Raw genomic sequence first — 121005 nt, 5'->3', positions numbered from 1 at the left:
TCGTGATCACTTAGTGACTTTTTATACCTAAAAGTTACCATTATGTGGTGTTAAGGACTGGAAAGTCGAAAATAACATATAATATATATAATATTATACACAATAATATTAACAATAACGCGTAATTCAATCCCCGCCCCGCATCGTAACGTTTTACAAAAAGACCCCCTCCCCCCCAAAGTTCGTTACGTAATACTTGAACGCTCCCATTAAGCACTCATAACCTTCTTTGTTAAAATGGGTTTGAACGCGAAGATTTCACTTCTGTCCTGTCTGTTTACTCATGATGATGATACAATGTTTGGTCCTCGAATATTAGAGAATACTAGGCTTTCTAGGTACAAAATACTCCTGCTCGGCATGGCCAGCATTATTGAAGCCAACGCCGGTTACGCCGTATCAAGGTAGTAGCCTCAAAAATCAATATAGAGCAGTCACGTGTTAAAAATATTTGTACAGTACACTGTTTTTAAAAGCTTGAACAAATCGATTTTTAATCAATGTGTTAGAATTATGAATTTTTACACTTAGCTTTGTTGTAAAAATCTATCATCACAATATGTTAACCTTAGATAAAATATATAAAATACTAGCTGCCCCCGCGAACTTCGTTTATTCTTAAAGTTAGTTTCGTTTATTTTACTTAGCCTACTTATTTAGTACATTCCAACATGGAACATTTTGCGATGCTAAAACCCAGAGACTGTTCCGTTTTCCGGAATGAAAACTTTAGGTTTTTCTGTGAATATTTCTGTATATAATCAGTTGTTGAAGTCAAAAGTTTTTAACTAACAAATAAAAAATGGGGTGAGATCGTAAAGGGGTGAAAATTAAGGGTTTTGTGTATTTTTGTATGCTGTATCAAAAAAAAAAAGGAAAAGCAAAAAATTTGTCTAAAAAATATATATATGGACCACCCATAACATTTAGGGGGATGAAAAATAGATGTTGTCCGATCCACAGACCTAACCAATATGCAGACAAAATGTTTAATAATCAATTTGACATGAGAATTTTATATATTAGATTTTTTTTCCTCATGAACTTTGGTTCATACTGATGCCCATAATTTGTTATGGGCATCAGTATTTAGAATTTATTACACTTACATCACAAATATTTGAGATTCTGATTGTCTCATGTGAAACCACTTGCTGTTGTTCCACTTCTGTTCACAATCACATTGATGCCTACTTAACACTCCACTGTTTTACTACTTTTTTTCAAATCTTTTATAATTATTTCTATATTTTGTATTATTTTATGACAATATGGTAAACTAATTTGGACTTGATTTATGTAAGGTATTAGATTAGAGTTTGATAACCTCACTGTGGCATTATATATTGTTTTAAACAAATATTATTGGCAATAGAAAAAAAACATTGTTTTAAAAAAAATATACTTCTGGAGAAAATTATTAAAACAACAATACTATTTCTAATGTTTAATACATTAGACAAGCCAGTTGATTTTATCTGGGGAAATTGAAATACTCTGATGTTTGTTTTACATAATTAAATAAAAACAAAAGGTAACAGCAAAACTATTATACAATATTTTCTACATCTTATAAGCAGTAACCTTACATGTCAAACACATTTTGTAAAGCTAATTCTGGCTTGTCATAGCCAAGTTCCTCTGGAGTTTCAATTCCCAGCTCTGAAAGTGCTGGCTTAATTTCTTGGATTATGTATGGGTAAATCTCATTTACTTTGGATCCACATTTGTCTTTGCAGGCCTCAATAAACCTTACAGCCAGGGCATAGTCATTAACCCGTCTGCAAGCATGCATAGCAGCAATGATAATCTTGGGATCAGGCACCAAATCCATACCACAGAGGTCATTCATGCCCTTGCGGATTTCCCACCCATCAATGTCTTTTCTGTTGAAGAAAGCTTCATATCTGCAACAATATTACTAGGTTATTTCTAATGTGTAAAGTATTGTTAATGGGAAACATTATCACCCTAACTAGTATAATGTTGTGGTATTAAAATTTATCTTATAAGATAAATTTTGAATTATAATTCAAGGTTAAAAAAGGTATAATTTAAGTTAGTTTGTATGAAATTTGTGCCACAATAGATTATGAGAGACTTGTCTATAGCATGGAATATAGAGATAAGCGATTTATATTTTCCTTGCATCCAAAGTACAAATTCAGAATTAAAAGTAACAACGTGTAGAGCAACATTTTTATAGAATAAAATGAACATCAATATAAACACACAAAATAATAGCAAAAAACTAAGTTACATAACGTCAAAATTTTCAGAAAGGTTACCTTCTGTCGAAGTCTTCATCTGATTCAACTGGGCCTCCGTGAGACCTTCTAGCAGGGAGTACTCCACAAACATTAGTGGCTGGCACCAAAGACCTCCTAAGGACATTCACCAACGTTCCCGAAGCCGATTTTAACATTTTAAAGGAAAATCCACAGGAACTTTAGGAAAGATAACAAAATATGGCTGCCGGACCGACTGGCAAATAGCATAGACTAAATGAAATTGAAGTTAGCTGATTTGCTTCTGTCAATCAATAATTTTGGTGCATGGGCATTTGTTCTATAGTCTTTGATTGTCTTAATATTTTTCATAACAGATGGCGTTAATAAATATGGGTTCATTTAAATTTTAATTAGGTAGACGGTAGTACTTAGTAAGTATTTCTGCAGGTTTGTGTAATAAGTAATTTGTTGAAGCCTATATCTAGTATTGTAGCTCTCAAATGAGTTTACTAATAACTATTGTTTATTTAAAGTTTAAACCTCTACACTAAACTGATCGAGTGCTCCACGAGGCTTCATCTAAATCAGCTCAGCTGTTTACAAGATATTTTAATTGGAAATTGACACTTCACTAAGAAAAATGTCTGTACTCTGTATATATTTTTGCTTGGCCACATTATGGCGCGGTGAGGAAGTTTAGAATTTCGTACAAACTACCTAAATAACTATTTTTGAGTAAATAAAACCTTTTGACAACGTATGAGCCAAGACCGAAGGACCATTCACAACTTAGATTTTTAATAAAAAAATTATCCTTTACCAAACCTCCTCTATGGAATAGCTTTTATATTTTATTCTAAACAATCATTTGAAAATTGCATTTTTCTTGGGTCTATATATAAATAAAACATACAATAAATACTGAACTTACATTTATTTTAAGTGATATTATATTTTTATATAATAGAACACATCAGTTACCACAGAAAAACTTGCATATTAAATAATTACGTCTAGTAATACAAAACATCCTGCTTAATTCTATGATTTCTTTATTATTTAGAATCTGATTTTTGTTGACCTTAAAAAAATATTTTAACTATGGATATTTTTACATTTTCCTTCTTCTCTTCTTTTTTGAAGCGGAGATGCTCTCTTGACCACTATCATCTTCACTGGAACTAGATGACGAGCTGTCACTATCACTACTGGAGGAACTGCTGTTTGAGGAGCTATCTGAAGCTACCCCTGTTCCCTGACTAAGATCAATACCACTAGCTATCTTATATAACTCGGGTTCCTTTGCTTCAAGTACCTTTATCCATTTCTTAGACAATTTAGGACGGCCTCTGACAGTTTTGTGCCATACAATCGGGAAATTAGTGCGACTGCAGAAGTTTTGTGTGACAGCCACTGTATCATCAAGATTGAGCACTACATGCCACCAACCTCCAGGAACAAAGACAGTTTCGCCTGGCTTCTGGAGTATCTCCACCTAGAAAAAGTAAATTTATCAAAAACATAACAAGAAAAGTTTTATTATTGCTAAATAAGGACGTATAAATAAAAAAACATCTTACAGGAGCATATTCCTTTGGCCATGAGTCTTGTTGGGTTTTGGGATAAATTAACTTAAACCATGTAATAGCTTCATCCCTCTGTTTACCTCCCATTGCACCAGTTACCTTAATCAATTCCCTGGGTGTGTTGGTGGGGAACAAGCACCATCTTTTATGACCAAAAACTAGTGCATTCCACGCACTAGTGCCCAAAGGGTCAATGTGAATGCCAGTACCAGATCTTTGAGGGCCCATCACAAACCAACGATATGGAGGTCTTCGCTCTTCTCCACAATATTTAAACAAATCATCTCTAAAATATAAGGGTACTTCATAATCATCCATGAGCTTTTTTCGTCTTGGATGCTCACCAAAACTACTATCAAAAATATACAGTGGACTATCATCAGTCGTTGTCCTTATATACTCTGCATAATACTTCATTTTCATCTTAACACTATAACCCTCATTGTCCTCACCACATTTAAATTTTTGGTTCCTGTACTTTTTGGCAAGTCTCTCAAGTGTCCATTTATGGTTTGCACGCCAATTAGTTTGAACATTTGTAATAACTACTGGCTTATAAATCTTTTCATATTTCTCTATAAATTCTTGAGGTGAAGTTATACTGGCATCAATTCTATCTACATTATCATTACATTTTAGGAATTCTTCAAAGTTTGATGCATATTTTAAGGCAGTCCATTGGTGTTTATCAACTAATTCTGGAAATAATTACAAATCTGAGTTATGTATAATGAAGGTATCTTAAAGTAAATGATTCAATAGCTAGGGTTTCACTATACTGTAAATCCTAAATAAGTTCAGTATAGGTATGTTTTGAAAATAACTTTTAACTCTGTATATTTAACAAATTTGTGTTTAAATGAAATTTTAATGTATAATTTATGATGTGTTATTTTTATAATAAACTAACATTAAAACATTACAATTAACTTCAAAAAGGTAATAATAGTTATAATACCTGGTCGAGCTTTTCGTTTGACTTCTTTTATACGTTTTTTTGCCTTATGTGATAGTTTGTACTCGCTGTCCATTGTGCTTGTTTGGTTTATGAAAATATGAAACCCAAATCTTTTGAGTTGTTCTTTTTTTTACAAACTTAACCTAATTTATGAAATTTTGAGTTTTGACCAATGACTACAGACTAAAGACGTACTTTATAATGACAATTGACTGAAACATCTGAATTTTGACTATTGCAATCACACCAACTCTTAAAAATATAGTGTTAAAAAAAAAGGTTAAAGTCTGGCTAATGAAAGAAGATAACGAAAAAGCGCGGCAATAAAAAAAAAATTGTATGGTATCCCTAAAAGTTTGATATATTTTGTGGATTAAACTTACTTGATACTTTATTTTATTTTATTATTTTTTACATTGATAGTAACTGTATTTCTATGAAATTAATTACTATACGTATTTAGACTTTTACTATTGATACTTAAAATTACTAGCATTGCTTGGGAAACTAAAACTATGTTTATTATAAAACACAACTTTATTCGGAATAATCAAAATCAGAATCCAAAAAATCAATATGCGTAGATTCATCAGAGTCATTGCTGTTATCACTGTCTCTCACATCTCACATTATGAAACTTTCTAAATGTTCCTCTGTAGTCCTGTCCCTTTCTTTATATTTCATTTCCACATGTACTACATGATCAGTCATTTTATTCCACTCTTCTGCCGTTACATTTTCTAATGAAAATGATATTTTTATTTGCTACTCTGCGACTTGCCAGACTCTATACCAGCTCAATGGCATTTAGATCACAATGGTATGGAGGTAGTCTCAATACCTCATGACCATTCGAGGATAGGACACAGCTTTGTGGGATTAACCAGTAATTTCACGGGTCGATGACGACCTTGATGGTGGGCTGTCAAAACTTGCCACCGATTGGCACCGCAGAAACTGGAATAAAGAGTTCCATGCCCTGCAGAACCACTTCGGCGACAGAGTCACTACCATTACAGAGTGTACTACCATTTTGATTGAATATCAGAATCTGTCGGAATACCTTTTTCGCATAATATTGTATGGAGCCTTGAACCAGTACGTTAGGGCGTTTAAAGTTGTTCCAGTATTGCTGTTGGGGATTTTATATATTTATAGGGGATATAGATACAGTTTTGACATGGCTGAGTATTTTCCAAAAAATAAACTTCTTAAGTTAATTATAGACGATGGAGTGATTCTCAAGGTCACACAGGACTAAAAATATTAACGGTACTCATTATTAGGTTTGCCCTAAGGACAAGCGTTATGATTAGAATTAGTATTAGCATAAACATTAGCGTTAGGATTAGGATTATCATAATGACTAGGATAAGCGTTAAGATTAGGATACGGATTAGAATTAGCATTAGAATTAAAATTAGCATTAGGACTAGGATAAGTATCAAGTTTAGCATCATGACTAGGATAAGCATTAAGATAGGATTAGCGCTATAATTACGATGACTAGCTTTTGGATTAGGATCACCATGACTCGGATCAGGATAAGGATAAAAATTAAAATTAGGATGAGTACTAAGATTACGATAAGCATTAGCAAAAGGATTTGGATAAGGAAAAGAATTTGGTATGGTCGTAATATATACGTAAAGGCGTTCGAATATTATATTATAGTAGGTACTCCTATATACTACTTGACCAAGGCTACCTTGGCCAATTTATTTAATATCACAGATAAATAAAATTTCAAAAATTCACAAACACCCTGAGCTATATAACTTTAGTAGGGTATTTATGAAATGAAGAGACAAATTGAACGTTTCAAAGTTTTCTAACGATCAAAACGAAACATTGAATCACATTAATTTCAGATATGGCAGTTGCTTTGTAATCTACAAAAATAAAAGTCTATAAGTTTTTCTTACATTTATTAATAGACACCAATATTATTAAGTATATGTGTAAGTATCATCTGATGCACGTCTCGGAAGACCGTTCGTACGTTGTCAGTGTCCGTTGCTGTTGTGAAGTGGAAATAGCATTCGCGTGTACGGCTTGCTTCACTTACTACGAAGCGTTCAGCTGATGCTGTTATGTTTCTTCTCTCTCGCTTCTTTGTTAAGTCCTTATAAGAAAAATGAAAAAAAAATATAAAAATTGAGATAAGGTTGGAAGAGTGTTTGATTGAATGTTGTACTACCAGTGTCAGCATCTAATGTTATATTTCATTCTATTTAGTATGATTATTGATCACCTACTTTGGTATGCTTCTTTATTTTGATTACTCGTGAATCTCAATTGTTTATTTTTCCAGTCCTTGAGTTTTTGTAATACTAAAATGTTTTTGTGACTGAAACCTTATTATCACAATAGCATACTTAAATGGGCCTATAACAAATGAACTTTTGTTGCACTAAGTATGACTCTCATATCTCTTCCCATAGATTTGGACATAACGGAATCGTAGTTTACGCTAACTTTTTCTGAATCCCATATAATCTTGTCTCTGAATTTTACCCTTAGTTGAAAAGTTGGGTTAACAGCTAGCAATAAATAAAGGGACTGTTTAAATTTTTTGAGTTCAAATATAAACTTATTTTGATTAATTAATAATTTCTTTTTTTATATTGTCAATATAAAACTCACCATGAAAAGGCTCTTAATAAATAGTTTAGTCCTATTATATTCATTTCCAGGGGCTTCAAAGTTGTCATACTGCGGAAAGTAATGAGCGATTGTGTTACCCCGAGATACTTTGTTCTCTAGAAGATCTTGCTTGTTCAGGAACACTATTAATCCTGCTTCCAGGAGGAATCTGTTGAATATTTGCATACTCCATAAATCCAGATCGAAACTATTTGCAATCCAGAAATTATTATATAATACAATAATTTAATGAAGGATTGTATACTATAGTCTCTTGACGGTTCCTGGGACATGTGTAACAAGAGAGGACATACTAAAAATTCAACAGCAGAATAGAAGGTTGCCCTGGTGACGAGTATCATATATTACGTGCAACCAGCGACCGATATAATCACTAATCAGCTTATTCAAGTAATTTAATCCCTTTTCCTAAACTATTGTTATAAATATTCAATTCACTTTAATTATAATATTAGATATACGTTATGCTAACAAACTGAATTAAATTAAATAAGAGGGTTCTAATTAATAAATAAATAACCTTAACATATAATAACTAAAATATATTATTAAAAGGAGTCCCTTTAGGCAAGGTTCCGAAGATACTGGCAGCGTTCCCCCTTTGAATAGCTAATTTAATTAAATTACTCTATCGTCATTTTATGTCTAATTCTGACTATTAGAACAGAGCTTACCATTTCTTAAAAGGCCAGCAACGCAGTCTGGCAGTGTGAGTGTCCATGGGCGGTGGTATCACTTAACATCAGGTCAGCATCATAATAATGGAGTATTGTGATAATGAAACACCTTACCTACTCTGCCAGACATCTTGGAACAAAACAAGCGACTCAGTCAATCGATTCTGTGTATTGTCCTCCCGCAAATTCTGATCAAAATCACTGCAAGCGACCAGGAACCAGATTGCATGTATACCTTCGAATACCTACAAATATAATGTGTTGAAGTTCTCGTGTTCGCATTCGAAATTATATTGTTCTGAACGGAATCAGATCCAGCGTTATACGTCATTTATAAAAAAATGGGCCTATTTTTTGAAGTTATACTTCTTTAGGCGCGTTATGAAAAATTTATGAAAGTGAAATTTTACGATGCGCGCGCACCGTGACACAAAATTAACAGAATGAAGTTGCCCACGGAAGATGCTACGGCATTGGACATAATTTAAAAACAACATTCGAATAATAATAGAATTTATGTTACACTGTAAGAGAATAATAATAAATATTTATTTATTTAATTTTTCAAATGTAAACTGAACTTTATTGGCTATAATGACTCCTTTTCCAGTCTTTGATTATTTAATTGTAATTAATTATTTGCATGCAATCAAAAACGATTTTTAATAATGCCAAAGAAGTATAACTTCTTACGCTCGTACATAAATACACCCACCCTTTTTTTATATAAAGCTGATGTTAAGTGATACTGCCGCCCATAGACACTCAATTTTAGAAAGCTTGCGAGTGCGTTGCAGGACTTTTAACGACACCTAGTGGCAGTATTATATTGCTGTAGTCGTAATTAAAATGAATAGTAAGAAATCTGTAATTTACCTGGATCCATTTCTTTCGTTCACCTCTTTGACCGCCAACATCGAACATCCAGAAATCTTGGACGCCACCATGCATTGATTTTGGTACCTGGAATATTTCGAGTTTTGGTTAGAAAGAGATCTTTGGTTTGAAAGAACATTAACAAGGCTGAACAATAATAACTAAATGCCGTTTCTAGCGTCGTTGCATGTTTGACTGCAGAAATTTTCCTAAATTTTCCAATGAGGTTCGGAATCTTCATCAGGAAGTTGATGTACACCTTCCTGCCTCTCTCTCGCAATACTACGGTCGTATCGTAAATCTCTCCAATCTGAATGTAAGACTTATAAAATACTGGCTGACCCGGCAAACGTTGTTTTGCCATGTATATTATTTCTAGAAAACATTTTTTTAGTTCAATAAAAATAACTATGTATCTACTATAATAAAAAATAGGGGTAGTTCGTAGAGGGGTGAAAATTAAGGGTTGTATGTATTTTTGTATGCTGTATCATAAAAAAATAAAAACAAAAAATTTAGGGGGATGAACAAAATTTCACGGTATCGGTCAAGCCATTTCGAAGGAGTTTACTTACAAACACCGTGACACAATAATTTTATATATTAGATAATGCAATTGTATCTGCGTGTATGCAAATGTTTTAGGTTAGATACTTTATTTTAAAAAAATTATAACATTACTTTTAAACTTTAAATGTATTCGTTCCTGTGTGCAGTGCACATTCACCAAATACCCTAAGTATTTAGACAATATGTTTCAGTTAAGGAGAAAGGAGCTTCTTGAAGACATCGGTGCATGCATACTTAGTTTTGCGTATATGGCTTTAAAAGAAATTAGCTGCCGTGGCTGAATTTTATTTATTCAAACAATGAGTTTTCTGTTCAAAACTATTTATTAATCTACTAATTGATATTATATATTGTAATGTTGATAACGTTCTTACTTTAACTTTAAACTCAATCTTCTGTATACCAGTAGTCTTCTGTCGGCAGCGTAGGATGTCTGCGTCGGATGGAAGATAATCGCTCTTAGCAATCAAATCTATTCTGTCAAGGAAGCTGAAATATAACGCTTTCGTTATATGTTATAAGTTATTGTAAATTCTCCTATCACGAACAATGCGTAAAATCTAATAGTTCTTGTTTTTGGCCATAAATACTTTTCTGTTACATAAAAACTTTCCTTTTTCATTTCAACTTTTTAATTATTTGAATTTGGAACACGTATATTACTTATTTTAAAAACTTTTGTTTTATCGCCATTTTACATATTTATTCGTGCTCATTATCAAATTACAATATGGAATGGGGTGTCAAAGAAAATAGAATTACAGTGATCGCCTTGCACAAAGTGGGTATGAAGCCGTCGGTCATATTCCAGACTCAGAAGCTTGGTATCAGCCGTACTACCAACAGATACAACATCACTTCTGTCAGACCAGAATAGATCGGAGCGGCCGCGTGCTGTTAGAACTAAAGGCCGCTAATTTCCCCTATCACGAACAATGCGGAAAATTTAATAGTTCTTGTCATAACAAATATTTGTATAGAAAGCTAGAGAAGCGCTCCGTGGGTACAGCTACCCGCTACTGTAATGGAAATACGAAATAAGAGTTCTTACTATTCAGCGCTGTCTATGAGTTGATATTCATTGGCTCGTTTGAAGCACTCCCTGACTCCTGCGTCTCGCCATAATGATCTAACGTGGTCGAAATATTCCTGTGGAAAACTTATTTGATTATAATATTTATTATAATTTACTAGCAGACTCGGCCAAGCGTTGCTGTGGCTAAGGTTTATGTTATAGTACATAGTAGTACTATTCGAGGGAAACGGCAGTAGAACATCAGTCCACCATGCTTTTTGGGTGGTTATGCCATTAAATTGTAGCTTATGTGAAAAGTTGGTACTTTCAACACAGCGCCATCTGTTAGAATTGTAACTATCAAATAATAAACACATATTTTGCAATAAAATAAAAATAAAAATTAAGATGTAAGTCTAATCTAATCTTTTAAGTTGGATCAAACTGCACACGGTGTGCATATTTGATTGAAATCGGTTCGGTAGTTTAGGAGTCCATAGCGGGCAAACAAAGTGACACGTAATTTATATATGTATTAAGATTTAGGGCGAGTAGGATTTGGCAGCCGTAAAATATTTCTTAGGTATCTTGGTAAAAAGTTATGATGTAAATAAAACGTACCTGATTGTTAGTTTTAATTTAATTTAAATTTCGAATTTTGATATAAAGCCACAAAATGTTGGTTCTGTAAAATCTGTACCTCTGTGTAATCCGCAGGTCCCGCTAATCCAATCTGCAATATGTACTGTTGGGACTGAATATTCCTCGGATCTCGGAGTGGTATACTTAATGGTGACATATTATGAACTATCTCGTATATTGATTCGTGAATATTGTGGCGTATATGCTGAATTTTTTCCATTCGCTCTCTGAAAGTAAATGCTATACTAATAGTATATTTGTACGAACAAAAACTAAAAACCAACCGATTTGACAATTTTTTACACCATTAGAATGTTACGGTATCTCTAGGTAGTTTCCAAAGTATCGAAAAAATGTGGATAAAACCCGGAAAGGTCGCTAATTATCGTATAAAATATTAAAATTGTCTCAATATTATGAAAATATTTTAAATTCTGCCCCGATTCCCTCTAGAAAATACTTTTACTAATATGTCTAAGAAATGCATGAAAATGGTTTTTTTTTAAGTTTAGTACGTTCTAAAATACCTATAAACATTTTAAATCAAACATACCCAGCATTAAATCCCTGTATATGAAGAATTTTCATTTGTTTGATTATAGTTGTTTTTCCACTCTCACCAGTTCCCAGGAGTAATAATTTGATAGCCTGCAGACATAATGTATTAAGTTGAAATTAAAAGTGACTTAAGGCGATGATAAAACAAATAATGACCAAAAAATATTTTTTTTTACTACAAACTACTCACATCGTTATACGATTTAATCCATTGTTTGATTTCTCTGTCGATTTGTTTTGAATTACTTTCATTTTCATCGTATTTTTTTACGCATGGCAATGGTAATACCATTTTGCAACCTGAAAAGCCAAACCCCTAGGTATTAGAACAAATGTATATTGTAAGATGACGTTCTTTATTTTATTTGAAGGATTAGACAGATCCCATCCGCTGCCTATATTAAACCAAAATTGAACTAGAAGGCGCGAAACGTTTTTTTTTGTTAGGGCAACACCAACATTATCTTTGTGGTAGGGTCTTTTCGCACTATGATATCGCGATGAATTGTGGACATTTTTACATAAACAATTAATGTGTATTGTATGTGTCATGTGACGATATCTACCGGCTTTTAAGTGCAATTTTTAATACAGTTTTGAGTACCTACTCACAGTTTGAAGTGCGATAAGAAATACACAGAAGTACGATAAAATAATTCTTTTTAATAACCGACTTTAGCTTTGATAATCAGAAATAAGTAATGTTATGTATTAATAAAATTCAGAATTTTTAATATTTTGATATTAATAGTCTGCGAGACTGTCGGTAAGATATTATTGACTAAAATAACCTGTGTATATTTATTATAGCGTAAACAACGAGATGAAAGAGTACTGTAACAGACTTCAATAAGACAGGCCTAGTTTTATAGTTACCTACGGGTGTTAGATTTGAGTTGCACGTAATGTATGGAAACTTATATTGTCAAAAGTGAGCCACTATTCCATTAGGGAGAAAGCTCTTAAGGGAATTTATAATAGGCATGGTTCAGCTTTCTTATTCCAGGATTGTTTTATGGGACAGGAGGAAATCGAGCAGGCGGGTCACCTAAAGTTAGCAGGACGGAAATAGTAGTCATAATTATTGTTGTTCAATAATAACGTAGGTAATTCTTAGAGCAGAGTACAATTAAAGTTAGAAGGTTCATATTTTGTTAAATGTACTAACGCGCTTGTAAAACCCGTATAATATACCTATCGATGATTAGAGAATTACAAAATTATATCTGATAATTATTCCTAGGTGACGATATGCATTCTTGCACTCTTAAGTTTATACCTAACTTACACTTGCATAGACAGTACCTAAATAATATTACAAAGGAAAAGGGTAACCTAACAGTACATTAACTAATGTAACAACTTACTTTTTAGAACGATCGTCCGTTGCACTTCATAAATCTGGGCCTAACTAAACTTTATCTTTTTTATCACTTCTATCAGTCAGATTAATAAAGATAATTATTCATTATGTTTTGATTGAACTATAGGTACTATCGCGAACTGTGCCGCGGTTTTACCAGCCTTGATTCGGTGATTACGGTCTGTTATTTATTTAAACTTCGTTACATTACAAATAAAAACAAGTAATAAGTTATTAGGGATGAAACTTGCGGTCTTGTCGCTAACAAGCGATTCCAGACTTTCTCTTCTAGTAAGGAAACTAACTAAAATTGAATTACTAAAGGTAAAGCCCTAGAAGTATAACCAAATCAACAAAAATAAAACTACATGTACTAACACTGAAATATTATACAATTACCAAACATAGTATAGAAGATAAAGGAGATGAGCGTCACGTCTGAGTCGAATACCCGAGATGCCTGCGGAATTTAGATAAATGGTCATATTTACAAACGCTTTCCATCCAAAAAACAAAATTAAAAAGATTGATTCTTTTGATTTCTTCTGAGAATATCAAAGAACAAGTTGTAGCACAAAACAGTATGGATCACAATCTGAAGCGGTTAAATTACCGTATATTAAGTAGTTACTATGGATCAAAACTATCGTATCTACCAGGATAATAACCAGTTATATATATATATACTGGTTATATATAAACATTAAAAAATATTAAAACGTCGTACATCGTTATGGATTATACCACAATTATTACGATAGAAACCCTGGTCCCTGGCACAAACTTTTAATAAGGCGATTGATATTTGTATTCAAAAAGCGCCATCTAGTACGTCATTTCACATTTATTGAAAGGAGGTTAAATTGTTTTGTTGCCAAAAACAACATTGATGTTTTACAGTTTTAATTAGGTCTTTGAAAATATTTCGTTCAATATTTAATGGTTTTTTTATACGGGATTGGGCTTAATTTTATTTAAGTGTATCGCAGAAAATAAATTTAAAAGTCAAGATTATAGGTACAAAATGTGATAAAAACAATATTAAGTTACCATTTAAGTGGATAAAAATTATTATATTATTGATTAATATCTTAATAAAGCATAAAATACGACTGCACTTAACCGTTTTAAAATACCACAGAGCAAACACAACATCAACTTCCGGACGGCAGGCTAACGAAAAGTGAATATAGCAACCCAAATCATACTCTGTGGTAAAACTTTTTAGCGCATTGATCGTAAGTTCGACAATTTTTAATTTTGTGTCTGAACCGATTTTATTTAAAGTGTATTTTCTTTCTTTATTTAGTTTTAGTTTTAAAATACATTTTTATTTTCTATAAGACTAAATTTTAATAATGCAGAAGTAGAAAGTGATTGATTTGACTATTGTGTTGAAACAAATTTGAAACGTTCTAGTGTGAAGTGTAGCTGGCTCGATATAACTGTCAGTCTGGGTGTAGAAATTTATTTGTAATTTTCACCGGTTCTGTTCAATAACCGAATGAATTAGACAATATTAGAACAAACGTTTATTATTAAAATATAATGTTAATTAGTGTTTATGGTGTATAAATCAGTGCTAAAATGGATGACGACACTATTAAAATCCAATCTGGGATTAACATCAACATCAAGAGAACAGATGGTAAGATCTTTAACGATCTTTCAATATAAGATTTTTAATTTGCAAAAATTCTGATATAATTAATTTATTTTAACAGTTGTGTCAGGAAAACAAAAACGTGTCACGACACGTTTTTGCTGTGATCCTAGGTTTCCATAATATGAATAATTATGATTCATTCTGGCGAATCGAAAGACGCTCTATCTGTAAACTACTTAAAATGTTTATCCATAGCGGTTACTTACAAGCCAATGACATTTCTTTCCTTAATTGTAAACAGAAATAAAGTTAACCAAAGTAACTTTGTAAGACATACCACAAATTAAATAGTCATAAAGTTTAAAAAGAATATTGGATTTCATAAACAAATACAAGTTCTTACTAGAGTAGAATTTGGCACATAATAGCTAAAGTTTCTGTCTAATATAATCACAATGATGCTATTGAATGCCACATAGATCTAGTATTAACAATAACTTCCCACTTTTATGTAACATAATGGTTTATTAGGTAAATTAAGTAATTCCTTCAAAGCTGGTATTCACAAAACTCTATAGTGGTCTGTAAAATTGTATCCTAAAAGGACACTTTGCTTAAGACAATCTTAATTATGTTTATGGTGTATAAATCAAGTGTTACAATTAATATTTAAATTTTGGTAATTTATTGTGCAGCTTAAACATGAAAACTTTGCAGACATAAGTGATTTCTAAATATCATATGGAATCCACATACTACTTAAATTTAATTAAAAATCCTTTGATACACATTGAAGTTTATGAAATTTTAAGGGATACTGTTGCTATCCTGTTGCAATTACTTGCTTTTAGTTTTATACAAATGACATTAATCTAATTGGTTGCCTGGAAGACATTGCTAGAAAGGGATAAGGCGTCCAGTTGCCCTCCTTTTCATTTAATTATGTCAATTGTATTATGTTTCTGCAATGAAGTGTTAATAAATAAATAAATAAAATAATCTGTAAAAAATGATATTATTATAATCATCATAGTAAGTGTTTTGGTGAAAATCTTTAGAAATTATAAAATTTGCTCTCATATACATATTATTTCAAAGTGTGAAAATTATAAAGAATATAAACTCCTATATAAACTTTTTTATTAATGAGAGGTAGGGGTAATATTGAAGCTAGACTATAATAAAAAAATCAAATTCCATGAAACATTTTTAAAGTATATTGCATCAAAACTATAGTCTACAGTCCTACTGTATTAAAATATAAATTTTCGAATTTCAACGGTCATAGCGAGGACGTGTCGAGACCTTGCGTCAAGGGTCCATATAAGTCGCGAATTGCGCGCGCGCCGATACTAGTGGCCATCAAATTAATACATATATTAAATTTTGAACAGCTGAAATAATTAAGATTAAAAAAAGTTCTTTATCATCAATAGGTGTTTAGCTCATTTGTATCTATTAATCCAATAATACTTTGTCTAGAAAGTTGTACATCATATGAATAATAAAGTTTGTATGTCTTGCAAATACAAATTATTACATTACCACAATAACTATGTAAGCTGTTCATAGTATTTCTAATGTTAACTTAATGTGTATTTGTGACGTTAAAAAATAAAATAAAAGACAAACAGGATGATGACATTGCAAGCTATAGGTAGTAAATGATGTATTAAAATCAAGGCCAGGCTTAATTAACCAACTGGGGACTGCACTTGTTGTTATTATTTATATAACTAATATCTATATGTACTTAAAAAATGTTTATAATATTTTGAGGATTGTGTGCTGGCGCAATTTCATCATTAGATTCCTTTAATTTTTTACACATATTGCAAACATTAATTTTTGAATGATTATGTTTAAATAATTTGATAATGAATCTATGTTTTATTGTTGTATGTCAAAATATCTATCATATTACTCAGATGAATGTGTAAATATGAAAAATGTTGGTTATATCATATTATATAGATTACTGCCTTGTTTGTGCTTATTTCAGATCTGATTGGAACTGTAGAATACTTTATAAATTCAATTACACCGGAGTAATAGAATTTTATTGTTTTTTTTATGATTGGACAATTCACACCAATTGACCTAGTCCCATGCTAAGCTGGTGAAGCTTGTGTTATGGGTACTAGGTAACGGATATACATACATATTATACATAGATAGACCCAACACATATAAATACATATTTAAACACCCAAGACCTGAGCACAACACCAAATGCTCATCACATCGATGTGTGACTCAGCTAGGGATCAAACCCGGGACCCATGGATTCGCAGTCAGGGGTACTAACCACTAGACCAATGGGCCGTCAATTCAAATCATTGATGTGGATATCATAGTCCAATTTCTTACTTTTCTATAGCAACAATATGGTATCAGAGATTCTTTATAATAAAGTTGGATTGTGTTTTCACTTACAATTTAGGTCCAATGAAGCTGATTCATCTGAGTTCTTTGCTCAAGAATGATTCTGTTTAAAGTTCAGCATAAGCATCTTTGTTATGTACATATATGTATCATGATATAAAAATAATTTTAAGGTTTTTCTCTAATAAAATATTAAAATCACCATGTCCTCACAAAATAAAATTCAAAAAATCATAAATAGACAAACAATTGATAAACATACAATTCTTATTGCCTTTTTTATTAAGAGATTACTGTTAACATTCAGATACAGTTGTGTATAATTTGTTAAGAAAAATAAATAAAATAATTTATACCACTTTGCCAAAATCTACATAAATTTTTTTCAACTCGGTTACAATAGAAATTGTATCTAAGTTTAGTTACTGAAATAAAAAAGATCATGATATTATAGTTTATTTTCACGGAAGCATATTATTTTTACAAAGCCATAACTGGCTAGTTATAAACAAAGAAGGCAATGAGTCATAAGTATGAGCGGCTTTTCTTGTACCTTACGAATTCACCTAAATATTCACACCATGCTGACATTAAGTCGTGACTTTGGTGCAACGTGAAACGTGACCTTAGTTGCTTTTAATCATCACTTAGTAGCATAATTTACATTTGCTTAATAGTTCAATATATCTAAACCTTATACTGAAGTACGATTCTTGTTTGGCATGTAACACCAAGCATGGCGCGTGCGGTAATGCAAACGGTATTTCGTGTTCATACCTACTTTATATGTATAGTGTATTTGTCAATGTTTATTTAATTACTATTAATTTCTACAAACAGTTTACAAGAATTCAGAAGCCAATTTGCATGTTACCTTTTTTTGGTTTATTTAGAGAGAAATGGGTTAGCTTTGAAATCCACATTCGCAAACGTTGCTCAATACAATTCGATTACCTCATAGTTAATTGAGTAGACGGTAAATATTGTTTTCATGTTGTTCTTTGCGTTATTTCCTTATTGGAGAAGCTGAGTCAAATAGATAGGATGGAATTTAAAGAAAGCGAAAATCGTCTTTATCTTGATACCGGAAATTGAAAATTGTCTTTCAGTTATCGCAATATTCGTAGAGCAATGATAATGATTAATTATGATTGAGTTTACTTCGATGATTGTGTCAAAAAAAAAATCTCAACTGGGGGTGGATATTTACTTCAATATTTTAGTAATATGTGGAAATTTGCGATTATTATTGATTTCACCAATTATCTTATCTTTACGTAAAAACCAACTGACCCCCACAATGAAATATTAAACTATAATAGTCGAAGTTTGTGCACGCAGAGGATAATCTGGTTTAAAATCGATTACGGCTTCGTTGGCATTGCCTTGGCTCAGATGACTGCTTATGAGTGAGCAAGTTAGCAACTTATTACGAGCTCTAGCTGTTGGCAGCGGCTTCGCCTCTAGTATGGGGTAAATTATTTACAATAATACTGAAATACAGTCAAACCTGGGTAAGTGAGAACTGGATAAGTGAGAAAACTCTATAAGTGAGAGTAATAGCCAGGACCCGTCATTTTAAGCTCCCAAAACCTCTATTAGCGAGGAACAGAAACCTCTGTAAGAGAGAGTCGTTTTTCCCTCATGCACCTCCGTAAGTGAGACTGCTACTTATCTTTACCTCTATAAGCGACAGTCGGGCTTTATTTATTTATATTATGTGCTTTAAATGCGTTGGAGACGGTCCCCATCAGTACTTTGAAAACGCGGCGCGGCGGTTGTTGATCAAGCAATATTCGACAAAATTTATGAGTTAGAGATAAACATTCAAAATACAAAAACAGAAACCCAAACGAAATTGACGGTTTTTTTAAGTGTAAATTAGTTCTAAGACCTACAACGCACTAGCGGCTGGCCGCAATGCGGTGTGCCGCTGCGGCGGGCCGCACATCGATTATTACATGAAACCGCACGATAACAACGCACTGACTTGCGGTCAACCGTCAACCGCTCCGGTTGATCTGGAGCTGCGGCGAGCCGCACCGGTTGAATGATGCGGCGCGCCGCGTCCCTCCACGCACTCGGCGCGGTTAGCCGCAAATACCACGTCCTACCCGCCTCAGTCATCGCTTGTTCCTTGCGCTAGACACTATGCAGAGATTTTTTGACGATATTTTCTACGATTATATAAATAAATAACTGCCGCAACTTCTTCAACGTCCACCATGCGCAATATTTCAAGAAGCACTGACGAGTGACGATTGCGGCAGACCGCAATAGGACCGCAATACGGACGGTTAGCCGGAATACGGCATGCCGCTACGGCAGACCGTATATACTGCGGCCTACCGCAGCGGCACACCGCATCACGGCCAGCCGCTAGTGCGTTGTAGGCCTTAATAAAAAATATATGTATGTACATAATATGTTGTGCACATAATTTTATCATATTACATATTTACTACATTCGTACTTGCTCTTCCTTTCCTCTATAAGAGAGAAACGCTACCCATGTACCTGCATTAGCGAGAAACTCTGGTTAGTGAGAAACCTCTATAAGCGAGAATGAGATTGTTCTCCCTTGAACTCTCGCTTATCCAGGTTTGAGTTTTGACTGTATATAGTTATTTCTAACTAGAACCTAACAGAAAATGAAGAGATATGAAATTTCATAATCGCTTTTGTCAATGTCAAATTATTGTGGCAATTCAGAGGGAGATCCTTGGTTGTAGGCACAAAGTTTTTGTCCCTTAGTTTATAGTATGCCCGGACTCTTCGTGTAGACCCGAGAGCCTTCAAGAGCGGCTGGTACATAAGTCAATGTTTTTTTATATATTTATCAATTCAATTCCATCGTCTAAGGATATCGCCCACGTGGTCTGTCGAAAGTTTAGTCTGTTTTGTAAACGTAACCACATCGGCCAATTCGTTCACTCATTTCGGACTGTGTCACGTTCTTAGTCACGCAACTTGCTATAAATGTATTTAAATGCCGTAACTTGTTAAAACAGTATGATGAAACATATTGACCTAGTCTGGCGAATTACAGATTTTCAGATTTTCTAATTTACATTATCCATTTTATAACCGACAAGTTTCTTCCATATTTACTCAAATAGTATATGTATTTTAACTGTAGACTAGTGTTAGACAAAAATTTCCAGCCGTTTTCCATCTTCAAGTCAACGTTTATTACTTTTGAACTAACCAACAGATCTTTCTTCTTCCTATCCGGTGCACTCTTGACAGAGCGGTCGTGATCACTATGAAGTAGTAGTAATAGAAGGGGCAGATGTGATGCACTTCACGACGTTAACAACAGATCTTCATAGTCTGTCTGATCTGTCTATTTATGAGGAATATTTATCCGTTGAAAAAATCTTTACACAATAATTTTTTTGTTTAATCGTTTACGAGAGAAAATTTGAATTTCGCGACAAGATAAGCGCGACTCAATATTAAAACAAAAAGCCTTGATATAAGGATGAGTTTTAGAAACGTTACTTATCGCGAACTGTGACTTCCTTATGTCAAAATCCAATAAATTTTTGACGTACAGGAGTCGAACTTAGCTCAAAGTTTCATTTCTGGATCTTATCCTTAGTGTATAAAGCGCTTTTGGAGATGTGTATTATTTCGTTTTGAATTTAATTAGACTAATTACAGAGGCCAACGCTATTATCTAAAGGATGTGTAGCAAGATGTTCTGTTCTGGTCAGTTACTATTTAGGCTCAGAAAGTCTAATTAAATTCATTATAACAGATTTTGCAGACTTGGCCTTTTAGAGTAGATTTTGCAATGCTTAAAGACTTTCGATTTCATTTATGATATCATCCTTGAGTAGGAGTATATGACGCCATAGTATATACAATTTTTTATACATAATATTTTAAAATAATTAATAAAACAAATACAAACAAGGGGACAGTCTCTTGCACATGCTTATTGAAAGAAATTGGTCTTGTAACAAGCGCAGTAAAGATGTGTGTATGTTTTACATATAATTTTAAAACTATACCAAACTAATAAATATTGATTTTGTCAATAAAATTAATTAATTTTTAATTATGGATTGATATATTTTACTTAAAAGGTAATATGTCTTTTAATTGAAATTTATATTTTTGCTTTAAGGGTATCTATAATATTAGATGGTAATTTGTTAATCAATAAAAAGAACATTAAAGTTTTAGCATTCCCACCTCAAGCTTAATTTTCCAGTAGATCATAGACGAAACATTGTTCTGTTTCATTCATCATAGCTTTTCAAGCAAGTTCGTTGCCTTCTAAAGCGGGCCATAGACGGACCGCATGTGACCGCATGACCGCATGACCGACTGCAATATGCGGTTTGCTCAGGAACTGCTCGAGCGGTCCGTGTATTGCGAATATGAATTTAGTATGGAAACTGCAGATCGCCGTGCGGCGACCGCATATTGCAGTCGGTCTTGACTGCAACATGCGGTCCGTCTATGGCCCGCTTAAGTCAAAATAATTCAAGAAAATCGTTTCACTTTATTATATTGAACGGTTAAAACTATAAAGACAGTTACCTACAATTTCCCAAGAGGGTAAAAATTGTCTAACAACAAAGGTGGCCGCCGCAGTAGAAAGTAGCGCCAATGGATACTTTTCACGATATAATCAATAGATAATAGAGCAGAATGAGGTCGAACACGTTTAATGGAGTGTATCTAGATCATGTGCCCTAATGTTGGTTCCGTTTTACTTTCGATATTATTTCACGACGACTGAAAACCTAGTTTAACTTTGCCCTCAAAAAATAATATAATTTCAATACATTTCTTCACTTATCACTGATTAACTCCTATATTAATCGAAAAATTGCGAAATTAAATAAAGGTCAAAGCGAATACTCATGCGTTTTGTTATCATAACATGGTGGTATTCAACGCGTCATTACTCGGCATAAATTGTTTTGCAAAGACGTTTTTCATATAATTTAGTATAAATTGAAAATAACACGTTGTTAGTCGATGATGTAGCTATACAGTCATCACATTTAAAGATCGTTTACTTCAATTGTTCAGCAATTTGTTACGTCAATTATCATGTTAGCTCACCGAGCCAGACTTGTCTTCATAAAGGTACCAATAATGAGTTGAATTTGCCATGTCTGGGTAACTTCAACTCAGGCAGTAGACATTTTGAAAGATTTTGGTGCCATTTCCTATATCTAGAGTATCCTATATAGAGTATAATTTGTCCCTTTGTCACTTGTGTATAAGTTATCCCTTCGTGACCACTTTTACACAAGTGACTGTTGTATATACAGTAATATTTGCTAAGAAGTCTGAATTGCTCATACGTCTATAGTTTCTCTCTTGGAGGGTTTTGCAAGGTTCTATTGTGGGTGGATGTGGGCGAGCAAGTGTATCCGACTTGTGATGTCACTAGCCTCCCTACGGAGGCCTTACTTGAATACTATTAGATACTAGTTTGTGAGGATTGGATATAATAAAATAAATAGTATAGGCAAGACAATTTTAATGCATATAAAACTGTATCAAATTCTTCCTTCGTCTCCATTCATCCCCAAATAATATATGAATAATAATATTTATTAAACATTCTTAAAATTTCTTAACGAGTTAAAATGTTGCATTTGAATTATATACTTTTAGCGTTAAACATAGACTACCTGTAAAACCTAACAGTGTAAAAAAAAAAAAACATGGCGATTAAAAAGAGTGGCGGAGAGTTTATTGCCAGTTCTTCTCTTCCGTTCTACGCCCTTGATTTGAGAACTGGCAGTAAATGTAAAATTAGAAGCATTAATATGTATTTCTTTAATGACGATTCACAAGTGTACATTGTGTTACCTACGTGAATAAATGATTTTTGAATTTGTATTTGAATTTGACTGATTGAGAGATAAGAGTGATAAAGTATATTATCTACATAAATATTTTTTTTTTTAAATAAAATGCATATGTTGCAACATTCATTGTTTCAAATAATCTAGGTACCAAACTCTACATATTGTTATTTAAACTATTCGTAAATTATCACGGAATTAAAAAATATCGCAATTTAGTTAAATCAATACTCAAATTCGAGTTTTTTTTCGTAATCTAAAGAAATGGGTTTAATGTAGGTTTTCTCATGTGTCGACGTCAAGAGGTCAACATTGCTGTCCTTTCTCCATAAGCCTGATGTATATCGTGTCTGTGTCTAGCTGGTTTTAACCGGTACACGAGTGTGTGGTGACTCACCACAACACGTCGCAAGCGCACTATAATCTGATGTATTTATATATATTTTAATGTAATATATCCGTGAGCGCAAAAATATTAGTCTCTATTCAGCAATAACCAATAGCATTTTAGACACATTGTATTTATAATTGGTATGGTTTTTCATCCTATATTTGATATGAGTGAGAAAGAAAACGACGAGGCCCGCCGTATCACGAATTTGATCTAGTGTGACCTAGGAAATTTTATAATACTTCCGTATACAAATACAGCGATTAGTTCAACCAGAGACTGTATTATAATAGTGTAATATTGACACAACGTTTTAACAATATTTATAGATATTCTTGCATTTTGTTTGATATATTTTATAATAATTTAATGGATTACCGTCGAATAATCGAATAAATATTGATTTTTATTAATTTAAAAGACCATTCCAAATACACATATTTAGCCCAGAAAATTAAATTAAACAATTCTTATATATTATATAAATATTTTCTTGACGAGAATGAAGTTTTTTAATGTTATGAAAATTATAGGAGTTGTATACTATATTACTTTACATTACAGTGCTTTTTAAACTATAATTTTATTGTTTTTTAAACTTATATATAGCCAAGTGAATATGTTAATATGATTGTAAAAATAAGTAGATGCGCTGTAGGTTGATAGAACAGGTAGTAAACTTGTTGGGTTTTAATCCTAAAATATAACTATATGAGATATTTCCTGCGTTAAAGTTTCTCTGTAATCATAAAGTCACTTCCTACAGTTTGTATAGTTGATTCTTTATATTCCTCTTGTGAACTTGACCGTGGGAATTGCTTTTTCTACATGACGGACTCGATACATTCAACTAGCTTCCATTTACAATACTACATATAACTATCAGCATAGAACATTCAACGTATTATATTTGAGGTGTTTAGTACAGAGTTGTCAATCGATTACGTTATTTTATAAAGGAAAAATTGGCTGTTTATCTTCAAGATCTAACCTTACTGGTGTTAGAGCCTTTGAAACGGAGTTGTAGAATATTGTGTGTTGAATATTGCAGTAATTATAAACATTTTGTAGGATTTCACCAGCTATTATAATTTACTACTAGACGCACTCCTAATTAAACTGCACATCACGAATCTGTAATGATTTTGGCATTTAAAAATATTATAAGAGAATGATTTTTTCACGATTTGTGTTCTGCGATTTCACCTGCGTTAGTTCGGTCGTAGTGTGATGTTCGTGATAATTAATTGGGGCATAAAGTACTCATTTTTTTTTAAATTTAAACGAGTAACCGTGCGTTAAACTTCTAGGTAAAGATGTTTAAGGTTTATTAATTTGGAATCTGTTAATTAATTACCCTGTTATTCAATGAGATTTAGTTTTATTATTCTAGATTAACAATTATTTTACAAATTGTATATGTTTTTTAACCATTTTTTTTTAAATCTTGTCAGTCGGTGTCTAGGCTTAGGTAAGATGTGGATAATATATTTGTTAGAATTGCGAAAAAATATAATAGAAACCGTGCGTTGGGGATATGCGGAAATTTGTCACCGCATTGCCAAGCACGATATAATTAGCGCGGAGATGCGTTAAGGGGTCAATGACACCGTATGAAATTGTAACAGACGACCAGCGTACTTTGGCCTCCTGTAATACGATACGTGCTTTGGAAAGTGCCGATTGTAACGGATCAGGTTTTATTGGTGTATTTGTTTACTTCGACTGTTTAATTTTGAGTCTATGCGCCTTTTGTTCCCACTTTTGACAAGCTTTCTTTGAGTCTGTGTATAATATTAGTCTTCCAGCTTCATATATTTTAAGTTTAATTCATAATTACGGTATCCTAAGCTAGACAAAGTTGCGATATTTCGGTTTTTAGCGACAGGATTTAATTAGATTCTGTATACTTTAGACAAAATATAAGCACAGCTGCGGACGAAAGTCGCTGGCGCCATTGAATATAGGTGTGCTAACATCATTGCCATAAAAAAAAATTTACGATCCCTTAGACCACACCAGCCATAAAATAGATTTATGTAGTATTTTGAATGTAAAAAATCGGAATTTAAAAAAAGACATTAGATACTACAACCTTTCAGGTCAAACCTCCAGGTTTCTGTATCTGTTTCGTGATCATTTGTTTTTTTCTAATAGATCTAATCAACCTTATGTGCCACACACGCCGTTGTATTTTTGGGTCTAAGGCATGCCGGTTTTCTCACGATGTTTACCATCGCCGTATGAGCCAGTGTAACGCGTGCATAGGATCTCTATCGGTGCACAGCCGGGGATCGAGCCTTCGGCCTCGGAGATGAGAGTCGCACGCTGAAGCCACTAGGCCAACACTGATCTGCGAAAAACAAAAAATGCCCAATTAAAATCTCGCTTGTCTCGCTATAGTATCATTTAGAAGCTGCAATTTATTTATAGTGTAAGCATAAGCTTTTGACGTCTGTAGGAACTAGGTGTGAATAATAGCTGAACTACAGTTTCCAATTAGAATGTTAGTTTGCTGGTGAAAGCAAATGGAACTACAAAAATATTCTTTAATTGAAGTCGTGTCAAGGTTTACGTATTAATAGAGTTGATATAGTCATTATTGACTATAACAACTCTATACGAAACGAAATAAGTAAATATCTAGAACTTTTTTATTTACTTTTTTGTTTAATGGTAGTTTTGGCGATTAAAAAGTGTGGCGGGGGGTTTATTGCCAGTTCTTCTCACCCGTTCTACGCCCTTGATTTGGGAACTGGTAGTAAATGTAAAATTAGAAGATTAAATGTGATTTACATCACAATATCATTAAGAAAAAGAAAAAAAGACAAAGGGTGTAAACGGGCGGTCTTACTGAAATTTGCCATATAAAAGCAGTTTCTTCCAGACAACCCAAACAAGTGATAAAAATTAAAAAAAACACGCTTAGCTACTCAATATAAATTTACGTTAAATAACAAAGGTTTTTTGATACAATTTTGTTGTTTATAAATGTAAATTTATGTCATGTCTGCGGGGAGGGTACAGACAAAATAAATGCATGCAAAATAATAATAATCTTTTAGTTTTTATTCGTGAAAATAGAAAATTATTTTTGAAGAGAGCAGAATCTATTTCTTTATAGATTCTGCTTTCTGATTCATATATATATATATGGTTAAGTCTGTTTGCTAATATTAGGTCAAGAACATTGAATATTTTATGATCCATTGCAACACATAACATTAGATTCATTGCTGTTTTATCTGGTAAATAAAAAGTGCACATTACTATTAGTTTTTGCTAAAAGTTCGTTCCACTATCGTTAGGTCATGGAGCGTAACCATGGTGATATTTATTCGATAATCCAGTGGATTTTCATGTGATGCGTTTTCACCATTCCATAATTTGGGGCAATTTGGGGCAATATTCGCCTAGTGCTTAAACATGTATTCTCTCAATCCTGTTGTCGTTTGTGTGAACTTGTTCTATCAATAGATTTTTATATTGTTGACTAGCTGATCCGGCAAACGTCGTTTTGCCATGTTTATCATTTATAATAAAAAATAGGGGTTGATCGTAGAGGGGTGAAAATTAGGGGTTGTATGTATTTTGTAATGCTGTATCATAAAAAAATAAAAATAAAAAAATATATCTAGAAATTAAAAAAAAATTAGGGGTGGGCTACCCTTAACATTTAGGGGGATGAAAAATAGATGTTGTCCGATTCTCAGTTATACCCAATATGCACACAAAATTTCATGAGAATCGGTCAAGCCGTTTCGGAGGAGTTTAACCACAAAGACGACATGAGAATTTTATATATTATATTTATTCTAATATACTGTTTACAGTGTCTTTGACAGTCATTCTCTATCAAAACTTGTACATTAAATACCGCTGTTTCATATATCTATACATAATATAATTTGCTATGTAAAACAAATATTTCAATCGAATCTTAACATCTCAATAAGCCGAGCTCATGTTTTATTTAGACGTGGGGATTCTGTTTTACAACTGTTTACATCTCGTAATAGATCCCTTTATAGGTGTTTACCTAAGCTATAACGTCTGCAGGTTGTCGGAGGTCGCTGACCTTGTCCCTATAACTTTACATGAGCCACAGATAAAAAAAAATCTAATTAGCATAAACGCTATATAATTTGTTTTAACTATCGTGAGATTTAAGGTATAGACTAGTAGAGTATAGTGAAGCGGGAAATGCTGCCACCGCCATTATCTCTTCCTCTGCATCTCTCTTATTTAGAGAATCTCTATGCGAGTAAAATTTATATATGGCAGTGTAAAATATTTGAACAAATTAAAGAAACTTTTCAGGAAGGTTTTCTGAAACTAGTTGTAAAAATAATCTTTTAATACATTCTAAGAAACTTAAATAAAAATGTAATATGTATTAAAGTAATTAAAACTTTTTACTCATCTTTTTAAAATTCAAATGCGCATTTTGCTGGAAAATAACGTTTCTATAGTCTGCATTATCCCGGGCACGTTTGTTTAATGTGTCTAGCCGTTTTCCCTGTACAGACATATAATTCTACGTATTTGTCGTATTTATTGCTAGTACTAAGTTCAGATAGCGTATGTATAAACTTTATTCATAACAATAAAATATCGTCCTTCATTTGTTTTAATGTTTCTTGTAATATAGGCCAGATTACCATTTATGTACATAGATGACGTATTATAAAACGAATTTAACGCGTTTAATAAATGCTATACTACAGCTATGAATATGAAACGTGAAATGATTAAAATCCAACTGCTACATTTTCATAGAAACTTACAATATAGTAGTAGTATTGACGACTCATTGGTCTAGTGGTTAGTATCCCTGACTGCGAATCCATGGGTCCCGTATTCGATCTCCGGCTGAGACGAACATCGATGTGATGAGCATTTGGTGTTGTGCTTAGGTCTTGGGTGTTTAAATATGTATTTATATGTATATCTATGTGTGTATATCCGTTGCCTAGTATCCATAACACAAGCTTCACCAGCTTAGCATGGGACTCGGTCAATTGGTGTGAATAAAAAAAAAAAAAAGTATATCTATGAAAAACTTATTTCACCTAAAATCTTCAGTCCGTAATCTTAAATCTAATATACGGGTGTTTTGATTCCAGGCCGCATTCACTCCGCGATCGTCTCCGGGCTTAACTTGGAAGCGAGGTCGGTGACAGTGGAATGGTACGAGAAAGGCGAAACCAAGGGCAAAGAAGTGGAGATTGACGCGATCCTTGCCCTCAATCCGGAATTGTCAGTTGGTACCAGAAACACTTCGCATTTGCAGCCAGCACCTAATAAATTGACTCGGGTAAGTTGCTACCTACCTATGGCTCAACCATAGGGTTCGCAACCCTTCCTGGGTTGTATTACACCACTTAATATAGTTGCCATAAATTTAATATAATTATTATTATAGCCTCTTTATTTCCATAATTAATAATATATTGAAGATGTATAATATATATCATATGATTAATTATTACATAATATGTGCAATGCATTAAAAAAATCAAATATTACTATTAAATTTAAATGTATATAAATTTTAAATGATAAAAAAATTAAAAATAATGAAAATCAAAATTCATTTTTATAAATCATTGATCATTATTGACCCTTTTACGGGTAAAGAACTCCTCCAAATGTAATATGATAATTATAAATGATTGCTACAGAGGTCTAGTTGTATGAACAACTATACAAAATAACACGTAATTTTTTCTAAACAAAAGTCAAATATGTAGTTTGTATTGTGCATTTTCACTTAGAAACAAAGTAAATTATTGACAAAACTATCAGATAAATATAACTAGTATTCATAATCATTGGCTGCGTCAGGCTTATTAATATGAATATAGCGTTGCATTACAAACGCTTCGCAATGACCTTGCTTTCTTTAATTGATTAGGAACACCTCCGCAAGTGCATACGAAAAATTATGCCTTCCTAGCTTCAGTCTTTGCACTGTAGAGCAATGACTTGCACTTAGCTGTGTGTGAATGTTCCAATTTTGCGATAATGGAGCATTTATTGATTCACGAGGCCATTATTGTACCAACCTGCGATCACCCGCATTGTTTGGGTATCGAAGCGTGTTGCTATTGGACGCCAAAGCGTCGGCAAGCATGAGTCCCGATTTCGTTGCCGGTTCTTAAGGACCTGTTGTAGTTCAGACTAATAATAATGATAAATCAAGTACATTATTTGAGGACATTGTGATTGTGTGATACATTTTAAGTACAGGAGTATGTAGACATGTTCCCATTCATCATAACCTGGCAGGTATTATCCACGTAGAGTCATAGCTTGTTGAGCATTTAGGCACTGTTACCTAGGCAACCATTAAATCACTTTTCATAAAACTTTGTCACCAGTAGATTTGGAAACTTCTTTGGCAAACAAATTTTAAAGTCTTGTTCATATTAATACAAATCTAAACTTTTAGATTTCCGAGACTTAGAGGGAGGGAAAAGGTAGATATGTTAGGAATTTAATTGTCATTAAAATATTAAAAGTATCAAAAATTAATACAAATTATATATATTTTTTTTTTTCAATTTATTTCATCGATAATAAAAAAACGTAGCATTTTAATTTAAAACTCGTCATTTGAGATTTCTATAAATTATTTTTCATAAAATATAAAATACTAATATTTCATAAATTCTCTTTACGAAATTTTAATTTAAAAAATAGAATTTCTATAATGTAATTCGCCCTTCTCTCTCAATCGGTCTCAATGGCTCTCTCCCTTTTCTTCGACAAAAACGCTGCACATCTTCGTGACGCTAATATTATTATTATCGCGTTTCATCCGTAAAAAAATTACCCTCATGCGCCTAAAGAAATTTCACTTCAAAAACTAATCGTGTGCATATCAAATATAAACGTATAGGCCCGTGCGTTTTAACAAAATCAAATACAGTAGTTCTTCCATTAATTACTTTGTATCGTACTGGTCTAATAGATGGTCAGATGACCTTGGTATATGGAAGCGCGCATCGATTTTCCACCTTCATACTCACTAGTGACTTCAGTTTTCACTATTACTTAGAGCTCGGGCGTGTTCGCTCGTCCGTTATTATGCAGTTGGATGGTAAGGATTGTGTAAGTTGCACTGTTTTTGATACGTGTTTGGTAAGGACCCGTCGGGCTCGTCCTCGGATGATGGAGGGTTCCTGCGTGATGGCGGCGAGGGCGAAGGCACCGGGGACTCCGGCCACACGCTGCCCGTGCGAAACTCACGATCGGTATTGCAAATTGCACTCATTAGCACGTTGGTCGTTGCACGCGCCGGACGTGCAGTCCGACGCACTTTTGTTTATTTTAGGCAATACACCACTTTTACTTTTGTTGCTTTTATGGTTTGCACCAAAGAGGCTTTTTTCTGTGTTTTTGCACTAAATCACATTCGTGATGATGTTATTGTTAAGTAGATATGGTTATTTGAGTAACATGTAGAGAATAAGGTTGCCTAAATAGGATATAAGTCTATATAAATAAATCGAGAGTTAAATATATAAAGGGACTGGGTATGCTAAAGAAACCCTGACAGTTTCGGCATCAATCCGGGTTTCATGGAATTGCCTAACGAAAACATACACTAAAATAGAATCATCAAACGAGAAGAGTGTCAGGGAGAACGATAAATTTAAACTGGCTATGTTAATACTATATAAGTATATCATCCATATTTGGATACAGCAGGTTGTTTTTGTAAGCCGTATCTACATGGCAATAAAGGCTATATTTGCATTTTAAACATGAGTCACATGCCCATTTCGCGATGGCTATTCAAGTATATTGGCATGGACTACCAGTTATAGAAGGTAATGGGCTTGCTTCCTACTCTTTGTGAATATGTTTCAATGGGACAATATATAGTATTGTGTATGAGAAATCTATCGGCAGATTCAAGTACATTATACTATTGAGGTTGTATTTAATTAAATGTTTCATATTAATGATTTATAAATAATAAAATTGTTCCTTAACTTTACATTTCAACTGGGTTTAATTCCCACCAGCGCCGGTATTCTGTAATTTTGTAGCATAGCATAGTATCCCATTATCGGTTAAGCTGGTCGCCACCATGAAATCGCAATTATTATTGAAAGTTGCATAGCTTTTTGGCGTTTTTATATAAGTAATTGTTTATAAAAACAAAAACGACGCGTTGTATTTACCCATTGGTAATTTGGATGTAGGAACAGCCGCATAAGTTTCACTACATTTTGTAAAAGAAAGATGAATATAATGGCTTTTCATTTGTTAAGTATAAAGCGGAACCTCTCTCGAAGTAATTGAGTATTGTTGAAGGAATAATTAGCCTCTGACAGATAAGAGAAATGTTTGAAATATCATTACTAAACTATATTTAAATACACTATGGCTGGCGTTAATCTTTGTTTTAAAAGAACTTTCAGTTCTAAAATATTTAAAGGGAATTTAATTTAAATAAATTGATTATAAATAGCTACAACTGGTCAAGGCCTTTGATCATTTATGGCAATACGCAGAGGTTCGCTTTCCAGCGAGATAATTATTTTGGGTGAAGAAGACACTAATAAAAAAAAACATAGATTTTATTATAATTAATTGATTCGATCTGATAGTATTTACGACGGTTTGACATAAATAAAGATATTTTTAAATTTGTTTAAAAGTGTACACAAAGAAAATGTAGATTATTCTCACTTGAATTTCACAAAGCATTCAAAGCTAAAGTGGTTTTTAAACTGTCATGTATCTGCTTCGGGCTCTTGTATTTCCTAACAAAGAAAAATGCTTTTCATTTTATTCGAAGAAAACGTTAATTAGCACTTTGGTGTTTTAAACACGGAGGATAATGAATAATGCTAACTTAACATCTCTTATTTAGTGTATGAACAATTTAAACTCATTACAATTATTAATTACGTTAACTATTGTGCTTATATTAATTTGACGGAGTTTATTACCAGTTATGTAATTCATATCTATCCTGTTAGGTTATCCTACAAATTTATAGATTTACTAAGAGTTTTATAGCTCTTTCAATTAATCACACCTATTGCGTACCCGTTACCAATAATGTGGTTTTGTTCCACGCCATCTAAAGGTTGCGATGTCAGCACTACGGATATTGAAAGAACCATGTTCATCGAAAATGCATACGGTATTCTTGTGGAAGTTTCAGAGTAAAGACGCTGGTAGTAAAAGTCTTGGTTAAAAGATTTGGTAATGGTTCGGTAAATGCACCAAAACATCCTTCAGCAATGCAAGTCCATAATGTACCATAATGTATGGAAGAAGTCACCATAAGAACACTAGCTGACCCGGCGAATCTCGGCGAAACGATCAATGAATGCGCAGATTTAATATTTTAAAATTAATTCAAAATCATTATGTTCTGTTTCTACAAACATATCGAAACTTCAAATTCACCTTTTTGCAGTATTTTTAAAACCATAGACAGCATTACGTCAGCTGTCAGTTGCGTTTCTTTATACCATGTATGACAAATGAACTGATTGGTGGTTTTTTTATTGAGAAACATAACATTTCAACACTTCCTATTCTGGACATCCAAAAACACAAAATCATACAAATTGGTCCGATCGTTCTTGAGTAAGTGAACACGACTTTATTTATTTAGACTATACAGCGCCCCTTGTTCAAAACATTTGTCATACAAATTTTATATAGACGCTCCCGTTGGATATTTTATCACACCAAAGTTCAAACTTGGTGTAGCCACCGATCTTTTGACACTGAATTAGTAGAAGTAGTCTTGTCTTGTACGTTGCATGTCGCCCTTTGCCTACATTGTTAGATTGTATTGCAAATAATAACGCTTTATAGCCAGGAAGAATTCTATTAATAAAGCTAGTATACGATTTATACTAAACTGCGTCGTGTGAAAAATAGGTCAAGGGTTTTTCAACACTTGTAGTTCTACAATATTTAGGTTACTATAAATACATATTAGTTTACTTTAAAGTTTAAACAAACGTATTTGTTAGTTAGTTTTTTAGAGTTGCAAAACTCTAATGAAAGCTTTTAAATTCAGTGCATTTAAAATCACATTCGTCTAAGAAACAAGTAAAGGTGGTGCAGTGGTTATTGGTTTAGGCCACCATTAACCATCGCGTGAAATTCTGTTGAGGAAAAATTATTGTACTCGATGGCTTTGTCCTGCAGCCCTCTGCACCCCAGAGAATATAGGACAAGTTAAAACTTCTCCGTTGGTAGTTCATGTCTGAGCGGGAAAATCTGGAGCGGATCGGTTTCTGTCCAACGCCTATCCTATTACAGTGTACAGTTTTCAGGACTCTTCGCTCCATAAAGCTGAACGGCTACTTGATCTTCTGCCTTTTGTGTTACCAACCAGGATCAATTTTTCCAAGTTCTCATCGCCTCTGCGCATTGCCTAAATATGAGAAAATTCGGATAGTCTTTTCAAAATTTAAATAAATGTGATTTTTAGGACAGGGAATTTTATGGGTTTTTATACCAAAAAATATACTAGTCATAGTATTTTATTTAGCGATTAAAAAGAGTGGCGGGGGGTTTATTGCTAGTTGTTCTCTTCCATTCCACGCCCTTGTTTGAAAACTGGCAGTAAATGTAAAATTAGAAGCATTTAATATGTATTTCTTTTTTGTTCATATTACCTATATGAAATAATGATTTTGACTTTGATTTAAATAATAACTATAAGTAACAATAACCATTAGTAATATGAAAAATAAATACCACTAATGTTTGTTCAATTTACACCGTTTAGTGAACACAAATACGCGGTGAATATAGTATTTATAACTGTTTCGCTAAGGAAATGTGCAATGTAAGCGCACAAGGAAATTGCTGAGCCACCCCCGCCTGCCCTAGTTGCGTCACTTGATTCATTATCCATAGTGATCATAATGCCAAACCTCGGCGGGCCGAGTGGGGGCTGTCGCCTCTTATACGCAAATGCGATCCGGGCAAAAGCACTGTACGGGTGTCCCATATGGGCCGACAAACTGACCGGGTACAATCGCACAATACTCAGGCAGTCGCAGCGAGTGGTCGCTGCCAGGGTTGCGAGGGCGTACCGCACTGTGTCTTATGACGCAGTGTGTGTTATAGCCGGTACCGCGCCATGGCATCTCGATGCGGCTGCTTTTAGCGAAGTATATTGGAGGAGGGCCGAAGCTCGGGAAAAAGGGGATAACCCCACACTGGAACAATTAAACGCGTGGCGAGCCTTAGAAGACCAGGAATTGTTAGTAGAGTGGGAAAGAGAGCTGGCGGATGCGAGTGCCGGTAAATATACTACCGAAGCCCTCAGACCTTTGCTTCAACTTTGGGTAAAGAGGCGCTGGGGTCACCTCAGCTATAGACTTGTGCAGATGCTGACCGGACACGGATGTTTTGGTAGCTATCTGCACAAAGTAGTAGGGTGTGAGGAGTCACCAACCTGTCACCACTGTGTCGGAGACAGCCGGGACGACGCCCTGCATACACTTAGGGACTGCCCAGCATGGGAAGCGGAAAGGAGACCTTTATTAGATGCCCTCCAGGGCGAGGACGCAATTCTGCCAAACGTAGTGAAAGCCATATTGAGCGCAGGAAATGACGGCTCGTGGAAAATCTTCTACAATTTCTGCGAGTCGGTCATGAAAGTCAAAGAAGAAGCGGGAAGAACCAGGGAGCTTTGTCCCGGAACCCGTCCGCGGCGGCGAAAGAAACCGCAGTCCCGTCAAATCCTCGCCACCTAAAGAGTGCCCAAGCGGGGAAGCAGGGGTCCATGCGTTCAAAAGAAGGGATGGTGATCCATCCCTGCAAGCACTGGACCCGATCTCCCCTAGCTATTCCTAAAAGCGTATGGCCCGATCTGTGAAGGATACTTGCTGTGTCAAGTATCTTCACAAATCAACAATGGGCGGGGAGAGGCGGACACAACCGCCGCATCGCATGTCGGGAAGCGGATAAGGCTCTGCTGTTACCGCATCCCTCCTAAGGCGATTGTTGGTGGCGCCTTGGGGTTTTAGTGGGTATGCACATTCGCGAGTCCCACATAACCCTCCCGCACTAAGCAGTCGCACCGCGGTGGGGTATGCGCAATGCATTTCCCCAAGTAAAAAAAAAAAAAAAAAAAAAAAAAAAAAAATTATCCATAGTGATGCTAAACACAGCCAACGGTTCCATTTCATTTGCAAATGAAAGTTTTTAATTAATATGCTGTGAGCCTTGTCCTAATATGAATATTTATATTACTAGTAGACTCGGCCAAGCGTTGCTGTGGCTAAGATTTTTGTTGTATTACATAGAAGTTAACTATTCAGAGAAACGGCAGGAGAACACCAATCCTCCACGCTTTTTTGGTGGTTATGCCATTAAATTGTAGCTTATGTGAAACGTTGGTACTTTCAACACAGCGCCATCTGTTAAAATTGTGACTATGAAATAATAAACAAATATTTTGCAATAAAATATTATTGCGGGTATAAATTGAGATGTAAGTATCTTTTAAGTTGGATCAAACTACACACGGTGTGCAAATTTGATTGATATCGGTTCGGTAGTTTAGGAGTCCGTAGCGGACAAACAACATGACACGTAATTAATATATATTAAGATGTATTCCGCTGTCGACCCAAAGTGAGTCTTTGCCTCCGTGACAAGAGAACGCCGTCTTCGGTGATCTTTCCAGCGATATCTAGGCCGTCCGACGGGCATTTGCTATTCTCAGATATGATTTCTGGTCACTCCGATCCTCTTCCATTCTCTCAGAGGTCCAGCTGAGTCCTTTGATTTGGGCTTTTCATTTTGATGTGTTTATTTAAAAGCATTTAATAATTTTTCTTCCACTTAATTCAATTTTTAACAAATTTCCTAGTCTTCATTGATTTAACGATGTTCTGATTTAATATAAGGATGTTTTAATTTGTCGGCGTGAGGTGTTGGTCGTCCGATGCTGCATTTCGACTTATCCATCCTTTAGCCATTCGTTTTTGAAATATTAATCTCCTTAAATATATATGTTTCAATATTTTTATGAATTAGTTATGTATGCAATTGTATAAAATACATTTAGATGAAGATAGCTTGCTAGTCATAGTTGTGGTTGATAATATATAGTTTTGTGTATGCGTGCGATATATTAAACTAAAAGCCGTGATTATGCATGGCTAATGAGACAATTATAGCACTTACCCCCTATTCATATAATACTGGAATGTTTATTACAGCGTTTATAAAATGAGCTCAAAGCGACGAACAGCTAACTAAACACGGCGTAATAAGACTGATTTAGTTTTTATGAATAAGGAGAAAGTGTTTACAAACAAACCCGCATTAAAAATCAAACAGAAAGTCGTTTTGATGTAATTATGTTTTTCTATGCGGGATTTTCTATATAATTTACAACTTAGCATAACGTTAGAATCTAAAGGTCTTTACGCTAGTGTAAATAGCTCCCGTGTCCCAAGCTTATTTTGCCTTTTTTTGCTTGTGTAGATTATGTTATGAGTAATATCATCAATATTGTTTCTGTTTCTAGGACATGACGCGTCAATCCATCCCAGTGGCCAAGGGTAAGTACTTTTGTTTATATATACGTGAATGTGCTGGATGCTCAAAATAATTATAGATTATTAGGCGTTTAATCTACTTCAAAAAATCTGATATTTCAGTCAGATACAATACCCTTTTTCTAATTTTGTTGCTTTATATAAATTTACAACGAACGCGCGGCGTAATACTCTGTTATCAATTGCAATCCAACAAGTCCTCAATTCGCTTAGTTAATACGTAACGTAACTGTACAAATAGAGTAGTATCCTCTATGAGTCAGTGTATGTCCGTTAAATGTAGTGATATATGTTGAGACGGGCTTCGCTAAAATCATAACGGTTTTTACCGGATCCGCTGCTTATGAGCCTTCATTGTCGATTTTAGCTTTTATTTTAGCATGACTCGTTCTTTTGATTTCTTTGTCTGCACGTTCTACTTCTGTTTGTATTTAAATTCTTTTGTTAAGTACACGGTTATTGATACGGTTACTACACTTGTTTGATTGATTTATTTCATTTACTTACTTGCAGAGGTAATTATAGCGAATATTATTTCTTTAACTCTGTTTAAAGGTTACAATAAAGTAGGTGGTTGTTATTAAATACTTATCTAAGGTTTTGTTGCTCTTAACTTGTATAGATCTATGCACATTAACAAGTTCTGATATCACAATTATATTGATAAAACTTTCATAATCAGGGCACTAAGGCATCTGGTATTCAATCACGCGATTTGCCGTCTTTATCTAACGCTCAGTTTAAGAAAGTGATGTACTGTTAGACGTTTCTTTGAAGTGTGCATTTCGCAGATCGTAGTGATAGGTGGAGGTCAACGATCCTTTTATTTGAAAAGTAATTTATTATTGCGTGAAAGTGGATATGATGGTTCTACTGAACTTCAAATGTAAAATGAAGTCTCTTGGCGAATTGGAACGATTGGATGGATTATTACAGCATATACCGCACATAAGATGTAACAACTGAAATCGCCTAGTGTAATACAGGTTCTAAATTACCCTTATTTCCAGTACTTTCGTGTGGTACAGAACTAGAAATTAATAGTAAAGTATTCAAAGAGTGCACTGATAGTGTATCTCCATAGCAAATGGGTATCCGATGTGGAATTCTAGCTATTTTTCTAAAAACCATCTCGAGTTCTTTCGAAACTTCCGCAGTTTCGTATTCATTCGTTAATGTACATAAGTACATATTTACCTAGGTGAATGACACTGTGTAAATTTTTCTGAACTTTGCTATTAGAATATGGAAATGCTTTAAAATTTTCTAAAGCAGATTTATTAAATTGATCACTGAATCTAAGTGCAATGCTCTATTGCGTGTCGTGACCTGACATGATGTCAATAATCACAACGTTGAAATCGCTTAATGTAATGATTTTCGTGTGTTAGAAACAATTATAGAGGGTGGGTGATGGGTTAGGAATACTTTGTTTTTCCAATGTGTATTTTTCAACTATTTATGTATTAACTGTGTTTTAGACTTTGGACAGTGTAAGCTATTTGGTCGGGGATATTCGTCTCATATACAATGAATACATAAAGTATTGTTTTAGGCGTGAATAGTTTGTTAAGTCTCACATTATCTTTGCATGTTGTGCTCGTTTTTATTCTATTGTTCAATATTCGCATAGTTACTTCCTACTGTATTACGCATTCTAATTGATTGCGTTGCGCAACTGTTAATTTGGCAACGGCCTCTGAGATCGCTCTCATTGTTTGTCCCACTTGCACATTCTATTCTCTCTGAGAAAGATTTGGAACAAAATATATTCAGGAATATATTTATCTTATTCCTCTTACTTACGGGAATACTTGTAGACATTGCATCTTTCCTTGCAATGAATCTGTGCATACAAGGGCATATAAGTACGAAACAATGATTCATAGATCAAGAGGCGTTTAAAACACTTTAATATACATTCAAAACAAAAGAATGTTAAACAGATACTTGTTTATCATTCTTTTGTTTTAATTGTAACCTAATATCGTGTATCAAAAAAAGAGACTTCCTATCTTGGCCGTTGGCTCACATCCTGCTAAGGTCAAGGCCAGCTTAACAGCTAATATAATCTTGACATTGGTTTTGTGAAGGTCGCTCATATTTGCTTTTTACTATTAGCGTAGAAAGTTGAGCTTTCACGGAAGTGTTTCTAGTACATTGTAATGCATCTATTTCCTTCTATCGCTAATGTATTGAGAACCGAATTCGATGTGACCTGAAACCTTCTCTCTGTTGCTAGGCAACGATCATAAAAATCATACTTTCGACTTATTATTTGATCTTTCAGTCTGGATAATTTTAAAATATGTTGTTTTAGACACGCGAATTTCTAATAAATTGTTGCTTGTTTTCCATAAAATTCGTTTATAATTTGAAGGACGGCTGTGTTATTTGTTAAGAAATATTTGCTATAATATAAAATTCTCGTGTCACAATGTTCGTTCCCATACTCCTCCGAAACGGCTCGACCGATTCATATCAAATTTTTTATGCATATTCAGTAAGTCTGATAATCGGACATCTATTTTTCATCCCTCTAAATGTTAAGTAAGGGTCCCACCCATAAATTTTTATTTTTTAGACAAAACTTTTTTACACGTTTGTTTTACAAAAGATTTTTTTATGATACAGCATATAAACTTAATTATCACCCCTCTACGATCAACCCCTATTTTTTATAGTAGATAGATTTATTGAACTAAAAAAATGTTTCCTAGAAATAATATACACATGGCAAAACGACGTTTGCTGGATCAGCTAGTTTGCTATAAAATAGGCCTGTGGCCGCGTCGCGTAGCATTAAGGCCGATTTACATTATCTTAGTGTTTAGGAGAGTGCTTTAGGATAGTACTTTAGTTGAAACATGTAAACGCTACTTGCTTTAGTAAACGCTACGCTAAAGAACTTGCCTTTCAAGTTGTACTAAAGCACTCTCCTAAACACTAAGATAATGTAAATCGGCCTTTAGACACTCATCCTCCATCTCAACTTCGTCATTATCTATTCATTTCGTCATATCCGAATACCTTAGTTTTTAAAGATGCGGAATGAAATGCCCACAGTGATAGTGTAATTTTCTTGGAAATTAGAAGTCTTATCTTTTAAAATCAGGTACATTGTCCTTCCAGCTAAGTCTTTATTGCCACTTAATAGTTTTGCTTTATCCTAATTAGTGTTATGGTTGTATGAATATGCAACTATGACTATTTCGGTTTAATTGTTCTTTGTCTCACTCCTTACATGATATATGCCACTTCTTACTAAATTAAAACTAGGATTTTCGCTACGTCATTATGTTCCCACTTGATTTTGGTCTATACATTTAATCCATGTTTACTCGCAGTGCAGTTATTTTTTAATTAAATTTCTGTTCTGAAGTAAGATTTAATTATGCCCTTCGGTAAATATTTTTTGAGTAATTATTTATTCATAAGTTTTAATCGTAAACTTAGTATTAAAAAAATATACTAAACATTTTCTCGTGTTTCATAGTGGCACTAGAAGGCTAAAGTCAAGAAACAACAACATTTAATACCTTTTTAACCCTTTTTTTACATTTAAGAATAAGAAGAACTTATAATCATTCCTATGTTAATAAGTAAATTAAATATACATAAGCTCACGTTTTTCATACGGCATAAATATATAATAATATATGCTTAAAGTTTTTAATATTAATATTTAAAACCTTCAATACTTATTTTCAATAAATACAACTATAGGTTTTATTTTATTGAAACCGCAAGATTATAATATACATATAAAGCATCATGATATTGATTGTTCAAACATTCAAAAAATGCATGTTACTATTAGTTAAAAATATGAGCTTGTTAATGTGAGCTTAAAAGCACAACAATAGATAATGTCACTTTCCCACTATCATATTAGATAAAAGCACAACATTAATTATTATTATCAGTAGAATAGAATATTCTATGCTGAAAGTATGTAGTTGCTATCTTCGATGACCTTTCTCAACCTATTCCCGTCACACTCACAGATGCCAGGTCTTCCTGTGGTGGCGACAAATACGCATTACATCCACATTATAATATCATAATGGCGTTATGGGGTGAATACCATGGGGCGGTCAGTCGAGCCTTACTGTTCGCTATAAGTGTAGGCTGTAAGGGGCGAGCAGGGACAGTACGCGGTCGGCCGCGTGCCACTACACCGTCTGGCACCGTATTCTATGCCGGAGTAAATGGATCGGTGCGGATCGGATCGCTATACCTGACCTTCCTCAAATAATTCCTTATAAATTGTAAAGGAAAATGCCAGCGTTGTACCAAAAGTGTCCTTTGAAGCAACGCCGGGCAACAACAGGCTGTAAGTTATGTGAGATACTCGTTGTGACTAATGTTGTGATGTCAGCATTGAAGTTTGTCATCGAATTTTGCTCCTAAGCATCGATCAAACATAAATATTTCCCCCAATGTACACTCTATTGCCTTGTGATAGAGTTCCTTATTGTGGTTAATTTCAGAAAGGGACATATGAAATAATTGATTATATTGGAAAAATGTATCAGTAGGCGAAGAGAACTTCAATCCATAGTTGAGAAAGTAACATATGTGATTAGTTCATTCAGAAATACGTTTGTGGTACGACGTTGACTGGCAATTTCTCGGTTGATTAAGCTGTAATCACCCGGTAATGACAAAGGTTTTTCTTATGCATGATTTATGATAGTTTCCTGGTTCTTGGTAATGTGTTTATAAAATTTAGTACATATTCAGTAGTAGTAGCATATTGAAAAACTTTTTGACATTTTTAGTCGCACTCTTGTGTATCTTTAAAAGTAAGTTAAGTCATTGAAAAACTTTTTGACATTTTTAGTCAGACTTCAAGCAAAACTTATCTTATCTCGTAAAGAAGTTGAGTTCGCACCTCTGTGATTCAGGTCGTCAAGCTGCGTGGGCGCATGCTAACGACCTGCGAATTCCCACGATTATCTCTAAATTGCTTTGTGCTACCGTAACTGCATGGTTATAGTCTGCTTTTCACAATTTGGTACTGTCTAAACCTAATGATCTTCTGCATTGCATATATATTTCTTGAAATTTTTAGAATTTACCAGTTTTATGTGGCATCTCTCTGGGTTGTTTCATGTTTTGTCTGCGTGAAATAGATCTAACAATTTATTTTTTTAGAGAAAAAAAGGGAATTTTCTGTCTGTTTATTCTTATACCAATTTAAGCGGGATGATAAACGTTTCTTTTTTCTTGTCGAATTATATATTTTGTCTTCTTTATAGTAATAAAAAAGCTTATTTACTCTTTATAAATCGTTGTGAAGCTACGTGCTAGTTCACGATATCGAGTTTAAGATTATCCATTGATGTAACAAATCGGTTACAGTTAATCTTGTTAGTCAAAGTCACGTAGAAGAAACGACTGAAAATCTATTAAATTGACACGTTGGTATTGATTAAATGGAAATTAGATATGCTATCGAAATTATGCAATGCTCATGGGAAAATATATAAATATCGACACTTTTATTTTTAACAAAATAAGCTACAATTATTACAGATTACTCCAATGCGGCAACTATTTATAAATTATATTACATACAAATCAATTCATACACAAAAAAAACACAACGCAACATTAAACAGTAATGAATTAAAATATTTAGTATAGGAACTGACATGAAGCCGGCCTTTTGTCTTCTGTTTTTCGACCTTCTGTTTAGTCAACGGATACTTAAAAACGTCTGTTAATCTATGCAGTCAATTCAAGCTCAAGACCACCGCGCTAACACAGTGCCGCATATAATTTTAATTTTAATATTTATTTAAATTGTAGTTTATTTATTTTTATTTATTTACACCTTGTATTTATGTACAACGTATGTAACGTTACATTTATAGAAAAACAAATAACATAATACACAAAAATAATAAGGGATGCAACGGACGATCTCTTCCAGGCAACTATAGTAAGGAAAAAACTAAAAAAAGAAATATGAAGGGTAAAGTGCAAGAATCGCATAACCAAATCTTGTAAAAACAAACCTTAATCCAAAATAATACAAAAAATACATATACATAGTTTTAGATGAAATCTAAATTATTGTATGTGATTTGAAGGATGATTCAGAGAATGGTTATCGAAGAAACGGAGTAGATATCGGAGGTCTACGAGACCTATTAATGAATAGATCCGTAGTTTATATTACGAAAACAAAAAATAGCTTTTCGAGTCGGGTAAAAAAATCTAGCTATGAATTAAATCAGTAACGAAGTGCCAAAGTGCATTATCAAAGTTCACACCCGTAATAAATCAGATCGCTGTCGGGGAAATAGGCCAATGCTCTACGTGGAATAGGGCTGATCCTTTATAAATATTAGTTTTGCAATTAGCTGCACGCGTATTTAAAAAAAAAAATACTGAAACAAGGTTTTAACTAAGTAACACTATATTTTTTTAAATATTTTTGTACTTAATAACGTTTGTACTTATAAAAATATTCTGCTTCATACTTAGCGGTAATGAATACGTATTGGTTTTTGATATAGGAGTTCACAATAAGTCCCGAATTTGGATGTTAATCTTAGATCTGAGATTTGACAGCGTGTGTCAGGCACAGAAGGTTGATCGCCTATTTGCCTATAAAAAAGACAAATGTGTCTGCTGCTGGGTGGATATTGGGCTGCCCACTAAGATCGACTTGGGATCCTTCAAGAAAAGAGCGTACCAATTCTTAAAAGGCCGGCAACGCACTCGCGAGCCCTGTGGCATTGAGTGTCCATGGGCGGTATCACTTAACATCAGGTGAGCCTCCTGCCCGTTAGCCCCCTGTTCTGTAAAAAAAAAGACATTATATTGAGACCAAGATATATGTAAATTTCTGCATTCATACTATATTATGGTCTAAGCGCAATTTTACGATTCTCACGAATTAGCATTTTATTGACACGTGTGATGAACTTGTAACACTTTTGTTATCTTCACCTAAAATTTGCATTTTGATATCGTTGCAAGAGTATGTTTGCTTAATTCGTGCATTCAAGGTTTCCGAGAAGGTTATTATATCCAGATAATTCAATCTTGTTAAAGTTTAACTTACAATCAACTATTCAAAAAAACATTCCGTATAAGATCGAGAAGTTTTTATATTTATATCTATTGCACTAATGAATACCGCATTAAAATCAGTCCTGTTTATGTAATACTAGCTGACCCGGCAAACGTCGTTTTGCCATGTATATTATTTCTAGGATACATTTTTTTTAGTTCAATAAAAATAACTACATATCTACTATAATACATAATAGGGGTTGATCGTAGAGGGGTGAAAATTAGGGGATGTATGTATTTTTGTATGCTGTATCATAAAAAAAATAAAAACATAAAAAAAAATTTCGGGGACACCCCTTATCACTTAGGGGTGTGAAAAATAAGTAGTAGCCGATTCTCAGACCTACTGAATATGCATATAAAATTTGATAAAAAATCGGTCAAGCCTTTTCGGAGGAGTATGGTAACTAACATTGTGACACGAGATTTTTATATATAAGATTATTGACAGTTCGAACTTATTATACCTACTGTATAAACATTATTATTCATTAATTCTATTTCTAGATGAAAAATGTATTACTACTAAAGTTAATGAACTTGTGAATGAATTAGTCTTTCAAACTGGTATTAAAGTCCAACCAGTTCCGGGGAACCCGTTATGTGTCCTGACATATGTAATAGACAAGACCAAGGCATCAGTCACACTATTGATCCATGTTATGACGTCATCGCTACATTTTTCATCGCCCCACAAAAGGCTAGTGGTGGTAGGCAATTAATATCCAATTTTAAACGGACATTAAACAATCGTATCAAATTGATTCCTATTCAGTCCTTTGTTGACTAGTTCGTGTTTTGACGTCTTATTCTGTTCATTATATCGGAAATAGTTTAGTTATAGTCCGGGATCCATCGCCCATTTTTGCACTTGATTACTATCAAGCTAATTTTCCGTGAGTAGCTTTATTTTGATGAGACGCCCAATAATTTCCTGTACGAAACTCTCGATTGTGGTAGGTAACAGAAGTAGCAAGGATAAAATATGTTGATTTGATGATTCTCAAATATTTATTACTAACTGAATTTTTTTTTGTTAAATCTCAAGAAAATTTTCTAAATTATTCGAAAAAATATTTGTCCTACAAAATCTATGGTTTGATGAAAGTGTCCCCTCTTTCCGACATGTATCGATAACGAGGTCAACATAAATGATTACTAACCAGCTGATTTTTTTTTTACTTAGTTAATATTTATGTAATTTAACAGACATATTGTCCTACAAATTGCGCGGTACGTTATCCCGGTCCTCCACAATCGAGAGTTTCGTACAGGAAATTATTGGGCGTCTCATCAAAATAAAGCTACTCACGGAAAATTAGCTTGATAGTAATCAAGTGCAAAAATGGGCGATGGATCCCGGACTATTATGACTGTTTTAGAATAAATCCTTGGATCACGCAAGGGTTTATAGTTAAATAATCTCGTGTCTTAGTTAATTTTAGTAGAGACTGGCGTACTTGTGTACTCAAAATGGTATAATTGGTCGAGTTCTTTATCGTTATCGGTTGTAATACAAGGTCTTTTTGATGCGTGTTTTGGGCAATTTGGTCGAAATGCAGTTTTGCCTTCGTCGGGCCGTGCCTGTGTCACGGTTTATTGCCTTGATATATAGAGTTCCTAATATGGCGTCACTACAGGATTGCCTTGCGCCAACGCACTTGCTATTTTGGCTCAGTCAGTTAGCAGAACAGGTGTAAAATTGATCTATGTGTTTTTAATAAAAATTATATCTATGGGAATGTAAACATAGATAGAGAGAATTTTCGAAATGTGTTGTTCGTGGCTTTTCTGCCGTCGCCGGGTCGCGGACTCGGCTGAGGCCAATGCTCCCCTTGAAGCCTATGAGAAGGCGAAACCTTCAGAAGAAGCAGCGGAGGAAAAGACGAAGTCACGTAAGACTCGGATGCATTGAATTTAATAGCTTTATTCACTGTTATGTTGCGTTAAGTAACCGATTTCTAGTTGTCTTTAAAATTTGTTTATGCAATATTTTCAGTTCCACTTTAGATAATTAGCGTAGCTAATCGTATAAAGCATTACAGCACTTTCACGGTAATAAAAATTAAGCTTAAGTAGGTTCTTAGGACTGGCTTTCACTATTAAATTTAAAAACGGAATTTCAAGAAATTGTCAAATCACGGAATTATTCGGCTATATATATTTGAAAACCGCACAGTCACTTTCAGATGGTAATGCCAAGGAGAAGTAATTTCCTAAGCCGTTATTAATGAATATATACTGACGGTTCGTTATTAGGTATCAGTTTAATTACCCCATGATTTAATAAAGTAATTTGAATATCATGGCATAGATATATTCTTGAAAGGCCGGCAACGCACTTGCGAGCCTTCTGGCATTGTGAGTATCCATGGGCGGCGGTATCACTTAACATCAGGTGAGCCTCCTGCCCGTTTGCCTCATTTTACATTAAAAAAAAATATAGATTTTAAAGAATAAAATATAGCAACTCTGGTCTGTTGCACGCTACAAAGGACATATTTTTAATAATATATAGAAATTCTTATTCAGTTTTAAAAAATTTCAGCGCCAGTACGGGTGACTCGTAACAATCAGGCACGTGTGTCCAACGTAAGTGCATACACCAATGGGCACGGAGGTGACACGACCGGACGCAGAGGGGCAGAAAATGTCCCGCCGCCGGTTCAGGCCACGGTGCAGCCGCCGAATTCTAGAATCACTCAGCAGGTGAGACAAATCTTGATAAATTCAAAAATGATTCATTCATGTAGGTAACAAAATATACATTGATAAACGTCAAATATATGTATATGAAATGCTTCTTATTTTACAATGACTGCCAGTTCTCAAATCAAGGGCGTAGAACGGAAGAGAAGAACTGACAATAAACTCTCCGTCGCTCTTATTATATACTAACAATTTGTAAGATTAGCTATTTACTTATATATAATTAAAGGTAAGGTATTATCGTATACTCATCGTGCTTATTAATATTTAAGCAACAACCAGCTTGAGGTGTGGATGATTACAAATTTTCTCGCTCTCGTGAAAGTATTACTATTTAATCACGAAACTTGATTGATACTTGAATGTTAAGAGCACTAGATAATGCCATCTATCAGGCAAACTTAGTTGCAGATCATTATCATTCAAGGACGCGTAGTTTGAACCAGTTTTCTTAATAAATAATAATTCAATTTATTCTGTGGTGTATGTCATGTTGATGCTAATTCCGTAGACAACAAGGATTTTAATGTGCTTTGATACGTGTTCACAGATCATTTACACATAGGGGCCGTTCATAAAATACATCACACTAAAATCAGATTTTTTTGGCCTCTTTTTTTTTTGTCACGCTGTGTCACACTTTCTGTGACTCCCCCTAGAAATATTTCGTCACAAAAACTAAGGAAATGCTGAGTATGATAAATTCTAAATGATAGTACACAAATTCAAAAAAATCAAAATATTTATTTAGTTATAATAGAATTTAATTAAATTAATAAATATCTTTCATAACGAACATATAAATAATAAATAGTATTTCTATTATTCAGAAGTCCAAGGATTTTCTAATAATGATAAACGGCGAACGTCACGTTGCCGTATACCCCCCGTCCCCCCTTGTCACATCTTGTCGCACTCAGCCAGACCCCTCCCATCTCCTTGTATTCGAACGTATTTTATGAACGGCCCTATATCTTTTGTTCACCTTAACTCTCATATATGGTGTCAAGTCTATTAGATATAAGAAAGATACCTTGCCAGGGGAAGATACAACTATCCACATTTTAACTTTCGTGTTTTGCAGACTTTTCAGTGTGGTGCTTAAAGGCCGATTTACATTATCTTAGTGTTTAGGAGAGTGCTTTAGTACAACTTGAAAGGCAAGTTCTTTAGTGCTTTAGTGCGTTGCGAGTGAACGTTTACATTTCTTCCAGTAGAGTATCATTACAGCGCCACAATGAACGCGCAACGACGTCGGCAAATACGCTCTATTCTTCGCAAAATACTAACTGTAGTTATGGAACAAATAGATGACGAGATTTTATTCGAAATAAATAAACTAAATATAAATAATAAACAAAATAGCTTCTTTTAAGGCAGTGTATGCCGAATGCTTAGCCGGTTTGTTTTTGTATAAATTGTTTTTAACGTTCCACAAACATTCGTGAACAACATAATCAGACACAAATTTGATAGTTGTATCTTCCGACAATTTAGCCATCTTTAAAAATCAAAAAACACGCTCGCGTTTCACGGCACTTATGCACTCTCCTAAAGATTTGACTAAATTACGTGTTTACACACAACGAGGGAAGATCTCGGGGGGTGCGCGGCCGCGGAAGGGGTATCACTTGAAACAAACATAAAAAGCGATTCTATTTTGATTCAACTTGAAAGTCAAGTAGAACCGTACTAAAGCAAGTAGCGTTTACATGTTTCAACTAAAGTACTATCCTAAAGCACTCTCCTAAACACTAAGATAATGTAAATCGGCCTTGTGATACCAATACCAGTTCATATTGAATAGCAAAAAAGGTAGAGATAATGACGATCAGAGTTAAATATAGAAGAGTTTAGATAGATATAAGTTTATTTCAATTTATTTTACTATTCAGTGAAAATTCAACCTTGTCCCTTTATTCCTTGCTTATCTCCTTTTTCCCTATTATTTCCTTTTTCAGATGCCAAACTCAGGCGGTCGTACCCGCTCAGGTAGCACGCCGAGTGCTGCTTCAGTTATCCAAAACCCTTACTCCAACAAACGGATGCATAACAAAGAGGTTCTTCCATTGATTGAAAATATGGTAGACAATAATATGTTAAGTCTATGAACAAACATCTTTAGACTTAGTAGAAGTGTTCAGAGGAGTTGGCAGCTGCAGCTGAGTTTCATCATCGGACGTCAAGGCAAAATACAAAAAATCCGTATCACCTCAACGTCCGTATTTCCACAACTGAGCGTTTTCTAAGGCAGTTTTTGCCGCGCACCACCACTATGTGGAAACAGCTGCCCACTGAATTATTTCCGAACCAATTCGACTTAGGGTCCTACAAGAAAAGAGAGTACCAATTCTTGAAAGGCCGGCAACGCACTTGCGAGCCTTCTGGCAGTGTCACTTAACATTAGGTGAGCCTCCTGCCCGTTTGCCTCCTATTACATAAAAAAAAGGAATGAATATTGTAATTATATGTTATGTTATTGACGTGTGTGTGATAGTAAGTCTAGTTAAGTTAATAATATAGTAAATTAAATAGTTTTCTAGAATTTTTGTTTTACGATGTTTGAAATGTGCAGCAAGCGACAAATATCGTTGTATAATTAAATAATAATATGAAAATAAATATAATATTTATATGATAACTATATTAAAAGTTAAAGTAATCTTCTCTGATTTTCAGTTCAATCCCCCGCCAGTATCATCAGCACGGCCTGCAGCAGTCTCCAGTAATGTCTACATACCACACCAGGTGGCGTCTGGGGCCGTGAGACGCTCCAACGTGGTAAAGGAAGTGGAGAAGCTTAAGGAGAATCGCGAGAAACGACGGCAGAGACAGGCTGAGCTCAAGGAGGAGAAGGTTTCTTCCCTTTTAACTCTTCTATAACCCACTCACACAATTAATTCTGTAATTAATAAAAAAACATAAAAATTTATCCAAAAACAAAACAAATTGGGGTGTGACAAAATTGATTGATAGTTCCCACACTAGGGCCTCTGAGTTGTGACTAGAGTCTAGTACCATGCACCATAAAGGAGCTATATAGTCTAGTCACTAGAGTCTAGTGGTCCCACCAGTGGGTTGCGACCCATAGTATGGGAAACCCTGGTCTAGTGACTAGACTATAGCTCCTTTATGGTGCATGGTAAATGTAACCAGGAATATAAGTGATATGATTATTGTTGAAGTAATCAAGTATGCGTAAGTGTATTAGTATGTAAATGATTTATTTTCTTTCACAACATGCTAACAATTATTATAAATTTATCTGATGCCAACACTGAATTTATATATTCCTGATAATTATAAATACATTTTTCTAAAAGGTATGTCTAGTTTAAAGAAATCTTGTACTTTGTACTATATTTTCTTAATTATGTATGCAGAGAAAAATAATAATATGTCAGTGTCCTTGCCCAAGGAGAAACAAAATGTTATTGGAAATTTTCTTAATATTATTTAGTATTTAATTATGATTTATTATAAATATTTGTGTGTAAAGTTACTCATAAATATTGAATTATAGATCTCAAAGAACTATGGAATGTTTTGTCCTTAGGAAGCGTTAAAATTTTTGGAGATTATTGACCCCCCTCCCCCATGTAACGCGCCGTAACGCTTTTCTGTGCTCAAGTATAGTAAAACGTTTCGTGACCTAGTGACCTAGTGACCTCTTTATACCTAAAAGTTACCATTATGTGTTGGAAAGTCGAAAATAATATTACAATAACGCGTAATTTAATCCCCGCCCCGCATCGTAACGTTTTACAAAAGGACACCCCCCCCCCCCCAAATTCGTTACGTAATACTTGAACGCTCCCTTACCCTTCACGCGTCCCTCGGCAAATAACTGAACGAGACAAAATATTGTTGACCAAATTGTGTGAAAGACCGTGTTTTGTTTTAAGAGTCCGAAAATAAGATATTCACGGTTTTATTTTAATTTTTCAGGAAGCCCTAATGAATATGGATCCCGGTAATCCAAACTGGGAGTTCCTAGCAATGATCCGCGAATACCAGAGTAGCATTGAGTTCCGGCCTTTGTTAGGCAACGAGCCGGTTGAAGACCATCAAATCACAGTATGCGTTAGGAAGAGGCCGCTTAACAAAAAGGAAGTTGGTAAGAAAGAGGTATGTATTCAACATTTTCTAATCTGTTCATTCTATTCTCTTTTTATCTGACTGGACTGGACATATATAGTTCTTCTTTTATAAAACGATTAACGATGCGTGCTCGCACGTAAAAACATAACTTGACATTGTCAGGTTCCGCCTGAGCCGAGCGTGCAAGCTAGAGCGCGGAACGTCACATACGCAGTTATCTTTAGTGGTTATAGCATATTGTTACTTGTAATTAATCTGTATATTTCAAGTAAAAAATTAATTAACGAGTGCAAATATATGTTCATTTAACGAAAAAATTTTAATTTTCAATTAACTCTTTCTTTGTATGATACAAAATAATAATTCAATTTAATTCATAAAGTATGCAATTTTTCATTAATTTTGTCACATAAAATTATCGTCCGTAAACCGACATTACAGACAACCAATTTTTTATATTTTTTTTGTTGGGCCAATGTTAAAGCAAGTTAATTTGTAATTTTAATAATGTTTACTGTAGTTCAATTGTATAAAAATTGTTAATAACGAGGTCTAATTTGGTATATAATATATTATTTTATTAAACAAATAACTTGTTACTACCGGTCACCAATGAAAGAAATATTTAAAATTTTATGTACAATACAAAAAAATTATGTCGCTATGTTGCTATAATGAGTACTGTATACCTTAAAATACGATTTTCAGGTGGACGTAATAAGTGTACCGACGAAGGATCAAATGATAGTACACGAGCCCAAGAACAAAGTGGATCTCACGAAATACCTCGAGAACCAGAAATTCCGCTTCGATTATGCGTTCGATGATTCTTGTACTAACGAAATTGTTTATAAGTAAGCATTTTATTTATTACTAGTGGACCCCACAGACGTTGTCCTGCATGATATTTCAAGCTATTAGGATATTAAAGTATGAAAGTACCGACTGCAGCGCCACCTGCCGGGCTGATTTGTGAATCTAAACCATTCCCCTTGAACACACACAAAAAATTTCATCAAAATCGGTCCAGTCGTTTGAGAGAAGTTCAGTGACATACACACTCACAGAAGAATTATATATATAAAGATTGCACACTATTGCGTTTGTATCACTTAGCATCAGAAGAGACTTCTGTCAGTTTGCCCCCCGTTCTATGAAAAAAAAAGTGCTTACAAAGTACACGTGTCAGAAGTGAAACTTCTTTGTAAATTAATTATTACTAAGGTAAAAGCCCCAATAGATGATGTACCAGTATATGATCACTCCATGTATATGTATATCTATATTCACACTGTATACGTGCTAATCTTAATATATATATTTCTTGTGTGCGTGTGTATGTGACTGAACTCCTCCTAAACGACTGGACCGATTTTGATGAAATTTTTTGTGTGTGTTCAAGGGGATCTGGGAATGGTTTAGATTCACAAATCAGCCCGCCAGATGTTAAGGGTAGTCCACCCCTAATTTTTATTTTTTTATTTATAGATAAAATTTTATTTTTTATTTTTTTTATGTTACAGAATTAAAAAATACATACAACCCCTAATTTTCAACCCTCTACGATCAACCCCTATTTTTTTATTATAAATGATATACATGGCAAAACGACGTTTGCCGGATCGGCTAGTGATAATATAAATAAATAACAATTTAATGACTTTGATTGTCATTAAAATATTAAGTGTCGAAAATTAATACAAATAATAATATTTTTTTAAATTTATTTGTTCAATAATAAATACACGTGGCATTTTAATTTACAATTCGTCATTTGAGATTTTAATAAATTATTAAAATCTCATAAATTCTTAGGTATTAGGTAAAGCGATTGAGAGAGAGTGAGAAGGGTATTCTCACTCTCTCTCAATCGCTCTCTCCCTTTTCTTCGACAAAAACGCTGCACATCATCGTGACGTTCCGTAAAAATTTTACCCTGAAGAAATTTAAATAAATAATTCTTTTATTATGTCGTATGTATTACGTATTGTCACGTTATATTAGGAAAGTCAATGTGTTTTTGAAAAACCTTTATATATATGTATATATTTAATATTTTCAGATATACAGCAAAACCTCTAGTTCAGACAATATTTGAAGGCGGTATGGCCACGTGCTTCGCGTACGGACAGACCGGGTCAGGGAAAACTCACACAATGGGGGGAGATTTTCAAGTACGTATTCAACTATTTGATACCTTTAATACATTTATAGTCGGTATTAGGTTCGGTTCCTGGCAAAATAATTGATTCTAGTCGCTAGCCAGAGAATGTGGCTTAGTTATCGAACGCCGTTAAACGGCCGGCAACGCACTCGCGAGCCCTCTGGCATTGAGTGTCCATGGGCGGCGGTATCACTTAACATCAGGTGAGCCTCCTGTCCGTTTGCCCTCTGTTCTAAAAAAACGTTTAAGGGAGGTACTAGGTTCATTTCCTGGCAGAAAAAAAATGATTTTAGTTAGTAGCCAAGCTGTTTGAAATTTGCTTGTTTATTGCTTGATACTGTACTATAGCTCGGTACATACAGGGATTTAGCGAATAAGAAAAAATATTAATTTATTTATTTCTTCCATTGCGTTTTCGTGGATGTATAGAAAGATGTGAATTAAAATAAATTTTGTATATTATTTCAGGGCAAGCAGCAAGACTGCAAGAAGGGCATATACGCAATGGCGGCGCGTGATGTGTTCACATACCTCAAGTCTCCCAAGTACAAGCCGCTTAACCTTATAGTCTCCGCTTCTTTCTTCGAGATATATTCCGGAAAAGTTAGTCAAATATTATTTCATATTTATTTAAATTTAAAAATAATATTGTATAATTGGTGAAAGTAATTAATTTTTTAATTAGCTGAACTAAAATTCTAGAAAGAATTCGTCATGATTGTAAAGGTCGATTTACATCAAACGAACATAGAGCTAGAGCTAGAACAAGAGCATTCTTTCGTAATCTTTTAGTGTAAACGAAAACTAGAGGTATCGATTTACATCAAACGAACATAGAGCTAGAGCTAGAACAAGAGCATTCTTTCGTAATCTTTTAGTGTAAACGAAAACTAGAGGTATCGATTTACATCAAACGAACATAGAGCTAGAGCTAGAACAAGAGCATTCTTTCGTAATCTTTTAGTGTAAACGAAAACTAGAGGTATCGATTTACATCAAACGAACATAGAGCTAGAGCTAGAACAAGAGCATTCTTTCGTAATCTTTTAGTGTAAACGAAAACTAGAGGTATCGATTTACATCAAACGAACATAGAGCTAGAGCTAGAACAAGAGCATTCTTTCGTAATCTTTTAGTGTAAACGAAAACTAGAGGTATCGATTTACATCAAACGAACATAGAGCTAGAGCTAGAACAAGAGCATTCTTTCGTAATCTTTTAGTGTAAACGAAAACTAGAGGTATCGATTTACATCAAACGAACATAGAGCTAGAGCTAGAACACAAGAACGCTTTGAAAAGACCGCTCAGTGGCGCGAGCACGTCCGAACACGCTAGAACGCTCTAAGCAACTGTTCGCGCGCTCTTGCGCCGTTTACATCAAGCGAACGAGCATTCTTAGAATATTCTATAGAATCTTTGCGAACGCACTAAGAACAACGAAAGAATGCTCTACGCCTGTTTACACTAGAAGAATTTGATGTAGTGGGGATAGAATGAGCATTCGCTCGTTTGATGTAAATCGACCTTAAAACAATGTCGGATTTGAAAAAAATCCATATGTTTTAAATTTCAAATTAATCAGTCGGTAATGTGACGGATTTGATAGAAACGTGATTTTTTCTAGAAAACTGTGCAATTAAATGTTATTATTTTTATTTGGTTTCAAAACAAACCCTTTTGATTGCTTGTATGCCAATTTTCATTTTTATGATTCATATTCTTTTGAATATGAATTAAAATAGCTATGACAAAAACTTATATGATCATATTATTTTGAAATGGCTGCCCTGTAAAGTTTACTATTTGACAGATCCGTCACTATTCTACCTACGACTATGACGAATTTCTTTTTTTTTAATAATTTAAATGTGAATGTCAGATACAAAGATTTTCTTATTTTTATAAATTACTAGCTGACCTGCCAAACGTTGTTTTGCTATGTATATTATTTCTAGGAAACATTTTATTAGTTCAATAAAAATAACTATCTACTATACTAAAAAGTAGGGGTTGATCGTAGAGGGGTAAAAATTAGGGGTTGTATGTATTTTTTAATGCTATATCATAAAAATTTATCTAAAAATTAAAAAAAAAAAGAAAATTGGGGTGGACTACCCTTAACATTTAGGGGGGTGAAAAATAGATGTTGTCCGATTCTCAGACATACCCAATATGCACACAAAATTTCATGAGAATCGGTCAAGCCGTTTCGGAGGAGTTTAACTACAAACACCGCGACACGAGAATTTTATATATTAGATTAACTTAGACTCTTAAAATATACTAAGGCATATTCTTTTCTTATGTGTTTGTCATTTGCAAGGGACATAACATAGTGCAACTTATTAGTTTGATTCGAAGATTGTATATAAATTTTTATCAAACTTTTTACTAGAGCCAACTGACGTTTATATTAAAGATAAGATTTTAAAAAAAATCTCTGTATAGGTATTCGACCTACTAGCGGACAAGGCGAAGTTACGAGTGCTCGAGGACGGCAAGCAGCAAGTGCAGATAGTGGGTTTGACTGAGAAAGTTGTAGATAATGTTGATGAAGTTCTCAAGCTTATACAACACGGGAACTCTGCTAGGACTTCGGGACAGGTATGGGAAAAATTAAAAAAATTTTTTTTTAATAAGTCTGTTTAAAGTTATGAATATGTCGACTTGCTTAATGTAGTTGTATTGAGTATTTTCTCTATCTATATAGAATAAATAGAATCTAGAATAGAATCTCTCTACCTTCTCGCTGTTTCTGTGTCTATGGGCTTTATCACTTACATCCAGTGACCCTGCCCAGTTCTAAGTAAATAAAAAAAATAAAAAAAGAGGTGGCATGCAGTCAAAGAGATATTTTAAACATATATCTGTAATTGTATAGAGAAAATCACTATGAAATGTGTTTGTAAGTGCAGTACTATAACATAGATTATTATTAGCATTTAATTATTTATTTTTTACACTATACATAGGCTTATTCTCAGTAATATATGTTATATCTTTGTTAGAGAAGAATTTGTCGGCACAATATTTGCTTAAATCCCAGGCGAGATACTTATTGTATTATTAATTATTATATATAACATTTAACTTGTAGTCCACACCCAAACGAATTAAACAATTATATTATTATAATTGAAACCAATCAAACAAAAACAAAAATCTAGCGATGAATTGATTTTTTTCTTAATTTTAGCCAATACTTAAGACAATATTAACAACAAATTAATTAAAATTCTAAATTTCAGACATCAGCCAATTCAAACTCTTCCCGATCTCACGCCGTGTTCCAAATAATAGTCCGGTCTCCGGGAATGCATCGCGTGCACGGAAAATTCTCTCTCATCGATCTCGCGGGTAACGAAAGGGGCGCCGACACATCCTCCGCCAATAGGCAGACACGTGAGTATACGTCTTGAAAACCATGAGGTGGTAAGGTGCACTAATTGCACTTTTAAAATGTATAGTAGTCTGTAGAGATCATCAATAAATAAATACGAACTCTAGGGAAAGAATTATGTTCAATCAAGTTCTGTCTTTGATTTTTAAAATAAGTAGAGGCATGTCATGTCCTGGATTTGATTTCCGGAGAAATAATTGTTACAACTCTCTTTTAAAAAACTTATCAAATATATGCAGGAATGTCCGGCTGGTAATATATACAGGTACTTAAAATATATTAAAACATTTATATTAGTCTTAATTCGTATATTTCAGGTATGGAAAGTGCCGAGATCAATAAATCTCTTCTAGCATTAAAGGAGTGTATTCGCGCTCTCGGAATGAAAGGCAATAACCATTTACCGTTCAGAGTCTCCAAACTAACACAGGTAATTAAGTCATTAATTATATTATAATAATAATAAAAACATTATTCATAATAGAAATATGGTTGTGACAAAATTCACCTATCGCTAGTACCCGCACTTGGGATTGCTGTTGTGGGTAACTAGATAACAATTACTTCGTGGTATGTAGTGCATGTTTGAAACTTTAAAAAAAAGTAGTTTTCGTGTTACAATTAATCATACTCGGTAAAAATATGTAAGAGGTAATAAGTTATGTCTATATGTTGGTAATATTGTTGGAATTTGATTATATTTGAGTATCGGGATCTATTTAAGCTTCCGACATTTGTGATAAATTCCGCGTGCGGAGTTGTTTGACTTAAAGTTAACGTGCAGCCTGAAGTTTCATCAAAATCGGTCTAAAATATAAAAAAAATATCAGTTTATATCATTTTTTGAACTATGTCGTGAATTATTTTGTATAAGAGTAAAATATCTATTACAGTCAAAACCGTTTATAACGACATCGTTTACAACGACCTATCGGTTATTACAACCAGATTGTACGGTCCCGTCCGAATCCCTAGTAAACTATTCAGTAAACAAACCGCTTATAACAACATCGGATACAGCGACATATCGCTTACAACGACGAAATTTTATCGATATTCATCGGCTATAACGACCAACCGCTTCTTGTCTCAGCAAAACAAAGCAATACAAACGATTTTAAATCTTATTTAGAGACGTTGAATGAATATTTAGGCATATTATTATCTACGCACTTTCTCCCAACGAACAGTTTCAGCCAACAACGATTTCGGAGGCTCTTAACGCTGTAACAATTTTGCAAAAATTTGTTGCCTTTAACAAACAGTTTGATACTGGTGATACTCATACCTTGAGGAGTATGAAACGTAAAATGCAAAAAATATTTGAGACTGGGCTAAAAAAAAAAACAGACCAAAATGACTGATTACTTTTGTACCTAATTATTTCTTTCTTTTTGTTTTGTTTCTTTTTTGACTCGTTTACATATTATAATATTAACATACCATATTATAACCCATACCTACCTATTCTAGATAGATAACTATGATAATATAACTTGTATGTATTGTACATACATATGAACTATACTTGTGTATATATAATATATGACATTGCTTATAACGACTATCGGATATAACGTCGGCAACTATACGGTCCCTTCAATGTCGTTATAACCGGTTTTGACTGTATATCTAAAATATATATTTATGGTCACGCAATTTTCGGAAATTATTGAACCTCCCCCCCCATGTAACGCGCCGTAAGGTTTTTCTGTACCCAAGTACAATACTGTACCCAGGTATAGTAAAACGTTTCGTGACCACCTAAGTGACTCTTTATACCTAAAAGTTACCATTATGTGTAAAGGCGAAAATAATACTAACAATAACGCGTAATTCAATCCCCTCCTCGGCATCGTAACGTTTTACAAATGGACCCCCCCCCAAAATTCGTTACGTAATACTTGAACGCTCCCTTATACGGTCACAACTGGTTTGGCGAAGTTCAATGAAGTTTGAGTTTCGATGGTTTAGATTTACAAATGACATTTTACTATGATATTTTTTCGACTGGTTCCAGGTGCTCCGCGACAGTTTCATTGGCGACAAATCTCGCACTTGTATGATTGCTATGATCTCACCCGCCATGTCGTCTTGTGAACACTCGCTCAATACGCTGCGATATGCTGACAGGTCAGTATTATTCAGCTGCGGCACTAATTTTTTTATTTATATTTTTGAATTATAATGCAAATCAGGAGTTCCAGTGATAATAAAATTTTTGGTTTTTGAGTTCTATATTACAAAAAAATTCAAAAATTAGAAATACGGGTTTTAAATTCATTCAGAAAAAATACTACATTGATTAATTTCGTGTACGACGGAAAAATTACTCACACCATAACCTTTTTAAATTAAATACATAATCAAATTTAGACTTTTGCGTTTTCAACATTGTATTGAATTACTAATTACATGAAAATACAATACTCATTAAATAGATAATTGAAAATATAATATAAAAAGAAGAGAAAAGGAAGTGTAGTATTAATTGGTATTATTTTATATTAACAAGAAATGTGTTTCCTAGCAAAACCAAAGAGTAAAAATATGAAAATGAGAGAAAATTGTGCTCCTATTAAAATTATTTAATGCTAAAGACATACAATGTAATTAGGAGTCTTCAGTAGAAATGTCGCGTGCAAAGTATTATTTTAAAATAGTATTAGTTAAAAAAAAATATATTTCAGAGTGAAAGAGCTAGGAACATCTGAAGGCCCGAGACGCGGCGAGTCTCCTCTTGCGGATGTTGAGATGGAGCCCGAACACGACGATCTCGCGCATCTGCGGTCTCTTAATGTGAGTATATTGAGGAGTAAATATGCCCATGTTCTATATTAAAATGCTGGAATCGCTATTTTGTACAAAAATAGATGTTCATAGCAGATATTTTTATTGAGGAAACTAAATAGATTTACTAAAGTGTACACTGTACATGCATAGAATTTATGTTAAAAGTATTACTACACGCAGAAGTTAACTAGGCACCTCGCTGTAATGACGTCATAGTGATGTACTAACTGCATAAAAAATTCAAGTAATCTTTAAGGCCCCCCGACACTCGCGATAGTAGGTAACGTTTATTAATAAGGGGGTTAAATGTAGGTATATTTTTTGGTAACAGTTCTATATATAGGCTAATAAAACAAAAATAATTTTAGTTTATTTTATAACGGTAGTATTTAATTTACTGATCGAACTCTCGCCTCGTATTAATATTATCCATTAAATAAAAAAAATATAGAAGAGAATTATATATTTGTTTATGTTTCTAGGAATATGTATTTCGTATCTTGTAGCATTGTTAAAATTCCTTGACACCACATATATGATTAAGTGTTACAAAAACCTAACGATTTTTGGTGCTGGGATTATATTTTATTCAACTGATTTTGTATATTTCGATAAATCAAAATCAAAATCATAATTCATAAGTTTTTTTTCTTTGCAGAATAATTGTTATCTAGTGTACCCTGAGGTATCTGAGTTTTTTATTTGTTTTCCTGTCATTTAATTTGCTGTCCATGGTAACTAATGCATTTTTAAATTGTTGTGTATGTCTGTCCGTAACTTCTAAATGATGAGACATAATATGCACCAATTCAAATTTAACAAAGATTTTTTAAATATTTATCTATCAGTCAGGTTTAATAAATGCTTTCTATGATCATCGTGGACAGTAAAGTGGTCATTTTTCACCAGAACCTAATTTCATTATTTTTGATACTAATAATAATTAACTGGGTGATGTTTTATTAACAAAAAAAAATCGTGGAGTATCTTTTTTGTTCTCGTTAATATCTGCTAATATAGATTATGCGATAAAATATTGTGTGAAATTACGCTGTGCTTTTGGTTTTTATTTTTATTATTATGTTATAATACTAATTGAAATTCTTTGTCATAAAAAGATTAAAAAAAAAGATTTTTAGGAAAATCTATTTATTTGGATCCAAATTTATATTTTTAAATTTATTTTTGTTTTTTTTTTTAAGTTTATACTTTGTTTTTTCTTAAGTTTATACTTTGTTCATATATTTTGTCGTTAACAATATATTTTATACGCTATACAATTACTAGGCGATAATCGAAGAGTCCTTATAAAATTCGTAAATTCTTATTATTGTATTTATGTAGTTATTATGGAATTTGTGGTCCATAAAGGCACCAGTATGTCACAGGTTTCTTAGTATTGCTTCCTTACATAGTATGATGTATAATATACATTTTCAGGAAGGCGACATGTCAGCTGAGATGTACAACTTCCACGAAGCCATAGACGAGCTTCAGCGTGCTGAGGAAGAAGTTTTGGACAATCACAAGGCAATCTCTGACTATATGCAGCATACTCTGCAAAGATGCAATCAACTGCTCGGTATCACTAGAGACGTGGACTACGATCAGGATGGTATGTTTACACACATGTTTTTTGTCCTCACTACTCTCACAAAACATCTCTTTTTTCACACTTAATTACAATTTAAAAAATATGAAAACTTATTTATTTATTATCATTAAATAATCATAAGAACCTTTCGTTTAAAGCACATCCAAAACATCCAAATATGTTTTCTTTGGTTCAATAAATCAGGTCACATTTAACTGGTGCACATGTAGCATAGACATTATTCTAATTTAAAAGGCGAAGTAAAATATATATCCAAGGCCAATTAAGCCCCGTAAATTATGAAATTAATTCAAGCTTGACAAGTTTTAATTGTGTACTATGATTTTTTTTTGTCTCTGGCCTTATAAGTTTAACTTCATACTATGTAAATTTCCAAATAAATAGATAGAGCGAGGTTTTGACTGTCACGTCACTTTTGACCGGCTTAAGTGATTTAAGCCGTTGACCTGCCTTTAGTACGTGGTAAATAGACGGTCGGGTATAAATTATTTCTTGATCAGTTTTAAGATGGTTGGCCTATGTCATTTGCGCAATGGTTGAGTATGTGAGTACGTGTTTCAGGAACGTACATGTACGCTCGGAAGCGTATACGTGCCGTCAGCTATGGCCTTGGCACTGCACGATCGCGACATTTGCTAGGTTTGAAATGAGAAACATCAGTTACTAAATCATATTAATTTACCATCGCTAGATAATCTGCCAATGCTATCGCTCACTGCCATAGATAATATATAATGGGTGAATGGTGAACCATACGTTTTTCTTTTTGTATCACAATAATTATAATCATGAAAACATAAGATTAAAAATTATATACTTAAGCCATGAGTTTATTTGGGTTGGAAGATCCTGCCGCCCGTTGCTCAAAGAAATATTTAATTCCTTTTATATTTTGTATCAAGTCTAAATAAATAATTTATAGGGTACGACATATTATACGACACTTAAAGTATAACAAAAATAGTGTCTGTCAAAAATTCTTTGTCAAAATCATTTTAACAACGCGATCAATTAACACACACAGAATTCCCAATTTAATTTTAAATCGTACCTAATCGCTTACACACGCTTTTCCCGGCGTACGTTCCATTCTTAGTCTATAGTATCATTTCTCCTCCATTACAGCATATGCGACGCAGTGGGAGGAGCTTTTGAATGAGCAATTGGCCGTGTTGGCTCAATCTCGTGACTTGGTCGCCGAATTTCGCACCAAAATGCAACAGGAGGAACATATATCGCGACACATTCAGCCCCCGCGCCATCAGTAGATATGGAATTTAATTTGCAGTTTTCGAGTCTTCGCTGGCAACATTGTTAACTGTCAAACGTCAAACGTCGTAGCCGTCATTCAGTTTTTGTAATTTGTGTTATAAGCTCTCTGTCAAAATAGTTCTTTAGTATTTTTTTAGAAATATTGTTTTCGGAGGTTAATTCAACAGTTCGATTTGTCACAGTTCTCATTTTATTAGTGTATTACTCATTTGTGTGTTTCTTTCAAAGCTTTTTAATAAACACTTTTTTCTTTTATTTTACAACATATGTAGTAAAGTTCCTATGTATATAAGCACTATGTATGCATTTGTCCAGATATTTCCTTTTAAGAGAAGTAGAAACCAGAGTCGGGTTTGACATTTGACTGTGTTGCCATGCATGACGGCCTCACGCATCGTATTTGACTGTGACATAAACGACGGCTTTGACACAGTAAATCTTTTCGCCGAGACAATGATGTGTAGCTGGCCTACTTATGTTCGCATTTCTAATACAACAATTTAACTCATCTAACCATTACGTCAATCGAGATACCGTCGTATTATTAATATATTATTAGAGACTGTTTATTTTAAGATGTGTTTTAAGCACGAGCGAAGCCCGCCTCACAACTTTGGGCGTTAAACTTTTGATGAATTTTGTAACTAATAGACAACTATAGTCTTAACGATTTTTATTGAAATAAAAATGTTTTAAAATGATTTGAATAGTTTTATTAATGTCGCATTTGAAGTTTCTATAAAATCGTTAAAATATTTCTATTTCAATACTCGTTCATTAGATACGTGTTTAGAACCCGCTGTGTATTGCCATTAAAATTTCCCTAAAATTGTGTAAATTTGCCGGTGTGTTCTTAACAAGTTGCATTTAACTTCTCTAATGGCCTAATTATGTTTATGGAACGGTTGTAAGCTTGAGACCTCGTTATTCCTTTTTGAAATCGTCCATTAAATATGTTTTAAACCTGGAAATCCTATTCGAATACACCTTTTGTTTGAAATGTTATCTCCAACGTATGCATGTTTATTGGACGTTCTCGTTTACTCATAATGTTGTGAATTGCATGTTATTTAACAATTGTGCTATTTATGTGACCCAAATAAAAAATTACCTTCCTTGGAACATATACGTTTAAATGTTTCGAACCTTTTGAAATTGTTTTTCCTTAGTTATTTCTCCTGTTTCCAGTACTTATAAAGTATTTGTGAGCATTATTTAGTCCAAGAGAAGATCATATTAACAAAGGTTTAGAGGGTTTATGCTATTTAATTACTCATAGCAGTGTCTAAGAACTGTGACATGGCTTTTCGTAGTAATGTTTTATTAATTAGACATTTTTTTTTTATTAATTTTTTTTAATCATATAAAATCTAAACACTGTAAAAACCTACAAAGCCGGTGAAATAAATTTCTATACACTAATTATATAGAAAAATAAAAATTGTAAAACATTTGAAAAGACTAAGGTCCGAATTCTAGAACATCTATGTAAAACTAGTGGGAGACGTCAAACCATTTCGATATGTCATATTTGACATTGAGACATGTGGCTATCGGTACAAATTGAATTACGCGCCTAATTTATAATTTTGAGTTAATAGTTTCATACCCGGTGCTTAAGGAATGTTTTGATGTTATAAATTGCTTAAAACTTAATGCTAATGTTAAAGTCATATATTTATATCGTTTATTTGACGTATAAGTATGTGATTTAAACGGATTATTTAGTTAGCGATGTCCTATGTATACTATGGCTTATAAAGTTAGATAGCGCTTGGTACTCTGTATCAGAGTCCGGTTATGAAAATCTCTTTTTGTTTGTAAGAGCCATTATAAAAGCAGAAAATGATTAAATAGAAGTGCTTAGTGATAAAATTTTAATATTATAAATGTTTGGTTTCGTTGTGAGTTTTGTCTCAGACATTTCTGCATCTGTTTACTGACTATTTAGTATATATAAAGTGTCAATGTGTCTTCTGAAAGATTAACCAAGGGAAAACGAAGCCAGGATTTCTGGCATTCACATATAGCCGCGAAGTTGTAAAATCTTTTGAAATTTATGTATTCTATTACCAGAAAGGTTTTGTTTTTTATGTATTACATTTTTAATTAATCACTTATTTTTAATTTTATCTCTTATAAATTCTTTTTACTTAACTTGATAATGCTGGACAAAAATATTTCTAGTCTTTTTTTCTTTAAAAAAAAACAATGTATGCTGTTCCGATGTAATACATGAAAGCTTATTATGTCATAAATAATAACTCATGATACCAGAATACACAATTTAATGTCAAATAACAATGAAAATTATATTATTTTCCGGTATTTCTGTACTATTATGTCTGCGATGTAGTTCCAATATCAAAAGCCTTCCTTATTATTAGACCTTCTATTCTCTGCAAGTATAATGGCTCGATAGTAACTAAGTTTTGCCTTAATCAATTTTGTTTGTATAGAAATGAAAATCAATGTGTGGAATGCGAGGTGCGGCGCGACATGCTTTATTATTATAATACATATTTTAACATCGCACATTATAATAAATTAATCGAAATTGAATTTTTCTACTTATTTCAATCGAACCTTTTTTATAAGTTTTCACTTTTTAATCATGATTACTATATATTATTACAATCACTTCTAAAATTAGCGATTTCGTACCAGTGTTGCCAACTCGAAGAAAAAATTACCAAAAGCTACCGAAAAAGACGTAGCTTAGTAGTCATTTTAGTCAATAACTCAATCTACGAATACTTTTGATGGCACCAAAAATCCTAAATAATTTTGACGCTTAAAAGTGCGAAATTCACCTTATTAATTGTCGACGATAGCGCTAAGTTGGCAACACGGACACTAAATTCAAAGTTGCATCTGAATTCTGAAATAGAAAAGGAACTGGGAAGTGGTAATACATTACCTCTAGTAGTAACTAGCAGAACTCAAGTAAGCTTTCCACATGCAAATCCTCTTGCCTTTTGCTACTCGCCTCTATGCGTAAATTTTTAATTATAAGAAAAAAGAACAAAATCGGCTTGAATAATTTATTAAGACACAGAGTTTGTACTGAATAGTGTTCAACCATACAATACTATTAAGGAACTTAATGTCGTGGAAGACACGCATGAACTGATTACAAAAAAATTCAAATGTGAGTTTAAAATTTCCAAGTTGAATAATATTCGATTGACTAAACAAAGTATATCACAGGAATTAAAAATAAATAATGTTTAACAATCATATTTACATATTTACAATAATATTTTTAGGTTCGTATGTAGCATACATGAAAAGACTGGAAGGCATTTTAACACAAATTGGAAAAAAAAAATAGGTATTTTTATGTGATACTCGTATGAGCTATTTTAATACTGTGCGTTGATACCTATCAATCTAATTTAATAACATAAAATTTTCCTAATATAAATATATTACTTAAAATATAAATACATGACATGAAATATACATTAAGTCAGTAATTTGAGTGACAATTCTTCCATTTAACAATAGAACTAAAATTTCTTGGCTTAAAACACATCTTGCTGAGCAAAATAATCTTTGCTCCATTGGTCTACTCTAAAACATAGACCAAATTTTTCAAAGCTAAAACCATTTTTCTCTATGTACACTGCACAAAACTAAATTGTGTTTTAAGAAATATACAATAGTAGAAATAATGGTGAGGAATAGATAATACAATGTAAACTCTTTATAATGAATTTCAAGGGACCGAGTATTTTTATTCGTTATAGGGAGAGAAGAATTAATGTATGGGTATTGGGTTAAACCAAATAAATATTAATCATTTTACGTTATCGAGAGTTTTTCGTTATTACGAATGAAATTATAAAGAGTTTATACTGGATAAGAAGTGTCTTTTTGGTACATTCTTTAATACTAATTCTAAAGTACATAACGCCTAAAATTTGTTGAATCCTCTCAAAAACAGGATTCTTTGGATTGGACTAAACTAAGGTCTCTATAACTTTATTTACTTGTAGTTTGACATTTGACAGGGCTCAAGTGGAAGCCGTGACTTGAGATACCTATTGGAATAAGGGTCTAACAATTATTTATTAATAAAATATTCATTTATATTTAGTTGCTTCAAATATGTAAGTAGTTAATGAAAATATGTGTATCAACTGCTACATTTGACGTTTTAATTTATTTTAGAGTTGTACATCAGAATAGCACCATTGTCTAATTAATTATAATTTCAAAACCCATCTCATTTGTTACTACTGACTACTTCCTTACATGTCTGTATAGGACCGAGGATTAACTATTGTTATAAAAGATCTTCAAAACCTTCACCGGTCAGAATATGCGGTTCTCCAATAGCAGGTACCATGTGGCTATATTCACTTGTCGCCCACAAATACAAATTCAGTGTACGCTCTGTGCATTGTGCTATAAATCTGGAATAAAAATTGAGTATTTAAAGAAATATCTACAACGACAGATAACGCAGTTTGAGTTTCAAATAAAACATGTTTTAGTATTTGAAAGAGCAACGGTTTAAAGTTTAAACAATGGTCTGTTAGTCACTTTTTAAAATATGTTCTTGCTTTTGGCTTTCCATAATACAGTGGATTTTGCGTTACAACGATAGAGGGACCACTTTAATTAACAGGCAAAGCTAGAGATAAAGTCATGTACATGTGTATAGTTTATATTTATTTATTATTGAAAACATTCACTGGTACATTTAAAAAATTTTGTACTACGTTTTTTAAATTTATTTTTTTGTGTCTGTTCTTGGTTTTTAAGGATTTGGATTCAAAGCATTCTAAATATTGTCACGGTTGTTCCATATTGTATATATTGTTGCATGGGTAACTTTGTATTCATGCACAAATCAGCATTGTTTTCACTGTTTTCCAATTATGATATGATTTCCGTCTTTTCTTTAACAGTGAACACTGAACAGTCTAGCACACATACTTATTCAAAACTTTATTTAGCCCTGTTGCTACTCAGAATATCACATTGAAAGTGACCCATAAATTTAACTCCGTAAAGTAAATGCTTTTCTACCTATTTAACGTAGTTACAGCTAAATAGTCACTACAACCAAATAGATTTAATTTATTATGAACCAAGGTCATAATAAATTAAATCCACCATATAAGGAGTTTCAGAGGAGAATATAACATTTCAATATAATATCTCTCATTACCTAACAAATGGTCTAACATCTCCTTCATTAGCTGTCTGCAAATGCTGGTAATACATATGACGGTGTTGTTTAGCAATGATCACGGGTGGGTAACCAGCTTGCATTAGTAGTAGATTCATAAGAAGTCGGGATGTCCGTCCATTGCCATCTATAAATGGATGAATGTGTACAAGTTTGTAGTGAGCTAATGCTGCATATCTGAAATTAAAATGATGTTGGTAAGAAATATAATTGGTATAATAAATACTTTAAGTTGCAGAATTTTCAGTGCTATAATAATCCAGTAGTGCACAACTCTTTGAGTCTTGGCTTTTTAAGTGTTTAAGATTCATTTTGGGTTTCCTGAGAATGTTATATTCTAAATAAATTGCGCACACACAAAATACATTGGGTAGGGATACATTACATGTTTGCAGAGCTCATCATTTGCCTTACCAATCAGCTAGCAATGCTCTGTTTTAATAAATATAGAAATGAAAATTGAAGTCATTTATAGTACTTGAATAGTATCATATTGATTGAACATAAAAAATAAACAGTACCTCACTGGATGCAGTTCCATAGCATCTTCTGAATTAAGCCATTCTAAGAACTGAGTCATTAGTTTTTGAATCTCAGATGGTCCTGGAGGAATGTGTCCTCCAACATATACCTGTGTTCTTCTGAAATGACCACCTTCAATGGGATCCACATGCCCTAATACTCTTTTATGTATCTCTAGTATATCTCCCATAGTTATATCTCGCACACGATACAGCAAAGTTGAATTTATATATTTCATTGCTGCATCCAATCCTAAGATCTCATTATGTTCATCAATACTTTTTCCAGCCACTGCTATTCTTGTTTCCAAAATACTTCTTGTTTGAGACAAAGTCATTGTATTCCCTTCTATACCTACGGTATGGTAAATATGTTGGAAGTAAGCTTCTTTCTTTGCTCGGCGCAAAGCAGCATCATTTTCTGGTATTGATAGTAATGCATCTCTTTTTTCATCAATCTTTCGTAACATTTCTCGATCCAGATTTTCAACTATACTTGCTGTTCGTTGTCGGTTTGATAATGCTCCTCTATGATCAGGAAAATTGCTTAATGCCAGAGTATACAATTGATCAGCTTTAACCACATCTTGCTTTGTGTCTTCTAAAAACTCACCATAGTGATTGAGAATGTCTGGGTGTTTGGGTGAAAGTGCAAATGCATGTTGAAATAATTTTAACGCCTTATCTGATTTGCCATTTTTTTTCATTTCTAGTGCCGCGTTCAACGATCCGACAGCTTCGGAATCCCTTGCTTTATCATAGCTTTTAGGGGTGGAAGGTGGGGGCTCCCCAACGAAAGGTTCTAAGTAGTTACCATACAAGCCAGCTGGCAATGGAGAAAAAGGCTTAATAAATTTAACATCGTGGCTTAAAATTTTATGTAGCGATATAACAGCTGCAAAAGTGCACACCACACTAGAAAATATAATTACAGTTCTACAACGATCCAATAGAAGTTTCATTTCTCCTTGTGTTTTCCAATCGCACTTCATAGTTTCACTTTGCGTAGGCCTACCTATAAATAACATGACTAATGTGGTTAAGGCAACGTATAGTCATCGATAAAACATTAGAAACAACGTATGTTGATAGCTTTGATTTCATTGTTTATTATAGTAATAATTCATTTTATAAGCAAATCGTAAAAACACACGTAATTCCATTGCAAAATTGAAAATTCGCACAATTTGAATTAAGCTAATCTGACAGTGAAAACTGACACCATCTGACACTTTACACAAGCGTACTCGCTAGCAGCTGGGTGACAATGACACCTTTATTATTTTAACAATTTTTACTGGAAATACCAACAAAACAAGTTTTGTTTACCTAAACCAAAAACTTGTAATAAAAAATGTCTGTCTGTCACTACCATGCAAAGGTATGGAAAGGTTATAAAACATGTTGATACTTTTACATTTATATCGAATAATCTGGATCTTCTCTTTGGATGCTGCTATGCTTACATTCACTTTCACAAAAGTCGTTAGATAAAATGGACGATTTCGTACGTACATAGAAACAGCTTGTTGTTGGTTCCAGGGACTCTTTATTACTCATACTTTGTCAGTATGGATGGTAGTCGGTACAGCTACACGCTTTTTAATTGATCAACTGTGTTTTGAGAAAGACCTATCGTAGTAAGGGAAAATCATGGTACTACCAATGATGCCGTGATCATAAATTATTTATTATTACTGCATCTAAGGTCTAAACTCGACTTGGAAACAGCCAAGCCAAGACAAGATTATAAAAAAAATAAAACGTTGTATCTAGCGTTTAAATTCTTGTTCATATTATTAAGGTGGTGGTGGTGGTGGTTTTAGAGTTGGATAGTTCTACCGGAATCTCATGACAAATAGGGAAAAAACAATTTGTTGTGGGCAATACTGGGGAAATTGGATTAAATGATCTTGATACTGTTTCATTTTAATTTATGTCTAGTACTAATGAACATGAAGTATATTAGTTATTTGGATGAAGAATGTTGTTATACATCGGGTTCTTAAGATAGGAAAATATGTCATGAAAAATAAATCAATCGTAAATTACTTTATGTACTAATTTATTATAAAAAAATGTATTTATTAATTTTGAGTACATATGCATTACAATGTGTAAGATTTGGGTAACCTTTCAATCAATAAATACCTGTGTCAGGGTTCCCAGCACTTCCATAACAAACTGATCTATAAATTCTTTAAAATATATTTAAATACAATTTAATTACATCTTTTATTTTATTTACTTCTGTCTTTGATTTTTCAACTGTTATCAACACGCCTGAGTGCATGAGTGAGTGTGTGGGTGCAAATGTGTAAGTGAGTGAGTGAGTCAGTGAGCGAATGTATAAAGTGTGTAATACATTCTCAAAAGCATCTCTAACACTGCGTAAGGTATGCTCATAAGCCAGTCCTTTAGTCGTATCTTTAGATTGTAGACGGTGAGCGGGCAGATATTAAGCAGCCTATTTAATTTATTATATATAAAGTCTGCTGCATATAGCGTCTGGCGAAGTCAGTCCTTACGGTCTCACCGACGACAACATGCCTATTTCTTTTTAGGTACAGCCTAATATCAAACGACAGCGGTCTGTGTGTTTTTAAAATTAGGACATACAGCTCCTAACGAAAAGTAATTGGCTGAGATGATAAAGCTCTTCCGATGGGAATCTGTATGGCCGGAATAGCATCACCTTTAAAAGAGCCCTATGTCCCCGCTCTAGTTCCAAAAATTTTGTTTTATTGGCCGCTCCCCATGTGATTATGCAATATGTCAAATGTCAATATGGACTGAACGAGTGCTATGTAAAATCTTGTAAGAATTATGTAGTGTTTAAAAATGAATGTGAATTTCCTTAATGTCCCAGTCATGGAATCAATTATATATATATCATTTGAATCATAACTAATAACTTAACACCTCATTCAGAACTAGACAACGATTCCAAGAACTCCTGATTAAGATAAAGATAAAGAGGTGATTTTTAAAAATCGCTCTTCCAGCATTTCAATTATTATATCTTGCTTGATGAAATCGTTTTCCATTTTCTTTAGATGTTCACATCATTTTCACTAAACCTCTGAGAAAGCTTCTTCTGTTAATAATTGAATGTCCCTTGCAAGCTTTTTGCTTCATTACACCCCATAAAATAGTAAACCATGAAAAAAATTACGTTTACGAAAAACTATTTCTTAGGTATCATGCGGACTGCGGTCTACTCTTTATATATGAAGCAATGGACTGATAGTAGTGCTTCATTTTTATTTTTATTATTTCTGTTTTTATGGTTAATTAATTATAGGAGACAATCGTATCTTATGGGTTGAAATATCTGTAAACGTTGTATCAGTCAACACATCCTCGAATCGTAAATGTTTTTTTTTTATTTCCACCGCATCGATTTTGTTAATAGTAAGCTTATTAATAGTAAAAAGGAACAATTAAAAATGCATTGTCATTATAATTATTTATTCCACGTCTCTTCCATCATTCTCTCGAATAAATAACATAAACTTAGTTTAACATTCAGATCATCGATATTACAATTAAATAATTCTAAGTTACATTTTACACACATTGCATGTATTTTATTATAATGTGGAAAAATACAAAAAACTGCCACAGCTTAATCATTGTAAGCTGCTTGACCTTCATTAGTGAGATAAAAGCTTGAAAATGGAAATCAAAATGTGTACGTAACAGATTAAATATTTCTTTGACAGTATGTATACTACAACATTGAACTATATTAAATTAAAAGCAATAACAATAATACTGTAATTTCTCAATCACATAATAATATAAATATTGCTGACTAGATTTTTTTTCTATTAATTCTGAATCCATAACTTCATAAATTAGGTGTCTATTTAACATAGTACTTTATATTATTTCATTCTCTGGCAGTGTATTTATATTTTATCAAGCAGCTTCGGCTGTCGCAACGATGTTTAAATAACATAACTTATTGGCAAGAATACAGGTGCCGAGAACTTATTTTAAATAAAACTAATTTTACCGTGTAATGAGCATACATTACAAGTTGTATCATATTTTTCTAAATTAATTTAAGCATACTAATTTGCGACCAGCGCTTTAGTAATATTCGAATAGGCTTTGAATTTCTACCCTCACTGTTGATATGCAAGTTCTGAACTATAGAAATGTGGCTTAATTTACATATCTTTTGCATTATCAAATAAATATAAACAGTATCAATCATATTCAAGAAAACGCTTTTATTTATTAATACATAACAATACTCTCAATTTCCTAAAAGCCTTTATTTAAATATTTACTAAGAATTACAGACTTCACAGCCTGGATTTAGTAGGTTGCATAAATGCATTTTAGACGTTCTTAAAGATATCCCTTGCTTCGTGTTAATAATTTTAAGATTGGATTTAAGGAAAGAAAAAAAAGACAATCGTTTAAAATCAAATAATTATACGAATTTGAGTAGAGCTGCATAGACAATTATATATTAGTAGAGATATGAAAGGAACCTGAAACGTCAAAATGGCACTGTCACGTTTGACATTCCTTTTTATAATTTATGTTGAAACAAGGTTTACATTTTATAAACTGTCTCAGTTATTTTGCCAATCAGCTATATAAACATTTTATTACATTATTGCCAGTTTAGGTACTTATTTTCCTATTTGCCAATGTAACTATAAAATTTTACCCCCATATTCATAAAAAAATAATTCAGTTGACCACAGCGACAATAATTTGTCAGCAAAGGGAAACAGAGTACTTAAAACAGTATAATTAGACTATTTTATGAAAAAAGGAGGTAAATATTTGACCTAAATCCGTCTTATATCGAAGTTCCCTTAACCGACGGTTTTAAGTCCGTGGGTTACTCTAATATCGATGAACAGTCACTCAATAGCTTTGAAATAACTTAATGACACATGGAGTCAACGATGATCATTGTTGAGTAGAAGGAGCAACCCAAAGTAATCATGGTACCCATAGCGATGGTGGAGTGATAGGCTCTGAAAGTCTTCAGAATTCGGACGTAGCGTGGACAGTGGGCCAGCTCGCCAAGGAGAAGACGGCCAATCTGAAATTAAAAAACCATTTATGTTATACGCTTATGTTAATGAAGAGAAAACTAGTAACATTTTTTTTTTATTTAGATATTTTTTTTAATTATATTTTTATCCGAAACGCCAGTATAGGTTTAGCAAAACCTGATGATCAGTTGATTAATATAAAGGATTACTATTATAATATAATAAATAAAAATGTTTTCTAATGCCAATATCAACCAAAGGTGTAACTAATACATAAATATAATAATTTCTATATTTGTATTGTTTTTAAGATACAGTTTATAACCATATTCGCGTCCAAGTAGTTAAAAAAATCTATCCTATTCCTTTGATTAGTTATCATAAGCCGAAATTTTGGATGAATATGATTACTAAAAGATGCTACTGTTGCTATATTTACACGTATCTTATATACAAATTACCAATCATAATTGCTACGAGTTTGCCCTTATTATGTATAAACGTTTTTACCGTAATATTTACGTACTACTACGTACTTTTGAAGATTCTATATAGTAATTTCTCTAACTATAGTCGTATTTTTAATTAGACGAAGCCAACTGACAGTAGCTAATGTCACTTTGTAAAGTAATGTTGCCACATTTAAAGTAATAGTGATGCATTCAGTTCTTGTTCAATCAGATGAATGAACAATGAGTGTGAATAGTCAATCATTTCAAACAATAAAAGAATGTTATTTATATTTCAAAATTGTATAAAAGTGCTCTGATATAAGTTAGGTACTAGTACTATGTAACTACAATCAGTTTTTTGACGTCTTATTGCAAAGCGCGGCGCGGCGACTAGTGCCATCACCGATCATTAATTCAGGGGTTTTTACTTTGTCACAACACTATTTTTATTTCATTAAAAACTGACAACACCGTAAACGTCAGTTGATATCGTCTAATTAAAAATTCGACTTTTTATAGTATGAATTCGTAACTAAAAATATATCTACCTCCTGTCCACCGCCAGCAGCTTCTTCCATCTGTGTCTTGACGTGTTTAGCACGTAGCATTGGTGCGACGAGACGGATTCGCACGTAGGCTTCTATACTGAATACAACTAACAGTAACGCTAGCTGAAACAAGTGAAAGAAATTTGAAAAAAAAAATTTTAAACCATAGTTAATAGACTCAGAGTCAAAGCAATGTTACAATGGTGTTTGTGGGATATTATTAATTCGGTCCTTATCTTATAAATAATAATCTAATAACGATACGTAAATAATTTTCATTTCATTTCATGTTACCTTCCAATAATTACATTTTATATGTATTAAGTAAAGTCAATTGTTCCATGGTGCAAATTATAGACCCTGACAGATTCATCAATATTAAATAGTATTTAAATAAAAAGCTGCAAAAAACTTTTGAAAGTTAATCATTAATCATGTGCGATTGAGATGTAGTGTGAAATAAATTAAAGGTCACAATTATTATTTGAAAATTAGCATAAATAACCTTCAAGTGACCTTATATAGAGATTAGTTTTATTTGTAATTGTTACACAAGTAACTAATTTCTTAAAGGAAGGTCTAGTAATGATTTTAGAATATTCTAAGTTTAAACCTAGTTTTAAGAATAAAAAAATTATTTCGTATGAAGTTTTTCAGTTTTAAATTTGAAGACGAGATATTTTACATTTGAAACAAATTGGAAAATAATCTAGGTATTAACTACTCATTATTAGTTGCAACACTTAAATATAATATCTATTATATCTGTTGTACCTAATAAAGGCAATATTACCGTAGTCAGGGAGAGGTAAGTCCTGCAGATAATTCAAGACTATTTATAGACATATATCTGAGTCCGGAGGTGTCAGTTCTTCCGTTTCTGAATAATTCCGTCAGTTAGCATATCCGGAATGTACCAATACACTATAATTTAGTTAATCCAATCAAAATTACATTAATCCGTTGGTAATCACAATAAGGTCAAGTAAAGTACAAGGTAAGCGGCGCCGAGGTTTTTGCAACTTGCAAAAAATAAGTGTGAAATATTTAAAAGCTTTCAAAAAGCATGTAATGTTTTATTAAACTTAATATTGTTGTTAACAAATCAAGAATGTTGTAAGTTTATTGTATATATTTCATATTCGCCAATATGTAATACATATACCCATATACCTACGAGGAATTATGATTTGAGCGTTTTTCTGATAAAAATTATCATACGGACTAAAAAAACTAATAATTTAATCATAATTCACAAAACCGATATTTTGTCTGTGTACCATGACACTTATTCATTTGTCAAAGGAAAGTTTTCACACACGCATCCTAGGCTAGGCCCGATTTGTATGCGCGCAAGATGACAAAAGTGTTCGATATAGCATACGTCGCATCACCGTGTTCCTCAACAATAAATAGATGCACTGCTTGCATTACAACATTTTGCGGTTAATTTAAAGATTCTTACCTGTAACCAGGATGTGTTGACGAACTGTGTGAGACATTGCGTTCGGAAGTACGCAAGTATCGCCAAAAGACTGACCGCTGCGTTGAACGCGTAGTAGATAGGGAAGAGAATTGTCTGAACCCGACCAAACTCATGACGTGGGAGAGAGAAGTAGAGCACGATTCCTGTAAAAGACATTTATTTATTTTCACGCAACATCCACTATAACGTCAGCGCAAGTCGTAGTCTGAACGATTGAACAATAGGGGGAACATTTTCATGAAATGATATATGGTCCAGGACATGTATATAATAAAAGGTTTTCACGCTAATATTCCTCCACCACACGAGGGAATGCTATTTGCGTAGATAAGAAGAAAAATCCTACACTTCAAGCGCACGATCTCGCTGAGCGTCGGAGCAATAGAGAACGCACGCAGTAAACACGGATTAAGTTTCTGTGGCCGAGTCATTGTCTACAATTTAGTACAATTATAAACTTTATTATTTTATTTTTGTTTAAATAAGGTACTGCTAGCAAGTGTCAATATTATTAAACTAGCAGTAAAACAAAACATTTATATTTCCGTCCGTTCTTAAACATGAATATCAAATGTATTTTCCATCTCATTATCTAAGTGCGTAGAGAAATGCGTCAACTTTGCATAAACACTTCAATATTATTTGAGTGGAAAATTATATTGATAACTTTTATCTATTAGAGGATATAGTCAACTGGACTTTCAATCACAATATTTTAAATTATTTGCATAAAATAGAAACTAAATCTGTAACAAAACTGTGAGAGTGTAATGAATAATATTGCTGTGCTAATTTTTTTATATAATTTTTAAACAACTATAATATTAATGCATGAAATTGGTCCAACAAACCAATTTTAAGGTCGCACATAATCTGATAAAATAATAATATTGTAAAAAACAGCGAATTGTGTGCACTGTTTGCCGCCATTCAAGCTATGACCGCAAAAGGGATTTAAAAAATATGGCATAATAATAAGGCAGCAAAATGTAAAATTCTTCTAATTCGGACCATTGTATTCTTAATAAGATTGGTTCGTACAATTAATGTTATAGTTATTTTATTTATCTAGTAAAATAAAATTGAACTTTGATTACCATTAGGTACTTCGAGATATCATCTAATAGTCGCAAACACCCTACTTCCTACTTCCTAAGAATAAATTGTCTATTGGTACAAGGCTAAAGTGCTAACATAATAATAATGATAATATTAACTCTGCGGTTAAAGATATTTGCTTATTTATTTCAACTGTAAATATTATTCTGTATGACTACATTGTATTAAACATATCAAGTTCGCATGAGACATGACATAGTTTATAAATATATATGAAAAAGCATTTTAAATTACTCTAACTTTTATTCCGAATCCAGTTATGTTCAAAATCTATCCTCCCCAAAATTCGAAAACTACGTCATTAGGCCTATATGTTTAATGTACCACAGACTTGTTATAGATACTTAAAGGTAATAATCGTATCATAGGCGTAACTGAAATGATACGACAGTAACATTAAAGTCAAAATAATATCGTATACATTGTATTTAGGAGCTTATTTCCTTTTGTCAGGAATGTTCTGAGATTCTTTCTTGGCGTCATTTATCTCGCTTATACATAAATTTGAAAAATACAGATTTCTATACTAAACTTCAAAACTCCATTATTTTAAGTCCAAAATTCCTTAGCCTTGTTTTATAGGCTCTAAGTAGAGTATTCTATGGAATAGACGCGAAATTATGTATATGCTCCATTGGACGCCATTTATAATAATGAATATATTCTTTAGAAGGTTTTTTTAAAGGCTTGGTGACCTCATGCACATTTTTAAGCTTCATAATTCGAAGTACGAGAACCTAATTGCGAATAATTGAGTGAAACATCGCTAATTACTTATATAACATACGAAACTGATGACAGATTTGCAATTCTTAAATACCTTGCGTAACTCAAAGGTATACCCCCATATATGGTCAGACGAATTTAATTCTACAAAACAGTACTTTATTACAGATTATACATGGCCAAATTTCAACTAAAATTATTATAAAACAAGTATACAATTAAGTCATTTTTATAAAATTTATAGAAAACCTTTTGCTATCCATTAATATTTTATAAGTATGTTTTTAAATCAAAGTATTTATGAAATATAAGAATGTTTGCTAATTCATAAAAATCTCAACCCATTTTACTAATTTATTATTCTTAACGCTTAAAAGCATTATCATGCTATGGTTTTTAATGTCTCAAAGAACTGTTCAACTGTATTGCGGTGTAGCGTTCTGTAATTTTAAACTTCAATCAGATTCTGGGAAGAGCCCGCACACAATTCCCAGTAAAAAAAGATTGTCCTTTTGCTGTCAATAACCTGACAGTGAAAATACCTTTAGGCTGCTGTTGTGAAATACATAGTATATTCTACTGAGTCTTGTCATACTATGAGTACTACTTTTGTACAACTATAAGGAATTGTGTTAGATTTAACTTGTACGCTTAGGGCCGGTTTTTTGATCCGTAGTTAACTCAACTATTGGTAAAAAATCGTTACTATTAGTTAAATATCAGCAAAATGCGTTTTTTGATCCGTGGTAAGAGCATCCAATGGTAAAATATCTGACCATTAGTCTAAAAAGTTAACTACTCAGTATCGGAGGGTTAAAAAGATGGCCGCTGGTAATTTATATAGTAACAGCTGTTTGTCACAGAAATCAAACTATGATAAATACGTTTATTACTATCTAATGATGAATTTAAACATATTGAGATACTTTAATTAATGAGACGATGAAGAAGACGATAATATTATATAAGAATGTATTAATGAGTGACCAAAAATATTTAGGCAATGTCATCCGCCATTAGAAACCTGAGATAATGTAGATTTTGTCACTGTTACCCCCTATCGAAGGGAACAGTGCCACAAAAAAGAACCACATTTTTTGGGATGTTATTGCTCATTGCACTGGCAACAAATTGACAAATTGTTAAGTTTAACTATAGTTAAAAAAGGCATTGAAAAACGCATTTACGATTTTACCAATGGTTATTCATTTAACTATAGTTAATGTAACAAATGGTAAAACCATTTTTTACTACGGATCAAAAAACTGGCCCTTAGCAACGATAAAGATTCTTTCGCTTTATTACGTAGAAAACTCGGTAAGGCATACAAATATAATCGTCAATCAAGGAAATAGAAATTAATTATTTTCCTCTAATATCTAGAGTATTAGACATTTTAGTTCAATACACGACCATGAGCAAATCAATTACGATTTAAAAACTAGTTAATTTTCAATCAATCTCGTCATTATTAAAACATCCCCTTTTTGATGTTATCAATGTTTACTGTGTTATTAGGATTTGTTGCTATGTTCTTTGTGTTTTGCAAATATATTAGGTATATAATAATCTCTAATCATATAGATAATTTACATTGAACGATTTAAGTACGAACAGTGTTGTCTCAGCAGCTTCAGCTATTTTATTTATTGCCAGTTCTTCTCTTTTGTTCTACGCCCATGATTTGAGAACTGGCAGTAAATGTAAAATAAGAAGCATTGTATATTTCTTTTTTAACGTTCATAAGTGTACATTGTGTTACCTATGTGAGTAAATGATTTTAGACTTTGACTTCAGCGTTTGACTCTCATCCCTAGTAAGTTTAAATCCAGGCTGTACATCAATGGAAATTTAATGTGCGCATTCACACACTCTCTCGTAAGATAAACGTCGTGAGGAGCCTTAGACCCAAAAAGTTCACTGCGTGTGTCTGTCACAGAAGGTTGATCACCTACTTGCCTATTTTAAAAAATAAATGACGAAACCGACGCACAAATCTGACCCAGATCTAATGGTGGCTGTACACACTCGGCGAGAGCCTTTCGCCGAGAGTCTCGACCGAGAGGACCGAGAGAAGAGCGCAGCCTGTACACACTCGTTACGTTATTTGTATTTAAAACACCGTTAATAATGGACGTGGAAACCGCTGCTGCTGTTTGTCTTTGTGCAATAAGTTATTATAATTTTCTTCACGTTTACCATAAAAAAAAATTACGAAGCCATGGCGAAGAAGAAGATGGTGGATGGTTACTATGCACCGCAACAGAAATAGGTAATTAGGTTCATAAAGTTACGTCCACGGTACGTAGCCATGAGTGAATCTCGCTTTTTCTTTAGTTCCTCAATTGGGATATCCATCGGCCGGCTTATTCGCATCCAAGCATCATGTAGAGATTGTTTATTTTTGTGTCCTACATCCTTCGGATTCCATAACAACGATTCCCTTTGGTAACACTCCAAAAACTCTAATTCGCGTTCGTTAGACCACATTGTGCGATACGTCCTGTCACAACCACAGTCATCGAGCAAGTGATTGAACGAGTGTGTACAGGTCGCTCTCGTTTTACTCGCGAGACCCTTTGACTCGTGCGCAAAAAACCGACAGGCGACCGAGAGAGGCGAGACCAACTGCGAGGAAGCGAGGCGAGACGAGAGCTCTACTGTACACTCTCGCCCTCGGCCTGTCTCGGGGTGTCTCGCCGAATGTGTACAGCTACCATAAAACTTTGTAGCGCCACTAAATTTTTAACGAATCTATTAGGTTAGGGAGCGTTCAAGTAATACGTAACGCAATTTTTGGAGATTATTGATCCCCCCCATGTTACTCGCCGTAACGTTTTTCAGTACCCAAGTACAGTACTGTACCCAAGTATAGTAAAACGTTTCGTGACCACCTAGTGACTCTTTAGTTACTATTATGTGGTGTAAGTCGAAAAAAATATTAACAATAACGCGTAATTTAATCCCCGCCCCGCATCGTAACGTTTTACAAAAGGACCCCCCCCCCCACCCCTCTCCCAAAATACGTTACGTAATACTTGAACGCTCCCTTAGGTTAGAAGGCACGTGAAACAATGCTGACTTATTCGCCGCAAGAGATCACCGAAAGAGATCCAATATTTCTTTAGCTAACTGGAGTCAACTCTTGAATAATTAAAAGTCTACTATTACTTACCAGAGACTAAAGTCATCCAGATCTGGGCACCTAAATGTATGGCCACAGCGCCAACATAAAGAGCCTTCCAACCTCGCAAGTTGCTGCTGGTTCCAGGACGACTTAACCACACGCCAACTACTAAGATAGCCAGCGCAACGTGGAACGGCTGCGATGTCTTTGTTGCAATGCTGTAAATAAAAATAGGATTTATTGGATGTGATTGAATTCGTATAAAGTTGTATGGGGAAGACTGGCATAGAATAGCCTTGCGATTCTGTAAACAATAAACTACAAGCTCCTTATCAGAATGCCAAATCATAGAATGACTGCTTCACGACTGATTTGAGCGCGACTGCCGCTGCGAAAACCGCTGTGTGAGTTCGAAAAGTGAGTTACAGAATCGCAAGGCTGATCATCTTGATGTCTGATGTATGAGTGTCTGAGGCAGATTTTTGTATTTCTAAATTATTCGTCGTATTCCTCGGGCATGGAGTCTAGGCATTAGATTTAATGCGTCATATCAATCACTACTTGGGCCAGTTCTTCAGAATTCAGGACTTTATACGTAAAAGAAAAAAAAGGGTGCGTGTAAGAAGTTATACTTCTTTGGCATTATTAAAAATTGTTTTTGATTGCATGCAAATAATTAATTACAATTAAATAATCAAAGACTGGAAAAGGAGTCATTATAGTCAATAAAGTTCAGTTTACATTTGAAAAATTAAATAAATAAATATTTATTATTATTCTCTTACATTAAGTGTAACCTAAATTCTATTATTATTCGAACGTTGTTTTTAAATTATGTCCAATGCCGTAGCACCTTCCGTAGGCAACTTCATTCTGTTAATTTTGTGTCACGGTGCGCGAGCATCGTAAAATTTCACTCTCATAAATTTTTCATAACGCGCCTAAAGAAGTATAACTTCAAAAATAAAAAAAAATAACTATGTTTCTCTACCTCAGTACGTGATATACAATTTAGCACGTGGATTCTAAGAACCTCGTTATGCAACACGGTATTTACAGAAACTAATGTTTTGATAACGGAATAAATTGAATGATCAAAGCATGAAAACATAATATAAATGGTTTATTTGTTTTTATCTAGAAATACATGTCGCTTCTGCCCGCAGCTTCTCTCATTTTGTGTGTTTAAGATTTTTGCGACCCTTTCAACTATAACCATTATGAACTTTAAACCTTACCCTAACTCAAAAAAAAAGGGTGCGTGTACTTATGTACGCGCGTAAGAAGTTATACTTCTTTGGCATTATTAAAAATAGTTTTTGATTGCATGCAAATAATTAATTACAATTAAATAATCAAAGACTGGAAAAGGAGTCATTATAGTCAATAAAGTTCAGTTTATAATTTACATTTGAAAAATTAATTAAATAAATATTTATTATTATTCTCTTACATTAAGTGTAACATAAATTCTATTATTATTCGAATGTTGTTTTTAAATTATGTCCAATGCCGTAGCATCTTCCGTGGGCAACTTCATTCTGTAAATTTTGTGTCACGGTGCGCGCGCATCGTAAAATTTTCACTCTCATCAATTTTTCATAACGCGCCTAAAGAAGTATAACTTCAAAAAGAAAGTCACTACAAGTTTTTGGGAACTTCATTTATAATATGTAAGGATTGGAAACGTAACTTCACCTTTCTAGGAGATCTATAAAGTAGAAGATACTGCATTGTAGTATCTTTAAATTATATAAAATTGATTTAGAGTTTAAGAGTATAAGACCTCGCTTTCACTCTTATTGGTATACAGATATTTTGAGATTGCCATGTAAATATGTTTATTATTAGCTAAAATCATTGCCAAAACGCGTGACGTTTGAAATCATTGACCTATATGAGATCATTATCGTACATTGTAATATACAAATATAAGACCTTGTTTAATGTATACAGAGTACACAGCTTATATCTACGTCATTATTGTCATAGAATACGTATATGTTAGAGTACCGTAACTCAATAGAGCTAAATATAGTATCTGCGTCGTTTTCATTGATATTTTTTCATTATAGGCATAAAGAATTAGTCGATTAGTAAGACATGCCCCGTTTTAGCATGATTACCTATCTATAAACGTCTAATAACAGGATATTTTGATTACAACCATATTATACCATCAATGCGTTTTGTGACTGTTATTTAGGAATCTATTTTACATTCCTTCTATATGGTGCCGTAACTTTTCTCACACATGTGAAGTAGTGATAACGATGAATACATGGAATTATCCTAGTATGTAGTCTAGCTGACAGTTGACAAGTGTCCAATTGTTCAGTAATTGTGAATATTACTCGTGTTGCAAGCGAGTAACCAATTGATTTATGGCTATGATTGCTACTCTTAAATACTCCTAGACTATTTGAAAATCTCGTACAGTACGTTATCTTATTCGAAATATTATACAATTCTTTCAATATTGAAGAAACGAATGACATCGCTTAAGACGTGAATATGAGATACCAAACGGAAAAGAGCCAATATTAATCGATATATTTCGATTAGAAGGGGTTTCATTGTTACTAGAAAAATATCGTTGCTTTGACTCATTTTACGCGTATATACAGAATCTATTAAGAATTGTTTAATCACGTGGCACGTTTATACTTACCGCACGCTTGCAGTACATATTACATATTTCGTGATGCCAACAGCTTGTATAGCCTAATATAACTATATTTTTTTACTATCTGTCTCTTATCCTGAAGAACATCTGAATATCACAGACGACGATCAGATGTTTGTGCATGATTGATTACGTAAATGTCGCTAAGCGGTACGTCACAAAATGTCATCTAAGAGAAAGTTTTTCTTTGTTATTTTTAAAAGACGTACAAAGTAATTTTTATTTTTAAATAAATAATAAAAATTAATTATTATATACCTACTAATGAACGATAGAAAAATTTATTTTTTATGCAGTATACAATTATGTTTGCAAACTATTGTATGCGTTAAAACAGGTTAAAAAGTTAACATTTTCCGAGGATCAAGGATAGTTAGTTGTATACAACCTTGATTGGTGCAACAGGAGTTCGAGCTGGAAACATTTAATTACTTATATTTAATGAAATACAAAGAGCGGTTAAGCTGTCACCCGAATGAACTTGCTCGCCAACTCACCATTAGGGCCGATTTACATTATCTTAGTGTTTAGGAGAGTGCTTTAGGATAGTACTTTAGTTGAAACATGTAAACGCTACTTGCTTTAGTAAACGCTACGCTAAAGAACTTGCCTTTCAAGTTGTACTAAAGCACTCTCCTAAACACTAAGATAATGTAAATCGGCCATTAGACAGTATGTGAGTCGACTAAAACGTCACCATATTCTAGAGCTAGAAGACCGAGAAGATGAGTAGATGCTTCCAATGGGAAGTCACTCCACATGACAGCACCACAGAAAAAATTCGCTCATAGCCTTGGGGCTGATTGCAAATAACCGCAGAAAAAAAAAATTAATGAAATTAGCGTACTCATAATGGCCGTCTGTTTTTGAAGTATATATTCTTGATTCAAATCAATAATAATTTACAAAGCGCTTTATTTGTATGATTAATGGGAGGAAGTGCTTTTGAAAAAGGAATTAAAGCATTATACACAGAGCAAGTAAAAGTACAAGGTTTACCTTTTAAGGACATAAAATGTTAACAAAGACACTTTCGTTTGCGAAGTCAGGGATAAAGAGAAGCTTTGTTAAATACATACTTGTGGGTAAATATTTGATATTTGCCTTCATGATGGTTTTACCTTTACTTATTCGGAATTGAATCATTCGAAAACTCTTATTCATATAGAGCCATTCTGATTCTGCTCTATGGCACTGCGTAGATCAAATGAAAATGATTTTTTAGTACATATTTATGTAAGCAAAATAAAGGCAATATCTTTTCATTCGTTAGGTTAGTTATGATTTAATTACACAAGATTTATAAATTGGCGCCTGGTAGATAGTACCAATGACCCCAGAGCTGGTCCTCGCTCATCGAAAGAGTATTGAAATGCAAGAAATGTTCATAAATACTGTTAAGGGTTAAGTTTTTAATATGTATTTTATTTGTTTACATATTCTAAAATTTAAAAATTTATTTTTACTGGCATACCTATAATATTTTCGTTCTTTTCTATAGATAAATATCTAATAGATAAATAATTGGAAGGGTATTTGAAAGAATTTTTCATAGTTTTAACTCCTACTTTAAAACCACGCTATAACGTCTAGTTCACATTGTTCAGTCGTAATTCAAACTCACGACATCTGGGATGATGGCCGAACGTATAAGCCACTAGGCCAATACTGCTTTTCAGTTCACATTTCCATCCTTAACGTTTCTATTTCTCCGAATTACATCATTGTACAATGTCGAAATAAAGGTGTGCTATCCACATACGAATGTTATCAAACACTGTACAGCCGACGTGCCTTTTCGCACGTGGGCTACTGATAAGGCCATTGAAATATAAAAATGCAAGGTTTTGCAATGATTGCAAAATTTCTACAAAAGTGTTCTAATTCAAAAATCTTCTTATAATTTTATCATTAGTACAGACTAATTTGGATCGAGTATTCTTTGTATCTATATGTTACCACAATGTGGTGAGAAAATAATACATTTCATCAAGTTTACGAAGTCGATAAGGCACCTTTTGACATACATTTGTGGTCAATTGTTAACGTCTAGACATTTATCTCATCAATTAACCTTCGAGATACTTAAGGCAATATTATTGCCATAACGATAAAAAAATACGACCAGTTTTTTTCTATTATTAAACTAAATAAGCGTTACTATTGTATTGTATTGAAACAATCATTCTATGATTGTATTTCGGATTTATTACCAAAGATAAAAATAATTATCTTACTAAAGTCCAATCTGTTTATAAGTAAGGAAGTAATCATTTAAATGAGATTTTAAAATCTTAATTAATCTGTTTCCTATTGAAGCTTTTTGTAAATAGCCAATTAATTAAATAAGTTAAAAAATAACAAAATTATGCATTTTAGAGACTGCCAATCTACGGAGGAAGGTGCTGCTCTTCCACCGACTTAAAGCGATTATCCGAAAGGTCGATGGCTAAGTTTTATGTTCTATAGATTTAGCTGTGGCAATAACTTTACTAGCGCCTTTGAGGACGTTATCGCTATCGTTATTATATCGCTACACTAATTACGGGATTCTTGAAGACCGCTCGTTGATAAGGATAATTGCATTATTTGATTCTTCCATTTTAAAGTTTGTACCATTTCAAAGTTGAAGTCTTGATTTATTGTAATGTCTTGTCACTCAATAAACTGATAAAAGATAACGATTTAAACTATATTAAAGTATCATCGAATGCCTTATCTATTAATTGCTTTATTTAATTATAGGCTAATTTGTTTTGTAACTTCGTCGTACAGCGAAAATTTAAATAAATAATGCTTGTAAGCTCCGAAGACGAAATTGTCGAATGACGTTTATACATAGATGGCAAATCGCTAAATTTCCACATGCGTATGTAATCGTAAAAACATACCCGTAACCGTACATAATCGTAATACAATAAAATATCTTGTAAAAGAGGAACAATGTCGGGCGTGAATTGTAAGAGATCGATGATGATCTTATCTTGTCAGAAAACAGAGCGTTGACACAAAGTTTTGAAATACAAGAAATAAATTGAAATTGTAATATCTAAATAATTCATGATACTTTGTTGTACGAGATGGTTTAAAAAAATCCTTCGCGAACTGAATGTCAATTTAAAATGGCAAAAAGACTCGTATCCGACACGTTGCAAGAGCGGATTTTATACGCGCCCAATTTCAGGGTTCGAATTTTAAATAAAAACTTTCATTCCTGTAGGTCCGTGAAGCTGCGTTCACAGGAACAAATACATTATCCAAAACATATATTGATACCAACTTTGGAATTTTTTTGTAGGATTCATAAGATGTAAGTTTTGTATTTGTTGTATGAATTTTCTTTATAAAATATAAGGCGCGTTGTTAAAAATATTGTGGTATAATTTTAAGTTCATTAAAAAAGCAATAAGTGTATACTTTAGAATGAAACATCGAAATGAATTCAGCATTAAAATGTATCACCGCGATAAGAGATGCGAGCCTCGCTTCTATTAATAATTATAAATATTTTTTTCTTAGTTTACTATACATTGATCATGAAAGACATACATATAAATATTGTCGATGTCTAATGTCGGTGGATGCCGCTTTATATTTTAAAAATTCAGTTTGGTAATTTGTCAGTCGCCAGACAATTGAATGAATGACTGAACTAAATTTTTTATTAGTTGTTTTTTAATAAGTAAAAAAGGTTTCATTCACTTTAAAATTCACAATTTATGAGCATATTATAAGTTAATTTAATCTTGCTTTTGTTTTTATTTGCATTTAAATAATAGCTTCCGACTTATCATTTCAATATTGAATTTGATAAATATTGATATAAGATAGTGAAAATAATATTAGGAAAAACATCCGCTTCTCATCAATAGGAAAATCTATTGATTTCCGGATGTTTTTGTCTTCTTAGAAAATATTTTGTTTGATGTTATTATCATCATATAATAGATATTTATCGATTTGTACACGTCTCAGCCTTTCAACTTTCAGAACATTTAAAACAAAACTTACATTAGAAAAACCCTAGAACCAGTGATGCCACTTCGAAAAATCTTTAAAGTGATTGTTGATTTAAGCTGTGCATTTTCATAATGATGGACGGACCTTTCAATAAATTACTACAAAGTGTTCATCATATTTAACGTATAGCAACAAGCATAACGTACGCAATCACCGTAAAAAAGGTATAAAACTATTTGAAACATTCTTTAAACACAGCGAAAAATTTATTCCAATTAATTCAGTAAAACACAATACACGCGATGGCCTACATCATTGATAACGTTGAAGTGTTTAAAAGATATCTTTCTAATTATTTTAAAATGTAACCGCGATAGATAGTTCATTAAAAGCGAATTTTAATCACATCTAATTTGTCCCGGAAGAGGTTAGTATTAGACGCCGACTATAGATACGTCATTCTTGCATTAATTTCTCATACTCATTGTTTATCAGTTCAATGAGATGCCAATTTACAGGTCTTTACAACGCTGAAATTGGAAGTGGGTTGGCCATACGCCCCGGAGGGATTCAAGTAATATTTCCAAGCAAACCCTCGACTGGGATCTTCAAGGCAAAAGGATACGTGGCTGCCCAAAACCAGACCTGGTAACCAAGCATCATTGCAGGTGAAGTAAGCAGAATTAAGAGAGCTGCCCAGTACCGATCAGGCTGGTTTTCTAAGCTGGATGCCCTCTGTCCCAACTGGGACACATATAGCTTTAGGTCAAGTCATTCTTCATCACGGCATTGCAACTTGGAGACCACCAATTGCCCTGAATATCCTGCATACGTCCGAACCGAATAATAATACATTTATTTGTTGAATTTTAACCGTCTGAATTATATATTTTATTCTTAATTCTAATTTTGTGTTTCCGTAATTATTATATTTAACTCTTTCCATTAAATACACTTATTTTATAATGAAACTTTGCTCAACTGTTGGCCTTAAACAGCATATTAAAACAACTTTATGGTTTTAATCAAAATAAAGCCTTTCGATCGTATAAAGATAAAGTCCATTAAAAACAGTTATAATGAAAAGTGCAAATTCCGGTTTAAAAATACTTATGTTATCATTTAAAGTAAAACGTATTTATTATTTTAATGAAATTTATATTATTTACAACGAGTTCAAGTTTAAGTCAGATAATATGTTGAAAAGGTTGGTATAAATCAAAGACAATTCATTACATTATTTACGAAGGCTCAGGGTCGCCTTCGATAATAATACTTATAAATCCTATTGAGAACAGCCAAGAACAGATATTGGACATATGAACCACGATTTATATTTTGACGTATAGTCGTATTTTTAATAAGACGAAGCCAACTGACAGTAGCTAATGTCACTTTGTAAAATAATGTTGCCATATTTAAAGTAATAGTGATACGTTCAGGTCTTGTTCAATGAGATGAATGAACAATGAGTGTGAATAGTTAATCATTTCAAACTATAAAATAATATTATTTCTATTTTAAAATTGTATAAAAGTGCTCTGATATAAGTTAGGTACTAGTCGTATGTAACTACAATCAGTTTTTTGACGGCTTATTACAAAGCGCGGCGTGGTGACTAGTGCCATCACCGATCATTAATTCAGGAAATTTTTCAATCATTCAGTTTGTCACAACACTATTTATATTTCATTAAAAACTGACAACACCGTAAACGTCAGTTGACTTCGTCTAATTAAAAATACGACTATAGATAAGTCACCTGACGTTTATTAGATATTTAACTTTTGTTCGCATATAAAATAAATGAATCAGTGGCGCTACAACCTCTTTAGGTCTTGGCCTCAGATTTCTGAATCTGTTTCATGAACATTTTTAAATCTTATAGGCAAGTAGGTGATCAGCCTCCAGTACCTGACACACGCCGTTGACTTTTTGGGTCTAAGACGGTTTCCTCACGATGTTATCCTTCACCGTTCGAGCAAATGTTAAATGCGCACATAGAAAGAAAGTCCATTGGTGCACAGCCGGGGATCGAACCTACGACCTCAGGTATGAGAGTCGCACGCTGAAGCCTCTCGGCCAACACTGCTATATATATACTTGTTCGCATATAGTTAGATATATTTCAATTGTTAATTATAAAGATCCCATGTCATAGAAATAACTAGGTATGTACTTATATTTTCTGTCTTATCCTATACCTAAAATGCATTGGAAACGTCCGGATATTAATCGATTGGCTTTTACGTTTGCGTCATTTGATATCTCGAAATCGGTATTGGGATTTCAGAATATATTCTATAGTTTTAAAAGTAAAAGTATATTCCTATCATTCATATCGTAAATTACGTAACAGTACAGACTACATGTGTTGTATAGGTAGCACCGTTTGTTTTTTTAAATAAACTAAATAATATTGTTATTCAGTACATTGACTAGTAATCAATCATTTACAAATCCTTTGATAAGATATATGGGCACCAATATTTAAGAGAGAATAGATTTTCCTTTATATTATTTGTTGATTGACGGATTGAGCGATATTGGTTATCGTGTCTACGTTATATTTTATTTTTACATGAATTATGTCCTATTTCAGAGAATGTCAGTTCGCGAGCAATTCATTTAACAATACTCTGGATGGCTAACATTAATTAATGGGAGACCTAGACCATCTAGAACTGCGTTACCCGCGCTATCTCCTTGTGTAATTTTGATATATTATTTTCAGATTTGTTTTAATATCTACACAAGGCCTCCTGGTAGTTTTGCGAACGGATGGCGTAGTCTTGCTCTTTCGTGAATTTTGTAAACGTTGTTGACATTCATAAGCATGCTCTAAGAAGCATCTAAATTAAATAAACGAATTTTGATTGATTTATTGATTGATCTAATTATTACTGATGTCAGTGCTGGTAGACTTGTTCGCTTAGGTAATTTCTTTTTTTAATTTTGTGATTTGAACAACTATGATGCGTCCGAGATGCACTTATTATTTTTGTAATATTGCTTGTTGATGTTATTAATAGTTATGTTTATTCAATGAGGGAATTGAATCCCAGTCATAACCGTTCCTTTAAGAAACTTAAGCAACTTAACCACGAGATCCTTAACAGTGCTATTGGCACTAAGTGCTAAACTGGATTTGACATGGAGTCATACTTGACACTACGGCGAATGCTTTCAACTCTGAATTAATGAGTCTAGAGCTTAGGATGTCTTGTATCGGGTTCATGGCTACAATAGCTTTCATATTACATTCATAAGATTTTATGACGGGGAAAAATATATTGTAAGAAGCTAGAAACATGGTTTTATTAGTGATATTATCATTATTTTATTAGAGATATGTGATAAAACCTCTTGGAACAATCTAAATCTAGATTGTATTGTGATTTGTGACGTTTATGTCAATACGAAATACTGCACGAGTATTGTGAAATATTGATTCTAAATTTATTCATACTAAGTAAAAACATATATAAAATTTTATACATTTTGGAGGTTCTAATTTAAAGGACGCGCCAAAACCAACAAATTTTATTAGTACATATGTATCTATATGTATATAATAGAGTAGGTACAATGAAATAAAACAAGTAGGGTTCGGGCAACGAGCGTTATCGTTAACATTATCTTTCAGATAGCTCTAGTAACGAGAAAAGGTCCTAAAGTAATCTTATCCTAAAATTAATCTCAAGCGGTTTGTTGAATAGTTTGTCTCAAAAATAAGTTTATAGTTTTCCAAATTTAAAAAAATTGTGTTCTCGTAGGAAGGGTGAGATTTCCCAACATAATCTATTGAATTCTTTCTGTCAGGATTCGAAAACTGTAAAGATTTTCTGTAATATAGATATTTTATTTATTAAAAAAACTATTTCAATGTTTTAAATGTCGCCATTCATTTAATAGCCTTTTATTTTCTTTAGTTTTAATTCAGATTAATATGAGCTATATTACTTCAGTACATAGACTCAACCATATGATCAATAAAGACTTGATTGCTTGGGGATGTGGCAATGAAACAATTGATCTAAACACTGACTACGTGCAGGTACACATGCAGTATTAGTACAGCCCTGCGATTCTGTAACTCACTTTTCGAACTCACACAGCGATTTTCGCATCGGTGGTCGCTCTGATATCAGTCGTGAAGCAGTCATTTTATGATTTGGCAGTCTGAAAAGGTGGGAGCTTGTAGTTTATTGTTTATTAGAATGCCAAATCATAAAATGACTGCTTCACGACTGATATCAGAGCGACCGCCGATGCGAAAACCGCTGTGTGAGTTCGAAAAGTGAGTTACAGAATCGCAGGGCAGGTAGGAATCAGATTGGGACCTTTATACATAAAATACGTCTGTCAAACGTTATATAAAAGCGAATATTGCAATGATCTCACCGTGCGTTTTGCTTCTGTGCAAGAATCACTACGTGTTTCTTATGTTCGCAGACAACACTTGCTCGTACTGTGACGGAAGTCAGCATATCTGATATTGTATCACAGAAACACACACGATGAATAAAATAGATGCTCAATTGTATCAAAACCCGTAAGTTGAAGTATGTAGTACATTGTTTATACAAAAAAATAATAAATAGGAAACAACGTAACTAAATTATTATAATAGAGAAACATGAAGTAAAATATCTAAAAGAAAACACAGCATATGGTACTTATTTGTTTCTTATTTTACCAAACAGGAGAAGAATAATGTGACATCAAAGTGTGCTCTATCTATAGCGAATATCTATTGTCTAGAGATAGATTATGGCGCTAACCTATCAACATAATAACAATCGATAAAAATTTATATCTGTTCCTTATGGGACATGTCGTTATCTAGCATCCTGGTTCTATATCTATCCGTAATTTCTACTACTGGTTTTTAAAGAAAATAATTATCTAAAGTAGTTGTAAATTCCTACTACTTAGGTACTACGGGCATAGCAACTTTTCAATAATTACATTTTTATAATATTGTAATAAATTATAGTAATCAGAGGAGTGGCGGCTTCGGCGTGTAACTCTCATCCCTGAGGTCTAAGGTTCAATCCCCGACTGTGCACCAATGGTCTTTCTTTCAATGTGTGCATTTAACATTCGCTAGAACGGAAACATCATGAGGAAATCTTGCATGAGACCCAACAAGTCGACGGCGTGTGTAAGGCACAGGAGGCTGATCACCTACTTGTCTTTTAGACAAATGATTATGAAACATATACAGAGATCTGAGGCCCAGACAATAAAGGTTGTAGCGCCACTGATTTATTTTTCTTAATACATATAGTAATAGTAATTAATTAATATAGTATGAAGTAGTATTTTAATATAAAATTAATAATTCATAGGTGAACACACAAACCAACAGACAAAAGTGTTGTTCACAGAGTTGAATTTGTACCTAACCTAAATTAAAAAAGTTTTAAGTTACTGTCTCATTAAATATACCAATTATTACATAACAAATTGTAGTTCCTTAAATGATTTTAATCTGTTTCAAAGAAATTTCACCAGCATCCGCATTGGTTGAATTGAATACTGGAAACCGGCACAAAGTACATTCGGTTATTTACAAGAACGGAAAACCGGTAATTCATGCTGTCAAGTGTTTTTAGATGATGGTGTACAATTGTTCCAATTTCACTAATTGCTAGTGTCAATTTCAAAGTTTAAGTGAGTGAGATGTTTTCCAAATTAAAAACCGGTAATTTATGCTGTCAAGTTTTTTTTGAATTGTACTAATTTCACTGTACTAGTTTTCTTACTAGCAAGTGTAGTACAGTGTTTAATATTTTTTATGTAGGTGTGACGACAAACCCAATTAGTTTTCCCAAGAATTGAAACTATAACCTAATCATAAAAACCAAATTTTAAACTAAATGCTATTATTAGGAATATTATTATTTCCTTATTAACAATTATAACGCAGAAAATCCCGTCTAAGACGATTTTATAGCATTACTACGCAGGAAACCGTAATTTTTTTAACGCATTGTAACCTATTTTCTATATCAATTTTAGTTTTTAGTTTTTAGTCTATGGTCATAGCACTGGCATGGCAAAGAAGTATGTATGAATAATTATTTTAGACTACACGTACAGCGTTAATTTTAAAATAAATTTGAAGCTCTTCCATAGAATTTGGGAAGCATCCAGAGTTTTTTCAGCGCTTATTATTTGAGAGTACTATTTTTGTTGTCTTAACATATCTGATTGTCTTGAATGATATATTTAAAAATGACCTTTGCATTTTAAGATTTGATTGCATCATTGACGTAATTTTCGGATAAAGTTTTTGCTGTCATTATGTATTTTTGGTGTCTTTGTTTTATTTGTTTTTAAGATCAATAATGGGTTTCTTGATAATTAATATACATTGCTTTATTTCCCGTAAATAGACATAAGTTTCGGAATCTTATGTAAATATCGTAATTACTAAAGAACCTAAAAATAATTATACTTGTAAACAGATGAATAACAATTCTAACAAAAAGTACTGGCGAATTGCTGAAAAAAGCATTGGTTGAACATATCTGTATCTATGCATTTGTTACTTGTAATTCACATTAAAATAGAACACAAGGACATGCCTTCCCCTTAATATAGACTGTAAGTAAGTTATAAGAAACTTTCTTATGTTACATTTTTATTATTAAATAAAGTAAAGAGACTTAATTTATTTAATAATTGTAAGGTAGTTTGGGAGAAAAGTTTACGCGTAGGGTATTATTTATTTATTTAATTTATTTTCATTTGTTGTTGTTGGTACTAAAATTAGTCTTTAAGTTGTACTAACTAAAATGGATCTGTTCTATCTAAATGGTACAAATTGATAATATTATTAGATATTAAATTACTTATTTATTTCATTTTTAATTTATTTTCATTTGTTGTTGTTGGTACTAAAATTAGTATTTAAGTTGTACTATGTAACTAAAATCGATCTATTATTATTAAATTACTTATTTGTCTCATATTAGGCTAGATGTTCGATGATGTTCCAGTGAAGTTTATATAAAAAACCTTTATGAACGAAAATTATAAAATAATACAGTTTTTAATGATAAATCCTTCGAAATGAATAAGATTTTCAGTTCGGAAATGAAAACATATATTCGACATGTAATCTCTTACATAAGCATGTTCCACAATGAACTTAAATCAAATACAACCTTCAATCATGTATACAATATATCAAATCAACTTTAATCCGTATGTGCGTATCTCGTATGATAAGGCTATGTCATTGCTAGAAATAAATCGATAAAAAGTAACACGACAAAATATATTAACGTATTGTATTTCTACTTTCACCCGTTTGAAAATATTAACAACAAAATATGCTTCGTAAAATTACTTGCACTTTTTAATTATTCTATTATTTCTATTAATTGACCGTTGGCTTGTTTAATATGAACGAATACAAGCCGCCCTCAACGACATAATAAGCTGTTCTTGGCTGCGTCCATTTTCCAGCCATATTCCAACCAAAGTCTCTCTTCTCCAACTTTGATTTGGTTGACTTTAGAGTAGAGGCTCTTGGGCCGTGGAGTTCAAGTGCACAGGCGCTCATTTAAGATTTAAGTTTACGCCTGGTAGATAGTACCGTTGACTCCAGGGTTGCTTTCCTCGCTCAACGAATAAGTATCGCAATACAGGGAGAAAATGCTGCCAGCATTAGTATACTGCCGGAGCAAACTTTTTAAATTTATTTTAGTTTTTTATACTTTTACTCTATGTTTGTGTATTATGAATACAAAATGCTATGTAACCATATATAAAAACAGCTGTATAGTATACTTTTTGTACTATTAATATCCTAATTATATTATCATATACAGGATAACCTAAATCGACCTATTTTACTTGGCAACCTTTGAAAAACCATCTATGCCAATGATAATAAGCTTATTGAGAAATCACCAAACGATTGATCCTAATCAAAATACTCTATAAATCTATACTTCCTAATTTTATTTGGTTGAAGGCTGGAAATGAAAAAATCTTTTACTGTTGGGTCGAGTTAGGTACGACTATAGGTAACGCTACGAACGAATAAAATCGAGTGAAACCGAGGGGTATGATAAGCCAATTAATTCTCTTAACGAAAGTCTGTAAACCGGACTGCTTTATAGTCTTCAAAAATACTGACTGGACTTTGATTTGATTGCGGCGAGTGTATTACAAATATGTTTCATACTACATATATATTAATATTAGGTAGACACCTTCAAGTATAATAAAATCGTGCGTATCTCATCCCTGAGGTCGTAGGTTCGATCCGCGGCTGTGCAATGGGCTTACTGTCTATGCGCATCTAACAACTCATACGGGTGAAGGAAAACATCGTGAGGAAACTGGCATGTCGGAGATTCAAAAATCGACGATATGTGTTAGTCAGAAAATGATCAAAGTAACGGATGCGATCTGAGACCAAGACCCACTAGGGTTTAGCGCTACTGGATTATTATTATACATAATAAAACCAAACCTCATTCCTTTGTGTATTTATAAAACTTTGTAAGTTATATTAGCAAAAACAGGCATCTATCGAAAAGCAAATCGTTAACGTTTCGTTTAAAATCCAAAATAATAAAACAGTATTGCAAGGCCAAAATCCTTTCCAATGGATAAAAACCCTGACTGTACGCTCATTAAAACGGAACTAATTTTAATCCAATCGTTAGTTTGCGAATCGGTAACGGCATTTTTTCTTTTTTATACTCTTAACAGATTTAAGGCGTATATATTTTCAACTTATAGTATGTGTAAGAAAATTAGCACAGAATTATTAAAACAGCTTTATAGGTAAACAAAGATTTCTGGAACTAAAGGTATGTTTAAATTCATACGCAAATAAAATTCAGACAGTCTAAACGAATAATTCAAATAAATCGCAAAGAAACAATACTTCTACATACAGAAGGTTGTTTGCACTTTCGTATCGCTACGTCACTAATTACGTGTGCATACGTCAAAATGCTAATTTAAATATTTTTGTATTGACATTGTACTTTACGTGTGTACGAAAATACGTTCGCAAAGTAGGTTTAGGTAAATTTTGAAAAAAGAATTTATGATGAATAGCATGCTCTAGATTCAAATGAGGTTGTAAAGCTATAAATTATCTATGGTAGATATACTGCAATAATTATATTGCAAATAAGTGCACCATTTAAGTTTTTCGAAATTAGAATAAGATATAATTATATATGTTATGAGAACATATTTTTCTTTATTTGATTTAGAAATACGGTAATACTACTATTTTCTTTATATTTAAGTTTGTATTAAACAAGTAAAGCAACTATCGATATATTAATGTTCAACTCTGTGTATATAAAACCTTCTTTTTAAAAAAAACAAAAAATACACTCACACATAGGCCTTAGTCTCCTGGAGACGCACCATCAGGTCTTTTGCTGCATCGTACACGACTTTCGTCAATTGTGTGGAAACAGACAGCAAATCAGGCTGATACGCCACCTCCTTCTGCTTCTCCTCATCAGCGGGGTTAGTAATAATATTGTGCTTCCTCTTCATCCTTTCCAGGGTTCTATTCGGTTGGCTTTGTTTAACCGGTGCCTCAATGGGCGAATCGCGAGTGCACACATTACACATTTTATACGTTCGTTTTCAACCGCAACTGGTGGAGACTGAAGCGAGTTGCGACTTCAAGAATATAAATCGGGCTGAACGTATCCCCACTTCGCGTTTGTCGATAACCGTTGATAGTGTGTACCTGTAAAGGGATATTTCCTAATTATTGGTTTCAATATTCAAACAAAAACAATAATTCCTAATGTCTTTTCCTCGAAGACGAAACTATAAGTGACTATCGTATGGGCTATTTTGCCAAAATCAAAGCTTTAAGCAACGCAATTTATGGTGTGAAATAGGGAACTAATGGGAAATAATATAATATTTTTCATACAAAGAAATTGTAATGGAAAGAAAGAAAGAAAGAAAACTTTATTATGCACAATATACAAGATATTTAGATAAAGTAAAGTGCACTGGCCCCCACACTAGGATTCCCTGTGTTGTGGGCAGCCAGTCTCTTCCTTTTGACATGAAAACAGTATTTTATAAGTTATATTAATTATTTCTACACATTTATATTAAAACTATTTTTGTACAATAAGAATATTTTCAGTATCAGAATACGACAGGTTAACAAGATATCGTTTGAGATGTTTAGTAAATGTATGTAATGTGATTTTTGAAATGTTAGTGATAATTTTGTTTTTAATAAACTATCGATTTAGATATAATATAAATATCGACGAAATTATTAGTAATATTCATATTTATATGGATAAAGATATCGCACAGTTAATTAACAGCGATTTTCGTTAATAACTATTGCAACTGATAATAGCAGTGCTACGACCCTTTATCTAATTATAATATGTTTCTTGGACCGTTTCAATTATTGGATCTAAGACATTGGTTAGGTCAGCTCTTGCATACAAAAAAATGTGCGTGTACTAGTGTACACACGTTAGAAGTGAAACTTCTTTATGACCTTATTTTTCGAAAAATTATCTATATGCAACTAACTTTACAGAAATTGGTTAAATAAAGTTAAATTAGATAAAGTTTAACAAAAGGCTTTTAATATCACAGACTTGAATACAAATAATACAATTATTTCATTTTACCTTATTACCACTAAGATTATTACAGAATTTCATAAATTGTAATATAATTTTAAGTATCATTGTTATAGTTATTATAAATTTTTGTTATTAATGGTTTAGAATCTCTTCGAATCAACCGTGGTAGGGACGAGAAAAAGACGCGCGTAACGGTCAAATGTGACGCGTAACCGAAACATGTGACGCGTAACCGAAACATGTGACGCGTAACCGAAAAATGTTACACTAAATTTTTTTCCAACCCCGATAAAGAAGTTTCACTTCAAAAATAGCAATTATACGTGACAGATTATTGAAGTTCATAAACAATTCCAGGATAACTGACTGCGGTAATAACTGTGATTCTTAGAAAATTTGTCTTCATTTGAATTTGTCTCATGGGTTTTTTATAAATTCAATTTCTTAAAACCGAGTAAATATTGATTGTGGTACGAGGGAAAGTACCTGTATCTTAATGAATAACAGTTTTTACGCACAAAAATTTTTGTTCGGCGGCGGACAAACAATAAACTAAAAGCTCCCACCTTTTCAGAATGCCAAATCATAAAATGACTGCTTCACGACTGATTTGAGAGCGACCGCCGATGCGAAAACCGCTGTGTGAGTTCGAAAAGTGAGTTACAGAAACGCAGGGCTGCTATGAGTGCGGCGCCATAGACAACTTTCATTAGAAGAGACCTCGTTGACATCGTGGTTTGTGACCTTCTGCTGTCCAAAATAACGGTCGGCAGTCACGAGTTATGAAATGCAATTAACTTTTTTTTATGTTACAGGAGGCAGACGGGGCTCACCTGATGTTAAGTGTTACCGCCGCCCATGGACACTCACACTACCAGAAGGCTCGCAAGCGCGCTGCCGGCCTTTTAAGAAATGGTACGCTCTTTTCTTGAAGGACCCTAAGTTGAATTGTTTCGGAAATACTTCAGTGGGCAGCTGGTTCCACATAATTGTGGTGCGCGGTAGAAATTGCCTTAAGAAACGCTCAGTTGTGGAACGACGGGCGTCAAGGTGATACGGATGGTATTTTGTATTTTGCCTTGACGTCCGATGATGACAACAACTCCTCTGAACTCCTTCTATGAGTAGGTAGAGAGAACGTCCAGGAACTTCGCAAGGATATCCGAAAACGACTACGTGATAATTTGCTATTGTTTATTCAGGTTTTGTGGTATTTTATTTCTATAATTCTATATAGGTAGGTCTATAATTCTATAGTTGTAGGCACTAGGCAGGAGCGGTCCCATGTAAAATGTGCTGATAAGTATATGAAAATGGATAAATTACCTAACGTGTAAAATCTGTTATTACTGATGAATGTTTGAGATTTGTATACCTACCATTTGTAATAAATATTTTTATTAAAATTATGTACTTAATTAAAACATTTTTAAATTGTTAAAACAAATAGCGCTGCAGTCAGGAAAACCTTTTATGTTCTAAAATACAAAAAGGGGAAACCACACTGGCACGCGAGATCAAAATTAAAAAATTGTGAGCCGTCACGGGACGCCTGGCAGATGTGAAACATCGAGATTACTTTGTAAAAGTAATATGAAAAGCAGAAAAGAACAGATTGTGATAGGAACTAAATATGTCATAATGATAAAATAAAATATTACGACTTTTTTCCAGATAACGATGACTATTTATTGAATAAACATTTATTTTCATTTAATACAAAAAAATACGAATTTATTTCTAATCGTGACTACTTAATTCGTTTAATCAGTGACTTCGAAATACAGACACCGTACACACAACTGCATATAGACTGTATATATATACCATCATATAGCGAGCAGACGCGTCGCCACGGCATGCGTCGCCACGCCAGAAATCGGTTTGGCAATAAAGTTACATGTACAAAAACGGATTCTTTAATGCTATTTATACAGCTCGGATATTGAGCTGTGTAGTCTATACTCCTTAGTATAGTTGGATAGAAACGTTTTCTAAATCTATGAAGATAAAACTTGTACTTATTATGTTAGAACTGTCGCAATAAGATATGTAGCAATTAATTTTTTGTACGTACAGTAACTGAAAAAACAGTATAGAAATACATATAATAATTTTAGCCTGTTCTTTCCTAAAACGCAAAACTCAATTTAAATATAATACATATAGTATATACTGTATATCTACAAAATAGATAAACAAATAAATCTGTATCAATATGAATAATAAATAAAAAACCAATAAATACTGCGATAGCATTGTTTGGTGCAATTATTTTTTATTAAGGCGGCTCAATTGTAGTCCACTGTAATTATACTTCAAAGGAGCGGAACGATAATCGATTGAACTTTTAAATTGGTATTTTCTTTATTTAGAATTATAAAGAGGTTTCATATTATAAGGTTGACAATTGACATCTATATCTATGTTTCACCAGTAAAGCTCAGTAATACGAAATGTTACTATATCAAAAAATTAAAAAGGATATATATCAAATAAGATTTTATTTTATTGCTTTTGTGATAACAAATGTACCAAGCTGTTATTGTCAGGACTAAACCGATTGCAACAATCAAATTTTTTCTATTAAGATATTACAATTTTGTAGCGTTGTTTTGTTTGATCAAATGAGTGAATGTTTTGGACAGTTCTTATTAAGGAAGGTTACGCTGTAAACATTTGTTTTACAAAAGTACTTAGCGTCTGGTATAGATTATAATTCTAATGAATGATTGATTAATAATACGATAACTTTTATTTATACAGCAATAAAATGAAATACTTATATAGAGCAACGTTTTGAAAGAGGCGGGGTATTTCCAGCTAAAGATAAGATTGTATCTGTACAATGAAGGGCCTTTAAATTTAATTCTCTTATTAATAAAAACCAAAGCAAGGTGTATATACTGTTTTAACTAAAGAACGAGCAGTCTCTTTTCATCATAGCGGTAATAAAACTTAACAGTAAGAGACGAATAACGAAAGTAAATTATTGAATTTCCCTGAATGGGCTTGCGTGTTATATTATCATCCTTGCAAATAATTTTTCTGATTTCGCATTACTGAAACTTTAATTCAAAATCAATTATTCTCACGCAATTTTTAAATAGCCTACATATTTGTGCGATTGTGAACATCGCACTGAGCATTACAGTTATACTAAATAAAATCAATAATTTGTTTCATTCGCATCTAATGTATAACAGAATTGTGTATAAAAATATGGTAGGAGAAATTCTTACATTAAAAAAATACTAGAATAGCACCTTACAAAGAGTACTTGAAAGGATAAGGATAAGTGAAGATGGACGGGCTTTGCGAGGACAGGATAATGTGAAGGAACTTAATAAATAAAACAACGCAGATAGTAGAAGAGATTGGAATGATATGATGTTCGTTGCCTGGTTGCAGGCAAGAAAGACATGGTCAAGGGTTGGAAGAGAAGAAACATAATGGAAGAGCCTGGCAGAGGTCATTGTCGGGAACGCCCAACCCAACTTATATAGGGTTAAAGAAAGAAAATTACTACATCGAAAAATTCCTTTAAGAAATTGTTGACAAATTTTATTGTGAAAATAAATAACAGGTATTGCTAACAAACAACATATTAGTAATATTTGCTAAAATAGTATCAAGATTGATTCATCGAGTGATTTATCAATAAGATTATATTCTTTTATATTAAATAAAATATAATAAAAACTCCTTAAATCTTTTTGATGTTTTGTGATGTTTGATTTTTTAGCATTAGGTGTTGCGAAAGGAGAGAAGTACTAGAGAAGGGACAAGTCAAAAGTTCCCATAACCGATGAGCCTGCGTGGTGAAGTGGATGATAGTGGATGAAGCAAGGGTATGTCAGGACCGTAGCCAGTGGACATCAGTGATCGCTGTCTACCCCATATTGACCCCAGGTTTTAAATTATCATTTAAATTATCTATATTTTGTAGGCCGTATCTTCAACATTGATTAAAACATGATTTATTTCAGGAAAACCGTTGTTATTAAATAAACGCCAATAAATAAGGATAATAATTTAAAGATTCTCCGGAGTTTCCGTAATACTTGAGATGAATCCCTTCAGGAAACCTGATCTTTTAAAGGCAACGTCAAACATAATTTTATCTGTACCTTTAAGATAGGCAGGCGTTTGATTGGAACCTAGAAGGAAGTCTCAAAGAAACCTGATGATTGGTACTGTGTAACTTCCAATAGCGAAATCGATCCCAAAGTTTTGGTATAAATGAATCAATATCAGTAGCGCTTATGTCTAACCTTGAGATCGCACGGAACAACATCTCAGGGATTGCTGTCGGTCTGCTTCCATTGTAACAAAATAGCAATACATAATGATACAAACTTTACTGTTGAATTTTTGCACTGCACGATCTCAAGGAGACATCGTTACGGATGTTGAGGTAACTATATCGCAATTAGGCACGAAAACGTCGGGATAGCTATTGAGGTTTAGGTGCCAGCAGCAGATGAGAGCTGGAAAGACTTGGAGCATGATAAAATGCCAAGATCACAACCGAAGGCGATGATTGGTCATTTCGGACGCCCTCTGTTTCAATCCAGGAGACGTAAAACATTAGATTAAGATGTTTTGGAATAATTCTAAGTACGTATTTAATGAACCAAGAGTTGATAAAAATATTAGTTTATACACTAATGATGCAACACTAAGTACACTTTAAGTAGCACAGTTTTTTCTTAAAAGAAATTCTATAAACATGCACCATGTACCACGGAATAATTGTTATCTAGTTACCCACAACTCAGGGGCTGTGTGTGTAGTGTAATTTTGTCACAACCATATTTCTGTCACGAATAAAGTTATTATTATAATAACAGCTAAACATCGGATTGTTTATATTAATAAGAAATATCAGAATGTACCTCGATCCTTGGTGTATATGAGCCTTAAATGTAGTGTCACGTATATTATCCTTATTCATAAACAGACTAGTCACAAAATAATAGTAAAATAATATTTGTTGACGTGACAACGTCTTATTTAATTCGATGGAGCCGGCTGCACGCACGAAAAAACATGACGCATGCGGCGTTACCTCGCTATGAGGCGTTCCATTTAAGGCTTAAAGTGCAAGCGAGAGCGCGGAAGGAGCGACAAAGAGGCACAATCGGCCTCCGCGTTCGGCAGCGCGACATCTTTATTGTATATAAAGTATAAATTGTATTATATCGATTATATTGTAATCGATCAATTCAATTGTGATTTCCATTCACCTCCTTCTCTATATCCATACAAATTATCTATCAAACAATTAAATTAAAATTTTCTTTTGAAAAATACAACCATTCCATCAGAATTTTTTTATGACCTTGTCACGTTCAACTATCGCCAGTAAACCGATTTTACAGACAACCGATTTTTTTTCCAATTCCTCTCAATAATATTTCTTTATAATTTTTAAATTTTCTGTACCTGGTAAATATTTCTATCACAGAATTATAATCTTATATAAAAATTTTTATGTTACGCTGCACTTCTTTTCAAAACGCACTACCTAGAAGAGAGCGATTCAGTGACAAGGCCTCTAAAGTATGTATGTATGTGTTTAGTCAATGTCAAGTTTGTTTATTTTTTTAGTTCGTAGAACCTATATACTTCAAGTTCTATATAGATCATAGAACCGGTATTTTGAGAATCAATCAGTCCAGTCATCGCTGGGAGTAGAGTCCAAGACTTCGGGATTACATGCATTACCGAATACTTCACATAGTATATATAGACGGAGTCAATAAGTAAAAAAGCCTTCTTAATGCGTTTTAATTTTAAAAAAATGCCCATATTATCAAGTTTGGGCGAGTTTAAGTCTTATATAATTTAATTCAAGGTTGGCAAGGGGACGAAAGTCATTGACCTCTGAGCCCTGACTTTGAGCTGAATCGACAAATTGTGGTAATTACCGAACCTTCCTGCGCGGTAGTTCCACATACGAAAACAGTTTCAGATTAATCTTCTAAATAAATTTGTACCGTATGCACAAACACGAGTTGTGCGAGACAGTTGCAACTAAAAGGTCATCTGACTCTTATCTTCAAAGCCTTATGACAATTAAACAGAAAGAGACGAAATATTACGTCAGTTTAAAGAGAGCAATTACGTCTAATTTTATACATAAAGTTGTTAATTGATAAAGCAATTATGTAATAACCTGCAGTATTTTATCATCCGAATTTGAGGCAGAATGCGAAATTCCATTCTCGACGCCTGGCGTTGGCTAAAAACACTTTTTAAGGCACTTTCTGCCGACTACCACCTCATTATGGAACCAGCTGTCAGTAAGGGTATTTCCGAACCCATACGACTTAGGGGCCTTCAAGAAAAGTGCGCACCATTCCCTGGAATCAAAACGCCCGGTAGTCGACGGCGTTACAGGTGTCCATGGGCTGTGGTTATCACTTCATCCAAAGTGCATGCTCGTTTCGCCCATAAAAAAATTATAATAAGTGGCGCGTTTTTATGGATCTTGATCATGATGTTCACAACATGAAACTATACATCGTACCAGGACCGTAAAATTTTCAAGATAATGACCGGATTGATATACCTTTATATTAAATTATCGTACAATCTACGATAATAGTTTACTATCGTACATTGTTATGAAATTAACCCACATCTATATTAATTAGAATGAATCGCAAAATATGTTGCTAAGTGCAAAACTAGAACGGTTGGACCAATTCGAGTATTTTTTAATTTATTCCTTGATCTCTGAGGAAGGTTCTTATGGAGAGAAAAAAATTGGAAAAATATAAAAAAAAATAGTTTTGTGTAGTTATGGTTTTTATTCGGAAAAGGGAACAATTTCTATAGGGTAGCATAGAGAAATATTTCTTACTTGCGCTTTCCTTAACGTTGTTTCCGGTGCTATGATGCTAGAGTCAATTTACAGTAGGTACATATATGATTCGTTTTAGCCTGTCTATACATAGTACGCTCTTCTAAAAGTACGATCGGTAGTTCCTGATTATAAACCAAAAAATGAGTACTTGAGAAATACTATTTTAAAAGTTATTATTAATGTAACTTACGATAAATCTTAATTATCTTTTTTTAGTATATGTAGATATACTTTATCTAAATCTACCTTTTATGGTTGAGCCGATAAGTTAAAACTTAAAAGCTTATACACAAATTAAATCTGTGAAAAATGTTCCGGGAAAAGAGCTCAGTAATATAGAATACAATATTATACATATTCCAAAATAAAAATGTCTATCATGTTATGTATCTTGACGAAATTTTTATAATCCTTAATTAAATAAAATCTGATTATAGTATAGAGTATGATGTTTTGTAAATGTATTATAACAAATATATGAAAGTTAAGTGCTAGAATTCATAACACCTCTGGGAAAGAAGCGATAATACTATGCATTATTGCGTTTTATCACGTACAAATATAAATAATTCCTTGGAAAGCAGAAACACAATACAACTTAGCATTTCATGTTTTTGTTTCGATATAAAACCTTATTATGTTTACTTAGAAACCTATTAATAAACCATTTAAAAATAAAAATTTGCTATTCAATCTTAGTTTTCTTACTGCTTTACAAACTTTACGCTTTGTTTTGAAAAGATAAAATTCCTAAAAACTTCTAAATGGTTAAATGTGTTGTATTTTAAAATAAACATTCTTAATTATATATCTTTAATGAGAAACTATCCAAGAGTTTTCCTAAAACACAACTTTATCATGTATCATTCATACATATAAATTTTATTTTATAATTTTGCATTTGCGCATCTCCCGTACCAAAGGACGAGTTACACTGCAGGTACTAAAGATAATTAATTCAATTGTCTTTGGTCCTAGACAGCCGGACAATTAAATTCTACGACCGCAAAGAGTCTTCGGGGTTAAAAATCTACGTCGGGTGTGGACATGTGTGTTGCAGGATGGGATAATCTTCACCCTTCTCTCTCCTTCTGCTTTGAGACGACTTATATATGTAAAGAATACAAAATAAAACATGTGTGTACTTTTGTACACGCGTTAGAAGTTATGTCAGTAATAATTTTCTTCGAGCACTTTAAAGGGACGTTTCCCTCTTCGAATTGCATTTTTCTTGTCCATTTTAATGGTCACTTCCAATCGAAACGATATAATATGTACTAATCATGATATTTTACAATAAACACTATGTTTTTTTATCACATTAGAACATGGTTTCTCGTATAGAACTCATTATTTTGGTTTAAATAAACACGACTCTGAAAATCACAACGATATTCAGGGTGTCGGTTTTTTGTGACATAATATTTCCCTAACGCGCCAAAAAAAAGTATAATTTCAAAAAGTCCTACAAAGCCCATCATGTTATTGTATTAAATGTTCTGTGACGTGTGAGTAACAACCAAAGATAACAGATTAGCAAGGTGAGATTCAGATGTTTAAAGTTTATTTCTATTGTACCAACACTCGTGACGCGTCACATGACTATTCGTCATATCGTTATTTTAAACAACTCGTACGGGTCGAGATCGAAGTCATTTGGTGACGTTTTAACGAGTGACGTCACACTATCAATCCATATATTATAATTATAAATTTATTGTTAAAATGTTGGTATGTATAATAATAATTCAGTGGCGCTACAACCCTAAATCTTGGCTCTCAGATTGCATCCGTTTCTTTGATCATTTTTATTTCATAGATTTTTGGATTTGAGACACGATTCCTCACGATGTTTTCCATCGCCGTACGAGCAAATGATACGCACACATAGATAGAAAGTCTCAATGGACTGTACCTATGTGCACGGCCAGGGACAGTACCTACGACCTCAGGGAAAAGAGCCACTAAGCCAACACTGTTATTGTTGTATACACATATGCATATATTTATATGTAGGTGTCTAGTTTTGTACATACATATAGATACAAAAGGCCACCTTACCAATAATTAAATATGTTTTATTTTATTTAAATAGTAGATTCAGATACAGTTGCAAAATAAATACTACGATTCCAAATTGTCAAAAGTTGTCATTTATTTAGATTTTTAATACCAACTGAAAAATATCGAGCTTATCAATTCTAGTGTATTTTAAGTACAAAGTTAAATATTATCGATATCCTTTTGTAAGGGTGTTTACTGTTTAAGGCATTTTAGATGGAACACTACTTTCACTGGTCATTTCACGCTGAAAAAGTTTTTATTGTTGGTAAGTTGTACTTTATGTTGAAATGTTTATTGAAAATATTATCTATATGTATAAAAGAAAGTCGTGTTTGTTACAACACTTATAACTCGAGAACGGCTGGACCGATTGCCATGGTTTTTGATTTGTTGGATTTGTTTCCGTCCCGAATAAAATAAAATAAAATATCGGATAAGTTATCGAATAACAATAAATAAATTAATTAATTTTACGAATGCAAAAATCATATGGTGCGATCTGTTGACAAAACTACGCAACATTTTACGTCGAATTCGTGTCAGTTCAAGAAATTCCGATCTAAAGGTGAATGAGGAGATGCATAACCATGCTTTGATCCTGATCAAAAGATGTTGGATATCAGAAAGTGCTTAACATGCAGTATCGCCATATTGACGCTAGAGAGAAGATGCCTAATGTGTAAAACTGCCATTGCGAAAGAACAACAAGCAATAAAACATTTCTGTATTTGCAAAAAACATTAATGAAATCCTAAAATAAGTTAAATTAAAGTAACAACGATTTTATAAGGTTGTAGGGCGGAACGAAGTTAGCCAGGTCAGCTAGTTATATTATATAAAAAAGATTATTTTTATTTGCAGAAACATTTGAAATTAGAATTACATCTCATAAGTTTGAATTGCAGTGGGTGTGTCTTAGGTACAATTTTGGTGCTATTTTGGGTGTGTCATAGGTATTTTGGTGCTATTTTCGTTGCGGTAAGATCACATGGCTAAGCATGTGATAATGTCATTCACACGGTACGCAATCTATGATATATATATGATAAATTTAATATCTATATCTCCGCCTACGTTACCAAAACGTACGTTAATGTAAGAATTATATTGTGTCGTAATTTTACTATCCTCTTACATATGTAACTATTGTCTCTGATTTCTACAAATTACAGCCAATAAATAGGAATCCAAAAGGAATTACCAAATAACAAAAATTATTACGTATACAAATTCCCTTAAATTACTTGAAAATAATCGTGTTCAAAGACTGTAATTACGCACTTAGCGCTTATCGGTGCTAAAATTGGAGCTGTCGAAACCTGATTATTATTTTCAGAATTAATTTTAACTTTCGTCGTAACGGTAACATGTGAGAAAAAGCGACCTCTCAATTTTGTTTTCGAAGCCAGCACTATGTTAAAAATACTCAGTTATTATATACATATTTCCCAGCTAGAAACAGTTTTTATTGAAAAATTCAATTATCGTTTCTAGTAATTATCTCTGGTTAATATTTATGTTTCCCACCGTTTTAACCCTCCCTGAACTTCCACAAATATTACACGCTTTATATTAGCTTCACCTGTATGTATGTATGTAACCGACTCCTTCGGACTCTATTTTGACCCACTTTTAACGGACAGATTTAATTTTTTTTTTGCGCACCTGTCAAAGATCGATGACAATGCAATAATCCGAAAAAAAAAATGAAAAAAAAAATAAAATAATTAACTAAAAAATAAATAATAGTAATAGGGCGCTCTGTGTCATATTTTTCGTCTATCGAGCAACCCACGCTTTTTCACAATAATACCAGTATTTTTTGTTCATTACCATTTTCAGCCTAAATTAGGAATTATTTTTAACTTTTTAGTTTGATGTGCTTTAATGGCGTGTTTTTTAGATTTTTTAAACTATTATTTATTTTAAGATCATAATTAGCCAAACGGTCCACCCATCGAGTTTTATGGTTACCATTGACTATGGTTAGGATATGAATCAAAAAATTCAGTTTCGATTAAACCATTAGTAATAGTAATAGTTAAGATAACAAAAGGTTAAAGTGTATTTGACTACGGATCAAAAAACCGGCCCTTAGCGATACAAACGAACACAAATGCAATAGATTACATAGTTGTTAATTTAAAATATAATTTCCGAAAATTCCCCGCAACTGGCGAATCGAATTCCTAAATGTTTTAAATTATTCGTTTAAATACGACGAAGTGTATTTAATTCAATTAAAAAGCGAAAATATGACTGAGATCAGATAAACCAGTTTTGGCACGAGATTCGTTGCGCAACGTTAATTACTATCTGTCTGTGAAGCAAAAGCACGATAAATATGATATTTTGTCATAAATACATCTTCCACCTTGTAATTATGATCTTTTGAAGGCATGGTTTTTTATTGCCTGTATATTGATTTATTATAAAGCCAAACTGTTACTGTGGACTCTGAAAGTACTGTTTCGAATATTTAAGTATTTATCTTTCATAAATATATGTAATGAAATGATATTTCATTAATTTGAATTTGACGCCTTACAAGTTGTCTGTAAAAGTTGGTAAGGGACGCGTCGGAGTGACGCGCGATTAAATGGCGGGTGACGTGCAGATTAATTTAGTGCATTGTATTGTAAAAAGATAGATTAAAGGATAAGTGAACATTAAATGTCGTTTCTTTGTATTTCAGGTGAGAATAATTGTTATAGTTAGACCATAAGTGCATTGTATTATAAAATGTGATGAATAAAATAAAAACTTTGTATTTCAGAGAAACAATTTTGTGATTCATTTTAAAAAAAATCCTTAATAATATTTCTTATATATATATATAGTAGGAGATTAAGAGGAAATCTCATTGAAACCTATAAAATCCTCACTGGCCACTATAATGTTCCAGGAATTGAGTAGCTCTTTATTGTGAAAATACACATTTGAGGAGTGTAGTTCTTTAAAACTTAAGACCACTCAACATAACTCAAATTCCCTAAAGAACTTTCTCCCAAACCGAGTAGTGGCCGACTGGAATAGGCTTCCGGAAAGTGTAATCAGTGCACCATCTTTGAACTCTTTTAAAAATGGATTGGATAGTTTCTCCAAATCTCAAAATACACGCGCATCAGCTTATAAGGCTGCTAGTGTGTTTATATACATAATAATAATGCATAAACACTTAAAAATGCTTGTATACAAAAAACGAGTGGCGCTACAACTGGCCTTTAGATTTCTGTAGGTATCCGTTTCGGGGTCATTTCTTACTTCTATTACAAGTAGCCTTCTGTGCCTGACACCTGGCGATTTTTGGGTGTCAGGCATACATTACGATGTTCTCCTTCATCGACTTTGTGTTAAATGTATACATTTAATTTTTTTTATTTTTTATTTTAAGACAATTCACACCAATTGACCTAGTCCCATGCTAAGCTGGAGAAGCTTGTGTTATGGGTACTAGGCAACGGATATACATACATATTATAGGTAGATAGACATATAAATTATACATATTTAAACACCCAAGACCTAAGCACAACACCAAATGCTCATCACATCGATGTTCGTCTCAGCCGGGGATCGAACCCGGGACCCATGGATTCGCAGTCAGGTCTACTAACCACTAGACCAATGAGTCGTCAAAACATTAAAACCTCCGACCTCAAGCCACTGAGCCAACCTGAAACCAACAACGTCGGGAATCGAACCCACTCTGGGTGATAGCCTCTAAACAACGCAGACGCTCCATACCATATAGACATTATACCACTATATATAAATATATTAAAACGACTAAAAATTTCAACTTATAATTTCGTCATGTGAAACCTAATTACCAATACTTTACTAAGAATTTCATTTAGGTAATATTTCTCCTAAGAAGGTGATAAGCAAACACTAAATATAGAAACTAGGACTATGAATCATTCGATTGGTTTCTTTATTTATCAACCACACACATTTTGAAATATAAGGCGTAAGTAGGGAAGCCCCAAGTGTCTTATTAAATATTTTATAATGAGTATACAAACTATTTGGAAAGGGTAATCCTATCTGTAGTAAATAAGTTATACTGTTTTCTCCCAGTAAACAGTATAACTTATTTAATACATTTTGAGAAATATTGTTGAGGAGTTATTATATTTCTGAAATACAAATTGTGTGTATTTTGGTTCTAAAAAACACATTAGTACATATCTCTGTAATTATTAAATTAAAAAAAACTAAAAACTTGGACGATTTCCAAAATTATTTTCCAATTGCAATTCTACATGATGTCCTAAATGTTATCTAATTTCTACATTCACATATAGTGTTATCCGCATTTTTGAATGGCTAATAGCTATTTTTGAATAACATACTTATAGACAATGATCCAACTCTTGCGCTTTTCCTAGATTTCCCCAACAGACAGTGCCTACGTGACTGGGAGGCAGGTCGGTGCACCCATTGCAAATATCAAATCTATGCCAAATTACTTCCACTGCAAATCTCTCACTATCCACAATGCATTGTCAACTCTACCCCACAGACATAAAGGTGAAAATCAAATGTAGAACTCGGTTACATACAACCTTTGGCGGCTATAGGGGCTCACATTTCTGTAATTGGTACCTTCCCTCACTTCCCTCGCTCGTATGTCATTTGATCTTGTAATGTTGCCATTTTACTCATCAACACAATTTAAATGCGGCTGTAAATATTTGCTTTTACGAGCAATTTTTCATTTAGAGACAATTATTACATAAAGAATGTCTATTATTTTACTCAGTGGTTTGAATTATTGCGTATCGTATAAGGAATTAAAATGATGTAGTATATTTGCAATAAATGCATTGTTTTTTATTCCCCAATAGTATATGCTTAGGATAACAAATAATAATAGTTATGTAATTAAAATATGTGTGATGTTTTGTGCAGTGACCTGTGGAAATACAATAGACAAATGTGAGAAATCATTTTGAACCTAAATTGTTGAAAAGCTTTTTTAAAATAATTAATAATTAATTAAAAGAAAATGTTGTTACTATGTAGGTTAAAAAAATTGTAAATACTATATATATATATATATTTTTTTTTTAAAGACAATTCACACCAATTGACCTAGTCCCATGCTAAGCTGGTGAAACTTGTGTTATGGGTACTAGGCAACGGATATACATACATATTATAGATAGATAGACATATAAATACATATTTAAACACCCAATACCTAAGCACAACACAAATGCTCATCACATCGATGTTCGTCTCAGCCGGGGATCGAACCCGGGACCCATGGATTCGCAGTCAGGGTTACTAAACACTAGACCAATGAGTCGTCAAATTTTGAATGTTATGTTTAGTTGAATAAATAATATATACATATTGAACTAGTATCGGCATTCAGCACATCTGTTGGGCAGATTTTGCGCAGCGGATGAAAATTGAAAATGTAACCTAAACAATAACTGCCGTGATCCCATGACCAATACGAAAATATAAAGAATTGTAAAACGTCTAATGCAACATAATGCTGTAGGTATCATCTCGCTTAAAATTCTTTTTATTGAGTCTGCATTAACAAATTTTGAGGAAAGTCAATTTAGTATGAATAAAGATGAGTTTATTTTGGGTTTCTGTAATAAGGAAATTATCTTGATCCATTTTATTTCTCGAATTGGAATTTTGATTTTTTTGAAACCGATGAGTCGGAGAACGGAAATACCATTTAGGTATATCAACTAAAATTATTCAAATAAATAAAAGACTTTATTAGAAACTATCTGACCCGCAAACTAAATTTCGTCATAAGATTTTTAATGTGGTAATACTGTAGTATGGGTATTAAAAAGGCTAACCTTTAGTAGCTAAATACCACATTCAACGTTTCGTTATGCTACACCATAGAACTGTTCGATTTTCCGGAATAAAATCCTAGGTACTAAATAAAACGAAACTTTTAATTTTTTTTATATCTTTAAATTGTTTCTCTCCATATAACGTAATCTTTATATATATAATTCTTCTGTGAGTGTGTATGTCACTGAACTTCTCTCAAACGACTGGACCGATTTTGATGAAATTTTTTGTGTGTGTTCAAGGGGATCTGGGAATGGTTTAGATTCACAAATCAGATGCCGCTGAGACCGCCAGATGGCGCTGCAGTCGGTACTTTCATACTTTGCTTTACTAATTGCTTGAAATATCATGCAGGACAACGTCTGTCGGGTCCACTAGTAAATTTAAAAAAATATTTATTTGTTCCAGCCAAAAGTAGTTAGTGTAGTTTTTTTTGGACATGTAATGCGCAGATATCCAGTAAGCCTAGACAAACTCATCGTGACTGGCAGAGTGGAGGGCACCAGACCTCGAGGCCGATCCCCTACCCGCTGGACCAAGTAAAGGCCATTACGGGTCTTACAATCACCCAGGCGTAGAGGCTTGCCGAAGACAGGGAATGGTGGAGGAAGTTGTGCAGCGCCACTAACACGACCTTAAGAAATGAAGAGTGCGACTGAAGAAGAAGAGAAGTAGAGTTTAGTTTTGCGATTAATTTTATTAACATAATCTATATTATTAAGTACTTATTCCTTTTTTGGAATAAATGTTCCTTTTTTTATATTTTAAAATCTATTTATATAAGTACCTACTTAAACCCGTCCTAAATACCAACTTATAATTGTAAAACAATCAGCTGTAATTTTGCGATTTTGTATAAATAAACTAACATTGGTATTTTAAGGCTTTTAAATTAAAGTCAAAATAGTGTTGGCCTAGTGGCTTCAGCGTGCGATTCTCATCCCTAAGATCGACTTTATGTGCGCATGGTCACTCGCTCGTAACGTGAAGGAAAAGATCTACAGGTGTCAGGCAGAAGGCTGATCACCTACTTGTCTATGAAATAAAAATGATCAAGAAACGTATGTAATCTGAGGCCTATATGGGGTTGTAGAGCCCTAGTTGTAGTAGTTAACTTCTTCAGGATATGAGGGTAAAATTTTTATTTTTTAAAAAAATGGATGAAACGCAATAATAATATTAGCATCACGAAGATGTGCAGCGTATTTGTCGAAGAAAAGGGAGAGAGTGATTGAGACCGATTGAGAGAGAGTGAGAAGCAAATAGCCATGGAGTGAGAGTAGGGAGCAAGCAAGTGAGAAAGATCGAGAGAGAGAGAGTGAGATAGAGCGAACATCGCATCACGCACAGTGCCATGGAGCGAGAGGTGGGAGTGAGCTATAGTAAGAAAGATTGAGAGAAAGAGTTTTAAACTAACTTTAACTAAGTTTAAGATTGTATAAATTAGATTAGATTTGTATAAAATATGAACAAGACCTAAAAATTAGTTTTCCAAAGAAGTTTCACTTCTGACATGTGTACTTTGTACGCACGCACTTTTTTTAAATAAAAGTAGTAAAGGTTTGTCTTGAAATTGAATTTTAAAATGAATAACCCGGTTTATGTCAGATAAAATAAGTGGGTAGTATATTCTTGGACGCATCGTTAAACTTTTAGTGCACAGTTAATGTGGTCGTGATTTTGTTAGCACGAGGTCATAACCACATTACATGTGGGTTAAAAAACACTTTTCAGTGTTGATCATACATTTATTGAAGTGAAACTTCTTTAGGCGCATGGGGGTAAAATTTTTAAAAAACGTCATGAAGATGGGCAGCGTTTTTGTCGAAGAAAAGGGAGAGAGAGTGCGAATGTTGAATTAACTTATAGAAATTCTATTTTTAAAAATAAATTTCGTAAAAAGAATTTATAAAATATTAGTATTTTATATTTTATTCGAAATAATTTATTGAAATCTCTAATTACGAATTGTGAATTAATATGCGTGTTTTTATTATCGAAAAATAAATTTAAAAAATTAAATTTATAATTTGTATTAATTTTCACATTTTTAATATTTTAATGACATTTAAATTCATTAAATTCCTAACACATCTTCATTTTTCCCTCCCTCTATGTCTCGGAAATCTAAAGATGTAGATTTGTAAAAATATATCACTTCTGACATGTGTACTTAAAACGCACGCACTTTTTTTATACAAAGCTCGCTAACTTGTTTACTTTATTACTTGCTCCGAGATGTTAGCGAGGTGTTATTCTATTTAGCGCCAGTACTCAGTAACTTCCAGCAGAGAAACCGACGGCGATTCCGAAACTTTTGCATGCCTAATCGATATAGTATTTTCTTTGTCCCATTCGATGTCGAGATCCTTGGTCCGTGGGGTCCTAGCGCTATAAGGCTTTTCAAGGAAAAAGCAAAAAGGTTAGTCGACATCACAGGTGAAGAGCTGGAAGCTACGTCGGACAAAGATTTAGTCTGGCTATTCAAAGGGGTTCTGCCAGTATCTTCGGAACACGGATATATTTATAGGATAGTTATTGTTTTTTGTTATTAATAAAAAAAATAACTGGTTCTTTCAATATCTGTAGCGTTGATGTCATTTAAACTAAGGATAGCGTGGTACAAAAATGCAGCATTGTAGTCGACACAATGAGAAAGAAGGCGATTAAAAAAATAGTGGCGGAGAGTTTATTGCCAGTTCTTCTCTTCCGTTCTACGCCCTTTATTTGAGAACTGGCATTAAATGTAAAATTGGAACAATTTAATGTAGATATATTTCTTTTTTGACGTTCATAAGTGTACATTGTGTTTCCCATATGAATAAATAATTTTGACTGACTTTTGAATAACTTCTCCCCTAATGATAAGTCTTAGTTATACTCGTATGAATTTAAATATATGTATAATAATTTTCTCTGAATTCCAATTCAATGCATACAAGTTTACTGATCTTGTCTGCCGAAGCTTAACATCTTAATTAGAGCTTGTTTTTATATCCAACTATTTACACCCGCTACTATAAAGGTGTTACGTACATCGTGAAGTTAAAGCAAGAAAATACTGGATAAGACCAGTTTGAATATATCAGATACATTACACATGCAGGTTTGTGCTGACTCTGAAACCTGTAGAAACACTACTGGGAACTAATGGATTATTCTATCTATATATTCAACGGTGAAGGTAACATGAGTTGGGCAAGTTTCAAACCCAAAAATTATTCATGTGTCATTGTGTCTGTAACACAGAAGGCGGATCACGGATTACAACTTTCACTCAAATGAGAAAATATACTAAAACATTAAGCTAGCTGATAAATTAATTGTGTATCACACAAGTAACCAAAACTATAGCAGAAGCAGAAGATAGAAATACAAAAATTACAAATTAAAAAAAAAACACAATGTTAGTAAATAATATTATCGTCGCTGTAACCTCGTATGTCAAAAGAACCAAACATTACAGGAAACGGAAAAAAAAGGATTAATTTCGTCAACGTTCGTTAAAATATTATTACTTAGCTGTTTTTGTCTATAGTTTTGGATAGTAAAAGGTACAAGGTACTTCATGATTATATCAGTAAAATGACATAAGAGTCTAAGAATAAAAAACAAATGATTTTTTGACATACGAGGTTATCATTCTACAGTGACGTTATGGCACCATCCGGTAAATATATATCCACATCGATCGGCGTGCGTAGAATGCGTTTTTTGTGTAGAATACGTTGCATACGAAGCCCCTTGACTGTTTGATGGAATTCCTATGAAAACTTTAAAACGAGATACTATTCTAAGATATCTATACCTACGGTTTTTCTATTACATGACAACACATTTAAATAAATTTGATATAAGCGCGAAATTTAATCCAATCAACGCGTCATTTACATAACGTATTGATTGGTTCTCAGCAATATCAATCGATTTGTATGCTACACTTGACCCTTATTATTAAACGTGGTCTAGCTTTATGATATCTCCATGGTAACAAACACGCTACTATCATTTTTTAAAAACTTTTTAAAAAGTTCTTTCTCGGACAATGTGGTATGATTCCTTTGCTCCGTTTGTTTTTTTTTTTTCTCTATTTCTTTCAATCTATTATTTTTTTTCTTTTATTTCTTAAGGCTTTAGTTTCAAGTACTTTGGTGTGGCTCTTTTAGCATATTATATACATATAGTATATTAATAAATATCTGAAAAAGGCAATTAAATAAATGTGTATCATTTTAAAAGAATATTTTTCCCCTCTGTAATATTATATCAAATATTTATACCTACATATATAATTGATATATCTTGATCATACGATCTACGATTTACATAAGTGATGTTACGTCAATAATATATTTATTGGAAATTAATTCTAACTTTTATTAAAAGTAAGGTTATGAATGTATTTGTTAAAAAAATATTTTAGTCAAACTTAAATTAACCCTTCAAAAAGAAGTTTTATATTATCTTCAAGTTAACAATAGCATTGTCACCTTGAACACACGGTAGTAATTTATTTTAAATATCGTAATATAGAGATAAAATATAGATAAGGTTTTTTTGTTGTTTATTAAAATACGTCAAATACTTTATATTAGGTACTAGATCCTTACCAATGCGTTGATGCGTTTGAGCTCTCAGAACTAAAGAAAAAGTGTCATAGAGTTAGGGTAGTATATATTTTTTCCTTTGAATGAAATCTTAATATTATTAGCTTATGTCAAATTTTTAAAAATATCGTAATTAGCTTACGAATAGTAAAATGAATAATATATTTGATATTTTTAAAATTTCTTATATGGTATTCTGTATTAAAAAAAAAAAAAAATATGTTTACTATGCAACATCAGATACTGGTAACACTTATTCCACGTCATTAAATTTGAATAGGTAGACTATATAGGTATTCTGCCTGTTAACCTCCGACAGGCCTTACGGCCAAATGCCTAAAAATGTTATCAGCTATAGGTATAATAATGTAAATTCAGCAGGCATAGCTTGTCTCGTGTCGTCAACTCGACCTGAATGGGAACCAGCTCAATTCGCATTACACCCGCGATAACTGAGCGTTTCCATTGTATTGCAAATTTTTGCCGTGATGTATAACGTCAAAATACTTTGGTGCTTGATCTGCACACATAACACAACAATTAAAAAACGGAGAAATATGTTTCGGAAGCACGGTTTTTATATGTACATTACCTCTTTTTATTTAGATTCTGGCAACATAACAGTATTTTAAACAATTATATAAATGAATAAATAGATTTATATAATGAGCTCATCTCACAGCTCATACTTTTTAGGCAAGTCATTTAGGATCAAACGTGGGTCAAACGTCACCATCATAAAGTGGAATACGCCACCTGACTCCATATGATTGGCTAGGTCTTAAAAGTCTTCTACTCATGTAGACTGTTTAGCCATATCCTATATCCTGCTCAATCGTGACTTTTGTAATTCTAGTATTTTCTAATTCTTTTGTATTGATTTATAAAGTGTAATTCATGAACTTAAAAATTAGCTTTCAGTTAATTTTTTAATTGCTTAATTTTGCAGTGTTACTTCTAATTTAGATAGAGATAGAGACATACTTGAGTACTGTTTAAAATATATACAAGATCTTTAATAATTTAATGTATTTTGTAGTGTTTACTTATAGGGAATTAATTACTCATAATTTAAATTCCGAAAGCATGGGTAACCTTTGATTAATTAGGAATGATGTTAACATTAGATATTACGGGCTGCGCTGGGTAGAAGGTAGTTTGTGAGAATATGTAAGTAATGTAAGTACTTAGTACGTATGAACATTTAACACGCATTAAAGATTTGTACTCGTATACCGGTTTTCGATTTTAAATTCAACTTTACTTTTAAAATAAGTATTTTATGATCTTATTACTTAATTTTTATCATATTTTGCTGTATGAAATTTTACGTTATTTCTTTAGACTTTGATTAAATTCAGAACTAACAATATAACTATCTTAATTAAATATTAAGATACATTTAACGTGATTACTATTATCAACCATATTATGTTTGGACCATTAGGATAATTTCTTATCTAGCGTCAGTAAATTAACTTTCTAAATCTCGTGTCGTGCGATAGTGGAGCTACTCCATATTGTGGCCTACGTGCGCGGACGCACGTACAACATAGCGCCGGGTTCTATTCCCGCTGAGATTTTAATACGTCGTGTATCATTTGCAATTAATACTTTATATCTATACATATAACTGGATTAATGGCTCGGTTAATTTTTTGCACATTTATTACTATTTGTGTGTTCTGTTATAAACAAATATTCATTTAAAGCATAAAATTTGGACTTTGAGGTTATAAACGAACGAACGAACATCATACAGATTTAGTTTTCGACTTTCTACTTACGTAGTATAGTTAAAGCATCTTGACTAAGGTCCTTGGTCAGTAAAACCGCTACATATCTTAGTTGTCAACGAGTAAAGAGTAAATTGTCTTTAGACCTGTTATTTCTTTTTCTGACAAATTGTGTTTTCTCTGTGATTAATGACATTGTAAAAACGATTCAATAAGACTGATATTTAGAGTTTTAAAATTTTTTTAGCATTCGAATATTAAATCGAAAACTTTAATGATTAAAAATATTCGTACGATTTAATAATTATGTTTTGCTATTTAAATTAATAGAATATATGTTCTACATCATATATCTCAAATATTAAAACAATGCTTTGTCACACTTATTTATTGGCGACACGTGTTTTAAGAAAACAATCATTATTGAATAATAAGTCTATCATTACAATTAACATTTAAATAGAAAGTGATGATTAAATATCGTAATGGCGTAATAAATACATAATTCTTGATAACGTCGTGCGTAGATGTAGATAGACAAAACAAGTAATTGAAAAACATAAACGCAATCACTGTAATAATTAAGTAGGTATATAGGTTATATTTTCATCTCCAACACTTCAGCATCATTCCAGAGGCGAAGCAAGCTGGAAATACCTAGTAATTTATAACTAAGCGCTTGCGAACCCGACATTATGTTGAGTTTTTAATGAAAAATACTGGTCGTATTGTTCGTAAACTTATGGTGCACATGATTTGATCTTTTAATTCGATTAATACCGTATACAAATTTCTCGACTGGTTTATTAATATTCTCAACCGGTAATAAGTATTATTACTTTACGGCACAACCTCAGTAATTTGTATGTTAATGAATAGCTTGCTTACGATAATCAATGACAATTTGGTTTTAAATTACTTATAGCTGAAGCAACGCTGTCCATCTTCGTTCTGTATTAGCATTTACATTTATGCAGTCTTTATGACATTCAATAATCAATTAGCGTAAACTTAGTCTGTGACATTTAGAAAGTATTAGTTCAAAAAAAGTAACATAGATTATAGATTCGCATATTACATAGATTATTAAAAAATACCCCTCATTTTTATTGACACGAATGACGATTGGGGTCATAGAACCACTCGAAACGTGAACACTTGTGTACAAGTACCTGTAACGATTTTATGCCGTATTAAAATTATTGTGTGGAACAATAGGCAGGTTTATTGCTAACAATACAACAACATCAGATGGTATGCAAACATGAAATTTCAAACGATGTCTCATTTTTGTGAGCTGCATTCTGATAAGGAGGGAGCTTGTAGTTTATTTTTTATCAGAATGCCAAATCGTAAAATGACTGCTATACGACTGATTTGAGCGCGACCGCCGCTGCGAAAACCGCTGTGAGAGTTCGAAAAGTGAGTTACAGAATCGCAAGGCAGTGTTGGCCTAGTAGCTTCAGCGTGCGACTCTCATCCCTGAGGTCGTAGGTTAGATCCCCGGCTGTGCACTAATGGACTTTCTTTCTATGTGCGCATTAAACATTCGCTCGCATGAAGGAAAACATCGTGAGGAAACCGACCCAAAAAGTCGACACAGGTACAGCAGGCTGATCACCTACTTGTCTATTAGATTTAAAAATGATCATGAATCAGATTCAGAAATCTGAGGCCCAGACCTAAAGAGGTTGTAGCGCCACTGACTTATTTATTTTATCTCATTTAATAATTAAATAATATATGAAGACGAAATTACGCTAATCATTCGTACCTTAATCAGGAGCGATTAACTTAATCAGTTCCATAATCGGTAACGATTTTGTGGCAATGACCTCGACGTCAGTGAGTCAGGGGCGCGGTAATGACGAGTGCGCCGGCGCCGTCATATGATAAAGTTTCGTCACATATTATAGATAGATGGACATTCGACCATTCTTAATTTGTCGGTAATATTTTATTTTATAAGTAGTTATAGATAGGGTGCGTTTAATCTCTCCTGATTTCTCTGGGGTTAATAATGCGTAACAGGCACGTCTCAACTAGAGATCTCTGGTATGTTTCTCGTAGAAGGTTTGTTTCGAATTGAAAGTCATCTGACTATAAACACGATCAGTTTCATAGACTCATAAAAGCCTGCCCCAAGCCACACTGATTGGTGACCTAGACTAAATCAGTATTTTCATGTTAATAAAGTTTGTCTGTTATAAATATCAAAATGTAATAGACTATAAATGAAATGTTAATGATGAAAAAAATAAAATGTCATAAAATGTCAACGTAATATTTTTGTAACCTTATAATTCTGTATATATAAACATTTTG

The 121005-nt window shown here is 33.1% G+C and overlaps 7 protein-coding genes across 13 annotated transcripts in view; 2 read left to right on the top strand and 5 right to left on the bottom strand.

Moving 5' to 3' along the window:
- Positions 1 to 1434: 1434 nt before the first annotated feature.
- On the bottom strand, positions 1435 to 2514 carry LOC125059658 (cytochrome c oxidase subunit 5A, mitochondrial). Its single transcript, XM_047664177.1, has 2 exons — positions 2289 to 2514; positions 1435 to 1907 (listed from the first exon to the last, which is right to left on the bottom strand). The coding sequence occupies exons 1-2, from the start codon at positions 2423 to 2425 to the stop codon at positions 1586 to 1588; spliced, it is 459 nt and encodes a 152-aa protein (XP_047520133.1). The 5' UTR covers positions 2426 to 2514; the 3' UTR covers positions 1435 to 1585.
- Positions 2515 to 3146: 632 nt separating this feature from the next.
- On the bottom strand, positions 3147 to 4970 carry LOC125059657 (bifunctional arginine demethylase and lysyl-hydroxylase PSR). Its single transcript, XM_047664176.1, has 3 exons — positions 4776 to 4970; positions 3812 to 4515; positions 3147 to 3726 (listed from the first exon to the last, which is right to left on the bottom strand). Exons 1-3 carry the CDS (start codon positions 4846 to 4848, stop codon positions 3343 to 3345), a joined length of 1161 nt encoding a protein of 386 aa, XP_047520132.1. The 5' UTR covers positions 4849 to 4970; the 3' UTR covers positions 3147 to 3342.
- Positions 4971 to 6686: 1716 nt separating this feature from the next.
- On the bottom strand, positions 6687 to 13761 carry LOC125059732 (guanine nucleotide-binding protein G(f) subunit alpha). Of its 2 annotated transcripts, XM_047664277.1 has the most exons (10): positions 13148 to 13761; positions 11971 to 12080; positions 11776 to 11870; positions 11281 to 11449; positions 10617 to 10714; positions 9940 to 10054; positions 8996 to 9082; positions 8234 to 8364; positions 7422 to 7590; positions 6687 to 6900 (listed from the first exon to the last, which is right to left on the bottom strand). In XM_047664277.1, the coding sequence occupies exons 2-10, from the start codon at positions 12070 to 12072 to the stop codon at positions 6706 to 6708; spliced, it is 1161 nt and encodes a 386-aa protein (XP_047520233.1). In that variant the 5' UTR covers positions 12073 to 12080; positions 13148 to 13761; the 3' UTR covers positions 6687 to 6705. The 2 variants fall into 2 exon arrangements, with proteins under 2 accessions (XP_047520233.1, XP_047520234.1); XM_047664278.1 differs by lacking the exon at positions 13148 to 13761 and having other exon boundaries at positions 11971 to 12271.
- Positions 13762 to 14407: 646 nt separating this feature from the next.
- On the top strand, positions 14408 to 64643 carry LOC125059607 (kinesin-like protein Klp10A). Of its 6 annotated transcripts, XM_047664088.1 has the most exons (18): positions 14408 to 14791; positions 28492 to 28682; positions 30517 to 30624; positions 36903 to 36936; positions 46574 to 46734; positions 49414 to 49590; positions 50683 to 50862; positions 51544 to 51689; positions 52898 to 53009; positions 53468 to 53602; positions 55450 to 55605; positions 56250 to 56403; positions 56719 to 56831; positions 58422 to 58534; positions 59092 to 59200; positions 59853 to 59879; positions 60635 to 60809; positions 61935 to 64643. In XM_047664088.1, the coding sequence occupies exons 1-18, from the start codon at positions 14731 to 14733 to the stop codon at positions 62075 to 62077; spliced, it is 2295 nt and encodes a 764-aa protein (XP_047520044.1). In that variant the 5' UTR covers positions 14408 to 14730; the 3' UTR covers positions 62078 to 64643. The 6 variants fall into 6 exon arrangements, with proteins under 6 accessions (XP_047520044.1, XP_047520045.1, XP_047520046.1 ...); XM_047664089.1 differs by lacking the exon at positions 59853 to 59879 and having other exon boundaries at positions 14410 to 14791; XM_047664090.1 differs by lacking the exon at positions 30517 to 30624 and having other exon boundaries at positions 14411 to 14791.
- Positions 64644 to 65111: 468 nt separating this feature from the next.
- On the bottom strand, positions 65112 to 69026 carry LOC125059851 (protein adenylyltransferase Fic). Its single transcript, XM_047664493.1, has 3 exons — positions 67806 to 69026; positions 67264 to 67461; positions 65112 to 66502 (listed from the first exon to the last, which is right to left on the bottom strand). The coding sequence occupies exons 1-3, from the start codon at positions 68831 to 68833 to the stop codon at positions 66373 to 66375; spliced, it is 1356 nt and encodes a 451-aa protein (XP_047520449.1). The 5' UTR covers positions 68834 to 69026; the 3' UTR covers positions 65112 to 66372.
- A 2233-nt stretch (positions 69027 to 71259) lies between these two features.
- On the bottom strand, positions 71260 to 96614 carry LOC125059653 (transmembrane protein 205). The gene is made up of 5 exons (XM_047664167.1): positions 96322 to 96614; positions 80339 to 80508; positions 75298 to 75461; positions 73833 to 73955; positions 71260 to 72879 (listed from the first exon to the last, which is right to left on the bottom strand). Exons 1-5 carry the CDS (start codon positions 96561 to 96563, stop codon positions 72718 to 72720), a joined length of 861 nt encoding a protein of 286 aa, XP_047520123.1. The 5' UTR covers positions 96564 to 96614; the 3' UTR covers positions 71260 to 72717.
- A 24332-nt stretch (positions 96615 to 120946) lies between these two features.
- Positions 120947 to 121005, top strand: part of LOC125060032 — a 1740-nt gene continuing 1681 nt past the window's right edge. Inside the window, exon 1 of the mRNA XM_047664778.1 lies at positions 120947 to 121005. This exon is cut by the window's right edge and continues 1681 nt beyond it. The gene's annotated coding sequence lies outside the window, so the exon portion shown is untranslated.

The sequence above is a fragment of the Pieris napi genome, chromosome 20 (genome assembly GCF_905475465.1).
Source record: "Pieris napi chromosome 20, ilPieNapi1.2, whole genome shotgun sequence".
NCBI classification, from domain to species: Eukaryota; Metazoa; Arthropoda; class Insecta; order Lepidoptera; family Pieridae; genus Pieris; species Pieris napi.
Note: the sequence above shows the minus strand (reverse complement) of the source record. Positions and strands in the feature narration are given on the sequence as shown.

Coding starts and splice junctions, on each gene's coding strand:
- LOC125059658 (XM_047664177.1), bottom strand. CDS start 2,425: ATGTTAAAATCGGCTTCGGGAACGTTGGTGAATGTCCTTAGGAGGTCT. Junction 1,908..2,288: donor GATGAAGACTTCGACAGAAG/GTAACCTTTCTG, acceptor ATATTGTTGCAG/ATATGAAGCTTTCTTCAACA.
- LOC125059657 (XM_047664176.1), bottom strand. CDS start 4,848: ATGGACAGCGAGTACAAACTATCACATAAGGCAAAAAAACGTATAAAA. Junction 4,516..4,775: donor CAAACGAAAAGCTCGACCAG/GTATTATAACTA, acceptor AATTATTTCCAG/AATTAGTTGATAAACACCAA. Junction 3,727..3,811: donor GGCCAAAGGAATATGCTCCT/GTAAGATGTTTT, acceptor TACTTTTTCTAG/GTGGAGATACTCCAGAAGCC.
- LOC125059732 (XM_047664277.1), bottom strand. CDS start 12,072: ATGGTATTACCATTGCCATGCGTAAAAAAATACGATGAAAATGAAAGT. Junction 10,715..11,280: donor GACCTGCGGATTACACAGAG/GTACAGATTTTA, acceptor AGTTTTCCACAG/GAATATTTCGACCACGTTAG. Junction 9,083..9,939: donor AGATTGAGTTTAAAGTTAAA/GTAAGAACGTTA, acceptor GAAATATTCCAG/GTACCAAAATCAATGCATGG.
- LOC125059607 (XM_047664088.1), top strand. CDS start 14,731: ATGGATGACGACACTATTAAAATCCAATCTGGGATTAACATCAACATC. Junction 14,792..28,491: donor CAACATCAAGAGAACAGATG/GTAAGATCTTTA, acceptor TTTTGATTCCAG/GCCGCATTCACTCCGCGATC. Junction 53,603..55,449: donor TCGAGATATATTCCGGAAAA/GTTAGTCAAATA, acceptor ATCTCTGTATAG/GTATTCGACCTACTAGCGGA.
- LOC125059851 (XM_047664493.1), bottom strand. CDS start 68,833: ATGTTATTTATAGGTAGGCCTACGCAAAGTGAAACTATGAAGTGCGAT. Junction 67,462..67,805: donor ATGGAACTGCATCCAGTGAG/GTACTGTTTATT, acceptor TTTTAATTTCAG/ATATGCAGCATTAGCTCACT. Junction 66,503..67,263: donor GATGTTAGACCATTTGTTAG/GTAATGAGAGAT, acceptor TTTTTATTCCAG/ATTTATAGCACAATGCACAG.
- LOC125059653 (XM_047664167.1), bottom strand. CDS start 96,563: ATGTGTAATGTGTGCACTCGCGATTCGCCCATTGAGGCACCGGTTAAA. Junction 73,956..75,297: donor TCAACACATCCTGGTTACAG/GTAAGAATCTTT, acceptor CACTTGTTTCAG/CTAGCGTTACTGTTAGTTGT. Junction 72,880..73,832: donor CTGCTGGCGGTGGACAGGAG/GTAGATATATTT, acceptor TTTTAATTTCAG/ATTGGCCGTCTTCTCCTTGG.